General features: G+C 47.2%; 1 long non-coding RNA gene across 2 annotated transcripts; it reads right to left on the reverse strand.

Annotated features, from left to right (window-relative positions):
• Positions 1-40,366: 40,366 nt before the first annotated feature.
• On the reverse strand, positions 40,367-99,535 carry LOC142003498 (uncharacterized). Of its 2 annotated transcripts, none has more exons than XR_012642846.1 (4): positions 99,482-99,535; positions 67,830-67,939; positions 51,857-51,941; positions 40,367-40,592 (listed from the first exon to the last, which is right to left on the reverse strand). It is a non-coding gene; the product is annotated as an uncharacterized LOC142003498 (long non-coding RNA). The 2 variants fall into 2 exon arrangements; XR_012642845.1 differs by lacking the exon at positions 99,482-99,535 and adding an exon at positions 74,132-74,222.
• Between the last annotated feature and the right edge of the window lie 40,428 nt (positions 99,536-139,963).

Consider the following 139,963-nt stretch of genomic DNA (forward strand, 5'->3'; position numbering starts at 1 on the left):
GTGGGTGGAAATTACAGTTACACAGAGACTATGTGGAAGGGACAATTTCAAGGTGCTGGTGGTATGCCCCAGGGTTCAGAGCAGGGCATATAAACCCTGGAAGAAATCTGGAGATGTGTTCCCCACCTCGCTTCGCATTTGCCATTGCATTATTAGGTGCTCGGATATTTATGGTGTTCATTACTATCATGAATTTCTATAGCATAGAGCAAATATCTATGCTGAGTGCTTAGGCGGCCACCCAGGAGAGATTCAGGTGCCAGCAGCTTGTGTGTCTACAGAAGGTGCACATCCACACATGCCTCAGTGCACATAACAAAATTTATTCCACCCCAGGTGGAAAACATTAGCAGACACCCTGGTGGCTATGTACTTCCCAGGGTGGATCAATGAAAACGTGCTCAATCTTGTTCAGGTAGCACACCAAAAAAATAACAGTTGGGCTCAAACAGAATCTCTCTGGACCTCCCCACCCACCAGGTACAGACTTGAGTGCTAGGCCCGCTTGCCACCTTTGCTACAATGCTGTTCTTGGAGGGCTATCTTAAGGAGTGCCAGCGTGTGCCTGTCTGCACTGGGGCTCAGCCTCCTAGCTGGTCTGGAGACCCTAAGGGATGATTCATCCCAGTAACAGGCAGGGTTTCTTGTAAGCTGAGGACTTGGGCAACTTCCCAGCAGAGATTCAAGCACCATCCGGCTGATTAGCAGAGCTCCTACAGCTGGTAGCATGTGTGGTGCACATTCCCATACGCCTTGGCACACATAACAAAATTGATTCTGCCCAAGGATGGAAAATATAGAGAGAGAACCCTGGGAACAGGCATTCTGTAGCAGAGCAGGGAACCGAAATGAATCTCCCCGAATCCCTGGCTAACAACTTTATTGTAAGAACTATCCACCAAATAAGAGCCCCAGGACTCCAGGTTGCAGGGAGGCTTCTTTGGGCTTGATTCTTTTTTGTAGTGCAGGCCCCTGTATGCTGCCCAAATCATCCATAAAACGATTTTGCATCTGTGAGAATCAGACCTCCTGTTTTCAAGTCTTCCCCCCGTGGTTTCCATCTCTTTCCCCAGATCTGCCATAGTGCCACAAGGGAGACAAAATTAAAATAGAAAAATAAGATTCACAAGATGACAGAAACTGACCAGAAGACTCAGACACAGGCAAAAGACATGCCCCCCCCCAACCCCCCCAAATTACTTCTTAGACACCTTTTATTGTCTAAAAAGCAACTGGATTTCAAGTTGACAGCCTCCCTTGAAGGGCGTCCTCCAGCATGAGACATGAAGAGGCATGCTCAGCAGATAACACCATTTTTGTTTGTGTATGTATGGATTTGGGGCCTGCCTGCCATATATTAATTAATCTGCCTTGAGGTAAGATTGGTGCGATTAACAAGGAACAAAAATCACATGCACATAAGCTTTCAAAAAAAAAGATCAGGCAAGGGAAGGGTGGGGAGGGAAGGAAGAGATACGCCTGCCGAAATTAACTAAAAAGCTACTCAAAAAAGTCTGTTTGTAGCAGATATATTACCCACCCCAATCGCTGCAGTAACAGAAAAGATGGCTGACTCCTCAGGCTGGATGGGTAAAACCTTAGTTATCTTTTGAGAGCCGATGCAGGGGTGTGTCCGATTCTACCTGAATAGGACCCACCAGTGTTACCAGTAAGATGAGCGTTTGGGAGAGATTCAGATGCTGCCCAGCTGATTAGCAGAGCACCCACAGCTGGCAGCACCTGTTTTTATTGGTGGTGCACATATCCACAGGCCTCAGTGCACAGAACAAAATTTATTCCACCCATAGATGGGAGAAAAATTAAAGGGAACATTGATTCCTGCCACCACCATTTCCCTTTACACTAGATTAGTGTGTGTTTCCTTCTCTTTTTTACTGTTGTTTACATGCTGGCAATTAAAGACCAATGACCCAATTTACCCAGCACCCGGTCCAGTTGTTTCCACCAATGCAAACTGAAGGTTGCATTTACATTAAGGCCCCTTTACAGTGTGCTGCCAGTGCAAAGGGGCTTTAAAGTGGATGTGAATTACAGTTATACTCACTGTGGTTCCCCTTTACACTCCCAGAGTGGTGTAGGGGCTTCTGGGTGATTTTGGGCATGTCACGTCCCTGCCGCATGCCTCAGTCTTCCTATCTGTAAAATGGGGTGGTAGCACTCACGGTCCTTCTAAAACACTTTGCGATCTATAGCTGAACAGTACTATAAGAGAGCTAGATATTAATATAGTATTGTAATGCAGTCATCAGTGGAAATGAGAATCAGGCCTGCTGAACGCAACTGCAGAACTCCCACTCAGTTTGGAGCATCGCTGGTCCTAAGGCAATCACCCAGGTAATCAATAAAGTTACACCTAAAACAATTAAAGGAAAAGGTAGCTGTGTGTCTGTTAGCGTGGATTTTAAATTTAAACTTCCTGTACCTGAGAATACACACTGGCCTTTTCGTCTCCACTGGGACGGACGCCCTAACCTTTATGGTCATCGATAGCCAAAACAGTGAATAAAAATGGGCACTGTCTCATCATGGTTGGATTTGTGACTTGGTTTTAGATTTATCAAAGATTGAGCTGTGCTGGTACGTAACACACACACATGTATTTCTCTCAGGAAGCGTCTACACATTGATGATCAGGGATAATCTAGATGGTTGCCCGGTGCTGATGTGAGGACAGGGGACTGGCCTTGAACTCTTAAGGTCCCTTCCACTTCTAGTACTGTACTCTAGCACAGTGCCAGTGACCTACCCATCCTTCTGTAGCATAGACATGACCTAAAAGAAGAAGAAGAAGAAGAAGAAACATGTATCATTGAAAAGGGTTTGTTCTCAGTTGGTTACACTATATATATTTTTTCTTTCTGGGACATACTTTAGATTATATACTGTTTAGAAAAATTTGCTTGAAGAATTACTAAAGGACAGATGGATATTATAGACATGAGCAGTATGTGCTATAGACAATCATAAACAAATCGGTAGGAGGCATTATAGATTATTATGAGTCATGTTTGTAAGCAGAAGAGTTTTGATGAACACTTTGCCAGTTGTTTTAATCATTATTGGAAGCTCTGTCAATCATTTATGATCCTACATGGATTTTGTAAATGATTTTTATTATCAAGTGCAATTTTTAAAAAGTCTGCCTCACCAGTGAAAGGGACAAATTGTTTGCTGAGCTTTATTTTAGATTGCATGGAAGATGGGGGAGGAAAGCTATTTTCTGACTAGATCCAGAATAGACAGCTAGCATCCAAAGTCCCACCCCATAGAAAATATCTTTGATTAAATGGAAATTTTCATGAAAAAAATTCAATTGTATTTACTGAAAAACAAATAAATCATCAGCTTTTAAACAAAACAAAAAAACCAGACTTTTTTAAATGGCAACTGAAAATCATTTTTAAGGACTCCCAAAATTTTAGAACTCTTTTGATGAAGTTTTTGACAAAATTTTGTCCCAGAAAAAAACCATCTCTCAACCTTCTCAGACAGACAAATAGGCTAACACTTAGATTAGAACAACAAAATCCGAGTATTTTTTTCCTGTCGCTGTCATCACCAATGCTACTGATACTAATACATCAGCCCAAAATAGGTCTCTTTTGCTTACTTTTATCAGGTCACAAAAATAAAGTAAAATAAAATAAATCAGAAAGACAGATGTTGAGAACATTCAGATCCTCTTCCTGGTGCCAATCCGTTTAGCCATCAATTAAATGACAGCCCCTGTTCCTACCTACTGAGAATCTGTCTCTGATGAAACTCGGTTTTAAGAAGAATTCAGTAATAAATATGTAAGACCTGATTCTGCTGCCTTTCCACTCATGGCTGTTTCTGCGCTGGATGGACGCAGTCCATCACTTCCAAAAATGGAGCACATGAGCTAAGGATCTGGTCCTTAAGGGATGAATACCTGTAACTCTGCCACATTGCACCAGACAGGATGTGACAAGAAAATATTGACAGACAATATTAGGAGAGACAGTCCCATTATGAGTAAAAACCCTTTTACATGGCCCGAGCAACACACAGAGCTCCTCAGGCCAGATTCTCATTTGCAGCAGAGTTCTTTTACACCCCTTTGGCAGGGAAATGGGATTCGTGTGAATGTAACTGCAATATATGCCTATGGCAAAGCCCCTTAGCACTGCAAGACCCTGTGCAAAGGAACCTTAATAGAAATGAAAACCCAACCCTAATATCGGTCTGTTTCTTATCTCACCCTGGTGTAAATCAGGAATAATCCCCGTTCAAATCAATGGAATTAGGGGAGCCAAAGCAAGAAGCAGGAGTCTATTTGTCCTGATTCTTATTCACACCAGGACTGCTTGCCTGTTCTTTAACCATGCAAAGAGCTCTCCAAGTGAGTGTAAATGTAATTTCAATGGTCTTCATGGGAGCAGCATAAAGGAGCCTTGGTGGACAAGAGCATCTGGCCCTTTGCCATCATCAGTTTCATGTTGCTGGCACTCATTTTTCTAGCGTTTCCCACAATCTGCCTTCCTCCATTCTGTACGGTTAGCCCCGGGGAAGCCACACTGGGAGTGTAGTTCTCAGAGTTCTGCCAGCAGAGGCTGCCACGGCCCCTTTTCTGCCAACCGCCTTGGCCTGAGACGCCTGCTGGGCTCATGAAACATCTGAAGCGCTCGCTGGCCAAGCTGGGAAAGGCTCACCTGGGCCAGGGGCCGTGTTAACCCTCTGGACAGGGGGCCAGGTGAGGCACAGGGAAAAAAATGAATTACTCCACACTGCCCCAGATGCTGGAGAAGGGGGTTGAACATTCCATGGTGACAGTTCGTGGAAGAACAGACTTTTCCCATCAGATCTTTTGTAAGATTCCTGACCTGGTTTGCATACGGCGTTTACACTTCAGTCTTTGCTTTCTTGCTGGAGCACACAGCATTCCCGGTCAGCTGAGCGCCTGGGCGGCCACCCAGGAAAGATTCAGATGCTGCCCAGATGATTAGCAGAGCGCCCACAGCCAGCCCTGGGGAAGACAGGCGTCTTCCCCTGACCGCAATGCTGGAGAACCCAGACGGTCCTGCTCCTCCTCCTAACTTCACTGCCAGGGGAAAGGGACTTTCTTCCCCTTTCGTTTTCTAGGCAGGGTTTTCCTTTGGCTATTAACCTCAACTATTTGCCTGGATCTGGATGCCGAGTGGATCAAAGTTGATTCTCTCCAGGATGGAGTGACCCCTCTGTGCCCACATCTGCCACAGGACGGACCATGCCATGGCTCACTTAGGTGAGGGAGTGGTCTCTGTATGCCCCATTGTGGAAGCAGAGGGGTCACACTGCAGGGAGGTGCTGGGGTATGTTAGAGCCTTGACTCTGGCAGGTGTCTTGGCCTTACGTGCACTGGGATGCACCGAACATGTCTAATTGGATGGATGATTCAGAATCCTAGAACTGGAAGGGCCCTCGTGAGGTCTTCTGGTCCAGTCCCCTGCATTCCTGGCAGGACCAAGCACCATCCAGGCCAGGGGTACGCAACCCCCAACATGGGTGCCAAGAGTGGCAGGCGAGGTCGGAGCTCAGCCCTGCTCCCTCCTCCCCCATGTGGATGGGAGCTTGCTCAAAGCCAGGCCCCCTGTGGATTAGCAAAAACCAGTTTTTGGTACAAACCACTAGCTGCATGGTAAAGCACTGCAGCTTTTCTTTATTAATGAAGCTCTTGTAAGTGGGATGATTAGTGACTTCAAAAATTATCACTGGCACTCGGCCTGTACACAGAGGTCAGATTTCAGCACTCCACCTCGGAAAGGTTGCTGACTCCTGGTCTAGACCATCCATGACAGGTGTTTGTCTAACCTGCTCTTAGACACAGCCAAAGACAGAAATTCCACAACTTCCCTAGGCAATGTCATGTCTCATAAAAACAACAAGGAATCCTGCAGTATCTTGGAGACTAACAAATTACCAGAGGACACCGCATTGTTTTTAACTGAAACAGACTCGTATGGTGACCCCCTCTGACATTAAGGTCTAGTAATTCCTTCTGGCTCAGGTGAAGCAGGTTCAGTTCCTGCTCTGCCACAAACGCCTTGGAGCTTTTTGCCTTGACTTTCTCATCTGTAAAATGGGGACAAACAGCCCTTCTGCTGCCTCATTGGGGTGCTGAGAGGACAAATTAGTCTTTAAAAAATAAAATTGGTGAGATGCCACAGAAAGTCCTTAGCCAGCACGCTTTCAGCACTATGGCACAGCAAAGCAAATGCAGGACAGCTCCCTGGGCCTGATTCCCAAACACCTCTGGGGCCTGTCCACAATGCACTGCAAAAACCTGTCCATTGGGCCTGTGCTCCTGTACTCTGTGTTTCTAAGCCCCTGCATGAGTGTTCTGAGTTTACAGTTGCTGGACCCAGGTCTGATAACCATGCTAGTACATCTACTTTGCCCTGCCTCGTGCTTCTGGTTCAGGTCTGAAGACTGAGGCGCATGCACACTGCAAAGTGACGAGGCTTGGCCTGGAGTCCCAGCAGCACTCAGGCTTGGTCCCCTGGCTGGGTATTCTGCCTCATGTCCACAAGGGTTTCCAACCAGCATTAAAATCCAGGCTGAGGCTGCATCTACACTAGAGAATTTCATAGACAAAACTGGGGTTTTGTAGCCAAAACTCACAGCACGTCTGCACACAAGATACATTTTGGTTGACGGAAACTGTCATCAAAAAAGCTGTGTGGGGGGCCCTTTTGTCGACAGAGTGGCTCAAAAGGCCAATCCGCTTTTATGTGTAGACGGGATCTGTCAACAGGTTTTGTTGGAACATCTCTTCTGCCCGTAACTTCTGCAGACAGTTGCTTCTAGTGTAGACATATCCTTAACGTGTTGTGTAGACACTTCCAGAACGACCCATGAGACTCAGACCCCTCATATTTCAAAGCGATGTAAACCGCACCTGGCAGCCTGGTTTTTGGCCAGCTGTCACTTGTGCCATCACTTACACTAGTGCAACACTGGGGTGCAACCTCACTAGCTCAGTGAGGCAGCTTTTTATTCTCATTCACTCCAAGTCCCCCTTCAGAGTAAAATCACTACCACCGTTAAGGGAGCTGCACTTTTCACCCACATTGAAGCCCCAGGCAGTGGAGAACCAAGCCTATGTTCCCAGCCTGATAGTGCATCGCACTATTTCCACCGGCTGCACAAAGCACAGCATGGTGGGAAATCAGCTCTCCTCCTGCAAATCTTTTCACTCTCTCTTCCTACGGAGGATTCTCCCAGGCTCCTCACTACGCAGGAAAGTGAGCCGGGGGAGAGCCTGAGAGTGAGCTGGAAATGGAACCCAGGAGTCCTGAGAGCTCCTCCTTTGGGGGCTCAGCCCTTTCCCCTCCCCGGCTTTGTGCTAACCCTGTGAACAGCTGCTACAGCATCAGCAATCACTGCCACTACCTGGTTCCTTCCACTTGTGCGAGCTCTGCCTTCCCAGCTTGTTTCACCAAGACAACGGCACCCCAGACACAGCTCCTTGTGAATGGACGATGCCAGCCTTGCGCCTGGGCTTCCTCCCCCAACCCTTTTGTTTTAACATCCTCTCCCTTTTAAAAATGACCCATTAACTTTGCTTTGGGTTTTTTTGGGTCCCCTTTCCCCCTCCCCCTAGCTCCTGCCCCCCGCCCTTTAGTGGGTCTGTGCCATCGCCCGTCTGGCACCGATGCCCCTCGACATGAGTGCCCTGGCAAAGCTGCACACAAAACGCATCTCACAGGTCTCGCCGGGCTCCCCCGGCTGCCATAGAAACACTGTTTAGCTGAAAGTATATTAATGGTGTCACCCGCCCTGGCGAGGAATTCATCACATTGTGTTCCCCCAGGAAAAAAAAAAATAAAACACCGCCCCTTTTGTCTCTCCCACTTGCTTTCTCTGGCTGAAAGACAGTCGCTTTATGGATCATTTTGCACTGGCAATTCCAGCCCCCTCCGCCACCCAGCTCCATACAGCACGCCCCAGCCCCTGGAATGACTGGTCACGCATCCCTCCCTCCTTCACTGCAGGCTTCATATTTTCCAGCCACCACCCAGGACCTATCAAAGCCTCCCTCACAGCAAGCCACAGAAGGCGGGTGCTGGAGCAGGAGGGGCCCAGGGCAGGGGAAATTGGTGGGTAAAGCTGCCTGCCAAAGACCCCTGCACGCTGGCATTGCAAAATGATGAGAAAATATTCACCCATTGTCTCTCCTGCACCCCTCCCATCAGTCACCCCACGCCACCCGTCTGCAAGCGGCAAGCCCCAAGGACTCCCCTCGCTTCCCAGAGGGCTTGTGCCAAGCTGCCCTTCTGAGCTAGTCACCCTTGCCGAGCCAGCGCCCAACAAGCAGGGTCAGGGTCAGACTCCACAGTGACCGATTCTGCTCACACCAGGCTAGATTTTCAGAACAGCTCTTTTGAGTGTCAGCGATGCTGCATGAGTGGAGACCAGGGTGAGAGTGGCCCAGTGCAAGAGAAGCTCATCCAGGGATTTGTGCACCAAACAAACGAACCAACCAAATTATTTGGGGCAGAAACCAAAGCTGGTGTTTTCCCTTTGCTGCATGATGAAATCAGTGGAGTCTTGCCCTGTGCTACAATGGCCATGATCCTTAACTAGCACAAGAGGCAGAAAGGCTGTCTGGTGCCAGCTACTAGAGCAGTGGTTTCCAACCTTTTCGCTAGTGTGGACCCCCCAATCACCCCCTGCAAACTATTTGCGGAACCCCTGCAACGCCAATTCTAGCTGCTCTGTCACTCCACCACATGAAAAAGATTTTCAGACAGCAATTCATAACATGAGTGGACGATAGTTAATTTTAAAGTAATAATTGAGTGTAACTTTGCAATTTATTTAAAACTTATTTTCTATGATCATTTTTATTTCTCTTCCCCCTGCCATGGACTCCCTGCAATACCCTCACAGACCCCCCCCAGGTATCTGCAGACCCCAGGTTGGGAACCACTGGCCTCGAGCAACGGGCACAGCTTTGATCTAGACCAGAGCGATACAGGCGTACTACGCAGCGGCACACCCATTGTTTGACAGAAGTTTCTGCTGGAAGAAATTTCTGTTGGAAGAATTACAAAACATTGGAAAAGTTCCTGATAACACCATCCTTGCCACAATGGATGTAGAGGCTCTGTACACTAATAGTCCACATAAAGACGGATTACAAGCAATCAGGAATACCATGCCTGATGTCACCACAGCCAGTCTGGTGTCTGACCTCTGTAACTTTGTTCTCACCCACAATTATTTCCAATTTGGGGATAATTTATACCTCCAGATTAGTGGAACTGCTATGAGCACTCACATGGCCTCACAATGCTAATATATTTATGGCTGACCTGGAACAACGATTCCTCAGCTCTCGTCCCCTATTACCCCTCCTCTACTTAAGATACATTGATGACATCTTTATGATTTGGACCCGTGGTACAGACACTCTAGAAGAATTCCACAGAGACTTTAACAGTCTATACCCCACCATCAACTTACGCCTCGATTACTCCAAGCAAGAGATACATTTCCTTTACACTACAGTACTAATCAAGGCTGGCCTGATCAGTACACCACTGTACCGGAAACCCACTGATCGCTACACTTACTTACACCCTTCTTAGCTTCCATCCTGCACACATAATTAGATCCATTGTTTACAGTCAAGCTCTTAGATACAATCGCATTGGCTCTGATCCAACTGACAGAGACCAAAAACTACAAGATCTTTACCAAATATTCATAAACCTGAATAACCCACCAGGAGAAGTAAAAAAACAAATCGACAGGGCCAGACGAATACCCAGAGACCAGCTACTCCAAGATCGGCCCAAAAAAGGCAAGAACAGAACACCTACAGCCCCCAACTCAGACCACTGCAACAAATTATTAAAGACCTACAGCCTATCCTTAATCAGGATGCCACACTCCAATAGGCCCTATGTGACATGCTTGTATTCTTCTACAGACAACTTCCCAACCTTATGAGGACCCTCACCAAGAGCCACAGTCTATACCCCAGGAATAGCAGTCTTGGAACCTTTCCTTGCAGCAAAGCCCGCTGCCAGGTTTGTCCACATATCTTCCCTGGAAATAGCATCACTGGACCTAACCAGGTTATTCATAGAATCACGGGCACTTTCTCATGCTCCTCAACTAACATCATATATGCCATCATGTGCCAACAATGCCCAGATGCTTTGTATATTGGACAGACTTCTAACTCCCTTAGACAAAGGGTCAATGGACGCAAAAGAGACATCAAAACACTCCAGATCCACAAACCAGTTAGTCCACATTTTAATGGAGTGGACCATTCTGTTAATGACTTAAGAGTATGCGTGTTACTGAAAAAAAATTTTTGCACCACTCTTCAAAGGGAAAACAGCTGAGCTGTCTTTTATATTCAAATTCGGCACATTAACATGTGGTTTGAACCAGGATGGGAATTTTCTGAGTCACTATAGGGGCTCGTTTGCATACTTGGCTTAATCTAATTCTTGACCTTCCCCCCCACCCCTCCACTCTCTGATTTGCTCACCTTGATCATTTTTTTCTGATTTGTCCTCCTTGATTACTGTTTTTGGTTCTCTGTGCCTTAAATATTAAGTCCATTCTGGTATGGCTCTGGTCTGAAGAAGTGGGTCTGTCCCACAAAAGCTTATCACCTAATAAATTATTTTGCTAGTCTTTAAAGTGCTACTTGGCTGCTTTTTATTACGATAGTATATAGACTAGCATGGCTCTCTCTCCGTTTCTGCTGGAAGAGTTTTTCCAACAAGAAGTGTGCTGACAGATTGCAGCCATGCACAACAGTAGATCGAAAAAAAGTGATTCGCTCTGTCGACAGAAAGTGGCCAGACTGCCTGGCTGCTTTCTCAGCAGAACAGCCAGCCGGAAGCACAGCAAACGGGGTGGGGGGGATGGGGGAGTGTCCACAGAGGGCCCCCAGGGGGTGTCCACACAGCTTTTTTGTCAACAGAAATTGTCAACATAGGCGATACAGTGGAGTGGCACAACGCTGCCGGTGAAAGTGCTGCGTTTTGTAGACAGACCCTTAACAAAATGTCTGTGGATGCGCCATGAGTTTTGCAGACAAAACGCTCTAGTGTAGCTGTAACCCCCCAACAGTTAGGAAATTTTTCCCGATGTCCAACCTAAACCTCTCGTACTGGTCTCAGCTCTGCCATTTGGCCTGCTGGATCACCCTGAGCATGTGACTCTCTTGTTTGCTGCAGTTTCCCAATCTGTAAAACGAGGATAATGAGACCACCCTCCGATAGAAAGCATTGATGAAAAACACTATTTATTTATTTAGGGGGTATTGTTAAAATCAGAGCACCCCAAGCACATGAAACCTAATTCTCATTTACATGAAGGCCCCTAACAACCGAGCATGTAACTGATTTATACATCTCAGTATCTGCTGCTATTAAAGCCCCAACTCCTGGATTCATGGGACTTGCTGATAATCTTAGGAGGGATTTTTTCTTTAAATGACGAGTAAGTTTATTGCCCTTGTAGTGGTACACAAAAGTTCAAAAACAGGACTCCAGCGTGACACTTGTTACACTGGACTCCAGTGGAATCCAAAGGCGGTTCGGTGTCAACTTCTGACACTGTCCCAGCAACTCCTGCAGCTGAGCTGGTACCAGATGTGGAGGTTATCCTCTCCTTTGGACTATATCAGTAAAGCCGAGAGGGGGACACTGGTGTCTGGGCAGCCCAGAGTCTCCATAATAAGTGCCCAGGCTCGCGCCTGGAGAGGTTCTCCGGCATCGCTGAACAGCGTTGCATCAACACAGGAGGCAACAGATACTGGTTATAAGCTCTTGCTCGATTGGCGTAGAGAACGAGCGCCAGGGGTTGCCTTCGACAGTGGGAGAGATCCTCGCATCTCACTGGACAGTCACCGCCCGCCTCAAGCTGGGTAGCCCCCAGCCAATAGGGTACTGTCCCGCCACAGTTCACCTGCCTTGCTGGGTGCGTGAGGCTTAAGGTTCCTGAACCTGACAAGTGACTGAAATTTGGGCACCAGGCAAACCAATAAGAAAATCAACAAGAAATGAGAAACATCAACAATTTAAGCTTGCTTGCTGGAATGTGCGGACCATGCTGACCGGCTTGACTGAAGATCTTCAGGCCATCAGTGACACCCGAAAGACCGCTGTCATCAACGAGGAACTGAAGAGGCTCCAAGCTGATATCGCTGCACTGCAAGAGACGCAACTCGCAGATTCGTGATCTCTAAAGGAAAAGGACGACACCTTTTTCTGGAAGGGTAAAGCCCAAGAAGAACCCAGAGAGCATGGTGTTGGCTTCGCTGTCAGAAACACCCTTCTACAAATGGTGGAATTAGTCATGGGCGGATCAGAAAGATTTCTTCGGATCACGCTTCAAACTTGCACCGGTCAAGTCCACCTGATCAGCGCTTATGCTCCAACCCTGTATGCCACACCAGAAGTAAAAGACAAGTTCTATGACGTGCTTAGTGCTGCTGTAGCACAAATACCTGCTCGTGAACAACTGTCATCTTGGGTGACTTCAATGCAAGAGTTGGAGCTGATTGGGCCTCACGGCCTTCCTGCTTAGGACACTTCGGTGTGGGAAAAATGAATGACAATGGACAGCGTCTCCTTGAACTGTGCACGTACCACAATCTGTGCATCACAAACACATTCTTCCGAACGAAGCCACAGCACAGAGTGTCGTAGAGACACCCACGCTCGAAGCACTGGCATCAACTAGACGTGGTCATCACTAGGCGTAATAACCTCAAAAACGTCCTTCTGACACGCAGCTATCATAGTGCTGACTGTGATACAGATCACTTGCTAGTTTGCTCCAAGCTCAAGCTGAGACCCAAGAAGCTGTACCGCTCTAAACCTGCTGGAAGGCCCCGCATTGACACCAGAAAGACGGCAAACTCGGAGAAAGCTGAAAAGTTCAGAGAGACCCTCCAGGAAAATCTGCGCAGCGGCCCTGGGGGCACCGATGTGACATCCAAATGGCAACATCTGAGGGATACAGTTTACAACACAGCCTTGTCGGTGTTTGGAAGAAGAGCTAGAAACATGAATGACTGGTTTGAAGGTAACTCCAATGAGATGATTCCAGTCATTGAAAAGAAGCGTACTGCATTCCTGGAGTACAAACGCTCACCGAGCAAGAGTACCCAGCAAGCACTTAGAGCGGCCAGAAGAACAGTACAGCAGACAGCCAGGCACTGTGCCAACAACCGCTGGCTCCAACTATGCAGCAGCATCCAGACCTGTGCTGACTTTGGTAATCTCAGAGGAATGTACGAGGGTATGAAGAAGGCATTAGGACCCACCCAGAACAAGACGGCACCTCTGAAATCCAAATCTGGTGAAGTCATCGCTGACAAAGCCAAACAGATGGAGCGCTGGGTTGAGCACTACTCCGAGCTGTACTCACACGAGAATGTTGTGGTTGATACAGCCCTCGATGCCGTCGAGCTCCTACCAGTAATGGACGAACTGGATCAGGAACCGACTGTGCATGAACTGAAGAGAGACATCGACAGCATTGCAGCAGGAAAGGCCCCTGGTCAGGATGGTACACCACCAGAGGTAATCAAGTGTGCCGCGGACACACTCCTGGAACCCCTACATGAGCTACTGTGCCTGTGCTGGAAAGAGGGTGAGATTCCACAGAATATGCGCAACGCTAACGTTGTAACGTTATATAAGAACAAAGGAGACAGAAGCGACTGCAACAACTACCGTGGAATCTCCCTTCTAAGTGTCACTGGTAAACTGTTCGCTCACGTCATCCTTGGCAGACTCCACAAGATTGCTGAGAGGGTGTACCCCGAATCGCAGTGCGGATTCCGCGCAGAGAGGTCTACCGTTGACATGGTCTTCTCTCTAAGGCAGCTGCAGGAGAAGTGCAGGGAGCAGAGAAAGCCACTCTACATAGCCTTCATCGACCTGACCAAGGCCTTTGACTTGGTCAGCAGGGATGGTCTGTTCAAACTGCTCCACAAGATAGGCTGTCCTCCACAGTTACTCAAGATGATCCAGTCGTTCCACGAAGACATGAGAGGAACCATCCAATATGACGGCGCTTTATCGGATGCTTTCGGAATCAGGAGCGGTGTCAAACAAGGATGCGTGCTTGCTCCGACATTGTTCGGGATCTTCTTCACACTCCTCCTGAAGCATGACTTTGGATCTTCAACAGAGGGCATCTTGCTGCACACAAGATCTGATGGGAAACTGTTTAATCTTGCAAGGCTGAAAGCTAAGTCTAAGGTGCGGGAAGTCCTCATCAGGGACATGCTGTTCGCAGAAGATGCTGCTGTAGTGTCTCACACAGAAGACCAGCTTCAAAAACTGCTAGATCAGTTCTCCAAAGCATGCAAGGACTTTGGGCTTACCATCAGCCTAAAGAAGACAAACGTACTTGGTCAGGATGTTGCTGAATCCCCATCAATCGGCATTGACGCTAAAGGCCCAAAACACAAATAAAGTGAACCTCATTTTATTGTTTGCCCTTAAAATCAAGAGTTTTTTTATTTTTTTAAACAATCTCAGGATTTTGGAGCATGGGTGGGGGTTGGGTTGGCCATATTGTGAGCAACTTCTGCCCACTTTAAGACTTTTCTATGCTCCCAGAGTGATGCGGAGGGGCTAGAGTTGTGAATGGAGATCTGGTACAAATAAATTGGAGGAGGAGATACTGGGAAGACGAGCTAATTTAGTTATTTCCTGGACACATCAGGCTGTTTTAGTTAGAAGTCATTCCAGTCAGTTGGATTTCACGCCCTGCCACAGACATCTCTCTATCAGAGGCGCCAGCAGAAGTCGTAATAGAGAAATGCAGTCACTGTGCAGCTTGTCGGTTCTCTCTCTCTCTCTCTCTCACACACACACGCAAGTGTTGATTTGTATACAGCAGAGGCCTTGGAGAAGGTGACATTTTTGGAGATTTCAATGAAGACCCAAAACCTGAAGAAAGCAGGCTGAAAAAAAAGATTCAGCCAAAAACTGGTTCCTTCAAGTGGTTTATAAAAAAGCACCCACCCACACACCCACACACACACCCACAAATTTCCAGCTGATATTTGTTGCCACACATAAGTGTTGGGTTTTGTTTTTTCTGTGAAAAAAACCTGAAAAGTTTCAATGAAAACAGAGACCAGCTGGAGGAGGAGCTCATACCTGGTATTAGACCCACTTCTGCAGGACAGGGAAACCAACTGTCAAGCACAGCAGAGCACTGTGTGCATCTCACCCCAAAAGAAGTGGGTCCAGTAAAAGACGTTGCCTCACTGATCTAATAGTCTGGGACGGACACAGCTACCAGCGCGCCGCACACAGCTGAAAACCAGACGTTGCCATTTTGAACTCCCAAAAAAGACACTTTTTGTCCAAAAAGTTTCACAAGAAAAATCACAGCCCATGCTAAGAAAAGCCCTTTCATTTATCTGAAATAACGGCAGGTGTGTATTATTCACATTACTGGCTAATCTGCAGCTAGCTAAAAAATGCTAGGTATGTTCTGAGCAGTGGGGCGGACAGCCACCAGGAGCCCTGGGGCAAGGCAGGAGGGTGGTCTGGTGCTGCACTGCAGAAGGGGCGGGGCCAGTGGCAGAGGAGGCAGGGCCTATGGCAGTTAGCTCTTTGCGCCATTCAGACCATGGCACTCGTGCCTCCTCCAGGGCTGCACACAGCAACGGAGCAGTGCTGCTGTGGCATTTCAAAGGGACCCAGCGCTCCTGCCGCTGCTGAAGCTCCAGGCCCTTTTAAAATGCTGGGCCCTGTATTCAGGATTTCCACCTCAATCTGGGACAGGAAACAGCTTAAAAAAATGGTCTTCAAGGGTTTCCATGAACTGAAAAGGCATTTCCCACCCAGCTCTAATCTCGTCTCTAAGATTAGGCCTGCTGCCTTATCGGTGAAACTAGTTCACACACAAAGTTCCCTGCAAGCTGAGCACTTGAGCCCAGGAGATTCAGGTGCTGCCCAGTTGATTAGCAGAGTCCCCACAGCCGGCAGCAAATTTCTCCTGGCGGTACACATCCCCATATGCCGTGGTGCATATAACAAAATTTATTCCATCCCAAGATGGAAAAAAAAATGAGTGGGAACCCTGCTCACACACAGCTTTTAGCGGCTGCAGAGAATTGAATCCTGGGTGCCCTGGTTGTAGGTCAGTGCAGGACGGACAAGCTTCTCTGTCTCAGTCAGTAACAAATTCAGAACTCGGTCTCAAGTGGATCCCTCCCCCTCCCTGCAAGATCCAACCCCACCTCTCCGGCTGGAAGAAAACAAGCTATTTCTCCGGGGAAACCCAATAAAAATGTTGGAGTGTTTATTATTTCGTTTCAATTAAAAGGTGAAAGGAAATAAAAAATCCCTCTGAGTTAATGCCACTCCAGACAGGGAAAGGAAAAAAAAAACTTCACTTCTTGCTAAACAGGGGTAGAAATATTGCTAGCCATTTCTGGATGGCTGGGAACTTCAACAAAGGCCAGTTTCTCAGCTCACGAATGACCCCTTCATTCACCAGCCACCCTCTCTCCCCCCACCTCGTTCGGGAAAGTTTTTAAGAACCTTCTTTGCCCGGATAATCTCCTGGTGCACAGAATCATGTGAGGTGAATGTGATTGCGGGTGCTAAGTCCTCCTTCGGTGATGAAGGAGGGAATGAAAAAAAAAAAAAGAGCATAAGAGGAAAGCTTTGTTATTTCAGTTTCCCTTTTCTCCTGGCCCCAGGTCTCGTCGTGGTTTGCGTTCAGCTGTTTCTTTGGAAGACAAGGTTGGAGCGGGTGATGCATTTCAATGCAGAAGGCTAGAGGGCAGATTTATGGCTGCCGTAAGGCCCGAGGGCCAGACAAGCTAGTGCAGAGGCAGGCCCATCCACAGAAATTTCTGGGAGTGGAGATGCTTTATTTTGTAAATATGGACTTCAATTTTTTTTAATATGGAAGTGTTAATAGCCGTGCACATGAGGAACATTAATGAAAAGATTGAGTGGAAACTGTGAAGGGTAAAATGATTTTGTTATACTAAAGATCTATATGGTACTAAAAGATTTTATAGAAATTACCTTCTGGGATCTTGCTGTAATATAAGGGAAAAACAATTATTTCCTCATCCCCCTCCCTTTCCTATTGCTAGTAGCCATGGGCATGCTGGGAACTGTAGACCCTTCCCTGCTCCAGGGCCAGCCCCTTACCTAGAGAGCTACCAAGGAACTACAGCTCCCAGGGTACCTTGGGTTTCCCCATCATGCCCTGCAGGCTCCCCCCCCCACACACACACAGCACAGCAGGAGGAAGGGAGAGAAACTGGACATGGAGAGGGGAGTTGCACTCTTCACCCCACCCTGCTGTGTATGGGCCTGAAAAGGCTGGAGCCAGTGCTGGAGAAGGACCCCTGCTTGGTTATACTGCTGCTGCAGAGCCAGTCCTACAAACCTGGCCCCTCCGGAGAGAGACACAACCCCATCTAAGATTCTCATCTCCACAACCAGCTGCAGACTATGTTCTCTGCCGCTTTTATATTAGAAATCTCAGTGGCAGGCGGGTGGGAGGGAGAGAGGATCACCATACTAACACCACTCATCCACTCAGGCTGGCATGCAATTAACTACAGCACAGGTAAGGCTGGTTAAGCAGAGATGAGCTAGTCTCATACCTCTTAGGCCTTACAGAGATGGGCCAACATATTGCTCCACTGCAGCTTCTTGTTCTGCAATGGCCATCTACAGTACCCACTGACCCCTCAGTAATAACCATCTGTAGTATCCATTCATCTGTGGTATTCCTCCCTCCCCAGCAGCTAGTCTCTCATTGGGTGGGTGGCCCTTTCATGGAAAAGGGGCCTCAAAAAGATGAGCCATATGATTAAATCAGGCCCCTGGGATAAATTGGGGAAGGCACGGGAGAAACTCCATAGGCCTGGAGGACATTGCAAATGACAAGAAGCATCCTCCAGGAGACCCCGAGAGGTCAGGAGAGTAGATGAGAGGGTGGCCTATTGGCCACTGAGCCGCAATGTTTGGGATTCTCTTTGAGGAGATCGGAAAGAAGAACTCTAGGTTAGCAGCCCTGGGGGCAGCTGCTGGATGAAAAACCCCGACAGTCTACACTAGGGAGTTAAGTCAGTTGTAGAGACACAGTTCTAGTTATGGCTGTTGCGTAGCTAGAGTTGACTTATCTGCCATTGACTTACCTGGCTGCTTAAAAACTCTCCCCATCGACCTCCCTTACTCCTGCTGATATCGAGGAGTACAGGAATTGACTGCCAACCCCAGAGAGTTCAATTTTGCATGTCTCCACCAGGGGTGGGAAATCAAACTCCAGAAGATCGAGCCTAACCAGGTCACTCTTCCCAGTGGTATAGATACGCCCTGACAAAAGGCTTCCAAGATGTATGTGAACTTTGGGGGTATGGCAATGGCCTTTACTTTGGGGCTCAGAGGTGGTTTTGGACCCTTTGTTATTAACCCAGCCCCACAGCTAGAGTGTTATTAGCAAGGAGCAAGGCTTTGGGGATTATTTACCTGGAATCTGAGGCAGGGCGGGTGCAGAACCCCTCTTGGGCACACTGGAAGCAACAAGCCTGTGACACACCATGCCCAAAGATGCTGGAATAATTCCCATAGTGGGGATGCTCAGAGCCATTGAACCAAACTATAAACCCTGCAGACGATGAAATTCACTTCAGTTTCAGCACCTGTGACAGAGTCTGTCTATCCATGGCCTCCATCTACCTATCTGTTCATCCATCTATCTTCAGAGACCACCCCCTTAGTTGTAGCATATCCATGCACGTCACAGCCACACTCTCCCCAGCCTCAACTTTTCAGCTCACAACTCAGAGACGGTATAAAACAAATCCTTTGCATTTGTTTAACTTGTCCTACTAGTAAAAAGTTTGCTGGAGGGGCGGGGAGGTGGGGGCTTTCCCATTATTAGGCAATTAATAATCAAACCATGTCTGGCAAAACAAGATCCCTGTAAGTCTGTTGATAACTTCTGTCATGTTCCGACAAGTTGTTTTTCCACTGGAAAGTGTGGAGCGCCAACAGGGAAAGGTGGCCAGAAATCAGACTGATTTCTTTTACATGTCACTGAGAAACTGATCAATTATATCAGAGGTGCACAAAATTGGGGGGGGGGGGACCTTGAAAGTTTCCTAAGGGGGCTTGCTGATTTTCTTACACACACTGAAAGGGTATTTTTTTCACATAAACATAACTGAAATTTCCATCAGTTTGGATCATATTAGACAGGTTAGGAGCAGGGAGCTGCTAATTGAAGGGACGAAAAGCAGGGCCCCAACCTCAAGAGTTTGCTCACCCCTGAATTACATGAAAAATTGTCACCTTAGCACATCTGAGCTTGAAGTGCAGACCAGGGTCCTATGGTGCTAGGGTGCAGGATGATAAAATTAAAAAAAAAAAAAAAAAAAAAAAAAACTTTTCCAGGGTTTGCAGAAAATACTTGCCAGTTTCAACCAGCTACTTATTTATTTATTACTATTCTGGGGTGGGGATGGCAGAGCCAGCCTCTACTGCTCAGTCTGGTCTGGCCTCCCCTGATTTGCATAACAAAGGCCTCAATTCTTGTGAACCTGGCTGACCTCCTGCCCTCTCCGGCTCAGGGAGTGAATGGCTTTAGTCTGTAACCCCCCGCCATCATGTCACTTTGATTAGTGCGTGAATAAACTCTCAATCCAGGAGGAGAGTCTTGCCTGTCAGTCTCTGGGCCTTTCCCCAGCCCACTTGCTCGTCAAGGGGCTAAACTGATTTAAACGCCTACGTAAGTTTCACCTCCTCTTTCTGGGAGACAAAACCCTATGGACCTCAAGATCTAAGAGAGGTGTTTGCTTCCCTTCCCCCCCGGGGATTTGGCCTAATCTGTTTAATCCACTTTTCTGCCTCTTGTAGGTGAATAACCCACAGCTCGGCCCCCTTGGCTTCGTTATTCACCCTCCGCTGTTCCATCCGCTCTGGAATCAGCCCGCGTTTGGTTATGGAGCTTCCTAATGGCCCCTCACCCTAATAAAAATGAAAAAGTCCAACATATGAAAACAAAATAAGGCACCAAAGAGAGTGAGATATCACTTGAAATTGGTATTTTTATTTATTTAACAAATGCTTTTCCAGCCCCTTTTCGGCGCAAATGCACTAATTATGGAGGGGAAAAAACCCACTATCTAGCTTTGAGGTCCAAGGTCAAAGGGTCCCTCCCCTTCTCCTCTGCCCCTCTGATTGACAATGGTCCACTTGGCCTTCAGCAAAACAAAAACGGATGGCCCTGTAGCTACTCTAGAAGAACCCTGGGAGGCCAGTGAAGCTGTATGAAGAGCCTGGTGCTATGTCTACACTGCAGGGATTTTCCTGGAATAACTTATTTCCACTTTGTTAAGTAGCATAGAGCGTCCATGCTGCAAGAGCATTTCTGTGGGTGGTGCACATAAAATTTATTCCGCCTGGGATGGAAAAAAATTAGAGGGAACATTGAGCTCTAGGAATACGTGACCCTGCCTCAGTGTGCAGTAGGCAGAGGAGCAAGCTAGACCACCTTCTGAGGTTTCTTTTAGCCCTACACTTCTATGATAAACACCGATCCTGTCCATGGGGCATTGGGAGTTTTACCTTTTCTGGATTTACTTCAGAGACAAGAAATCTGGGAGAGTCTTCTGCAGCCCCTGTTACGCTGCAGCAGCTGGAAGTGGTCCCTGAATAAAGAGAATCTGTCTCGAGCACATATTGCCACACTTCCAGTCTAAATGGAAAAAAAAAAAAAGAGACAGAGATTCTAATTAATAACTAACTTGTGTGGGTCAGCGGAGTTCTCTGACTGATGTTAAAATTGCACTTCCACCATTGCTCTCCCAAGGCCTCGATGGGGTCTGCTCTAAGCCACCCCCGTCAGGTGCAGAGTAAAAATATTGCCCTTTATTTCACTTGCCCAGCTCGTCTTTCAGTATCACAGCAAGTCATGGGAAACCCAGGCAAAATCTTGCCTGTTAAACAGGCTAGTCCTCAGAGCAGATTGACAAAACCCCATACAGAGCTGGCATTAACTAACACCCCTTCCCCCCAGTGTTCCTTCTAATTTTTTCCATCCATGGGCAGAATAAAGTTTGTTATGTGCACCAAGGCATGCGAGGATGTGCACCACAAACAAAAACACAGGCTGCTGGCTGTGGGAGCTCTGCTAATCAGATGGGCGGCACCTGAATCTCTCGTGGGTGGCCGCCCAAGTGCTCAGCTCACAGGGAACACTGCTCTCCTGGCTATCCTCCCTGGCCCCTGTACCTGAGCTTCCCTTCCAGACCCCATCCACCTGGACCCAGCCAGATAGGTCTTCAGCAAACCTTATCTGTGATGATTCAGGAAGCTGCAATTTTAACATCAGTCAGAGAGCACCGCTGACCCACAAAGCCCATTTGCTGCATGTCAGTGCAAGGTGGCAGCTTGCAGAGATTGGTGGCAGAGGGCATCTGATCACTTTCACATTAAAAAACAGCAGCAGCAGAATGGGTTTTCTGACCCATCTTGCTTTGCTCTTGGATTTTCTTTTTTGGCACACCATCTCCGAAGACCTTAAAGGCCCACCCATGTGTTTCCATGACAACCTCAGCCAACGCTCCTCACATGAAGCATGTCTCCATGTGCTAGGCTGCAGAGGGGTGGAGAGCTGCAGGCAGGTTGGATTGTGTGAGATCGAAGCCAGGAGGCTTCTGCAGACGTCACTTCCCCACCTCCAAGGATCCAGGATGCTTTCGCAGCATGCAGGCAAGGCAGATGTTAACAAGGGTACGGCCCCCAAAACATCCCTCACTTCAACCACACATCACTAGAAATAGAAACCTCACAGTGGCCACCTAGCATTTTCCACCAGCTTGGCTCAAGTTGGGTTGGTATCACGGCCATGCTTAGGGCTGGAGAGAAAAAGAGTTTTGTTTCAGGGTGGGGGTGGGGAGGGGAGCGGTAAACACCAAAGTTTCTCCATCTGCTTGTGTGCTAAGGCAGAATGAAAAGGAGACTCACCATTGTGATGACAACATGAGAGACCTAATCCAGAACAGCCAAGAGGCTCAGGAACCTTTCTGGGATCCGTGAAGTGCAGGCCAAGACCCTGTTCCAGAAATCAAATAGAGCTTTGACTCTAACTGGACCCTTCTACGTCTCCGGTGGGTACTCAGAGGACCACTCTGCTGGCAGGACAAACTGGCCTTTTCCAGTGTCATGGAGCGTGGGGGGTCCCCAGGCCCTGCACCCCATCCGCAGTCAGATGGGAATCTCATTCAGCAGGGAGAACAGAAGGGTTTATTAGTCCACAAGGACCCTGCGTAGAACCAGACTTGTCAGCACAGAAACTCGAAGTTGTCAGCAAAATCCATCTTAGGGAGAGGGGGCCCAGAGGGGTTCCCAAAGCTGGAGCCCTGGCCCTCTTTCCTCCCTCCCCAGCGAGACAGGACTCTTCCCGCCCCAAACAACTACCCAGTTCCAATTCATATCAGCCAGGCCCCTCCCTCCTTTGTGCTGATTCCCAGAGAAGAAAGGTGTCACCTGGCTGCCTAGGTTACAAAGGCCAGGGTGGGCCATTATGTACATGTCAGAAGTCAGACTGAAACTCCCCTCAACACTATGCACTGATGCTGTCCCTAGGGAAACTGAGGCACCCACTTTGGGTTACTGCAGAACAGTAGGAAACAGATACAACCTAACAAGGTGGAATTAAGTCCTCACACACACCCCTGTGTTGCATCCAACCAAAACAATATTCTTGTCAAAAATTCCTGACCAGCTCTACCCATCTTAGGCCAGGTCTCCACTCGGAGATAAGTGCAAATTAAAATACGCAGCTCCAGCCACATTAATTGCATCACTTCAGTCAACATAACTTGATTTGAACTTTGGTGCTGTCCCCACTGTACCCCTCATGACTTTGAGAAGCACCAAAGTCAACAGAAGCACTCTTGCCATTTGATTTAGAGTGTCTCTACCAGACCCACTAAATTGAATGCCAGAAGATCGATCTCTGGAGCACCAATCCACAGGCAAGTATAGATGTGTCTCATTGATGGGGAAACAGAGGCACAGATAGCGGAAATGATTTGCCCAGGGTCACCTGCAGAACTGCAAAGAGAAGTCCAGTATCCCAGCCCAGGTCCCTGTCCACGAGGTACTAGGCTACAGCAAGGACCTCTTGAGCAAGGCTCTGGGAAAGACTTTTAGAACTAACATCCCTCTTACCCCCCCAAATACTCACACACTATGAGGAAGTTATTCAGAATCTTAAATCCTAACCTTGACGTGGGATTTGCAGAATCACCAACTCCAAACATTCAAAAGACCATGAGGTCTTTTTGGACCCATCTTGCGAGTTGCTTCTTTATAGAAAATAGAAGTTGGGTTCTTTTCTTTTGCCTTCTGGAACTCTGCATGTGCACTAGGGGAGGGGAGAGGGGATCACAGTTTCTGGATTCTCTCTGCAGCTGCTGGAGCTAGAAATGTCTTCGTTTAAAAAATGAAAACTCAGATCCTCGTGTCAGCTCCCGACTCCAGGAGACGGGACTTTAAGCGAGACAATTTCCTGGAAGCTGATAAAATGGTGAGCACCAACAACATGGATTTTGCAAACATCCCAGAGCAATACAGACATGTTAGCAGGGCTGTGAAACTTGGACAGCTATTGAAAATCCAGGTTTCCAATGAAGCATAGACTCTCAAGTGTGTATGTGGGAACATCAAGCCTGCAATGCTGGCACCTTCAGAATCTGGTTTACAGGGCTGTGAAAACACACCTGAAGTGAGTCAGGATCTGATCTGATCAGCATTCCCTGTAAGCTGAGCACTTGGGCAGCCACCCAGGGAAGAGTCAAATGCCAACCTCCTGACTAGCAAAGCGCTCAGAGCCTGCAGCGTGTGTTTCTACTGGTGGTGCACATTGGCATATGCCTTGGTGCACATAACAAAATACATTCTGCATATGGATGGAAAAAAATTAGAGAGACCATGGCCTGTGAGCTGTATTTTTAATTAGAGCTCATAAAGATTAACTAAACTTGTTACATTCACAGCTACCAATTCCCATACACACCCATTCTTCTCAACACATGCCCATCTACACCCAGCCATCTGTCTGTCTAGCTTTTCAGGACACCTCCAGTATTTCAGCACCTATCAAGGCTGCTGTGAGGTCTCTTAACCTTACACATGAAACTCAAAGGCTGGGCAGAAGGATGGGAAATTAGGAGCTGGGCTGGGGCTCTACATGGGAAGTTAATGACCTTTTGTCTCTCTTGTCTACAGACAGACCTCATTTGCATGTATGCAGCTGGAATAATCTAGCTCCTATTTAGAACACGGGGCTGGGTCCCTGCCTGTTCCGCAGCTAGTCCACCTCCTGCTCGTCCTTGGCTCTCGCCACCCTCTCTGTTTTAAATGCAGGCAGCAACTTGAAGGGCAGCCTGGGACTGAGCTCACGTTGTAGCCAAGCTGCCATGGCGTGTTAAGAGCATCCTCTTTCTGTGGTGTAGACACTCCTTTCTAAAAGGATGGACTTACAGTTTTAGGCACAGCAGTGCTGGAAGACAGGAGGTGGGGAGTCTGTTCTATAGCTCTCACCTTGGTTTCCTCCATGATTTCAGGCAAGTTGCTTTCAGGGGCATGCCCAGAAGTCAGGTGCCTGAGCCAGGAATTACTGGGGAAAGTCCTCTGGAGCGTGAGATGCAGGAAGGCAGATTCAGAGTTGTTCTGGACTCCAGAGGCATGTAACTGAGACTTTGCTGGGAGTCAGTGGCCCCTTGTCAGAACAGCAGCAATGCCCTCACCCCATCAGGTGGCTAACCTCAAGAACATTAGTCAGTATCTCAGATCTCATGAAAATGTCCGTAACTTAATAGCCATCCCCTCTCTCTCTTTCAGTGCTTGGCTGAGTAGTTTTTATTCACAGGCTCAGGGTCTGATTCTTTGCTGCACATGGCAATCAAACATGTGAACAGCCAGATGGGGTTGGATCAAAGGTCCATCTAGCCCAGGATCTGGTGTTCTGACAGCAGCCAGTGCCAGGTGCCCTGCAGGGAATAAACAGAACAAGGACTCAGCAGGTGATCCATCCTCAGTCACCATTCCCAGCTTCTGAAAACAGAGGCTGTTGACACTATCTCTGCCCCGCCTGGCTGGATCCAGTCTACAGGAATTTATTTAACTCTGGACTTCACAACATTCTCTGGCAAGGGAGTTCCACCAGTTGTTCATGTGTTGCATGCAGAAATACTTCCTCTGTTCGAAACCTGCTCCCTATTAATTTCATTTGGTGACCCCCTAGTTCTCGTGTTATGGGAAGAAGTAAACAAATCTTTATTCACTTTTTGCACTCCAGTCATGATTTATAGACCTCTATCATATACCCCACTCCAGTCACCTCTTTTCTAAGATGAGAAGTCCCAGATTTCTTCATCTCTCCTCATGTGGCACCCATTCCAAATCCCTCATCATTTTTGGTGCCCTTTTCTGAACCTTTTCCAATGCCAAGATCTCTTTTTTGAGATGAGGTGACTGCATCTGCAGGCAGTAGTCAGGATGTAGGCGTACCAGGGATTTATCTGGAGACAATAAGATGGAGACTCTTAATGATTCCTAATGTTCTGCTTGCTTTTTTGACCAGAAAGAATTTTCCCCAGGTCAGATGGACAGTGATCCTCTAGGGTTTGCTTTCCTCTGCAGCATGTGGGTGCAGTTTTCTTACCAGGATTACCTGTGTGTCCTAACAGCAACGAAGGGTCCTGTGGCACCTTATAGACTAACAAAAAAGTTTTGAGCATGAGCTTTCGTGAGCACAGACTCACTTCATCAGATGCATCTGATGAAGTGGTCTGTGCTCACGAAAGCTCATGCTCAAAACTTTTTTGTTAGTCTATAAGGTGCCACAGGACCCTTCGTTGCTGTTACAGATCCAGAATAACATGGCTACCCCTCTGATACTGTGTATCCTAGTAATTTCCCTGCCATTGGAGGGAATCAGCAAATCATAGAGTACTAAGACTGGAAGGGATCTTGAGAGGCCCTCAGGTCCAATCCCCAGCCAGCACGACAGGACCAAGCACCATCTAGATCACGCCCACCATTGTTTTTCTAACCTTCTCTTAAATATCTGCAGTGATGGAGATTCCACAATCTTTCTAGGCAATTTATTCCAGTGCTTAACCACCCTGACAGTTGGCAAGTTTTTCCTAACGCCCACCCTAAAATTTGCTGCAATGGAAGCCCACTGCTTCTTGTCCTATCTACAGATAGGAAGGAGAATATTTTTCTCCCTCCTCCTCCTCACATTTTAGGCACATAAAAGCTGTTGTGTCCCCTCTCAGTCTTCCCCTTTCCAAACTAAAACAAACCTAATCCTGTCAATCATCTCTCACACCGCATGTTTGAGACCTTTAATCATTTTTGTTGTTCTCCTCTGAACTGTTCCCGTTTGTTCACATCTTGCATGAAATGGGGCACATGGAACACGACAAGTTGAGGCCCTGAGCAATGGTTCATCTTGGCCACTCTTCTCTGCCGGGGGCTAATAATCTAGTTTCCTGAAGGCTGATTGGGCCTCTGTTGTGTGGGTGCTCAACGGTATTGGTGGCCACAGTGCAGATGAGGAGAGACGGAGAAGACGAAAAGAGCATCAAAAACTGCCCACGCCCCTCCAACAGCTACCAACACCTGCCCCTTCTGTGACCAGATCTGCAGCTCCAGCAATCGGGCTGGTCAGCCAGCAATGGACTCACATAGGAGTGTGACATGAAGATGTCCTAGTCATTATCGAGTGACTGCCAAGACCTTCCAGAGGTAGTCGGGGCTGGGCCACATGCATAGCTCTGACCAGGGCAACCTTTTGGGTGGGGATGCGATTTTTTAAACAGATACAGTTGCACTGGCACAGACTGTAGGTAGCTGCAGTGAGACAGATGAAAGGTATCTTATCCCAGGGCAGGCCTTGCGACAGTGGGAGGGACAGGGACAGTTACCATGGCCCCTTTGAAAGGCTGCAGTGGTACTGCTCTGTGTGGCTCTCTGCCCCTACCCCCCAAGAGCCATGATTTGAGAAGCAATGACTGACTGCCCTAACCCCCTTCCACCCTTGGGCCCTGCCCCTTCTGGGGGCACAGAGCTTGGGCCCCCTCCCACTTTGCCCCAGGGACTGTTGGCCTGACTAGCCCAGAACAGCTCATTCCCCTTCCCATACAGAAGTAGCTCTCCCCGGGTCAAACACCTTTTCAAGGCCGTAATTGTAGCCCTGCATGGGAGGTGGGAGTAGGTATTGGGGTAGGCAGAGCTTCGTTAGCTGCACCTCGCTATGCTGCTAGACCGGGGACAAGCCGCGTTCCCTGTAAGCAATGCACTGGTGCAGCTGCTCAGAAGAAATTCAGATGCTGCCCAGCTGCTTAAGCAGAGCGCCCACAGCTAGGTTGTGTGTTCCTACCGGTGGTGCATACCCACTCACGCCTGGGTACGTGTAAAAAATTTATTCCACCCATGGATGGAAAAGATTCAAAGGTACATGCAGGATCTAGGCATATCACCACTCCAGGCATTAGACACAACTACATTGGCAGTTACAGCCCTTGGGATCAATGAGAACCAACCCTATACACTCTAGAGATGCAAACTCCCATTTAATTAACTGATTAAACATTAAATTTAGCCAGTTAACCAATTTTCTGGAGGGTGTCCCCCACTGCTGTGGGTGAGGGCTGCTCTGGCCAGGCTGGAGTGCCCCTGCCTATGGCGTTACCAGGCCATGCCCGCTGCAGAAGGGGGCTGGTCTCGCCAGGATGGAGTGTCCCCCCAGGCACCACAGGCCACATGGGGCTGGAGCAACCCCCTGTGCATGGCAGGTCACGGGGCTGCTCCAGACCCCATTGGTAACCCGTAAGCCTCATCAGTTTAAGGCGAAGCTTAGCTGGTTCGAGGGCAACATCCCTAATACATTCCTACAGATCTGCTTCAGCGCTAACAATTCCAGATCCAATTTCCTCCGCGGCCAAGAAAAAATACCCAGGCCTGATTCTCATTCATCCCGAGGCACCTTTGCCGCAGGCTGGTGTTCCTTCCCACTGCCCAAACAGGGCCTCGGGGGTGAGTGAGAATCAGGTCTTTACCCCTGGGAGAGAACACACTTCACAATAACAGCTCTTTTTACGATCCCTGCGCTAGGCTCTGGGAAGGTGGCTTTTCGGCGAACGCAAGGCCTCAGACAAGCAGAGCTGTCAGCCCAGCTGGGATCTCTCAAAAGATTGATTGTTTCAGGACGCCCCTCCCCAAAATAAAAAACAAAACAAACAAAGAGAAAAGGAACTTATGGACGCAGGCTAAGGGGCACGGTGAGGGGAGGGGGGCCAGACGAACCAAGTTAAAATTCCGACAGAACATGCAGTTGAACTATAGAGTCTAGACACCCATTCATCCCCCAGGCCCCAATTGTTTCATAGCCACTATTGTCTTAATTAACCATTTTAGCTGAAATGGGAGCAGACAAATCTTTTCTCCTCCATTCTACTCACTCGCCTGCTGCACTCTCACGCAGACAAACATGCGCCAAAGTCAAGTGCTTTGATTTAAAACATCCACACACACTCTTCTTTCTCGGGCCTTTCCTTGAGAAAATGACTCTTGCGAAAGAAGCTGCAGAGTTAGAGGGAGGGAAAGAAATGCAGATTCCCTCACAATGCCAATGAGAACAAACAGGTTGATTCTTTTAATCTTCTAATGGGCTTAATAAAGCATTATGGCAATGCAAATTTTATTTTAGTGCTTATATGTATTTTATTGGAAGCACTGGTAATTTTAGCTGACCGAACAATTGATGGCTTTGTTTTACTGGCAGGGGTTTTTCTGGGTAATGCCCATTTGCAAACTTAGGGAAGTTTTTGCAACCCATTTTTTTTTTTTCCCTTAATAATCTGAAGACTAAATTCTACTCACTGATGTCAATGTAAATCCAGGGTAAAGGCCAGGGCCTGGCTATTTCATGGCCTTTCAGCTTGGTCTGAATTCTCATTTATACCATGGTCCTGTGCAGCCACACTACCGGAGTGCTGTCAAATGATCCATACTGGGACCAATCCTATTCAACCTATTTATAAAATGATCTGGCCAAAGGGATAAACACAGCAAAATTTGCTGATGATATGAAACTGCTCAAGATAGCCAGGAACAAAGCAGATCTTGCAAAACTGGATGATTAGGCAACAAAATGGCAAATGAATTTTCATCTTGATAAATGGGATTATTCTTTTCAATGTGTATTACTTCACAACTATACCTACAAAATGATGGGGACTAATTTAGCCATAACCACTCGAGAGATCTTGGAGTCACTGTGGATAATTCTCTGAAAACATCCACTGAGTGTGCAGCAGCAGTCAAAACAGCAAACAGAATGTTTGGAATCATTAAAAGAAGGAATAGAAAATAAGACAGAGTATTTTATATCTCCATATAAATCCATGGTACGCCCACATCTTGACTACCGTGTCTCGCTTTGGTCGCCCCATCCCAAGAGAGATATCTTGGCATTAGAAAAGGTTCAGAAAAGGGCAATAAAAATGAGCAGGGGGTTGGACAAGTGCCAAAGGAAGTGAGATTAAAAAAAAATTGGGACTTTTCAGTTTCGAAAACAGGAGTCTCAGACCTGATCTACATTAGAGGACAAAGTCAATCCCAGATACGCAAATCTAGCTACACCATTGGCATAGCTAGAATCAACATATCAAGATCAACTTTGTTCCTAGTTTAGATTGGGTCTCTTTGGGCTTTCAGCGAGTACCAGGACAGATGGCCGAGCCCAGAAAGACCAATTTTGATGCATCTTCACACATGTGGCAAAAAATCGATATTGCAGCATGTCCAACACCCCCATAGGCACAGACATACCCTCGGGGGGATATGATGAAGGTCTATAAAATCATGACAAGTACGAAGACAGTGAATGAGGAAGTTATTTTATTTCATCTTGTAACCTAAGAACTTGGGGCCACCACATGAAATTAACAGGTAGCACATTTAAAAAAAAAAAAAAAAAAAAAAAAAAAAAAGGTAGTTTTTCCTTCAACGACCACACAGTCAACCTGTGGAACTCCTCACCAGGTGATGTTGGGAAGACCAGGACTTTATCAGGGTTCAAAAAGAACTAGATAAATTCATGGAGGACAGGTCCTTCAATACTGACTAGCCAGGATGGGCAGGGAGGGTTTGTCAGAGTCTGGGAATTGGCAACACGGGCAAGGGGGAATCACTTGAGGATTTGCTGCTGTTTTCACTCCCTCTGGGGCACCTTACATTGGCCACTGTTGGAAGACAGGATCCTGGGTCAGGTGGATCTTTGGTCTGACCCAGTGTGGCTGTTCCTATGTTCTACCCCTTTACACTCAAGTGCACTTAGTGTACAGGAGACTCAGGGCAGTAGCATTGTAGTTTATTCCCCTTGTACAGCAGGCAGGGATTGATTCACACAGCTCTGCTGGCACCAAGGGTTCTTGGGGTGGAGGGATGTGGCAGAAAGGAAGGAGAACCCCTGCCCTGCAATGCTGACTTGGCTGGCTTTTGCATTCCCTTTGCCCTGACACAATCACAGCCCCATGCAGATGCTCACAGCCATGCAAAGCAAGTACAGAACTAGATCAGGGTGGTGATGAGCTGCTTGTGCTTTGTAGTCTTGTGGGTGCCTGCACGAGACAGACAAGCTGAGAATTGAGCCCTCCCCACCATCACTGCACAGAGCAACAGTCACTGCACTCAGCAGTGATGCAGTTGGAAGGGTGGCATGGGAAAAGTCAGACAGACACACAATCACACACATCCCCGCTGGGCTCCCATCCTTCCATTGCAGCACTTGGCAGGCCCAGTCCAAAGCTCAAAGAAGGCAAACATAAGAGCACCTGATGACGGCAAGAGGCTGCAGATCACAGCCTGTATTTCTCATGATACCTTGGACAGCGCCTCTTTCAGCAACTGGGAAGGCAGCACAAGACCTGGAGCCCAGCCCAGAGGGAGGCTGGTCGAGTGATAAGGGCACCAGCCGCTTCCCCATTCTGTGCTGTGCATGTAAATTATACCCACTTTGCAGCCTCGACCATGATGGTCCTGTCTGAGCTTACACTGACTTCCTGCACCTTGCAGCTCCCAGACCCTCACGCACCCCTAGCCACTACCAGGGCAAATGTAAGCAAAGGCCTGGCCAAAGCAGATCAGACCCAAATTCATCTAGTTCAGCATCCTTGGGTGGCTGGGATGTTTCAGAGCTGGATAGACCAACACCCGTCAAGCATGGTCTAGGTGGTGCTTGCTCCTGAGCGCAGGGGACTGGACCCAATGACTTCTCCAGGTCCCTTCCAGTTCTAGTATTCTATGATTCTACCCTCTCCAGCAGTGGTTCACAGCACATACTACAAAGGAGAAATCCCCCACCCCCCACTAGCAGACTAATCTTTAGCACCCAGAGAGTTTGTTCAATCATGAAGCAAGATGTTTGATCTCCCTTCCAAAAGTCAGTAGCAAGAACAGCTTTGGATATTCACGCTGCCCATGTCACACTCAAATTCCTTTGGATTTTGCTAAATTCAGGACCTCGGGGCATCCAGCATTGGTGAGTTCCACAGCCCAACCAGGCCTAGCAAGGAGAAGTCTTTTCCATGTTCAATTGTCAACATGCCACCTTCTAATTTGAGCAAAGGTCTGCTAGTGCCTTCATTAAGGGGGCTTCAGAGTAAGTGGGAAACCACCGAGAAGGGTATGTTGCAATGAGGACGCATCAGCCAGCCACCCCTCCCCAGAAATCTGAGTTTTACCCCTCTTCACCCCATACCACTTCCCTGGAAGGCTCACACAGGCCTAGACAGTTCAGCCATAGTAATAAGTCAAGTACCTTGATAATGCAGCAGGCCATCACTGAGCCAACGGATAAGCAGCTCTCTGGGCTCTGTGAAAGCCTGTAGCTCTCATTAGCCTATCACTGACAAAACAGGTCAGTGAATGGCTTGAGATAAATGTTCTGGGAGGAAGCTCAGAGTACATCTTTACTTACCGGAAGATCGACTCGTCAGGATAGATCTTCTGGAATTCAGGTTAGTGCACCTAGTGGGGAGGTTCTAAATTGAACCATTGGGGCTCTGCAGTCAGCCCTGGTACTCCTCATTCTCACAAGGAGGAAGGGAGGTCAACATAGCATTGATTATGCCTACACCCAGCTGCAAGAATGCATGAGGGATGTATTCATCCCATCTTGGGCATTTCCCTATCTTTGCAACCCTCCATCATTCATGCAATCCTGGGTCTGAGATTCTCAGGAGTGCCTCACGGTCAAACAAACGTTAAAAAAGAAACCATTTCAGGTTGATCCAAAATGAATTTTTTCCTAAAGGTTTCAGCAAACCAAATGAAAAACGAAAATTAATGTCCAGCCAAATGAAATGTTTTGTTCAGTCCACAAACAATTTGTTATATCATTTTTAAGCTCTTTAAAAATAATATCAAGCAAAACAACTCACAATGAAAAGTCATAGCAAATAAAAAAGGGAAATGTTTTGTTTTGACAATATTTTGAAAAGTTTGAGGTCTTCTGGGAGAGGGGAGTGGTACAAAAGTATTTTGATCAAACAAAAATCTGCACTTTTCAGTGTGGGTGGGGAGTAAGCAGTTTCACCCATGAAGTTTCACTCAGCTCTTCAAAGGACCCAGAGGTAAAAGGCCCCGGGCCATTACTAATTCATCCCTGATAACCTCCAAACACACATCATAGCCAGCCGAAATGACAGTGGTCTCTTCATTTTTTGCCAAGGTAAGCCATTGCACACCTGATTGCAAGAGAGAGAAATTAGTGACAATTATAATCACCGAGACAGGCTGCAGTTCATGAATAGAAAAATGTCACTTTGCCGTGATAAATGCCAGGAGACAAGCTCAACAAAAATAAACAGAGCAGGCGCATGTTTGTGTGTGAGCAATTCTGGTTCCCATTGGCAACTAGGTTTTGGAATGGAGCCAACAATTCCACTGGGATAACTGGTCCCTCATCAGGTCAGAGCTAAGGGAGACCAGTTGAAAGATTAGAATAAAGTATGTTAGAAATTCCATCAGGATGATTGAAGCACTCCATTGCAGCTGAGGTTTAAGTAATAGCAAGGCGGTCTGGGACAGTGTTTCACAACCATTTTGATACCAATGATTGCTGCTTTCCCTAAACTGCCAGGGAGTTCTCAGAGAGTGGTACCAGTCCGGAGACCAGATGTCAGGCAACAGTGGCTTGTAGATAGGCCATTAGTCTGGCAATGGGTTATATACAAACGTTCCCTGTAAGCGGAGCACCTGAGCAGCTGCCCAGGAGAGAGTCAGGTGCTGCCCAGTGGATCAGCAGAGCACCCAGTCAGCAGCCTGTGTTTCTGTGGGTGGTGTGCATCAGCACAGGCCTCAGTGCACTTGACAAAATTTATTCTGCACATGGATGGAAAAAATTAGCAGGAACCCTGGTTCTGTTCCAGGAAGCAGTGACTATGTATGTAAGAAACTAGCATAATGGGCCCTCAACTTCTGCCCTTCTCCCCAAATACTGAGGTTCTGAAGGTGGAAGTGTTGCAGGTGGCAGTGAGGTGCAGAGAAATGAGTTGCTTGGTCCTGATCTCACTGAGGCCAGCAGGGGGGATCCAGCAGCACCTGCCGCACAGCCCAGGGTTCCCGAGAGCATGAGTCATTTTCAGAGGTTGCCAGGATGGGAGGGGTTGATGGTAGCAAGGCACCATCCCTGCCCCTTCGTCTTCCCCAGGGCATCTCTGGCCCACCCTGTGGCTGTCGGACTGGCAGGTGCCCACATCTGCCACGGTCCTAGGCCCAAGCAGCAAGCTGGCAGATGGCATTACAGACAGACAGTCTGTCTCATCCCAAACAATCACCCTTTGCCCACTGCGGGTAGGAGAAATGTGGAGGATTGAAAACGCAGCCGCTGGGTTGCATTGTGTCCATTCACTGCTCTCTGAATTGTGAGCGAAAAAGCCTAGCCCCTTGCCAGCAGGTGCACCTTGTCTGTCTAATGCCACAGGGGGAGAGAGCCCTGGGTATCCCCAGATGGGGTGGCAAAGCTTTGTCAGGATGGCATCTTCCACCCAACCCCGCCTTTCATGCCAGCCCAACAGACATGCCCCCTGCGTCGCTGAACTGGACGGATCTCAGACAAAAATGAGTCTCCTCCTCCCTGCTCCTTTGATTCTTCACCAGAAGCGCTGGTAATGACATGCTGAGCCAGACCCCCAGCTGGGGTCAAAGATGCTCCATTACTGCCAGAAGCGCTACACCTCTTTACACCCACTGAGCATCTGACCCATCGATGCCAGCACAGCTAAGCCCATTCACACCAGCTAGTGGGTCTAGCCCTCTGTACTTACAGACCCTATCAAAGATCTTTACCCATTACATGAATTACTTTATCTTCTCAGCCCTCGAGCAGGGATGTACCCTGCATAGCATGGGCTGCATTTTACAAATGGCTAACTGAGGTGCATGGTCCTACCTTGAGGAACTTGTATCAACTTGTCCTAGGACCGAAGGTCCCTCTAATTTTTTCCATGTGTGCTGAATAAATTTTGTTATGTGCACTGAGGCATGTGCAGATGGGCACCACCCATAGAAACGGTGAGCGGCTGTGGGTGCTCTGCTAATTGGCTGGGCTGCACTTGAATCACTCCTGGGTGGCCACCAAATGCTCAGCTTACAGGGAACAATGCTTAGGACTTCTGTCACTCCTGCCCACAGCCAGTGAGGCAGGGCACCTACTGCTTAAAGAATTGACTCAAGAGATTTGCACTCAGTTCTTGGCTCTGGTTCCAGCTCTCTGCATCACCTTGGGCAGTTCACTTAAATATCTCTGGGCCTCTGTTTACCAGTCTGGGCTAGGACCCTTTCTCTCATCCATTGTTGTCCATATAGATTGTAAGCTTCGGAAGGCAGGCACTGTCTCTCCATGCAGATGTGCCCTCACAATGGGGACCGGATCTCCCTTGACCTCTCCAAAAACTACTGTAAAGAAATGAGAAATCATCATAATCAATTTTGACATCCAGGATCGCTGTCTCCTGGGCCTGATTCTCCAGTGCCCTGCATCTTCCTACCCTCACTTCCACCAGTATCAGAGAGGTAGCTGTGTTATTCTGTATCTTCAAGAACAATAATAAGTCCTGTGGCACCTTATAGACTAACACGTTTTGGAGCATAAGCTTTTGTGGGCAAAGACCCGCTGCGTCAGAAGCAGGTATAAAATGATGTCAGATCAGATCACCAGCTTTTGGTTCTCGGGGATGACTAGGCAAAGAACAGGGTCAAGCCAAATTAGGCCCCTGGATATCAAGCATAAATTTCCAAGTCACATCTTTGCATACGCTGAATAGGAAACACCCACCCCAAATCAGCAATCCGCTCTCACAGTGCAACAGAGTCAGCACTCACTCGCCATGGTGGGAATCCACAGACAACCAGAATGTGAGATGATCCCAGCCCCTCACCCAGACAAACCCAAGAGACACAGGTTAGACTTCCCTGGTCCAGCATTGTTGGGATCGGCGTGGTCCTGAACCAGGGAATTTGCCACACCAAGGGAAGTCAATGCCCCCTGCTGACCTCCAGCCCCCACTCCTGGGCTGCCCTCGTGGCTGTGACCCACTCCTAGCCATCAGCCCAGGCCACTTCCCAGCTTCCAGCCCTAGCTGGGAGCTGTCAGCTTTCCCGCTGCAGGCCAGCAACCTCCTTGCTGCGGCTCCCCATGGGCCACCCAATTCCTGGTCTCAACCACCGCTACAGCTGCCCAGCCATAGCCCCAGCTCCCATCCCTGGCCAGTCTTCCTGCCACTGGCCCAGCTGTGGCTGCCCAGCCCCAGCCTGGGCCACTGGACTTCCAGCTAGCACCTGCTCCTGGCTGCCAAGACTTTCCTGTCCAGCAACATCCATGGACTCACTGGGCCACAGAGATTGCCAGACCAGAGTTCCAGATTTCAGCATTGCAACCTGTATTTTTTTTTTTTTTTTTTTTTAGCTTCCTTGCTTTGTTTTAAGGTACAGTTATCAGTAATTTTAGAAATGAAGGTTTCAGAGGGGACTTAGTTATTGTGGAGAGGAACCTACATAGGGAAGGCTTTTCTGGTAGTAGAAACCTCTTTCATGTGGTGCTAGCAGACAAACTCTTCAAGCAATCTAAGGACTGGAACCAGAAGCATGATAAATGCAGGCTAGAAATAAGGTGCAGCTTTCTAACAGCCATGCTAAGTAGTCATTGGAAGACTTCCCAAGGCATGTGGTAGATGGTACATTATTTGATGTTTTATAGTTCAAGATTGGACATTTTTCTATAAACACATCCTTTAGCTCCATCACAGGAAAAAGACTTAATGTAGGGCCCACTGGATGTAATTCTCTGGCCTGGGCTGTTCTGACTGGGCAATCACAGTGGTTCCTTCAGGCTTTAAAGCTCAAGAAACTCACCAGTGGATCCATAGGCTAATTCTGTGCCACAGTTACAATGCATTGTGCTTATTACTTAAACAGAACTGGGCCCAACCCAAAGTCTGGCTGTGGTATGCTACCACAGCCAGGCTGTCCAATGGAGTAGCAAGATCCAATTTGGAGAATTTAGAATAAAAAACATATAAACAAACCAACCTTTCAGCAGTTCCATCTTCACCTTCCTTCAGCAACTCTGACTAGCAGCCTGAAGCCAGGGCATTTTATAAAGGGATTCCTTACCCAGAATCCTTTGCTGGGAAGTCCCACCTTTGACTCTTTGGGTGATGGATAGCCAATCAAGCCAATCAGCTCTCTTTTCCTCACCGCTGGTTATCTATAAGCAACATACGAAGTCCCTCCTGGTCTGAATTTTTATATCTAGATTACACTGTGCAGTGCATGTGACTCTCGATGTCTGGCCTATGCCGGTACCCACCAGCTGAAGTACACTGACATTTTCATCTGAATCCCTCACTCAGCTCTATGTCTCAAGACCCCATGCCTCATTTTTAGAGCAGAAGTTTGCTTCCCTTCACTTCAGGCAGGGATGTTAAGGGACAGACACATGGTGCAATATTGAATATATCAGCAGGGCTCTGTGTAGGGATCTGGCTGAAACCAGGACACTTTGTGTGTGTGTGTTTTTGCGCTCACTCCCTTTTGAATGCTGCATGGTTTTTCGCCATAACCTGTGCTGTGACAGCTCAAGTACTTATCCCCATCACCATGACAACTGAGCACCACACATGCTTTACTGTATTTAGCTTCACCATACTCTTGTGCAAAAGGGCAGTGACAGATGGGAAACAGAGGTGAAGTGACATGCCCAAGGTCACATGCACTGTGTCAGAGCAAGGAGTTGAACTTCAACTCTCCAAAATTTTAGGCTAGTACCCTACCTCCTGCCCTAGCCTGCTGTTCTTAACATGTCCAGATGCTCTATAAATAACTTATAAATTCCCCACCCCCCTCCACATTTACTTAAGATTCACCTAAAGCTTGTCCAAATCTTGCTCTGAAAATTCACAAATCTTAACCAGCTCTCAGGTGGGAACTAAGCCACAACCCTGAATCCAGCCCTCTCCTCTGGAGCTGACTTCCATGTGCCTAAACATTCATTTACACAGAGACCACTTTATAACACTCAGCCAGCATGAACGTTTCTTATGTCCCCAGTTCTGTTCACCTTATCCCAGTCTCACAAAACCCAACAGCCCACAGGCCTGAAATTGCCACTCAAATCAGTGCTGTTGGCAGTATGGTTTTAGCCCGTTGATCCCAGGATACTAGAAAGACAAGGGTGGGGGATGGGGGGCACATTTTATTGGACCTGTGTTTGTTAGTGAAAGAGACATGCTTCTGAGCTGAAATCCAGGTCTTTTGTCCCATCTTTATTTAAGCAACAGTACATTGCTGTAGGATATGATTGTACCAGGCTGACAGGGTTTACCTCTGAGGCGGGGGAGGCACTTTCAATAGTGGTTGAAGTGCTTCCTATAAACATACACACTTTGAGAGAATCATAAACCCAAGTCCAGACGCTGGTGCTCAAGGCAGGACCAAGTGTTACCTAAACCCCTGGCAAGCGTTTGTCTAACCTGCTCTGAAAATCCTCCAGTGATGGAGATTCCATAAGCTCCATAGAGATTTAGTCCAGTGTTCAACAACCCTGAAAGTTAGGAAGTTTTTCCTAACGTCCAACCTAAACTTCCCCTGCTGCAATTGCTTCTTGTCCTATCATCATCAGTTAAGAAGAATAATTTTTCTCCCGCCTACTTGCAACAACCTTTTAGGTGCTTGAAAACTGCTATCACGTCCCCTCTCAGTTTTCACTTTTCCAGCCTAAACAAACCCAGATCTTTCCATCTTGCCTCACTGGTTGTGTTTTCTAGACCTGGTATCTTTCTTGTTGCTGTTCTCTGAACCTTCTCCAATTTCTCCACATCTTTCCTGAAATGTGGGGCCCAGAGCTAGACACAATACTCCAGCTAGGGCCGAATTAGTGCAGGGCAGAAGAATTACTTCTCTCCTCTTGCTTACAGCACGCTTGTTAATACTTCCCAGAATGATGTTGGCTTTTTTTGCAACAGTGTCACACTGTTGACTCATAGTTAGCGTGTGGTCCACTCTGACTCCTAGATCCTTCTGCAGTACTCCTTCTTAAGCAGTCACTTTGGATGCTTTATCAAGACAGGTGCTGCCCTCATCAAACTTCATGGGACTTTGATTGCTGAGCACCAAGGACTAAAAGCAGGATCGAGCTCCTCTATTATTAATGTAATTCTCAAACCAACCTGCATCTCAGGATGCTAGCCACTGTAAGGCATTGTGCAACTGGAGCTGCCTACCGGTACCATCAACGAAGGGTCCTGTGGCACCTTATAGACTAACAGAAAAGTTTTGAGCGTGAGCTTTCGTGAGCAAAGACTCACTTCATCAGATGCTGGTCATGGAAATCTGCAGGGCCAGGTGAGCAGAGCAGATTTCCACGACCAGCATCTGATGAAGTGAGTCTTTGCTCACGAAAGCTCATGCTTGAAACTTTTCTGTTAGTCTATAAGGTGCCACAGGACCCTTCGTTGCTGTTGCAGATCCAGACTAACATGGCTACCCCTCTGATACTGGTACCATGTGACTTGGCGGAAGCCAGGGAATTCTGAACACAGGACCTCCATGGGAGGATTCCTTGTTGCAAAGTAAATGTTGTCACGGAAATATCCAGTAGCTCTTCTGCTAAGATGACAGTACATTGGAGCAGTGTGGCATAGTGGTTAGGGACCAAGACACGTGCTCTCTCCCATGTCTGAAACTGACCTGAGACGCAGTCTTGGGTGAACTACTCTAAGCCTTGCTTTTTCCCTCCTCCTTCTTTAGAATGAATGTTCTTAGATGCAGGGACTGGATGGGAGGAAGGACGGGTCAGCAACTAGAGAAGCAGCCTCAGACTTGGGAGGCCAGCATTTGAGACCTGGCCCTGCTGCAGGCCTCTCATATGACTTTTCACACATCAGCTAGGCTTGGTTCTTCCATGGCTTTTAGGTGCCTAAATTCCATTGATTGATTTCAGTGGGAGTCAGGCACCTCAATCTCTTTGATGATCTAGGCCTTAGCCTCTCCAGGCCTCCTTTTCCCCATCTGTACAACAACAGATGATAGCAACAGAGTTGTAAAGATAAATATGCTAAAGGGAACAAGGGTCCATAAAAGTAACTAAGGCCAGGTCTACGCTAGACATTAAAGTCGATTGTAGATACACAATTCTAGCTAAGGCAATTGCGTAGCTAGAGTTGACTTATCTACAAGCGATTTACCTCACAAAGGGAGGGTGATGGGAAAAACCCACCCATCGACCTCCCTTTCTGCTAGCTATATTGAGTACAGGGGTCGACTGCTGACCCCAGATAGCTCAATTTCGCATGTCACCGCTAGACGTGCAAAATCAAACCATGGAAGATCAACATTGACCAGGTTGATCTTCCAGGTAGTGAAGGTGTACCCTAAAATAGGCTGCCTGCCACTTATTATGGGTCTACCCACCACATAGAACAAGTAATTTCATCACAGTGGAAGTCTCAAAGTGCCGTCTTCATGCAAATCTAGTACTATTTCATCTGCCTGGTCTGATTCGGTTAGTCTCATTTGATCTTTGCAAAACTCCTTTAATCACCTCGCAATTTCCCTGTTGTTATAAATGAAGCTGCTACAAAACATTTTCAGCAATCCAAGTTTTATTTTTGGCAATTTTTTTTTTTTTTTTTAAGTACAAGAAAGGCAGTCATAAAAAAAAATTCTGAACAAGACAGAGGCTGAGAAAACATGCACCGGTCCCCATGTTTTCCGCTGAAGTGCCTTCATTTCATTATCATTAAATTTGCCTAGTAATTAGATTTCCGTGCATGAATATTTAAAAAAAATGTAACAGACAGGCTGTCAAAAAAAGCACGACATCAATTTGATAATTTTTTCAGACAGAGACATTCAGAAGCAATTAACGCCGATTTCCAGGGTTTTTTTGGAGTTTGCTGCTCTTTCTTGCTTTGATGATTCAACTCTTTCTTTCAGCCTTGCATCCTTCACCTGCAAAGCAGAAAGAGAAAAACCAAAAATGCTCTAAGTATCAACACTTCCATTAAAAAAAAGTTTTACCAATACACTCAAAGGATCTCAAGGCTATTTTTTCCCCTATCCATCCATGCGCAGTAGCTTGCTTCGCATGCTAAATCATTGCTGTCTTCCCCTGCCCCTCACCCTCGCTAAACTGAGGCAGGCATGAGGTTGGGTCATATATTAAGACCTTCCCTCTCCTGCATGACCAGATTAAATTGAGGTTGCATGAAGCTTCTGTCTTGATCTTGGGCATTTCTGCTGAAAACAGTGATTTTGATCATCATTTGCATAATTGTACAGTTACATATTCACCGGCTCCCTAATTATATAATCTGTGTTCGACACCGTTCCAGACAGGAAAAAGGCTTGCCATGGGCATACTAACCTGCTACTTTATGTACTTACCTATGGAATCCCACCTGCAGACTCAGACCCTGCAAGCCTGGACTGATTGTGAAGCAAAATCCATTCACCACCCTAGAACGAGGCTCGTCCTATGCCCGTCTCACAGTGCTATTCCATGCTCCTGGCAGAAATCATCCAAAGGCTCCACTAAATCCCCATTGCGCTAGCTGCTGTACACTCACATCATTCAACAGCCCTGGAAGCCCAAGTAGACAAGGGGTGGGGAAATTATGATCCCCTTTTTACAGTTGTAAAAATGAAGCACTGAAAGTGGCTTGCCCAAGATCATGCCAGGAGCATGGGATGGGGACAAAAGATCACCAGAGTTCCAGTCCAGTGCTTTAACCATGACGACAACTCATTCCCTCCAAGCCCTACAGCCACTGGACACTCATACACATGGCCTCAGCTGGCCAAATCATACCAGCCTTCCACAACAGCCTGTGCAAGGTTGGCCAAGAGAACCTCTCCATGGTTGATAGGGATGGCCAAAGAACAGCCTAGCTAGCAGCTCCCTCACACAGCCACGGAAGTACAGTGAATTTCAGCTGGGCACATATGACCAATGTAGCTCCAATGACAGCATGATGGGAACAGACGCACAAAGCTTGGGTCTGGTGACCTCACTGAGAGCATCTCCAGTTGGCACCTGTTAAAAATACAGCTTGTGTGGACTCTGCCCCCAGCCAGCATCCTGCCACAGAGACCTGGAGCTCGCTCACTGATTGTACCCTCCCAGAGCCGGGCTTGCAATGATGAATGCATTCCCTGCATTTTGCCTTTTCTTCCCCCTGCAAATTCCTCAGCACTGAAGAATTTCCCATGAGTAAGTCTCATCCTGGATCGGGTCACGGTACAGGTTGAACCTCTCTCATCCAGAACTCTCTCGTCCAGTAACATCCGTAATCCAGCATGATTTTAGCCAGCCAGATGTCCACTTATCATGGGTGTGGCCAAGTTTCCCTCAGTCCTCTAAAGTTTGTTTACAGCCTGGCTCTCTGTTCTGTGCTGTTATTTAGCTGTAATGTACCTCCTACACATCTTCTAAGAGCCCAGTAAGCAATGGAAGTGTTGGTCATGTGCTAGACAATATTGACCTCCTGAGGTCTGACAAATTCTTTTGTCCAGCATCAATCAGGTCTCAAGGGTGTCAGATTAGAAAGGTTCAACTTGTCGCAGTTCAATAGTCCAAATGTTTTGTTGGGATGCTGAGGTCACATCGGGTGGTATCAGGTCACCTGATTGGAAGCAGGTGCCTGGTCCAAACAGAAAATTTACTTTCTATGAATATGACTAATAAATGATGACTTTTGTGACTATTAAGAGTAAATCATGCATTGGTTGAAAATACTAATTCCACTTATTGTTTTCTAGTGCAATAGTGATGAAATGCCATTGTGCTGGGCACCAGCTATATGCAGAGGGGGAGGGAGCCATTATGAGACAAGGAGATCCAATATCTTCAAGTATCTTCATCACACATCTGGAGAGAGTGACGGACAAGATCAAGGAAGAGGTAAAAGGGATATCTGTGCACGGGAAAAGAATTAACAACTGCAGGTTCACGGATGATATAGATATCATTAAGACGAGGAGAAGCTAGCAAAAATGGTGCAGGTGTTAAACGAAGAAGGGAAGTGGTATGGACTGATTATGAACACCAGTAAAACAAAAACAATGTTATTTGGAGATAAGGAAATAGGGAGGAGGATCAGTGTCGCTGAATTAGAAAATGTAAAGAAGTTCACATATCTGGGGAGCAACATAACATATGATCTAGACTGTAAGAAGGCAATAGCAACTGGAATAGCAAAAGCAAGAGCGAGTTTGAAGGTGATGGATAAGATCTGGAAAAGCAAAGCAATTAGCTTAAGAATGAAGCTGAGCATCTTGAAAACGTGTGCATTCACCAACATGTTGTACGGATGTGAGACGGGTGATAACGAACGATTCAAAAAGAAGAATGTTGGCATTCGAAAGGAGTTGTTATAGAAAGATTCTGAGAATAGGATGGATGCAGAAGGTCACCAATGAGGAATTCTATAGAAAGACACAGCCGAAAGAGAACCTGCTGCAGAAGGTTATAAAACGGAAGCTACAACTCTTTGGACATATTTGCAGAATGAACGACGAACGAAAAATCAAGACCCTGGTACTCGGCATAATGGACGGGTCGAATAGGAGAGGCAGACCCCACAGAGAATGGGTAGATGCTATAGTACATTGGCGTGGAGTTAGTTACAGAAACTAAGCCGCTCTGCACCGGACAGGGACAGATGGAAGGAAATAGCGAGAGAGGCATCAGACACCAATGGGTGCTGAGCCCACGGTTATTGATGATGATAAGGGAGCCCTTCCCCAAAGAGCTTACAATACAAAGCACAAGAAGGGAAACTGAGGCAACGAGTGGCAGCAGGACTTCCACAGCAGGCCAGAGGCAGAAACAGAACCCAAGTCTCCTAGTCCATCTCACTAGCCTCTGGGTCATGCTGCTTTGCAAATACTCCTCTTAAACTAACCCTACAGGGGTGGTGCCGGCAGATAAGTGGTCAGTTTCCAACTCCATCTGAGTCACTTTCTGACGTTGGGAAAGATACTTAATGGCTCTGTGCCTCTGTAAAACTGGGTATGTATGAATCCTTTGACTAGTTGAACTGTAAATGCATTGAGCAGAGATCATCTTCCTTTCCTTTGGACACAGGCAGCCCTCAGAACAGCTGGACAGGAAAACATCATGGGACGTATTTTCCATTGGATGATGCAGTTCTGCCAAAACGCAGAATACTTGGCAAACAGTGTAAAATCCACAGAAATTTCATTGGTGGTGGGTGTGCGGTAGAGAAGAGACAAAATACTTTGAACACAAACAGAAATGGGATTTATTTTTTTCCTCTGAGAGTGACTTTTCACTTAGACTATAATACGAAATTATTTTAGAAAAAGCTATCACAGGATCGTATTTGTACAAGTCAAAATAGAAATTTGTACAAGTCAAAATAGAAATGAATCATTTTGCCTGCTCTGAAGTGATTTTTTTCCCTTGAATTTCCATTCAATAATTTTGAAATGTGGAGGGTGTGTTCATAATGGGACAAAAAACAATTTCAAAATATTCCATGAAACGCCCTTTCCATTCTCTACATGCTTCTAGCACCTAGCAAAGCAGGGACCTCATTTCTGATTACTTTTGTAGAACCAGTGATAACTGTCACCAGAACTTGCATTTAGGGCTTTATTGACTTGACAAAAGCCCTGTAAACAAATTCCTCCCACATCAGTCACTTTGTTGTCTTATGGCTTATGCAGCTGATTGCCATGTTTGGCAGACAAGAGCTCAGATTCTGATCTCTGCTACTCTGGGGCGAATATGGAGTAAATTCACTGAGGTTACCAGGATGACACTAGATTTATGCTGACAGCAAAATTTAGCCTTTGGGACCCATGCTGACATGTGGGACAATGCAGAGCTATGTGCAGTAGGGCCGCGTCTACACGTGCACGCTACTTCGAAGTAGCGGCGCCAACTTCGAAATAGCGCCCGTCACGGCTACACATGTTGGGCGCTAATTCGAAGTTGAAATCGACATTAGGCGGCGAGACGTCGAAGTCGCTAACCCCATGAGGGGATGGGAATAGCGCCCTACTTCGAAGTTGAACGTCGAAGTAGGGCACATGTAGACGATCCGCGTCCCGCAACATCGAAATAGCGGGGTCTGCCATGGCGGCCATCAGCTGAAGGGTTGAGAAACGCTCTCTCTCCAGCCCCTGCGGGGCTCTGTGGTCACCGTGTGCAGCAGCCCTTAGCCCAGGGCTTCTGGCTGCTGCTGCAGCAGCTGGGGATCCATGCTGCATGCACAGGGTCTGCAACCAGTTGTCGGCTCTGTGGATCTTGTGTTGTTTAGTGCAACTGTGCCTGGGAGGGGCCCTTTAAGGGAGCAGCTTGCTGTTGAGTCCGCCCTGTGACCCTGTCTGCAGCTGTTCCTGGCACCCTTATTTCAATGTGTGCTACTTTGGCGTGTAGAGGTTCCCTTGCAGCGCCTATTTCGATGTGGTGCTGCCCAACATCGAAGTTGAACGTCGACGTTGCCAGCCCTGGAGGACGTGTAGATGTTATTCATCGAAATAGACTATTTTGATGTCGCTACATCGAAATAAGCTATTTCGATGTAGCGTGCACATGTAGACGTAGCCTAGGTCTCATAACACAGGGGTGCACAAAGTGGGAGGCAGGCTCCTCAGGGGTGCACAGCACACTGGCTGCTGGGTAGTCAGGCTCGTCCATCTAATTAAAATTGTTGAAATATATTACTGTTTTTATGTGTGTGTATTCACATTTGTATATCGATTACTAAAGTTTTTACATGCTACATACTTATTTTCTTACATATGATGAAGGGTTTTTTTCTTTTATATATATATATATATATATATGAACATAACCAAAATTTCCATCAGTCTGGATGACATTAAACAGGTTGAGGGGACCCAGCTAATGGCTGGGACAAAAGGTGGAGCCCGACGTAAAATGTTTGCTCACTTCTACTATAATATATATATGGGATGATAATACCACTGGGCAGAATGCAAACATTCTGATCTGAAGATATGCTGATTTTATTATTATTTTGAGGCCTTTCCCAAAAAGTTATACAAACAGAGAAAATCCTAGACCTCGGCCCAGGTCACGCTTCTCCAAAATCTCCTTTGCAAGAGCTTTCTCAGAAGGAGCAGGGCGTGGAAGCGGCTGGTACGAGGGAGCAGAGAACAGAAATCAAAAGCATGTGAGCAGATTAAAAAAAATAATAATCAATCCTCCAGCTGAGGCAGAGGAAATCCCACTAATTATAAAGAAATGGCTTATTTCCTGCAGTTACTCTGTTTGAAGTCATGGCAAGTAGTAATTCTTAATTACTTTACTTTATGGTATATGGAACATCAACCCCCAAGTCTTCTGGTGAAGAGGTGGAGTTAGGCTTTGCAGGGGTGGGTGTCATGCATGCCATGTGCCTGTTTATTCAAATGAACGTCTTAGGCTAGGTCTACACTAGGCAGGTAAGTCGACTGCAGATATGCAATTATAGCTTCAGCAGTTGCATAGCTAGAATCAATATATCTGCAATCGACTTACCTGGCCATCCTCATGGAAGAAATTCACCCCCCTTACTCCTCGCAAGAGTTAGGAGTACAGGGGTTGACTGCTGACCCTAATGGGTCAACTTTGCGGGTTGACACCACACTTCCCTTCCAGGCCCTGGGGGGTGGGGGTCGATCTTCCAGGTAATGTAGACATGACTTTACCCAGCTTGCCCATGACAGAATAAGGAGGTGCTTCAACCTGCTTTTAAAAAGGGGGCATAACAAAAATGTTCATTTACTTGGGAAATCTACCTGAAGACAGGTTGGGGTGTGTGTATTTGCTGTGAGCTCCTCTTGGATTTAGCCACTGTTGGGAACGGTTGTTTGAAACAGGGTGTTACAAATAAAAATAGTAAAAGACACTAACCCTAAGCATAGAATAGGACCAGACCTTTAAAAGGAAGGGTAGGCTAGTGGTTAAAGCACTGGATTGGTCTTTCAAGATCTGGGGTCAATCTCTAACACACCTACATACTTCCTGGGAAAGTCTCTAATGCCCAAAGATACCTGACTTTTAGAAACCTCCCCATCCACAAGCAATGTTCCCTCTAAGCTGAGAACTTGGGCAGCCACCCAGGAGAGATTCAGGTGCTGCCCAGCTGATTAGCAGAGTGCCCCCAGCTGCCCGCAGCTAGCAGAATGTGTTTCTATTGGTGGTGCACATCTGCACACACTTCAGTGCACATAACAAAATTTATTCTACTCCTGGTAGAAAAAATTAGAGGGAACACTGCCCACAAACCTAGAATCATAGGGCTGGAAGGGACCTACGGAGATCGAGTCCCGCCCCATGCCTAAAGCAGGATCAACCCCAACTAAATAATCCCAGCTAAGACTTTGTCAAGCCCAGACTTAAAAACCTCTAAGGATGGAGATTCCACCACTTCTCTCGGTAATGCTTTCCAGTGCTTCACCATTCTCCTGCTGAAACAGTTTTTCCTAATATCCAATCCACACCTCCCACTCTGTAGCTTGAGACCATTGCTCCTTGTTCTGCCGTCCCTCACTACTGAGAACAGCCTCTCTTCGTCCTCTTTAGAGCCCCCCCTTCAGGAAGCTGAATGCTGCTACCAAATCTCCCTTTACTCTTCTCTTCTGTAAACTAAATAAGCCCAAATCCCTCAGCCTCTCCTCATAGGTCATGTGCTCCAGCCCCCTAATCATTTTTGTTGCCCTCTGCTGGACCCTGTCCAATGCATTGACATCCTTTCTATACTGGAGGGGCCCAGAACTGCACGCAATACTCCAGATGAGGCCTCACGAGTGCCAAATAGAGGAGTACAATAACTTCTCTAGATCTGCTGGAAATGCTCTTCCTAATGTACTCCAATATGCTGTTAGCCTTCTTGGCTCCAAGGGCACACTGTTGAGTCATATCCAGCCTCTCGTCTACTGTAATCCCCAGGTCCTTTACTACTGCACTGCTGCTTAGCCAGTTGGTCCCCAGCCTGTAACAATGGTTGGGGTTCTTCCATCCCAAGTGCAGGCTCTGCACTTGTCCTTGTTGAACTTCATCAGATTTGTTTTGGCCCAATTGTCCAATTTATCTAGGTCACTCTGGACCCTATCCCTACCCTCCAATGTATCTGCCTGTCCCCCTAGCTTAGTGTCATCCACAAATTTGTTGCGGGTGCAATCCAACCCCTCACCCAGGTCTTTAATAAAGATGCTGAACAATACCGGCCCTAGAACTGATCCTTGGGGCACTCCACTTGAAACCAACCCCAACCAGACATTGATCACTACCCACTGGGCTTCAGAAAGGGGTCCCCAAAAGCCAGCATGTGATACAGGGTGCTGCCTAAGCTAACCAAGGGGAGTTGCCAAGGAGAGGGACATGTGCCTCCAGCCCTGCTCCTGTCAGGGAGCTGGGTATTTAGCTCTGTTCTGTCAGTTCATGGCACACACTCATTCAGAACACTGCTTGCAGCTGTGGTCGCCCACCTCAAAAAGGATGTGTTGGAAAGGCCAAGGGTCCAGAAGAGTAACTGAAAAATAATTAGGCATATGCAACAGCTCCTATAGGAGGAGAAGTTACTAGGGACTTTGCAGCTTAGAAAAGAGATGACCAAGCAGGGATAGGATAGGTGTCTATAAAATCGCAGTGAGGGTGGAGACAGTAAATAAGGAAATGTTCTTTACTCCTTCTCCTAACACAAGAACTAGGGATCCACCCAATGAAATGAATGGGTGATTCAAATAAACAACAGAAACTAGTTCTTCACACAGCTCACTGTCCGCCGGTGGAACTCACTGCCAGCACGTTATGAAGGCCAAGATTATAGGAGGGTTCAAAAAAGCACTAGATAAATTCATGGAGGACAGATCCATCAATGGCTATTAGCCCAGGATGGTGTCCCTACTCTCTGCCAGAAGGTGGGAATGGGCGACAGGTGATGGATCGCTTGGAGATGCTCTGTTCTGTTCATCCCTCTGGGGCACCTCACATTGGCCACCGTCAGAAGATGGAACACTGAGCTTGATGGACCTTTGATCTGACCCAGCACTGTCATTTTTATGTTTCTAATCCTCTCTGGGAGTCAGGCACCAAAGTCCTTTTGTGGATCAAGGCCTCAGAGCTGGATTTTCAGAGGCATTTAGGAGTTTAATGACATATTGGAATCAACAGGAGTTAGGCACTTAATCCATGGAGGAGCATCTATCTGCCTGTTTAGGTCAATCCCTCCACAGTCTATCAAATAGGGAGGACAACCTTTCTTTCCCATGCTGCCTATTTAGGCCCTGATCCAGCACAGACCTGCACCTGATACAGAATATCACCCATGTGATTTCCAAGGGACCATTCACAGTCCAGGAAGTTAGCCACATGTGCAAGTTCCTCCAGGTGCAGGGCCTTAGGTTATAAAGATCACAGCCCACGGACACGGTGTGTTTGTACAGAGACAAGCACAATGGGGGCCCTGAGCTGGGTTAGGGTCTCTCTTGGTCATTCTTATAATAAAAGAATCTTCCAAAAAACAATGGACGCTGGGGGAAGGGTCTTCATTTTTCTATGTGTATTGCAAACTGCATGCATTTAGCCCCCAAAAAATCCTGGGATCAGCTTTCAAATCATGAGATCATGAGGGGAAAAAAAAAAGGAGGGTTCTTTTTACTTGCCCTGCAATACTGGAGCCTTCCTGGGTTGTGTTTCTTTGTAATCACAGGAGCTACAAGCTGACTTTGAAAAAACCTCCACCAGAAGCTGAGATTCTCCACTAATCACCTGAGTCCAGGAGCTGGGGCTTTAAGAAAAGAATCAGGGATCATGGAAGTTGGAAACATTGCTGCAAAGTGCCTTGGATCAGGGATTAGTGGATTGTACAGGACACCGAATATCAGGTTTTTTTATCTAACTTGCTCCTCTGGGATTTCTTTGAGTCAACTAAGTTTCCCCACTACATGCTGCTGCTTGGAGCCGTGTCTACACGTGCACGCTACTTCGAAGTAGCAGCACGAACTTCAAAATAGCGCCCGTCACGGCTACACGTGTTGGGTGCTATTTCGATGTTAACATCGACGTTAGGTGGCGAGACGTCGAAGCCGCTAACCCCATGAGGGGATGGGAATAGCGCCCTACTTCGAAGTTGAACATCGAAGTAGGGCACGTGTAGACAATCCGCGTCCCACAACATCGAAATAGCGGGGTCCGCCATGGTGGCCATCAGCTGAGGGGTTGAGAGATGCTCTCTCCAGCCCCTGCGGGGCTCTATGGTCACCATGTGCAGCAGCCCTTAGCCCAGGGCTTCTGGCTGCTGCTGCGGCAGCTGGGGATCCATGCTGCATGCACAGGGTCTGCAACCAGTTGTCGGCTCTGTGGATCTTGTGTTGTTTAGTGCAACTGTGTCTGGGAGGGGCCCTTTAAGGGAGCGGCTTGCTGTTGAGTCCGCCCTGTGACCCTGTCTGCAGCTGTGCCTGGCACCCTTATTTTGATGTGTGCTACTTTGGCGTGTAGACATTCCCTCACAGCACCTATTTCGATGTGGTGCTGCGCAACGTCGATGTTGAACGTCGACGTTGCCAGCCCTGGAGGACGTGCAGACGTTATTCATCGAAATAAGCTACTTCGATGTAGGCTTCACGTGTAGACATAGCTTGGAAGTCCACACATGCCACCAAGCGTAAGAATTGCCCTAGGAAAGTCTCTTTCAAGTCTTGAGGCATTTCAGTACGAAAGCAAAATAAAACCAAGAAAGGTTCCTTCCTAAGAAACACATTGGGAAAAAGTTGATCACCACCAAAACAAGGTCTGGATTCACTGAGAAAAGACAAATCAATGCTAAATCGACCCAAACCAACTGTGGAATTGTAGGGCCTGAGTTTTATAGGAGTTTCAGGTTTTGCAAGAACAATGAATTGTGCAGGCCTAGTTCAACTGCAGGTACTGTTCTGCAAGCATCAAGCTATATGAGCTGTTGGTACACTCAGGATCCATCTACACTTACCAGGAGATCAACCCAGTCAGGGTCAACCTTCTCAGCTTCCCCCCGTGTCTTAGGGGAGATGTGTGAAATGGAGCCATCAGGGTTCGACAGTCGACCACTGTACTCCTTGTTCTCATGAGGAGTGAGGGAAGTTGACGGGAGAGTTTCTCCCGTTGACCTCCCTCAGTGAGCCCAGCCCCGATGCTAGATAAGTCGATTCCAGCTATTCAATTGCCATAGCTGTAATTGCGTCTCTAGGCTCAACTTTCAGTTCTAGTGTAGACCTGGTCTCAGGTATTTGAGACGTTAAAGAGTTGAGCTGGCACTTAGCAGCTGTGGGTGGAATTCCTGGCCCTGCCACAGGCTGCTGCAACACTTTGGGCAAGTCACTTAATGTTTTCCCTGGGTCTAACTTCCCCCACCTATATAAACAAGGATGATGATGATATTTCCTCTCTTTTTGTCTTGACTACTTAGATTTCAGGCTCTTTAAGGCAGAATCTGTCTTTTAATGTGTGTGCATGCAGTATAACAGGCCATGATCTGATCTGGCACATCTAGGTGGTGCCATAATAATAATTTAGAAGTCTAAAGCCATTGGTTGCTCACAGATTTGTACACACAACTGATTATAGGCACAAAGCTGGAGGCAGGTTTTAAGAATCAGACTGCCTCATTTTAACTTTTACTTTAGTCTTTCATACAAGGTACAAAATCTAGCATAGGTGATTACATGCCATCTACATAAACAACTTCAGCAGTTGCAACTGATCCTGTCTTTCCACTTCACTTTTTGTTACTGTACATTGTTATGCATCTGCCAAGGCTCTACCCCAGAAGCAAAAACATTTCAGAGGTGGGTGAACAGTTTGGTCTGTAACACTTACAGTGCTCAGAGGGAAGGTCTGAGCCTAATACAGGGAACCCGATTCTCTAGTTCCTGCTGTTTGTGCAATAATTTACCCCATGCAAGACAGATGCACTTGCACATTCAGCTCAGGTAGCATTTTACATTCAGTCTTGCACACGCATTGCAAAGCCTAAGGCAGCACTTCCCAGTTGTATTTGCCCACGGAACCCTTTTAAACACAAAATAATTTTGCAGAACCCCATTCCCAGGCTCCCCCCACTCAGCCTCCACCCCATCTCCAGGCTTTACCCACCTCTACCTTCAGCTCCCAGATCTGCCCCCCTACCCCAAGCTTTACCCCCCAGCCCCAAATCTGTCCCCCCCCCAATCCCCACCATTGGGCAAGTAGACAGGCTTACAGAAGCAGAACGCAGGTCTTATCCCAGGATCCGCCATGCATCTTGAGCAGTTGTGAGCCTCCCCTCTGTGCCTCAGTTCCCCCATCTGCAAAACAAGAGTAATAATAGTGACCTACCACAGAAAAGGGTTGTGGAACTTCATTATTTTATGGGCAGGAGGCAGGGGCCTGGAATCGATGACCCCTCAAGGTCCTTCCCATTTCTAGTGTTCTATGATTCTATGGACAGGAAACAACTTTCATTTGCATTAGATTTACACTGGTAGAGCTTCAGACTTCAATGGAGTTGGCCCTAATTTGCAGCAGTATGAATGAAATCAGAATCCAAACAGCATAAATCTAAAAAGTACTAAGCATTAAGGAGCCAAATTCCCATCTCACACCAACGTAAATCCAGAGTCATTCCACTGAAATCCATGCTTTTATGCTTATGAAACCAGTTTACATGAGACGAGTATCAAACCCTGGCACTTAGCAAACAGGCTGAAAAAAGCCATCAGGAGACATTTCTCTCTAGAATTCAAGCAGTTACTTTTTCAGAACTGCAGAGTTGCTCCAGTTAGCAGGTCCTGGTAAAGACTATGGGTGAACCCTCCGGGTCCCCAGACTTGCTAACTTGTGTGAAACCTACAAACTGCTTCATCTTGTGATAGTTCCCGCATGTCCTGATTCACTGCTGCCCTGTGCCTCTCCCCCTTCACTCACGCCAGTGCCAAACGAGTGTAATAAGCGACTGATTGAGAACAGGCAGCATCCCAGCCCTTCCCCTCGTTTGCTCGGGTAGAAGACAGCAAAAGGTGTTGGGCAAAAGTAACAAGTCGCATGCTGGACATTTAAAGTTAAAAGAAATTTTCCAAAGAAGGGTCATTAGGGCCACTGAAATTTTTCATCTTCCTGAAAAAGTGACTTTGCCCTTCGCGCAAGTGAACCCCTTGCTCTGGTTCAAAGCCCCTTTATGCTTTGCCCTGTGCTCTTTGCTGACAAGGTCCAACCCAGTCTATGTCACTCCATTCCTCCCAGTTTGGCTCAGGGAGCTATCCACAGTGGATCGGCAGCCAGAGAAGTAATATCAAAGAGTTTTAAAAATAAAGAATTGGATCCATCCTCCACGAACTTCTCTATCGATGGCTAGTAACCAAAATGGTCAGGAATACAACTCCATGCTGGGGTGTCCCTGCACCTTGGATGGTCAGAAACATCCCACATGGGCTGCTGTCAGAGAGGACACTGGCCTGTTGTGTCGGTCTGATGTAATATAGCTGATCTTATACCCTTATGAAGGATGGATCTGTGGAACTGGCACACCTCTGGGACTTTGGAGAACTCAGTTCCAATTTCCACAGCTAGCCTGAGATCCCCTTAATTGTCTTTGGCCAGTTACACAGTGGATTGGCATTCCAGGGCCATGTTCCCCAAAAGTATCTAGGCATCCAATCCTCACCTGCAATATACAAATGAAAATGCTTCTTTTGTCTTGTCTATTTTGGCTGTACACAGGGCGGGGAATGTCTCTTACTATGCATCTGTATTGCTTCTACTGCAATGGAGTCATTGATCTCATCTAAATGCCCCTTACAACTATCTCTGAGGCCTTCTGCTGAAACTGACGTGCAGAATACGCACCCTCCACTTTCTAATGGGCCAACTGCTTTTCTCTGTGCTTAGGCAAAGATACTAACGGCTTGTAGGTTATACAACAATCCAAAATCACTCTAAAACAAAACCCCCGGCCCTAAACACCATCAGAATCTAGAAGAGGTTCAAAATTAAATCTGAAACCAAGTCCTGAACTGAAATTCACCCACAGTGGAAGAAAATTATTTATCCACAAGAGGCTTTTTATAACGGGGTAGGTTTCGTAATGCAATCCACCTCAACTCACCTCCAGCATAGCTGAGAGGATAAATAGTTCTCCTGTCTCCTAGGCCTGTTGCCTTAAACACTAGGTAGGCACACTGGTTAGATCCCTGCTAAAGGGCAGATGGGTATGAGAAAATCAGAGAACCACTGCACTGAACTAGACCATCCTACAAATCTAGAGATGGGTCACTTGATCTCACTATAAATCCATACTAACAAAATGTAAAACCATTGAAAAGTAAAGCTGTCCCTATGCTCCCGGGCTTCCCAAATGTAAGAGGAATCTGCAATGCAGATTTTAGGTATAGTTTCTGTCACAGATCTGGATCTTAGAGGTATTCAGATGTCTTACTCCCTTTGAGAAGTGGCCAAAAGGCATCTAGGGTTACCATATTAAAAAAAAGAGGACATCCCAAGAGGGAGTGTATCTGTATCAGTATTTACTAACTCATGTTGTATTAACATGTTATAGTCTATCTAATCCATTCACACAATGTGAGTTGGTAGATACTGATACAGATACACTCCCTCTGAGAGATATCCTCTTTTCTGAGAGGTCAAATATGATAACTCTAGAAAAAGCCAAAAAAACTCCAGAAAAAGCCTGCCTGGCCTGGAGAAAATTCCTTCCTCAATGTAAATCTGGAGATGAATTAAACTCAGAGCACATGTGTAAGACACTCCAGCTAAGCATCAAGAAAGCGGCAGCAGCCATCAGTGAGAAAGCACCAAAACACGGACACGAATATCTGAGGGCAAAATATTCAGGGACCGTTTATCAGGAAAGGCATTTCAGGGCAACAATTGAGAGACATTGTGCCATGAGTGCACATCAGCAAAAACAAATCCAGAGTCAGCACCAGCCAGCACAACTCTTCCCATGGTCCTGGACTGCGATGAGCCACTCAGACTTGGAGCAGCATTTCAGCATAGGCACTAGCCCCACGCAAGTCAACGAGACGCAAGCCCAGGCAGAAAGCGAAGCTGGTGTGTAAGCCATGGCTGAGACAGAATTTGGGGCAACTCAGCAGTGAAAGGAAAGGTGGGACGGAAGGAAACCTGTCAAGATCCCATCTCTGCCACCTCTGCGAGCAGCAGGCAGAAAATGCATACGAGTGCCCCCACTTTTTTATGTCCCAATGAACGGGTGAATAAAGGGCGAGGGGAAGAGAAACGTGGAAGACTGGGTCCCTGCTGGCAATGTTGCTGCTCTAAATCTAAGCTCTCATTGAGCCTTCCATAACAAACAGCCCGTCGAAAACAGACCAGGGTCCGTTTGTCAGTTTCCCTTCATTATTTGCAGTTTGTACACAGCAGTCATTAGGGATTCATTCGGTTTCCCTAGCAGCAGGCATTAGTCTAGCTTTTCTCTCCTCTCTCTCTCTCACTAGCTCCCTTTTATTTTTAGTGTCTTATTTACAGTTTGACAGAGTAACAGTATCCCTTGCAAACTACTCCAGCAGCTTTAATCGGGGGAATAATGGGGCCTGTCGGGAGATGAATAGAGTTTAGGGGACAGATTGTTCCGCACTCACGCGGTGGGGGTAATTTATTTGTGTGTGCACATGTCAGGAGGAGAAAGGGACGGCGGGATCAGTATGCAGCGAGGACTCTGCCGGAGCTGAATGGCTGCGGAGAAGGGAGAATTGAGTCGAACGCCCAACTCCCCTCCCCTTGTCAATTGACCTCCAGTGGCCATGAACTTGAGGGGATGCAAAGACCCATTCCCAGGCCCTCTGGGCGTCCTGGGGGCCAAGTTCAGTCTCGTCTGTGGGGAGGTAGGCTTCAGGTTCCAGATGGGCCTAGCCACAGCCGTCCCCCCTCCCCAGCCATCCCCCGCATAGTGACGGCGTAGGGAGCATGTCACATAGCAACGGTACAGTAGCAAGCGCGCAGCAGGGGTCTGGGAAGAGAGGCAGAGCCCTAAGAAAAATACAGGATGGGCCCAGACAATGGCGGTCTCTCATATCATAAATTACACGGCAGCTACAGAGCAGCACCCTGCCCCCGCTCACTGGATCCGGGCTGGCACTGAACGCAGGCGGGCTGGGCGCTCGGATGTCGATGGCATAAACGTTTCCCAAAGAGAAATGCTTCTTTCTTTCCCCGACCTCCTTTCCCACCAAGCACCTCCCCCACCCCCCTTCCTCAGCAGGAGCTAGGACTGCGGATCCTTTCCCTGGCTTTCACCTCCCAGCTCCATCGGCACCTCCCTCGGCCGTGGCACCCTTACGAAAGAACAGCCCTGCTCAAGCGCCCCAGATCCCTACAGACGTCCAATGCAGATATAATTGGGAGCAGGTCTAATGGACCCCAAGAGCTCCTACACGGGGAGCAGGGAACCCCTTTAGACTGGGCACCACGCGAACCCCTATGGAGAGGTAGGCCTGTCCCAGAGCCCTCATAATCCAGACATTTAAGAAAAACAACCAGAATGGTAAAGTGGAGAAGGGACAATAGCTAAAGTTACTGAGTCTCGCTATGCACGTTAACCTACCCGAATGCAATCTACTGTGCTCAACAAATCCTCTCCCTCCATCCTTCAATCCATACCCTCTCCCCTTCCTTCCTTCTTCCAGGCCACAGCATCCATCCACAGCATGCATCTGTAGTATTTGTACGTGACTCCAAACTTAGCATCTACTCATCGTCACGTAGGCACTGTCTGTACAGCCAAGGTATTTCAAAATGACGGGGGCATGGGTCTCAACGGTGCACACACCATTTCAAAATAGCAGGTGAGTTATTTCAATTCTAGTAAGCCTCACTCTATGAGGCACAATGCCTATTTTGAAACAGCGATAGAATGAGGCTTACCAGAATCGCTATTTTGAAATCAGTTCTGTTAGGACACAGCATAGTGCTATTCGAAATAAGCCATAATGGGCACCTAATGGCAATAATTCAAAACAGGGCTGTCTCTGAAAATGCAATTTCAAAACGCATTTTGCATGTGGTTGTGTTATTCTGAAATAAGATATTTCACCGTAGCCATTTTGATATATCTCATTTCAAAATAGGGCTGCAGGGTAGACGTAGCCTAGAGTCCCCAGGATAAGCCCATCCCAAAAGGAGATGACTTTCTTGGTTTTCCCATATTCCTAATGTGTAAGAATTTTGTTTCTTTCTATGTCTCCCTTGGATTTGTTCAGCAAGGGGATGCCTTGAATAAGAGAAAGGCTTTCTCCAAGAGTTGGGTCCAGTGTTTGAAGCTGGACCCATTCTGAACTCCTCTGGCAAGGTTTTTACCATACAGGGTGTCTCGACTGAGAAAAGCCATAGTCCCCTTCCTTCTTCAGCCAAGTTTCTTAGCCAGGAACACTTCAGCTAGAGTAGCCCCCTTCTAACACCACTGCCTTGGTGAGCTGAAGGCAGCAGGGTAGGGTCTGATATAACCTGGAACCAGCACAACAAGGGCTTTGTAGATTAGGACTTTGAAAGGCATAAAGGACCCTAAGCCTCCTTCACCGGCTTCCCCACCGAGATCGCATCAAATGTAATTTTTAACACCACTTTCAAAATTCCGTCCTCTCCTTACTTAGACACAAAGTCAAGCTTCTCTTGCTTGCCCTCCCTTTGTTCCAGCATTGCTTCCAACCTCATCTGCCCAGCCCCATTAGATTTTCATACCATCACCTCCCTGCCTTGCTTCACTCCACCCCCTAAGTGTGGTACGACCTCCCCAAGATCAACCACAATATTCCCAGCCAGGCAGAGGTGAAAATTTTCTATCCAAAAAGTTTATGGAAGGAAAATTGGGCTTGACCAAACTTTTCTTTAAGTAGGCTATATCTGCTTCCCATGGGGTGTTTGGTTTCTCATCAAAATCCTTCAGCTGATAACCAGATTTTGCCTGAAAATCCAATTTTTTTCTGTTATCAGTCAAAATCTTTCCGACTTTGAGTTTTCAGGTGAAGTCTTTCAGATTCTGTATTTCTGGGACAGAAACTTTTGGGTTTGAGGTATCTGTGGGAAAACGTAAACATTTCCTTGGAAAACTTCAGAGCTTATGTTGAAAATTTCCAAGGGGTGGGAGCAAAAAAATGTAAAAGATTTCCGATCAGCTCTATTCTCTTCCTCCATCCACACTCAGGTCCCTCGGGATGGGCCACATCGAAACCCCTGCCACAGTGAATCAAACTGACTTTTATCTCAGTTGTCTGTGGTTTTTTCCCCTTCTCATATCTTCCACCTGCTAGTCTGCCCATCTTTTGACGGAAGCAACTCTAAGCAGAGATGTCTCCTTGTGGAGACCCTGGAAAGCACCTAGCATCTCTGAGTGCTAGTGTAAGGATAATTTGGAGACACGATGCACACTGATATCCAATATATACCACTAGTAACAATGGCATAGAAACGCATTGCGTTCTCAACACTCAAACTCAGCTAAATTCCAACTCCCATGGTGGCAAAAACATATTTGTCAGTGATGGAACCAGCATCCTTCCATGATGTCAGGGTGGGAGGCCACAGCACTCTCAGACACCACTAAGTAGAGTGAAATGCACGACCAAGATCCTAATGCTGTGTGTGCACATTCCAGCTCCCATACAAGAGCAGGCTGAACCAACAGAGTCCAAACAAAATGACCAAAGTACATTGTGCTTCCTGACACTCGCTTCCACACCCACCCTCAACGGAGATGATTGAATTCTTCTATGACTGAGGCTCAGAAGTTTGGCTCTGCTGCTAGGCGACGGTGACTGTCAGCTCTTGTTGCACAAACCGGTTCCTGCCCAGTCTCAAGAAGCTACTGCAATACCCACACCTCCTACTAATGAGGAAGTTCCCTGGGCAGCTCTTGGTGTTCAAAGGAGAAGATTCTGCTATAAGACGCATGTTATGCCCTCCATTCAGGCGGGCATCAGTCAGCGCATGTGTTTCTAAGGTGCCCACCAGCATTGTATTTGGGAACCTGCTCCTCCCAGTGTTAATGCTCAGCACTTCGCTGGTTTGGACCCCATTTTTCATTCACTACAAGTCATCCAAGAGGACTCAGACCAGCTAACCCCCCAAAAGTAAAGAGACCACCGACCATCCAGAAAACTGAGGAAAAGACTGGCAAAAGAGAGGTACCTCCCATCACAGATCAAAGCTATGACAAGCCTGTGGCCAGCTTTCAGCCAGAATGAATTCCAGGGCGATAGAGTTTCTTGAGCAAATATCTGATACTCTAAATTTCCATCCTGAGCAGTGTTCCCTGTCAGCTACGTGGTCGGGCAGCCACCTGGAAAAGACTGAAAGGCTGCCCAGCTGGTTAGCAGAACACCCACAGCCGGAAGCTTGTGTGTCTACTGGTGGCGCACATCCATACATGCCTTGGTATGCATAAAATTTATTCCACACTTGGATGAAAAAAAATTAGAGGGAACATTGATCCTGAGAACAAGTAAATGAAAGGCAGCTCCCCCTTACACATCCACCATCCTGTTTGGATAAAGCCATTAGTACTTCTTCAACACCCCCAAAAGACAAGTGGGGACACAATGGTCTGGTGAAGTGCGTCTTACCCATGAAAGTTCATTACCTAATACATAAAATTGTTAGTCTTTAAGGTGCTATAGGACTGCTTGTTTTAGAGGAGTAAGGAGGCTCCTAAAGAGAAACTGTAAGTGCTTCTCTCAGAACCACCAAAACAAGAAGGAAGCCATGACCAGAACATTCACCAGCCACTGACACTTTTAAAGCAGACCAACAGTACTGTCATGAAAACGACTACCAATAAGGAGGTGTGGCACTTTGAGTAGCTGCAATCTGCACGTCTGAAGGTGCTTTATAGAGGCAGACACGTACCACTGAGCCCATTTTACAAACAGGGAAGCTAAAGTCACATCTAAAGATCCCAAGGCAATTTGGTGTCAGTACACAGCCACAGCGCATCAACTCTGGAGCAGATTTTTTTGTTTGTTTTTTAAATCTCCTTTCCCCACCACATTTTGCCACTAAAAATGGAGGGGGGGGTTGGAAGACATGAGAAGTAACAGGCAAAAGCAAACACTGGACATTTTTTCGTTTCTGAATTTCATAAAAAAGGGGGATAGGGAGAACTGAGTTCAAAAAGATACTGATTTTTGGAGCGGGGGGGGACCATATTTTAGTCAAAAACTGTTTGAAAATTTACCACAAGCCAATGCTACTTCTGGCCCTGTGTAATTACCTAGCTCAGCATTACTCCAACCGAGAAAGCTAGCACTGCATTTCCTGAGTGTTCTCAGGGCCAGGCTTCTCAACGTTCCACTCCTAACACCAGGGCCTAGCTGTTAAAATGGTGCAGTGGCGCATAGTGGGTAGAGCTCTTCTGCAAATCTCTCTCTCTGGGGGAATGCTTCCGAGTTCTTTTGAAAAATCCGGCCACCACACATTGGCCAAACTCGGAACACACCAGGAACACAGCCCAGAATGTTACCCAGGTCTCTTGGCTCCTGCTTCTCTGCAGTAAGAGCAAGATATGTCCACGGAGCAGCGCTTTGTGTCCCGTCTCCACCACCCCTCATGGGCAAGTTAGGCTTCTGGACCAAGCAGTGCAGAAATGTTGCCAACTAGCGACCTGTTATTCTTGTACCAGCAACAAGCCAAAAGGTAAAACATTTTGAAGCAGCTCAGCATTCATAAAATGCTAGAACACTAGCACTGGAAGGGACCTCGAGAGGTCATTAAGTCCAGCCCCCTCCCCTCACGACAGGACCAAGCACTGTCTAGACCATCCTTGATCGATGTCTGTCTAACATTCTCTTAAATATCTCCAGAGATGGAGATTCCACAACCTCCCCAGGCAATTTATTCCAACGTTTAACCACACTGCCAGTCAGGAAGTTTTTCCTAAAGTCCAACCTAAACCTCCCTTGCTGCAGTTTAAGCCCGTTGCTTCTTGTCCTGTCCTCAGGAGGCCAAGGAGAACAATTTTTCTCCCTCCTTACAATGCTATTTTAGGGTACTAGGTATCCCCTAGCAGTAAGAGCATAAGACTAACAAAAAGCAAAAGAGTGAAACTTACTCGTCCATCACTTTGACTCTGCCTGTACCATACACAGCTGTAATGCTGTAACTCATCACCTCGGATCCTTTTCACCTCTCTGGAGGGTGAGGCTCAAAAGGGAGTGTTATGGTCCCAACGCACTCAGGCAAACACCGAGGTTCAGAATTTGGTAGTTTAAGACCAAACCATGGCACAAAGCTGGGTCAAAACCTCCCCTGGTCGTGGAGCAGCATGTACATGAGAGAGACTCTCCTCCTTTTCCCCTTAAGCAGGGTCGACAGTTTGGTTTAATGGCTCTCAGAACCTCCACAATAAAAACTGTCCCAGCCTTGCTACTCCAGATGGTACGCTGGCGGGTGTGTTAACACACACATTGCAACCGCTTACCCCAAATGGTGCCTTTGGCTCCCCAAGCCAAAAAGGAGGACTGAGGTGTTAGCTGCTTCGAGGAGAGGGGATCTGAATCACACCCTGTGCCATAACCATAGAGTACAGCAATTTAAGCCCCATTGTTGTCCAGAGTGCCACGTGGCACACAAAATGGCTGCCCCTCGGAAGCAAAAGAAGAGGGGAAGGAAGCACAGAAGGAGATAATCAAGCTAGCTGAGCCCTCCCCACTGGGTTTACATGAAGCCACTTTGTGGACAAGTAGGAGCTGTGCCCTTCAATTCGTCCCCATTCACTGTGGGCCTTCGGCTCCACAATATTGAGGGCGCTCAGGCATTTGTCCTAAGGGTCCATCTCATCCCGGCTCTGAGAGTGGCCAGCTTCAACTGCTTCAGAGAAAGATGGAAGAAATTGAGAGCTGCAGTGCAGCCCAGTGGGCAGGCTGCTACATACAGCTCAGGAGACCTGGGTTCTCCTCAGCACTGCCATGTCGCAACCACCGATGAGACATGTGCTCTCTGTTCCTCTTCCATCCCTTTGAGCATCTTGCCTGTTCAGGTTGTACTCTTTTTGGGCAGGGTCAGTCTTACACAGTCAAACCCTGATTGTACCTTAAGCTTCTGATTGCTATGAAATAACAATCTGCCTGCCGATCAGAAGTGGCTTTTTTCTGAAGAAAGAAGATTTACAGAGCACTAGAACTGGAAGGGACCTCAAGAGGTCATCAAGTCCAGTCCCCTGCCCTCATGGCAGCACCAAGCACCATCTAGATCTTCCCTGACAGATGCCCAGCCAACCTGCTCTTAAATATCTCCAACGATGGAGATTCCACAACCTCTCTAAGCAGCTTATCCCAGTGTTTAACTGCCTTGACAGTTAGGGAGTTCTCACTAATGTCAAGTAATAATCCCTTGACTTTGCAAATTGTGCTATTGTAATTCTGTACAGTCTTGTTATCCAGACAAACCTCTAACTTGCACTTGTTTGTTTAAGCTTTCTAAGCTCTTGGCTCAGTAATATCACGTGGCAATGAGTTCCACTGGCAAATCATGTATCAGGTGAAAACTCAGCCTTCAGAAGGCAAACCTGAGCAGAGCCAAATGCCATCATAGGCATTTCCAGTTGGTGTCAGTTGGGCCTGAGGGCAAGATATTCACCGGAGGGCCTACTGAAAAAAATCTCGACTTTCGTTTATAATAAACATTTGGTTTCCCCATGTACCTACACTGGGACCAGATTTTTGATAGAAAATTTGGCAGGCAAAGGCACAACAAAATCCAGCAGCTGGAAGCTGAAGCTAGAGAAAACTCAGAGTAGAAATAAGGTACAGACTGTGAAAAATGGTGTAATTAACCACCGGAACAATTTCCTGGAGGACATGAAGAATCTACCATCAATTGATGTCTACAATCCGCATCTTTCCAAAAACACCCTGCTCTGGCTCAACAGAGTCATTGGGCATGAGGCAGGAATTATTAGATGTACAGGTTGAATCTCTCTTGGCCGGCACCTTGGGACCTGATCAGTGCTGGGATGAGAGAATTTGCCAAACCGCAGGAGGTCAATATTGTCTAGCAGCACTATCAGCGTTTCCATGGCTTACTGGGCTCTTGAAAGATATTTAGGGGTAAATTACAGCTAAATAACAACACAGAACACTGACAGCCAGGACTGGTGGCTTTAAACAAATTTTATGGGACTGCGGGAAACTTGCCCACGCCCATGTTAAGTGATCATCCAGCTAACTAAAAATCATGCTGGGTTATGGATATTGCCAGAGGAAAGGGCTCCGGATTACAGAGGTTCGACCTCCACTATGTAGACAGTCACACTATGTGATCAAAGTGGCCGCTGCTGTTCTTCAGAAAGGAAATACTGTCCTCAAATTTTAACTCAATTGACTAATAATCCTTCACCCTTCTAGAACTAGAGCCCTGGGAGATATTACCATGTCTGTGTCACAGATGGGGAAACTGAGGCACAGATCAGCACACTGATTTCACTCAGGGCCCAGAGAATGGCTGTGGCAAAGTCAGGAAAAGAACTTTGCCTTCCTGACACCAAGTCTTCTGCATCAAACACAAGGCCATGTTTCCTCTCCAGCTTGTAGGAACCATCTGTGTTGGACAGATTTTCTTCTATCCAGTATTCAGCAACCTAATGCTACATCCAGAGAGAGAGAGGGGGAGAGAGAGAGAGAGAGAGAGAGAGAGAGAGAGAGAGAGGTGGACAGCTCCTTGGCTAATCTAAGTGGGCATAATGCCATGGACTCCAGTGGAGCTTTGTTGATTTGCATCAACTGAAGCTGTGGCTCAGTATCTATGTACAGTCTCACAGATCTTCACTGATGTCTAGACCTCACAAAACAATGGGATACCCAGAATTTCCTCCTCAGGGTACGTCTACATTACATGGAAGATCGACTTGGTCAGGGTCAATCTTCTGGAGCTGGATTTTGTGCCCCTGATAGAGACGTGTTAAAAATCAAGCTTTCCGGAGCCTGTGGTCAACCCTGTATTCCTCAATATTGCAAGGAGTAAGGGAGGTTGACAGGAGAGTTTCTCCCATCCACCTCCCTCTGTGAAGATGGCCAGGTGAGTCAATTGCAGGTAATTTGATTCTAGCAGTGTAATTGCCATAGCTAGAATTGCATATCAGCAATCAGCTTTCCTGCCTAGTGTATACCAAACCTTGGACGTTCCTTATAGGTAGGTTTATTTCCTGTTGACAGGGAATAAGAATATTCCTTCCCAAATTAAATTGTGCGCTTGACGAATTTCTCCTCTTAGAGTGTCAGTAAGCAAATGGCAGATTCCCTGGATTTATGCAGAATTTGGACTGATTGGTGAATTTCACAGACCAGAAGGGTCCAATAAGCTCATCTCAAGACTGGCATGCTCAGCTCATTTACTCCACAACTTCGTTCTGCCATGGTCAACATCCAACATTTTTGATCATTGGTCCAAGAAGTCACCAGATGACACTCCTCCATTTGGGGAATGAAAAATGAAACTTCTCTCCATTGAATTAGAGGTGTAAAGATTTTGTTGGAAGAGAGATCACTTTCTCGCCCATATTGGAGTATATGAGCTGGAAACTGGACTCGCACAAGCCTTTGTACCATTGCACATGTGGTTTGTGAAAAACAGACAAGGAGAAGCACACACATGCAATCAAGGCCCTGATTCTCCTCTGTCAGTTAAAGTCTGGTTTATAGGGTGCAAGCTAAATTGACACAAACTAGCTTTAAAGAAATTTAAGAGGGTTTCACACACAAAGTTGCACCAGTTTAACTACCTGATCTTAAAATAGCGCCTTTAGTTAAAGTGCAGCATCTCTGGTTGTTAGACCAGGTCTTAGACTGTAGTCCCTCATTAGGTGTACACGTGATGGCTGACATCTTGGCCAATGCACCAGGGTATGAACCAGGGACCTCTAGATATAAAAACATGGCCTATTACGAATTAAACTAAAGAACCAACCAACTCTATTTGAGAGGTGAGCATAACAGCTCTGTGGATTGCTACAAAGCTGGACCTATAACCGACTAGGTGGGTTTCATCCCTCCAGGCTCTAACGTAAATGCCCGAGGTGAGATCAGAGCCCCATTAGATTCTTACACAACTATCAAATTAATAATAGAGAAACTAACTGCAAGACATCTGAGCCAGAGGCCTTTTACCTTTCTGTAAGCAGACAAATGAGATGCTCTTGTAACCCACACACCTATTGGGCGTAGGTCACTGTCCCATGTACAGGCACCTAGGCCACTTGCACAGAGAAATAATGAGTCTCCTCCATTGCCTTAGCTGTAGCAGCTCCTGTACTAAGCTCCAGAGGTCCCAGGTTCAAGTCCACCTGTTGGCAGTTACACTGTCACCCTAACAGTGAAATAGTGTCACCTCTTCATCCTGATACTGCACAGTCCACCTGTGGAACTCCTTGCCACAAGATTTTACCAAGGCCAAGAGCTTGGCATCTGCAAGCAGGGCATTTGGGACAGTGGGGGACACCAGTTCAGCTCAGCACGTTCATCCAGTCAACCTCAACGCTGAGATACTGGCGGACGTACGCATACCTTTACCCAAAAAATGCCCCCTTCCAGTGGTCCAGTCTCTAGCTTTGCATTTAATTCACACACTTTGCAGGCCAGATCCTAGGCTGGTGTATGTTGGCAGAGTGCCAAAGATGAGGCATTGGGCCTTGGGTATCTTTCCATCCCAATAAAGATAGGAAAGTGATGACAACTGACAGAGAGAATTTGCATGAGATAGATTGGGAGGCATGGGGGAAAACACACAAACACACTCCTCGGGGTACAATGACAGTTTATTCTCCCCTGCACCATGGTTAATCCTCTTTGGTTTTAATTGGCATTTGGGCTAAGCTGATTTAAGCCTCTTCACCTTGGGTTGTTTTTTTTTTCTTTTGGCCCAAATAACAATGCTGCCAGCACCGAGTGGCCAGCACAGTGACATCTTTGTGTGAGGGAGAGAAAAGAGGAAAGGAGAAGAGTGCGGGGGGGGGAGGGAAGGGGGGAAAAAGAAGGCTGAACCAACTCTAAAACAATGAGGAGTTTGTGAATCAAGCCAGGCCACTGGCAGAGAACCCGCTTCAGCTGGGCTTCATTAATAAAAGCACTGTCCCTGGGTCAGATCCAGGCCTCGGTCCGTTCCCATCTCCCTTCCCCTTCCCACCCGCAACCCTGAAACCTTCCTCTGAGGTCAGCACTTTGGAGGGCCTGTCAGCTGAGGGACAATCCACCATTGTGGGAAGCATTTCCACTGTCCCTCTTGGATTTTATTTCTTTGGGGCTGGAAACACCTGCTCCAGAGGTCCCTAGAATCCAGAGAGAAAAGTGTCTCTGCTTGGGGCCACACTGCAGTCAGTCAGTCAGTCAGTCTCTTGCTCTTGCTACACATCTGTCACCACCCACCCCTAATGCTTTGTGAGCTGCTTAACAACCTCTAGTTCATGGTACCATCAGTTGTAGGTCTCAAGATCTATTCTGTTCCATATCTCTAGCGTCACTCATACGGCACTCTGTCCCTGTAGAGTCAGATAACCTCACTCCTCCAGCACCCTTGGGACCTGAATGGTGCCAGATGAACGATTTGCCGGACCACAGGAGGTCAATATTGTCTAGCAGCATTACCAACACTGCCACTGCTGACTGGGCTCTTAGAAGACATTTTGGGGTAAATTACAGCTAAATTACAGCACAGAACAGAGAGCCAGGACTGGTGGCTGCAAACAAACTTTATGGGACCACAAGAAACTTGGCCACATCCCTGATAAGTGGTCATCTGGCTCACTCCAATCACACCAAATGATGGATGTTGCCGGATGAGAGACCGCCAGACTAGAGAGGTTCAACTTCTACCTCTTTCCCATGGATGCCCTTGTGCAAGCCCACCAATGGGGCAGTAAAAGGGGCAATTGCATATGGTCCAAGTGGACTTAAGGGGGACAGAGACTGCTGCAGCCGCTACCTCATTCTTTCAAATAATCTGCTGTTGCAGCATGGCAGCAGCTGCAAAGAGCCTTGCAAGACCCAGCAAAGTAAGGTGGGGGAGGCCTGGTCTGGAGCTCCCTGATGTTTTAAACCCCATGCTCCAGAGCTATGTATTAGAACTGGAGGTGGGGCAGGGGGGCTGTTTTTACTGGTGGTGCACATCGGCACATACTGGGACGCACAGAACACGAGGTATTGCTCACATGGAGGCAAAGAAAAATGGTGAAAGGGAACATGCAAACAGCTCAGGTGCAGCACCACACAAATGGCCAGGCAGGCTGGTCACAGGCACCCCTTGTCTGTTCTGCCCCCAGGGTCCAGAATTTGGGTCCGATTCTCATCTCCATGCTAAGGCCCCTTTGCACCCTTCTAGCCATGCAAAGAAGAAGTGAACTAGTCTAACATGCACATCACACTGGATGGATGGCCACTTTCTGCTGCCAGAATGGTGCAACTGAAAATTAGCATCCCTTGTTTCTTCGGAGGGATTATTTCTGTGTGCCGCAGTTGACGTTAGACAGACAGACAGATGCAAACTCTCCCAATTCAAGAGTTGTTCTATTCTGAGGGGTTTTTTCTCTGAAAGCCCCCAGCGTCACGTTAGAGAGACTCTTGGCTTTCATTAAAAAAAAACGTTTCTAGCCCATATGGCAGTAAAGAAAATCTTGCAGACATGAAATTCTCTGTTCTGTCAGTCCCCCTCTGAGACCCCTACCAAAAATCAACTTCTGTGCCTTGGTTTTCCCAACTGTACAATGGGAAAGTCAGCTCCCTATTTCATCCACACTAAGAATTGTGAGGCGCTCAGATACAATGATGATGGAGGGCCATATCTGTCCCTTTGAGAGCTTGAAGGGAGCTGAAAGGACTTTAACATGAGCAAAAGTTACAGCTATGTCCAATTCAAGGCACCCTCACACTAGGGCCTGTCTCTAAAGAGAATCTGGCACAAAAAGATGCAATGGTTTGTCCAAAGTCACCCAATGAGTGAATAAACAGGTTAGAAATAGAATGCAACAGTCTGGGTACATAATCCTTGCTGTAACCGCGAGATACATTTCTTTCCTTGACCATGATGTTTTGGGGAAGCTTCAATTATTGCACTGTGATTGTGCATCTGATCCATAAATATGCACCAGTAGGGAACAATTCCTGTGTTCCAAAAATCCAACAACCAAACAAAATAAAAACAAAAACCCTGCCCCAGTTATGGGAGCTTCAAATAAATCTACTCACCCAGGAATTCCAAGTGAATTTTCACAGGGTCTCAAGACCCACAAGTCTCCATCCAGAGGGAAGGTGGCATGTGCATAACATCGCCTTCCTGTGACACCCATGGCTAGGCTCTAAGAGAGAAAGACAGGAAAACCTTGTTGTGCTAAAAGGATCAATAGACTCCACGGATAAAACAACCCACAGGCAACAGACAGATTATTGAGAAGATACTGGATTCTATGCCCGCTTTTTCCTGCAGGAACTGAGGCAGGAAGATAGCGGTTCATTTGTGAAGGGGCCTTTTTCCCGCATTGCTTCATTTGGGGCTGTTTCCAGAATTGAGCCCTGCGAGAAAAGATCATGCAGGATGCAAAAGCTCACAAGCATTGCTGGCTGAAAGAGAGAGAAACCTGGACCCCAGAATAGCCAATAGTCTGGTGTTTCAATAATTGGTGGGGGAGGGTGTGGAATGCTATGATTTAAACTTGTATTTGGACTAAGGATTTGATCCTAGGACTGTCGCTCTGGCTTGGATCAGAAATTCCATCTCGGAGGTGAGAAACCTTGCCTGACAAAAGTGTCATTGAAGTGGGTGCATTTCCAAGGAAAACAGTGTTTCTCAGCAAGCTGACGTTTTCCAGTCAAAATCAGTTTAATCTGAACACTCCCCAGCAGATTGCTTTGGCTTGAGATGACACAAAGACTTGGATTTTCATTGCATTAAGACCCACCTACATTGGTTTGGCAGCATGAAAAGGCCCGAAAACGGATGTCACTTACAGTCACGCTCATTTTCAGGCATTTTTGCACTGCCAGTGTGATGCAGAGACCTTAGTATAAATGAGAAACAGACCCAAATGTTTCATTTAACTCACAAGAGGAAAAAATAAACTAACATGCCTTATGCCCAGGTTGATTCTTCATCTCCCTTCTCTTTGTACAGCTATTTCCAACACTACAAAATGGCATCACACATTACTAAACCATTTTGCACCATCTTTGCGTAGGCATAACTGACGGCACAGAAATTTTAGTTGCCTGGCTAACTTTAGGGAGCCCCGCAGCTAATCTACAAAGAGTTTGTGGCATACAGTCAATATCAGAGCTGGTTAGATTGAAACGTGCAGGCCCAAGCATTTTGATACTACAGTAAAGGTTGCGACAGAAAAATTGTAAGCTAGAGAGAAAATCTCATGTGATCAGTTTCTGACTGCGGAACTGTAACAGTTAGAGCAGCCTTTCAGTTGCAAATGCTCATAATCACACTCTGCCCAATTTGCAAGAAATCATGAGTCACAGATCTGAGGCTTTTTGAGGCTTGAAGACTGACTTAAAAATGATCACATTTAAAAAAGAATAAATTTGGGGTTTATTTGCTTTCTGGTTTTTGCACTTCTCTGTAACCAAAGGGACAAGAAACTTTTTACAACATAAAACAAGATCCACGTTCGCTACTAATCACATGACTCCAGAAGCAGGGGCTCATGGGGGGGGGGGAAAAAAACCCAGCAAATCTTGCAAGACTAACAATGATAAAATCTCACCTGAGTTGGCAACAGCCATGATTACACATTGGAAAATCACCACCCACGACTATTTAATAGATAAAATAGGTTGTGAGAGCAAAGATTCCAGGCTGAAATATTATGGACAGAGAAGGCCGTGGGTGATAAATTCTCACTTTATGTCCCTTCAGCAGCCTAGTGGCACCTTAACAAGGCTTGAGCATGAAAAGGAAGTCATGCTTCCTGGCTGGAATTCTCAGGTAGGAGGGGCAACTGTAACTAGCTCCAGATCTGAAGAAGTGGGTCTGCCCTACAAAAGCACATCACCCACTTCATTGTTTTGTTAGTCTTTAAAGTGCTACATGACTGCTTCTTTGTTTTAGGTAGTGGTGCGGTTCACTGTCCCATGTAGTGGCACTAGACCACTTAGAAAGAAAGAACAAGTCTCCTCCACAGCCTTAGCTGGAAGCCAGCTGGCTTTTAGCTCAAACTGTAAGGCTCCTGCACTAAGCTCCAGAGGTCCCAGGTTTGGGTCGGCCCTGTCAGAGGTTACACTTGCTCATGGTCACCTAATGAGTCAGTGATGGGACTCAGTGCTCCAGACCTTTAAACTCAGGGATCTAAGACCTTCATTTTCACTCCTGGAGCTTTGAAACACACTCCCACAGACATCAAAATGGGCATCAGATGATGACCTCAGAACACAGTGCTGTTGCATCACAATACAGAGGAAAAGAAAAATCCATCAGCAGCCACAATGCTGCTGCTGCTAATCCTCTAAACACAGCTTGCTGCAATTTCCATCACGTTAGCAACTCAGGCTTTGTCTACAGTGCACCCTAAACTTAAAATAAGAGCTTGAAATTGCATGTCTCATTTTGAGTTTATTTCAAAATAGCCTATTTCAGCATCTACAGCGCCCAATGTCAAAATAATGTGCTCTTTTGAAGCGTCCCGTACTCCTCCTGCAACAAGGCACACAGGGATGGTGAAACAGCATGCCCCTTGTTCTGAAAAATATTTCAAAATAACAGACTTTTTCATAGACTCAGAGCAGCTATTTCAGGATACCAAGATATCACACTCAAGCAGCCAACGACCCACACGTGGCTAGCGGTAAGCATGTTGGACACCACTGGTGTATCATTATTTAATGCCATTTCATACCGGAAAGGGTCCGTTTTCCTCTTACAGCAAATCACTTGCAGCATCATTGTAAAATATCAGGCCATATCCTTGATTTTTGTTTTCAGCAGCATCATGCTCATTCACGTCACCTGAGCCATACCATTTGTGACCAGCAAGGTATTACTTTTTGAGAAAAGCTTAATTTGCATTTTGTGCTCGCAAACTCTGCGTACCTGTCTGGTCTTTTACCCATAGCTGTTCTAGTGCTTCATGTTTATTTTAGCTTCCCAGCACTGCAGGTTTTACTAGGTCTGCTTTCCAGATGGGCAAATAGACCACTTTGGACCTGACTGACTGTCATTCCTTTCTTCCCATTAAACGCTACTGTAAGCCACAAATAATCCCTCCAAAATCAGACAGGGCTATTCAGTGGAAGTGACTCATAATCCAACCCTGACAGAATGAAGCAAGGTCACACTGCAAGCCAAGGGCTGTGCTGAGAATAGAAATAGTTGAGTGCTACTCCTTCCATGTTCTAACCAGTAGGAAACCCTACCAACCAAATTATGGTACTCTTCATAAAAGCAGGAAGGAAATTTCCCCACACTGACAACGGTTCCAAGTGAAAGCAGGGAGAAGGAGGCTACGCTGATGCTGTTAAGCTAAAATAACTAAGAACCTTAGTCTCAGAAGGATAGCCATGCTAAATGAAACGGGTCTGACCCACAAAAGCTCGCTACCCAAAAAATAAAATTGTTACTCTTTAAGGTGCTACAGGACTGCCTGGGGGTTTTTTGTTAAAAGCCTGAGTGGGTTTTTGCTGAGCTTTGGGCAAATATTTTCCCCTTCTTGGGTTAGCAAATTGGCAGTCAAAAACAGAAGCACAACTACTTACCCTTTGGGATTGGGGCTAAAGAGAGTTCAACAGGAAATTCAGGCTCCATATTATTACCGGCCTGAACTCTTGCTACAGCCTCTTTATGCCGCTCCGTGAGCAAGAAAGGGCCATCAAGGGAGTATAACTGTCATGTATTCTCATTTTAAAGCCCCTTTACCCTGGCAGAGCGGCATAGAGAAGCCTTGGTATGAAGGAAAAATCAGGCTCACTTTGATTATCCGTTTTGCTGTCACACTGAGAGGCCGCGTTGCACAAGGCACGGTATGCACACATAACAAAATGGTGGTCACTTGCCACCAGACGCTCACAGTAGGTGAGGAGGGATGACAGGAAGATACAACAAGGGGGTGAGGTCAGCCCCAGGGAGACAACTGAGCTTTTATTTTGGAGCTCTGGTAGGGTAGGGACTGTTCCCATTTTTGTTCTGTGTTTGTACCGTGCCTGGCACAATGGGGTTGCAGGTTTAAATACAAAGAGGCCTGAGGCTGGGAATGGGCGACAGGGGATAGATCACTTGATGATCACCTGGTCCAGGCCTGGCCAAGGAGTTTGTGGGGCCCAAGATGGCACACTGACAGCAGGATCTGGCCAGTGGGTGCTGGATGCTACAGTCAATTGGAGTGGAGTGGGGCATACCATGAAGGCACTGGGCCCAAGGCAACCTAAGGGACCTGTTCTGTTCACTCCCTCTGAAGCACCTGGCATTGGCCACTGTCAGACAACTGGTTACTAGGCTAAATGGGCCTTTGATCTGACACAATATGATCATTCTTATGTTCTAGGTGGTCTCAACAAAGCCAAGGGGTTTCCCTCACAAGCTTCAAGTGAAGCACACGAACAGGTCTTCCAAGGTCAGTCTGAGGTTAAACTGGCTTCGTGCTCAGGCAAGCGGAGAAAAGCGAATGCATAAGTTTCAAAAATTGTTCCAGTTGCATAATCTCCAGGGCATCTGTGTGCATTGCAATGGGAACCCTCACATGTGTGTGCATGATGAATCTCTCTTGTACGGTATCATCGGCACCTGACCAGTGCCAGACAAGAGAATTTGCCAGACTGCAAGAGGTCAATATTGTCTACTACATCACCAACCCTTCCACTGCTGACTGGGCTCTCAGAAGACATTGAGGGGTAAATTACAGCTAAATAACAGCACAGAACACTGAAAGCCAGAACTGGTGGCTGGAAACAAACTTGATGGGACTGCAGGAAACTTGGCTGCACCCACGGTAAGTGGACAGCCAGCTAACTAAATCATGCCAGATTACAGATATTGTGAGAGAGCTTCGGATTAGAGAGTTTGAACCTGCACAAGGTAACACAGAGTAAGAATTGCCAAACCCCAGATGTGACAGGAGGAGCTTCTAGTAATTGCTGACAAAATTCCAGCTTCCTAGAAGTCCCCAACCTGCTTAATGCTTCTTGACTGAATGTACATTTTAAATAGAAAGCCAAATTATTTTCAATGGTTAGCAAATGGACCTTGTATTGCACAGTATTGGAAAAACGTGACAGTCTCCCACCTCCGTGGAGCTGGGGTACAGTAAAATATGGACTCCTTCATATATGTGTTGGAAGAGGAAGCTTTTCCATTACAAGAGATGTTCAAAAAAAGATACCATTTAGAAATCTGGTGACCCTTTTTAGCATACTCTGAAGAGGACTCCCCAGCCAGCAAGCCAGGGTCTTTGTTCTTTGAATATTAATTTGATGCTGAAGAAGTAATCTACTATGTCTCCTGTTTGAGCTTTATCACAACTTTGCTTCTAACTAAAATTTATCGAAAACTGAGGGAGGCCCATCAGCCTAAATACCGTCAAAATGAAAAATAAAATATGATGATTTTAAAGCCAAATGATAATTTGGGGATTCCTTCTAGGTTATGAGCATTTAGGGTGCACACATTTTTAAAGCTTTTCTTGACACCTGTGACCATAAGAACATGAGAAAGGCCATATTGGATCAACCCGAAGATTCATCTAGCCCAGGATCCTGTCTTCCGACAAGGGCCAATGCCATGTGTCCCAATGGGAATGAACACAAAGAACCAATGAACAAGGCTAAAAATTTACTTTAAAAACATGTTATGCGAGACTGTCACTTAAGCACAGGACTCCAGCAGCTGGAGCCTTTCAGAAAAGCACCAAAGGTGGCGAGACCCACTTTATAAGCTCAAGATAGCAGTGTCGCAAATTCTTAAGTATATTGTAACTTTCATTCTCATAGAAGACAGAACAATGCCTATCACCTAATACAGTACAATGTTGATAAAAATAAAGTGCCCTATATATTGTCCTTTAAAACAGCAAAGTGAAGGTAAAACACTACTATTTTTATCTGAGTGTTTCACTCTCATCTTGCACTGATAAAAATGACAATCCAAGGGGAAGGGAATTAAGCCAACAGAGATCTTTAGACAGAAACAACAACAAAGAGATGAGATAGACAGATCAGTAGATTTTTTTCCTTCTATATTGAAATCCCCGAAAAATAATAAAGATGAAAAAACAAATTGCACAAAGAGATCATTGTAGTCAAGTGTCAAAATAAGTGATAACATCTGTTCCGTACAGAATAGTATTTTTTAAATATTAACATATTTTTGTCTCTCACCCAATTGCAAACAGCATGTAAGGAGATAGCCTGAATTAACTCACTCTTTGTCTTCACTGCACAAAAAAGGTGCATTTTTTGACACCGCCATAGCTATCACAGGGTAAAACCCTAGGGCACACAAGGCCCAGCTAGTTTTTGCCTCCATGAGACCAATCTTATATCCCCTGCATGGGATTTACCTCAGCGGTGAATTGCTCCCACTCGCGTCAACAGCAACACCCCACTTTCCTGCAGTGAAGACGGAGCTTCAGCCCAAGTTGCCATCAAACCAGCCGCCTTCCGGTGGGGAATTCCACCACGGCTCCCCGTGTCATTTCCCTCAGTGGGACGAACAATGCAGCCACTTTGACACGCCGTACGCAACGGAGCACATCACTCATTACCTGTGAGGAGGGTCGGCCATTTTAGAGATGCCAGCTGCCTAAGATGGTGGATTTCACCCTCTCTCGTTCTGCGATAGACTTTGAGTGTCCCCCCCCTCAACAGAGGCAGATAAGCTATGGGAGGGAGAAATCTTGGTTTTTGTGGGTGGGGAGGGGCAAGAAAGGCACGCCGGGGGGGAAGAGATGACTGAAACCATTTTAAAAAGGATGTTGTTTGCTTCAGAAAGGCCTATCTGCCTTTGGCTCGTGTCCCCCCTGCGGAAGGAAAAGGCACACAAGATGTTGCGTTAAATTCTCTGTTTGGGGAAGGATTGTGGGGGGCTGGTGGAGAGGGAGAGACTCTTCCCTTTTTTCCGTTGCCAACCCCCCTTCGCCCACCCCGCAATCCCGCTTTGACTTTTCCCACAGAAGTAGCCAACCTCCAAGAATGCAAATGACATTCATTATGCAAATGCATGCAAATCAAGTTTAACTATCGGAAGAGGGGGCTCAGCATTGCTAATGGGTTAACTCTTTCGTGGGCAGCCACCGCTCTGATTTTGAAAGAGCCAGTGTCTTCCTTCGGCTTTTTTTTTTTTTTTTTAAATTTTCTCCCTTATTCCCTTTCACAAGCACACGATTGCCCCCCTAAACTCTGACCCACCACACCAAATCCAAAACGGACTTGTTAATGGCGGCAGAAACACAGCACTTTTCTCCTGCTGTCTGCTGGCTGGGTCCCACTTTTCACACGAATGTGTAAGGTTGACGGAACATAACTGAGGCATCCTAAGACAAAGCGAAAAAAAAGAAACCATTGGCATGGACATAGCTACCCCTTCATTAACCGGGTCTGCAGGAGAAGAGAAACAAAGGAGGCTTAAGCCCAGAATTTAAAAACACTGCCATCGATAGAACGTAAAAAAGCCCCTCTGTGACAAACTGGCAAACAGCTATGGTAGCCACCCACTGGAGGTGGGGGGAGAGTGGGTTGGCTGCTTAAACACAACCAAGAGCTGTATGCCAGGACGGCTGCAAAAAAAAAAAAAAATTCTCTGGCCTTCACACTCCAGCCTACCCCTTTATATCTGCAGTCTAATTTTTGTTTTAAAATTGGAAAACAAATTGTGTCATTGCCGACAACGGAGAGCGAGCAAAGAAGAGGGAAAAGGCCGAGAATAAGGATCAAGATAATGACAGATGACCCAGCAAACCCCTCAATTCTCACTCAGGCAAACGCCGTGGTCTAGTTGGCATTAGCGAAATTATTCATGGGAGTAAACGCCAATAAAAATGTTTATACAATAGGATTATCCCTTGCACCAAAGCATCCACTTATTTTTCTATTATATTCTGGCCTTACAGAATATACTATGACACAAGGCCTCATTCTGCAGTGATGAGGCCAGGGTGAGGATGGATGCATGGAGTTACCCAAAATTAATCTCTCTAGAACCTGAATGGGATATTTTACTTGTTCAGAGCAAAAATAAATGCATGAAGCACAACAATGAATATTTAAGTGACCAGTACAACACAATTATATTAAGGAGGTATAATTCTAAATACCACATAGATCGGTTATTCATTAAAAATATTTTATCACCATTGCTGCTGTTTGGGTGAGTAATTATGCACACAACTAGCCTGGGCTAAAACATCTTATAATTTTTTGTCACCCATTTTTTCTTCACCACATCTTCTTCTTTATGCCAACCACCTGTTATCGCTTGTCTTTTTCGATTGCAGCCTCTTTGGGACAGCAATGGTCCTAGATGATGCAGCCAATTGTTCTCCCCAAGCATCTAGTGATTTTCAGGGCTTAACTGGAGGCCCCTTAAAGGGGTTTCATTTTAGGAAAGTGCAAGTTATACTGGAGGAAAAAAAATTAAGATTTTTTTTTTAAGTTTGGCAACTAAAATTCAGGGGTCCAGACTCACTAGTCATTTTTGAAACTACTGCCCTACTTTTGTCCAAGGCTTGGCACAATAGGACTCCAATCTAACCACAGCCCCTGTGGGCTAGTGAAATATAAAGCATTGCATTTGTATAGCAACCTTGTGCAATGACGTCCTGAACAACGCTCCCTCTAATTTTTTCCATCCATGTAGGGAATAAATTTTGTTTTGTACACTAAACATGTACAGATGTGCACCACCAATAGAAACATGCTGCTGGCTGTGGATATTCTGCTATCAGCTGGGCAGCACCTGGATCTCCCCGGCTGACCGCCTAAACACTCAGTTTGCAGGGAACAGGGGTCCGGATACCTCATGACAGCTCCTACCTACTATCGTGATGCAACTAAGAGCATCAACACTGCCAACACTGCAATAATCATAACTGCAAGTGTTCAGTGTAAAAACCATAAATCAGACCCATCCTGCTGCAAAATAACATGAGATTTAAAATACAGGTTACCTCTCCCTGGCAGGTCCCAAACAGAATTTGCTTGACCAGGGGAGATCCAGGGCTCCCGCTCCAGGTAGCCTCAACCTCCTGGTCCCCTGGGACTCCAGGCTTTCACCCCTGGCTGCATGTCCCTGGGTATGATGCAGGGCCCTGGCAGGTGGGGGCTTCAGCCCAGACCCCACACTGTAGTGGGGGCTCTGTCCCTCAGCCCAGTTTGCCAGCTGGGGCTCTGCCCCACCATGCTGCTGCAGGGCAGGTGGGGCCTCCACGTCTGGCCACTGCTCTGATCCCAACCCTGGCACACTCTGGTCCTGCCAGATTACCAATGTTGGCGGATGAGAGAGCACCAGATTTAAGAGGTTCATTGTCTAATAATAAAGTTGGAGTGTTTATTTGTCTTCTGGTCTCCAAGCCTTTCGGGCATACTGCCATCATGTTTTCAAGCTTCCCTCCAAAACCATGACAACTTAATGAATTTTGCTATCCTACTTGAGCCTCCTGAGGGCTGGAAAACTTGGGTCTAATTTCAGTTGTTGGGTTTAGTATGTAAGGTGCCAGGCAGCATTCCCTATAAGCTGAGTGCTTGGGAAGCCACCCAAGAGAGATCCAGGTGCCACCCAGCTGATTGGCAGAGTGTCCACAGTCACTGATAGCCGGCAGTGCGTGTTTTTATGGGTGGTTCACATCTACACATGCCTGGGTGCACAGAACAAAAATTTACTCTGCACATGAATGGAAAATAATAGGGAGAATACTAGTGCCAGGTGGTGCTTAGTGGCCTGTCCTATACAGGAGGTTCGACCTGATGATCTGACAGTCCCTTCTGGCCTTAGATTCAATGACTCCATGTTATTAAACTAAAGTTAATTCTCACATGACTCCAGGAGATGGAGCTTCAAGAATAAAAAAAAAAGAGTACCAAATATCATGACACTTGTAATAAAAATCAAAAGAGTTGACCATCTCCTTAATAAAAACAACAGTTCCAGGAATGGAAATGGTCCTGTAAAAAAGGAGAGGTATTTTTCAGCGACATGTTTACAAGGTTAATAGTTACACTTACTTTAATGCCCCTCTACGTTCACAGAGTGCTGTTAAATGAGCTGGAGTAAATGAGAATTCAGGCCAGAATTTTGATCCTGCCTGAATGATGATTAATTGGAAGAGCTGAATTTCTATGGAGGATACCTCCTGCGGTGCTTTCCTGGATCAGGGCCTGGGTGTGTATTTTGCTTCAGACAGACAAGGCCGAGGGCGGGTGGTGGAATTAAGGAGCAAAGAGGAGGGGGGGAAGCTATGAAAGCCAGTGAAAATACCGGATGAAAACAGTGACGTGAAAAACAAGTAAAGAGACAGCATGTGGTGAAGAACAAGAGGCAAAAGTTGCAGGGGGAGGCTCTGATATAATGAAAAAAATTGATACAATGAGCATTCACTCACATCAGCATTGCACTCTTGGGCTGGTTCTCAGCTACATCAAGCCCTTATTACATCCCCATCAACATTCCCTTTAATGTTCCTACCCATGGGTGGATTTTTAACATCCGTCTACTGAATAAATTTTGTTACATGCCCCCCAGGTATGTGAGAATGGGCACCACCCATTGAGACAAAACCTAGCGGTGGACACTCTGCCAATCAGCTGGGCAGCACTGGAATTTCTGCTGGGTGACTGCAAAAATGCACAGCGCACAAGGAACGTGGAATGGCAGAGGAAAGAGGCTTTAAAGTGAGAGGAGCTGGAATTTCCTTCCCCATTAAGCCTGCTTTATCCTGCCAGCATGCTGTCTGGGAGAGACAGTGTGAAAGCATCTGGTGCTACTGACTTCCATGGAGTAGCTCCTGATTTCTGAAGGCATGTGTTAGCTCCTGATTTCTGAAGGCACATGTGAAAAAAGAATCAGAGACTTCCTAGGTAGGGCACCCCTGTATGCCAGCCTCTCTTTAACGCAGTAATTCTTAACCTTTACTGCAGCCTGCACCCCTTTGGTTCTCAAAATATGTTCTTGCACCCCTTATCAAAAATGGAGATGGGTGGACCTATACGCTTTTAAATGCATATTAAATATATGCAAAATAGTTTTAGGTTATTACTCACCACAAATAATAGTACAGTAGGCATTTAAAAATACACAAGTTCAACCCAGAGATGTTGCAGTTTTGCTGTGGAAGTAAACTGTAACAGACAGGCTAACAGTTAGCAGCTAACTGAATTCACATGTAGCTTTGATGAAACAAAGTAGTTGTACTTACGTGCCTGTGCTTAATTTGTGTTTTCAATGACGTACTTCTAAAAAAAATATCTGATGTCTCTCACTCCAAGAAAGGGCATCATGTACCCCAAGTAAAGAACCACTCACTGCGCTTTAACAGGACTTCAGTTACAGTTTGACTGGGCCCATAAGGGCCCACTGATGCGAGGGGCAGAATGTTCTCAACATCCGTGGGCTTCAGCGGAGCTCTGCTCACTCTTCGAGTGTTAGTGTCTGGGGGGATAAGGCTCAGAACACAGCTTGCCCCAGAGCTGCATGCAATTTGGAAACAACAAGAAGTCCTGTGGCACCTTATAGACTAACAGATATTTTGGAGCATAAGCTTTCGTGGGCAAAGACCCGTTTCGTCAGATGCATCTGACGAAGCGGGTCTTTGCCCATGAAAGCTTATGCTCCAAAATATCTGTTAGTCTATAAGGTGCCACAGGACTTCTTGTTTTTGAAGATAAAATCTAACACGGCTACCTCTCTGATACTTGTCACCATGCAATTTGGAGTGGACTTGAAAGGAGTTAGGTGCCAAAATGAAAAGTAATTTAGGTGATTCGCTTCTGTTAGCTGCTCCTTTGGAAAGCCTGCAGCCTTCGTAGCAGAGCTGGAATATCTCAGGCGTTAAAGCCAAAAGGCAGCATCATCTCATGGTCAGCCCTCCTGTGCATCACAAGCCACAGAGCCCCACTCACCAACACCTGCAATAGGCCCATAACTTAGTACCTGAAATCCTCACATCTTAAAGTTACAGAGCATCTACCACTGACTAGTTCAACCCAGCAAGTGCCCCATGTGCCCAACGCTGCAGACAAAGGGGAAAATAACACAACATTTCAGGGTCTCTGCCAGTCTGATCCCGAGAGGAAAATTCCTTCTCCAACCCCAAGCAGGATGAGCAGGTAAGAATTCTTTGTAGTAGCTCAAAGCTCCTCCCTGGCCTAGTGTCCCATCTACAGCCTTTAGGGACATTTAGAATCCTAGGGCTTGTCTACACTACCTCCCTACTTCGAAGGGAGGATGGTAAGTCGGGTGTTGAGAGTTTATTAATGAGGTGCTGCGGTGTATATGCAGCACTTCATTAAGCAAATTCCGCCCCCCACCCCACCCGCAGCAACTCCAAAGTGTTAAACTTCAAAGTGCCAGCTCGTGCGTAGCCGTGGCTCACCCGCTGGTACTTTGAAGTCCCTTTACTCCTCGAAATTTTGCCCAGCCACTTCGAAGTACCAGCGGGTGAGCCACGGCTACACATGAGCCGGCACTTCGAAGTTTAACACTTTGGAGTTGCCGTGGGGGCGGCGGGGGGGGGGGCGGAATTTGCTTAATGAAGTGCTGCATATGCACCGCAGCACTTCATTAATAAACTCCCAACACCCGACTTACCATCCTCCCTTCGAAGTAGGGAGGTAGTGTAGCCACAGCCCTAGAATACTGAAACTGGAAGGAACCTCAAGATATCATCCAGTCCCCTGCACACATGGCAAGACCAAGCACCATCTGGATCGCTCCCGACAGATGTTTGTCTAACCTGCTCTTAAATATCTCCAACAATGAAGATTACACAACCCCCTCAGTTGTGTCACTGACTTGCTTAGGAGCTTTGGGCGACTCTTCATGCCTCAGTTTCCCCAGGGCAGAAAGGGGCTAATGCACCTGATCTTCCTTGTAAAAGGTGAGCTCTGTGGAAGAAAAAAAAAAAAGTTCTAGAGCCATTATTCCTGCCTAAAACAGCGGATGAGAAACAGATGCCAGAAATTGTTAAGAGCAGTCAGACAGTATTCCTTGTAAGCTGACCATCTGGGTATCACCCTGCAGAGATTCAGGCACTGCCCAGCTGATTAGCAAAGCGCCCACAGCTGACAGAGTGTGTTTCAATGGGTGGTACGCATCCACACAAACCTTGGTGCACATAACAAAATTTGATCCATCTGTGGTTGGGAAAAAAATTGGAGGGAACCCTGGTCATGCATGGGCCAAACGCAAAGGCAACTTCATCAGACCATACCAACTGTTAGGGTTTTTTAAAAAAAAATAAAAAAAGATTAAAAACTAGGGTGAAAAAAATAATTTGTTAATAATTCAGGAAGATTCAGCCAGGCCTGCTGAAGTTTTTTATGTTTGTTTGTGGTTTGTTTTGGTTTTTTGGAGGGGAGGTGGCACGCATAAGCTGTCCGGCTCACATGGTCATCAAAAATGCCACTGTGCCTAGGTGTACCTGGTCCGTGTTTTCTGAGCATAGTCTGAGAAACTGACACTGATAGTTACTTGTTGTTACTGACTAATATGCACCATCACATTCATACCACTGTGCTGACAAAGCAAGCTTTGCTCCTGCCTTTTCACCAGCCTACAAACTAGGATGTAATTGTCTTTCACCTAGGTTAAAAACTCGTTAGGATTCACTTAGCAAATACCCATTGTCAAATTCATCCCAGGAGGCAGAGTTGGAGAAAGCTGGGTTGCTGGAAAGGCAGACGGCTCTATGATTAAGACTCGAGTGATCTGGGTTCAGCTTCTATCACCAACATAAGCGCCCACATTTGCCAGCAACCTGTGTTTCTACAGGTAGTGTATATTCACACATGCCCATAGCAAAATTTATTCTTCACATGGATGGAAAAAAATAGAGGGAACACTGGTCACAGCATTCATTGACTTATGCAAGATGCATCAAGCAGCTGGCTCTTTTAGGGCTGATTGAAAAACAGGATTATGTTCCTAAGGAAATTCTTTTTGGAAAATGGAAGACAATTTTTTTTCAGTGAAATGAAGAGAGCAGGCATTTTTCCAAAATTTTTTTTTAAAAGAAAAAGCTTCTCTTTCACCAAAACCCCAATTTTCCACCCCAAACCACTTTCAACCAGCCCTCCAGAGTATTAATAATCTTGAGGATGACAAAGAAGTAGCCCATAGGGAAAAGAAAAAACAAACTGTTAGGCCTCGAGCCTACACCGAAAATATAGATCCACCTTGTTCCATTGCTCAGGGACGCAAAAACCATCATGCTCTCCCTGAGTGATGTAGTTAGGCTAATTTAACTGTGCTGTAAATAAGCATCAGAGAGGTAGCTGTGTTAGTCTATATCTTCAAAAACAACAACAAGTCCTGATGAAGAGGGTCCTTGCCCATGAAAGTTTATGCTCCAAAATATCTGTTAGTCTGTAAGGTGCCACAGGACTTCTTGTTATTTCTGCTGCAGATGCAGCTCAGTCAACAGAAGGATTTGCCCAATTTTTTTTTAAAAAGTACCATATTTTTTAATTTAAATTCTCATTTCTTTCGAGCGAAAGGCAGTTTTTGTCCCCCTCCCCTCCCCTTAGCTCTGCTGGAGCAACATGTCATTTGTATGGTAGATATTGAGCTTTTGAAGTTTCAGGTGTAGCCTATTTGGGAGGGGGAAAAAAAGCCACTGCATGGATTTTCAGGGAAACATGACATTGGAAAAATATAAAATAAATGAAATAAAGTAAAATCATTAGAAATTTACAAGGGTTTGAGCAAAAAAAATTATCTCCATCTCCCTATGTGAGTCTCTCTATCTCTCAGTCAGTCACACACACACACACACACACACACACACCATTAGTTGTGCTTCATTGCTCTAGTCTATACATAGGCTGGACTACATTTTCAAAACCAACAGCCTCAACTGGATGTGCAACTTGAGTATTTATTTCATCATCTGTGCACAACACCTATGGGATAGACAATAACCAACAAATGCACGAAAGGTGGCCCAGAACACAAGCTTCACACCTCATGTCCCTAATACCTGACATGAGTTACCTCCAGGAGATCAGAACCACTGAAATCACAGGAGTAAGCCAAGACTCACCAATTTGGTGCCCCAGCAAAGATGGTAGGGTTTTGTTTTTTCAATTAGTACCTTTCGGCTGCGTCTACACGTGCACGCTACTTCGAAGTAGCGGCAGTAACTTCGAAATAGCGCCCGTCACGTCTACACGTGTTGGGCGCTATTTCGAAGTTGAAATCGACGTTAGGCGGCGAGACGTCGAAGTCGCTAACCCCATGAGCGGATGGGAATAGCGCCCTACTTCGATGTTCAACATCGAAGTAGGGACGTGTAGACGATCCGCGTCCCGCAACATCGAAATAGCGGGGTCCTCCATGGCGGCCATCAGCTGGGGGGTTGAGATACTCTCTCTCCAGCCCTTGCGGGGCTCTGTGGTCACCGTGGGCAGCAGCCCTTAGCCCAGGGCTTCTGGCTGCTGCTGCTGCTGCTGCAGCTGGGGGTCCGTGCTGCATATACAGGGTCTGCAACTAGTTGTTGGCTCTGTGTATCTTGCACTGTTTAATGAAAGTGTGTCTGGGAGGGGCCCTTTAAGGGAGCGACTTGCTGTTGAGTCCGCCCCGTGACCCTGTCTGCAGCTGTGCCTGGCTCCCTTATTTCGATGTGCGCTACTTTGGCGTGTAGACGTTCCCTCGCTGTGCCTATTTCGATGTTGGGCTGAGCAACGTCGAAGTTGAACATCGACGTTGCCAGCCCTGGAGGACGTGTAGACGTTATTCATCGAAATAGCCTATTTCGATGTCGCAACATCGAAATAAGCTATTTCGAAGTTGGGTGCACGTGTAGACGTAGCCTTCCTGTCCAGCAGTTTGACAAGCAATATGGTCAGGGTGCTGATATAGGTGCCAGAAGACCTGTACTGCTAGTTTCAGCTCTGCTACTTGGGCAAGTCACTTAACTGCTCCATGCTCTGGTTTCCTCTCCTAACCATTTGTCAGTGTACATTGTTGGCTTTTGTTTGTGACTGTCTGTAAACACAGCCAAAACCTTACGAATCCAGATATACTGTTTTATTAACCATCTATGGATGAGAATATCCACAACTCATTTTACTGCACACACAAATACAAATTTTGTATCTGGTATTGTGCCAATTTGCAGATATCCACTTTGTATGTATAACACTGACAGACCTGGGTTGCTGGCACCAGGGATAGAACCTGAGAGCATAGGGTCTAAAGCCCTACACTCTACCACATGCGCTAAAGGCCAGCTGGTTCTCAGCCGAGATTGTAGAGCAGAGAGGCTTCACTCACCCCAGACGAGGTTCCAGTACATCTGGGTACTATCTATGCATGAGTATCCACATCTGAAGATGTGGATGTGGACACCCATAGCTCATTTTTGAGAATAAGGTTGTGGATACAAATTGTGTATGCACGCTTCTTATGTACAGCACCTAGCACGAGTCCCCAGCTTTGGCAGGCATCTCTAAGAGCAAAGGAAAACCAAATAATGATGAAAGCATCTTTCAAAATAACCCTGACTTTTGACCATTCCTACAGAACAGCCGCATTGGAAAGAGGATTTCGCTTTCACAGGGCTGATCTTCCCCTTTTGGTGCATGTATGGAAGTCTTGGGTGTAAAAATGAAAGCAAAGGGCCACGTACACCAGTCTGTGTGTATACAATCACGGGCAGGGGAGGTCTGATCCAATCCCCACTTCTGCCAATCATATACACACAGACTGGGGCGAGCAGGATTGAAGTCCAAGTATCATCCCTAATACTCCCCTAACTCCGTTCGCAATCTTCTCTAAATGTTTAAGCAAGGTTGGCATCTCTGGACCAGTTCCTACTGCACTGACCATTGGCCGTTTCCTGACGTGCAGCCCTTGTAGTTTAATTCGACATAATCACTGCACCAGAATTCTGTTAGTGAAGTGGCCCCACATACATACTATGGCAGTTTTGGCAGCATTGCCAACTAATGGTCCCACTAATCTTTTCCATCCATGTGCAGAATAAATTTTATGCGCACCAAGGCCTGTGCAAATGGGCACTGCCAGCAGAAACAAAAACCTAGCTGTGGTGCTCTGCTAATCAGCTGGGAAGCATCTGATTCTCTACTCAGCAACTGCACAAGCATCCAGCTTACAGGGAACGCCTGTCGTGATTTTAATGAGTCTCTCAACACTAGCTGTTTTTCTTACAGCCTCAGCACCTGGACTTCCTAATTAGAAGAGACCATGTCTACGCTTAAAAGTTTTAAAATCCAAAATCAAACAACCTTCACCACCACCCCCGACATACCAATGCAGATAAAACCCAACATTGATTATGTTGTTATCAAAAAAAAAAACAAAAACAAAAAAAAAAAAACTTGTGATTCAAGGCAACCTCGTTAATCTTTCCAGGGCTTCACTCCTCATTTTTGAATGTTTGAGGCTAGTGATCCTTTCACAAATTAGCCCCCTTCTCTGGTTTCTCTGTAGTGCCCAGAGGCACAAGTGTTCCAAAGTCAAATTTGCCCAGGACCCCCGTTCGTTGAGAAAGCAGGGCTCGTTTGCCTTCTACAAACTCTGCAGCACCAACAAAAGGCCCTTTCAAATTCTTCCAGACGCAAGTCCTTCAGCTCAATTAGTCAGGCACACAGACTCACAAAAAAACCTTCCATTCAAGCTAGTGGCTAGCTGTGGAGGACAAGGGAAAAGAATGGATCTTTCTCCAGCTCTTTCACTGGGTGTCATAACAAGCAGAAAGACCTCTTATTGGGGGATTATTGGATATAAGAGCTCTGCTGGAGGAGCTGGTGCAAAAGATTGGGGGGAGAGGGTGGGATTAAATATTTGAAAGTTAAAATTCCCAAATTCGGAAAGAATCAAACTGATCATAATTCTCTTTCAACAGAATTTATTTGGCATCTCGTTCTACCACAGTCATTCCCTCCTCGGCTACGTGATTTTGAAAATAAATCCACTGATTCTCCTGCACCCTACACCTTTGTGCAATTATTTGCCCTTGTGTGTAGTTAAGTGCTTAAATACCTTTGGGGTCTGAGCTTAAGTTTCTCACCCTCAGCAACACGGAGATAACATTAAAGACACATCCCAGCTGCAGTCACACTAGCGAGTTTTGCTGACAAAACCGGTGGAACTTCCACACACAAAATGCATTTTGTCAACAGTAGGCCAAGAAAAGTCAGCACTTCCGCCAACAACCTTGTGCCTCACCCAGATGATGAAGGTGCCTTTGGTCAACTGGTTCTGCCAACACAAAAACCTGCATGTGGACGCTCTCGGGGGGCCCTTCTCTCAGCAGACAGGGCATCCAGAACAAGGGGCAGCCCTGTCTGCGGTGCTTCCAGGTGCCTGTTTTGTCAAGACAGTGGACAGGCAGTCTGGCCACTCTTTTGACAGACCATACAGCTCTTCTGGTTGGCTTTTGTGTGTCGGGAAATCTCTTCCGACAGGGACTTCTGTCAACAGGTGGCTGTAGTATAAACGTAGCCTGTGTAGAAACCTGGAAGCTGAGCAACAAATCAAAGAAGAGCTGCTCAGTTTTGTTTTCAATCTCAATTTTGAGGTTAAATGTGGGATTGTGGAATGCTCACAAAGACAATACTGTGACTAGGCCACGAGTGACTAGTAATTTCAGGTGCTTAGTTTGAGCCCCATTTAAAGGCCCTGATTATCAGAAAACCAGGCTCATCCGAGGTATGTGAAGATGGGCTTCAAAATTACTAGAAGCTATGCCTCTCTCATCCACTACCCTCAGGACCTGACCAGTGCCAGATGAGAGAATTTGCTAGACCATAGGAGGTCACTATCATCTTGCAGCATTGCCAACACTTCCTCTGGTTACTGGGCTCTTAGAAGACATTTAGGAATAAATTAGAGCTAAATAACAGCACAGAACACTGGACTGGTGGCTGTAAACAAACCTCATCGGACCACAGGAAACTTGGCCACACCCATGACAAGTAGTCATCCTTCCAACCAAAATCATGCCGGATTATGGATGTTGCCAGATGACACAGTTCCAGATGAGGGAGGTTCAACCTGCAGTCACTTTTGCAAATCTGCCTAATCTTTTTTCTTTTTTTTTTTTTGCAGATGGGGGATGAAACAGGAGAGAGGTGAGGATGGAGGAGACACGATCATTGCTCACTTCTGTTTGTACAGCCTACATGTAATGTCACCACCCCAACAAATAAGAGCTTGGGATTGAAGTGGAAAAATCTAACCCGCGTTTCAAACATCAAAGTCTGATGGGCGGCAGGAAGAAAGCTCAAATCATGGGGATTTGCCCAGCTGGAGAGAGACCAGTTTTAGAGGGCAGGTGCTCTGCATGACCTGAAAATCTGGTCCCTTTAGGAGAAACACTTGGCCCTAGAACCTCAGAACGATCTCTTCTCCACAGCAACTCATGCAAATGTCAGAGGCTGCATCCCAGCCAGGCCTGGTATACCTGTACTGCCATCCCCAGAACTCAGACCATGGGTTCTTCAAACAGCACAAGGAGACTTCTGGATGAACGAAAGCAGAGGAAGGTGTGGTAACTTTCAGATTGAGAAAGACGATTAAGGCGGGGGGGGCGGTAATTCAAGAGAAGTCTATAAAACTGTGACTGGTGTGGAAAAAGTGAAGAAAGAAGATAACTATTTACTTTTTCCCAAAATACAAGAACTAGGGTCACCAAATGAAATTAATAGGCAGCAGGTTTAAAACAAACAAAAGGAAGTACTTCACACACTGCAGAGTCAACCTGTGGGACTCCTTGCCAGAGGATGTTGTGAAGCCCAACACTACAATAGGGTTCCAGGAAAAAAAAAAAAAAAAAAAAGAGAGCTAACTTCATGGAGGAAGGTCCATCAATGGCCAGGAATGACGTCCCTAGACTCAGTTTGTCAGAGGCTGGGAAAGCATGACAAGGCGGTAATCGCTTGCCGATTCCCTGTTACCTTTATTCCCTCTGGGGCACCTGGCACTGGCCACAGTCAGATGACAGGACGCTGGGCTAAATGGACCTTTGGTCTGACCCAGTGTGGCTGTTCTTATATTCCTAAACACCTGGATGAAGATCACAGCTAGACTGACATTGAAGAGAAAAATTCGTAAGGAAATGAACAGTAAATCGAGCACTGCTAGGCACCCTGGGCCAGACTTACCAAGGTATTCAAGTGCCTAAAAATGCAAACAGGTGCCTCGCACAATTTAGAAGAACTCCTAGACAAATGGGCTCCTCACTACCACAGAAAGTCAGTAGGAGTTAGGTGCTTCTCTACCACACCACTGACTTTGAAGGGTGGCTCAGGTCTCTCGCGCAAAATCCCATTCCAGCAAAAGAAATCTCCTGACGTCGTCTTCCATTCCAGAATATCCAGGAATATGAATCTAAATTAACTAAAGGTGTGAATTTGCAGTGGATTACTTAAAATGCATTTTAATCCGTGTTTGGATGCCCTCATTCCCAATTAATATGGCCTTAATTGGGTTTAGTTTGATTCACTTTTTTGAAGGTGTTCATGCATGGCTTTAATGAGGTTTACTCAAGCCTCTTCAAATTCACACTTTTCATTCATTTGGATTATCTTCCCTGGCTGCCCCTCATGCAGACAAACCCTATGTCATTGTAGAGGGATTCCTCTCCCCCACCCAACTGCAAAGTACATCCAGAACAAGAGGCAACCTGAAGGAGTGGCTGCCTTAAAGACACATTTTAATGCCACCTCACCCCCCCCCACAAAAAAAAAACCCAAAACAAATCAGATCCATTGAAAGGAATTGTCCTAACTCAGGATGCCGGGGGCAGATTCTAGCTCCATGGCACTACATTGACTTGGGGGCTTTGCAAAGTTGGAGAGGCTATGCTACTATATGCCATCTTAGGCTCTGCCCCATAAACTCCTGTCCTGTAAACTTGCTTGGTGGAATGCCAGCCCTGATCTGTTTAGCTCAGCTCCATTCCACTCGGCAGCATGTCATTGGAAGGCAGCTGAGCCTTAGCTAAAGCCCCGCCAGGCTGATTAGCACTATATGCCTCATGAGAAGAAAATTCCCTCCCGGTCTCTCCTATTTAACCATTTGCTACACCAGGTGCTCCTTTTTCTCTACTGCTTTGTCGACTCTTACCAACCAGCTCTTCTACAGATGTCCCTCCAAGCATCCCTGGAGCTCAGCCAAGTCACACCAGGGAAGGAGACGGGCAACCCATTGTTATCTGGGGAAAGGGCTTTACACAGGTCCTGCAACACTCTGCGTCTTCAAAGCACCAGTACAAACTTTAAATCATCCCCCACCCAGCTCTGCAAAGGCACCAATGGCGCATTGGCCTTATTACATGGATGGTGTCATAGATTAGATCCTCCTAGAATTTAAGTCAACTTCAGCAGGGGATCATAGTGTTCTCTCGCATGTTTCCCATCCATGGTCAGAATAAATTTTGTTGTGTGCCCACAGGCATGTGCAGACGTGCACCACCAATAGAAACGTGCTGGTGGCTGTGTGTGCTCTGCTAATCAACTGGGCAGCTCCTGAATCTTTCCTGGGTGGCAGCCCAAGTACTAAACTTATAGGCAACACTGGGGGTCAGGTCCATTTACACCTGCTAAGGACCTGGCCTTTACGTTCAGGTCACTCCTTAGTGTAACTCCATTGACTCCAGGGAAATTACATCACAAAGTGTATGTCCCAGGCAGAATGAACTCCTCCAGGAATCCTGCCAGCCCAGCTCATGTTCAATCAACCAGACCATTCAGAGCAGACAAAAGAATGTTTAGCACTTATGAATTAGGTCTTTTTGCTAGGATTTTACAGATTCCTTGGGTCACAGAGTGAGCTAAGGCCAACATACTCAGAGGACCAGCTCTTACGATTTCAGTGCCTGCTTGCAGAATTCTTCCTGCAGCAGCAGCAATGAAACATTAAATGCACCTTCCTCCTGTGAAAGAAGAGGGGTTCAGGATCAGCGTTCCCTCTCATGTTTTCCTTCTGGGTGGAATAAATTTTGCTGTGTGCATAAAGGCATCTGTAATGTGCACCACCAAGAGAAACACACACTGCCGGCTGTTGGTGCTAAGCTAATCAATTGGGCAGCACCTGAATCTTTCCTGGGCATGCACCCAAGCACTCATCTTACAGGGAACACTGTTTGCAATTATTCACACTCTCAAGAACTGGCTTGCAGTGCCACCAGTGTGAGCACAGCACTTCCCACTGATACCACCCGCTTAAGTTATCCTAAACCTTAGAGCCATTAATAGAGCCCTGCGCCAATGCAAAATTTGTGTCTGCTGCAATATCAGCAGAAAAATGAGTGGATAACCACGGATTCACAGAGCTCTAGCCATAAACACACAGTACTGATCTCGACACACCCAGCTACTCCAAGTCACTTACAGTCCAATTGCTGTTTATAGGAACACCCCTTTTGTACAATGCAAAGGGGCCTGCCAATGGAAATAAACAGCATGCCTGTCCAGTGGACATCCCTCCAGCAATGCAAAGGGCCTCTATAGCGCAGATTTAGGATGAAGCTGTGTATTCTTAGCATTGTAGATATCAGGCCAAATTCCCCGGCTGTAAATGCCACATAACTCCGACAGTCGCTTAGGATGTTCACCACTATCACATGCAGAGAATTGGTCTCCTGGATCCGAACACCCCATCCACTTTGGAGGCATTTGGACTGCAGACCCCAATCCCGATCCCAATCCAAAACAGGCAGACAGCCTGCTCAAAGGAGCCTCTCCGAAAGCTCCAGAAGCCAGATTTGCAGCTTACGTCTGCTGCTGTTAGTTTGTCCGCCTGCACTTCCTCCTCCCAAACTGCTTTGCAAACACTTCCACTTGCAACCAGATCTGATGCTGTCACATGAGCCTAGGCCAGCAAAATCTTCCCTTGATTTGTTTGTGTGCAGGGAGAGGATAAGAACACGTTCTCCATCCCACCGGCGGATACCACATACCCTGGAGCAAGCTCTGCGGCTGCCCCAACACATCGAATCATATCGGAACAACCTTTCTGGCAGAAGGCCATCTCTTTGGACCTACCTAAGAGCTGATCAGTCCACTGCAGGGCCACGGACAGCATGACTTTAATCAGGCTGCTCCTCGGGGGCTGATGGTCCAGTCTAGTCCCACTGCAAGCTGTCCAATGCTTCACACAGCCCCAGGGAATTATTTGAATGAGCTCCCACCGCCCCACCCTGGTAACCATTCTTCTCCTCCAAGACGGCAGGATAAGGCAGCTTAATTCTACCGAATGGAAATAGAACACTTCAGGGACATGCGGTGTAGGCTTCCAACACCCCCACTAGGGGACAGAGGACCAGGACCACAACCGCACCCCACCAGGGACTTGGGGCCCAGGCAATGTACCCCATAAGCTGATAGCTTGGGCAGCCACCCAGCTGATTAGCAGAGCACCTGCAGCCAGCAGCGTGTTTCTCCACTGGTGGTGCACATCCACACATGCCTTGGTGCACCTAACAAAATTTATTCAGCCCATGGATGGAAAATAATTAGAGGGAACTCTGAGCCCAGGGAAGTCTAAAGAACCCGCTTCTGCCATGAACCCTGAGCTCTGGCATTCCCAACTAGCTTCTCCTCCACCCACACTCAGCACCGGCAGCAAGTGGGGCTGCGAGGCCAATTTGAGCTGGTCACATGGTTTATTCAAAGGCTTTTGCACCTCCGGGTCTTAAGCCTGGGAGCTCATCCGGTTATTTATCACGTCCCACATGCTCCCATCCCCATAAACTCTTGCCACGGGCTGAAAATTAAAGCAGGGCCTGATCTGATTCATACAGTAGCTTAGCTCTCCTGCTTGGCCGCTTTGTCATAATCCTGACATCAACATCACTCCCTTGAAAACACAGGGGGAATCTGAAATCCCCATTGTTTGAAGAGGGAAGATTGTGTTCTCTGCACAAAGGAGAGCCCCCTCCCCACTTTCCACTCATCCCTCCTGCACCCACGCCCATTTCAACAGCTGGGGATGGGGAGAATAAGCATTTTGGCCCCCACTGGCACAAATGTCAGGAAACTGCTCTCTTTTCCATGGCTCAACAGGTCCCTTTAAACCCAAGAGGCTAATGGGACAGAGAATAATCATTCCACAGATCCACATTATATCTGACCTGCCACCTGTAAGCATCCCACAAAAATTCCCTCTAGGGAGTGAGGACAGTCTTTTGGTGAAGACATAGGACTGGCCTTGCTGGGGCCAATCTCCAGCTCTTCTACCGACTCTCTGTCTGACCCTGGTCAAATCACTTAGTGAATGTAAATGAGACTCTCTAGTTTACTCCCACTTTGGGTATGTCTACATTGTAAGAAAACAACCCACAGCAGTGAAACACAGAGCTCACACTAAAAGGCTAAAAATAACAGGGTGAACATTCCCCCTTGGACTACAGCTTGGAAACCCACAGAGGAGGGAGGTCTCAGACCACCAGCTCCAGCCTGAGTGTGTGTGTGTGTGTGTGTGTGTGTGTGTGTGTGTGTGTGTGTGTGTGTGTGTGTGTGTGTGTACACACAGTCCGTGTGGACTTACCCTTGGAGGCTCCATTCACACTACCAGAGCAGTCTGCAGAGGCATTCACATGAAAGATGCACGCAATTTCAGTCTCTCTCTGCCTTGGTTGCCATTTGTCAAACTGGGATAATAAATTCACTTCACCCCACCCTTCACCTGTCATCTCTACTGAGGCCCCAATCCTGCAGGGACATGCTTAATTCCAGGCACTGCGGCTGCATTTCAGCAGTCAACTGCTTGTCAGAGGCTCTTTGAAACACATATTTAAAATTTAGACATATGCCGACGTCCCGTTGCATTCCATGGGACTTCAACACCCATCTGCGCTGAAGTGCTTTACTGAAATAGGGATTATGAGGCCCCAGAAACATAGAGGAACAGGGGCTTAGACTGTCAACAGCCTAACACAATGACCTGACCCGTTTCAGCAGGGGCTTTCAAGGGCTACCCTAACACAAATCATTACTGGCGTTTAGATCTGTCAAGGCTTTTGGAACCACATCATTTCTGTGCAAACTACAAAAACAGCTCTTACCATTAAGTTTCTGTAATTAACTAGGTAATTTAAAAAAAAAAAAAGCAAAATGGAGCTAAATCAACTGACTATGTAGCGTTAACTAAAAATTGCTCACCTATCTTTCTCACAGCACCTATTAATACTGAAATCATATAAACACAAGATTTAGTTGATTAAATGTACGTTTTAAAAAAAAACACAACCATAACAATCTACGAGCAAATTCTTCTTTGCACAAAAGCCATTTTCTGCCCTTCTAGATTTGTAAAGGGCCCTGAAAATAAATAACTGGCAGATGAGCATAAAGGAACTTTAGTATAAATGAGAAGAAGGCCTTTATATGCATGAAACCTGAGGTTTTTAGAGAGGATTAATGATTCTGGGTTACCCAGCTTGGGATTTCTTCTCCAGTCCCACTCCTCAAACTTCAGTCTGCCTGAAAAATCAGGCCTTTTAAAGCCTCTCTCCACATCCCACCAAAAATTACTATTCTCATTTGTAAGTGTTGGTTACTGGCCCTAATTCTTCCCCCATTGTCCAGCTTCATTGAAATCAGTGACATTGCACAGAGTAAAATTTTCATAAACCCAGCCCATGGGTACCCCATGGCTAAACCACAACAGAGGAGTTAGGCACAGAATAAACTTGACATTGTTGGACTGACAACTTGGAAGAAATGCAACACGCTGACCCCGACCTCATCACTTTTCACAAGAGATGGGTTGTCAAACAAGGAATTCTGGCCAACTTCAAGTTTTTGATCATAAGAAAGGCTTGCTTTTATCCCAGACTCATTTTACAACTATATTCATACAGGACATACATGAAATGCACCCACCTGGACAACAGTCCAACAGTGGAAAGAAGAGGCTATTTTTCGCTAAGGACCAAATTTATTGTCATAGGACTGGTCACAATTTTTGCATAAAAGCTTCTTTTCTTTAGAAAACTGGCTTTATGGTGAAACAAGAATTTTGGCAGACAGTGTCTATTTTGCTCAAAAAATAAATTCAATTTCTGACCTGAAAACAGAACTTTTTTTAGTGTCTAGAAGTTTGGGGCCCAAAATGCTTCTACAGTCAAATCACTAAAACCCATTAAAAATTTTTAAATGACAATCGAAAATTTGGATGACAGTGAAAATAGTTTCAGATTTGTCAAAATTTCTGGAGGGAGGGTTGGGTTGGGTTGGGTTGAAGAAGGAACTTGTTTGTCCATCTCTCTTATTATGGATCTTTACTATTCACACAAAACAAAGGGCATTCAGGTTTTAAGGCCACAAACGACTGGGTTTATAACTCAGAAGTAAGAAAGAAGAGTCAGTAATGTGAGAATCTGAATTTACGAATCCAAAGAAGTCAGGAGTTCAAAGGTGATAGTTAAAGCACATTTCATTCAACAATTGCTTTCTCCGTCCACTCACTCTGAACTCACAATGCCTTTGCTAGTCTTTGCCTCTCACCTCGGTATGGTTGGGCAGTGTTATCATTGACACACAGTGGCAGTGTTCCCTCTAAAGTTTTCCATCTATGGGCAGAATAAAATTTGTTATGTGCACTGAGCCATGTGTGGTTGTGCACCACCTATAGAAACACATTAGTGGAGTGCCCACACCCAGCTCATCAGCTGGGCGGCATCTGAATCTCTCCTGGGTGGCTGTCCAAGCACTCAGCTTACAGGGAACACTGCATACTGGCTGCAATAATTCCAGCCTAGACGTGGCTGCATTTCAGTGACCGGGGCTAATTTGCATATATTCTAAGATACCTTTACTCCACTCTGGCAATATGAAGTGGTCTTAAAGCAAGGGTGAATTCAGTTACACTTTAAGACTCCTTTATGCAGCCAAACAATGCTTAGGGGCCTTCCTGTAAAGGTAGGGTGACCCATATTTACCGTAGGGCAATGTGAACACCAGCCTCCACGGATGGAGAGCTGCTGTGCCATGTCAGGGCTCCTCAGAAATGGGGGCAGCTGCCCCACAGTGATGCCCCAGGGATGGGGGTCCCGCAGCCTCCTGATGATGGGGAGTGGAGGATGAGAGCTCCACAACCTCCCAGCAGGGAATGAAGAGGCCGCCCCGTGGCAGAGCTCACCAGCAATGCGGATTGCCTCCGTGAGGTTCCGGAGAATGAGGGAGCTGCCCAGCAGAGGAGCTCTCTGGCAGTGGGGGCTGCCACCTAGAGACCCCGGGTGCCAGGAAAAAGGAGTCCTGCAAAATATGGGACAACCTGGGTCACCTGTAAAACAGCTTAAATAAGGAACCGTTCCAGGAAAAATGGTAAGGATGGTCACCCTGTGTAAAGGAGATATTGGCCTGTAGTATTTGCACCCAGTTTGCAGGAACGTAAAAGGTGCAGGGACGTGCTTAATGCTAGGCACTGTGACAGGAGTTCAGTGGTCAACTCCTTTTCAGCAGCGCATTGATTTAGACACACGCTGATGTCCCATTGCATTGATAGGATTTCCACACCCATCGGTGCTTAAGTGCTTTGCTGAATGAGGGAGGAGGCCCTAAATGAAGAAATGAAGCCCACAGTTTGCAAAGCTCTTTGTGGGTCTTCCAGACAATGCTCCCCCCATCAGAGTAAAGGATTATTATTATTCTATTGCAATATCACCCCCAAAACACTGTACCCAAAGACTGAAGAAGAGAACGGTACTGCAGCTTCTTTTCCAATAAATAAACACAAATAAATAAAAACCTGCACCACTCTTAAGTATGTAACAGAATGAGGGGCTGATCTCTCTTTGAGATAGGCAAGTAGAACGCCAGCGTATGTCAACTAGAGTTATGCCTACCTAGGGAAAACAGAACAGACACTGCTGAGTGTTTACCAGTCAAATCAGAATGTCCAGGCAAGCTTAAATGGCTGCATGTACGCTGCAATTTGGATCAATGTCAGGCCAATACACTGGGATTTCTTACTGCAACTGGCTTGTGCTGGAGTATACATTGGGGAGGCAGGGGAGAAGTAAACTATTTGCCAGCCCTGGATTTGCAAGTGTTCAGATGCCATGAAGCTGTTATAAACAGCCAAACCTTCAGCTGGGTAGCTAACACAACGCTTAGTGATGGCCAGACATTGCAGGTGAGAACAGAGAACACTCACCCATCCTTCCATCTCTGATCATAGCCCCTTAGACATTCTATAGCAGGCACCTCAACCGCATCCGAACCACACAAATCTCTTGAGAGGATGCCATCACTATGGTGTATTCCCGAGTCCCTGGACACAAAATGACCTATGAAAATCAGGAAGACAAAATCAACCTGCAGAGAGAAAACCCTAGCCCGTGAAGGAACAAGCACTGCACCAAATTCATAACCTGACATCCCACTGGTGAGCCATCGGTAGGCCTGCTTCTCATTTACACCCAGCTCCCTTTACACCAGGCTGCAAGCATAAAATGACCTTCAAAGTGGGTGAATGTTTACTCTGGCTTTAAGGCTCCTTTACCTTTCGAGAAAGACATACAGGGCAGTTTTCCCTGGGAGCTGAGTGCTTGTGTGGCCACGCAGGACAAATTCCGGGGCTGCCCAGCTGAGTAGCAGAGCGCCCACAGCCAGGTTTTGTGTTTCTGTGGGTGGGGCACATTTGCACAAACCTCAGTGCACATAAAAATTATTCTGCACATGGGTGGAAGGGATGAGAGAGGCCGCTAGTACAGGGTCTCATCAGTGAGAACCAGTCCCATTGCCTATACAGACTCCAATTCATCACTGCTCTGCACACTGCACTTGGCCCACGAGTATAAAGAGGTTTTAAGGAGGGTGTACATCCACTCTCACTTTAAGGCCCCTTTGCAGTGAATCACATGCCAGCAGTTTGGCCCAACAGCCCTTCTCTTGATTGCTTACTATGTGCTATTAAAGTTGTAGCCCAAAGCAACCTGCACTTCTGGGATCAAATTCATGCCTAGCATAATGCAAACGACTCCAGCAAGGGAGGGATTTTACCCCAGAGGTCAGCTACATCGGGCTGAATTATTCACTGAGAATTAAATCTTCCTCGTTTTCTGATCATGTCTTTGCTACTCCCAGGCAGCTTATGCCAACAAATTCAGCCTATAGGGTCTCCCCTGCATTACTGACAGTGTGTGATTGGTCACCGGAAAAAAAAATATCACATAGTATTGTTCCCAGACCCTGATTGGATGACAGATTTTTTTTTTCAAATGGAAAGCGACCAATGGCAGGTCGCACATATCCAACAACCAATCCTTTTGTTCATGTACAAGCATCCTCGCTTGGATGTTTATAGGCATCTACCCTTCCTGCGGCCATGCCCCAAATGTTGGTGTGAACAAATGCATTCACACAAGCACTTGTGTGAAGCAAACGTGTGTACAAAATGAATAAGCCAAACTGAACTCCAACATTCATCCTGCAAATTCTCACCCACTATGCCGACATCTCTAATATCTACCGTTTCCTCAATGGCACCCATTTAATAAGTCTGCTTTTTAGGGAGGGAGGATGCTGTTATGAAGCATTGGACTGGGAGTCAGAAAATGGTAGGCAGAGTGACGGACTGTGATAAAACTGCCAGTGACCTCAGCATGGAGGGGATTTTGACTCTCAGTTTCTGGCTTTGCCACAGACCTTGTGCGTGACTTTGCATAGTCACCTTGAGGCTGATCTGAAATCCATGGGAATCTTTCCACTGACTTCTGTCATCCCTTAACCTTACCTAACCTGATTCTCTACCACTTTGCATCGACACTGATGCTACCGCCCAGTGGATGTGAAAACATTACCGGTCCAGGTTAACAATACTTTGCACTGATGTAAGCAATGACACAAAGAGACGTACATCTAAGATTCATGATACGGGTTGAACCTCTCTAATCCAGCACCCTTGGGACCTGACTAGTGCTGGATGAGAGAATTTGCCTGACAACAGGAGGTGAATATTTTCTTTCACGTTACCAACACTGCCACTGCTTACTGGGATCTTAGAAGACATTTCGGGGTAAATTACAGCTAAATAACAGCACCGAACCCCGAGCACCGGGACTGGTAGCTGGAAACAAACTTTATGGGACCACTTGGCTGCACCCATGATAAGCGTAGAGTGGCTACCTCAAAGCATGCCAGATTAGGGATGTTGCCAGATAAGAGTGCTGAATTAGAGAGTTTCAACCTGTACCGATAAATTGGTGTTTTAATAACTTACCTGCCTCACAGGAGCACTGGGGAAATAGATCCATAAATACATAGTAGGTGCTCAGATATGAAAGTGATTGTGGTGATGTGAATACCTAAATAGATGGTTGGCAAAGTAGCTCAGGTAGATTCCTTAGACTTTCACTGACTAGACTGCAAATATATCATAGGCAGGTATTGAATACTTTTGAATTAAAGGCCCCGTGAGTGGGGGGGGAGAAAGCCGCAGGAATCTTGTTTATTAATTTATCCTATAAAAGTAGGATAAATCTTTTATATTGTGCCCAGAACAACATCAACACCAAGGGTAGGTTATATCCATGTTGGTTTCTCCTGCACAGGATAGACATTAACAGGGCCAGCAAAGGTCAAGAGTAAATTCTTATTCTACACATTGCGGGAGAGGACTCACATGAAGTTGCAGCGCAACTGAGCATTCTTTTCCAAAAGTACTTCCAGTGGTGACACTGAAATTTAATTCTGACTTTTTTTTATTCATGGACTATGAAATCTGTTTCTTGGACTAGAGTCCTGAGTTGGTGGGGTGTTTTAATCCCTTATAGGACCTTCAAATTCTTCAAAATACAATGAAGAAACCTCTCCAAGTAGTTTGGTATACTTTTACCGATGAAGGCTAGATCAACCAGACTGATCGTTAGTGGTCAATAAGGCACGGTTAGGCCAAATCTTTGACCCAAAATTCCCTTTCAAGATAAAATAGGTCAGAATTCTCAAAGTCCATCTGGAGCAAGGCGGCAGGAAATCCAATGAAGGGGATCAAGACCAGAGTGAATTTGAAGTCAGACAGGACCAATTATATGCAATTCAGTAAAATCCTGTTAACCGCATGTAGATTTACCCAGAACACGAATTTTTTTGGGAGGGGAGGGGGTGTAAATGTCCAGTGTTGGACGCTTGAATCCAGTAAAGAAATGTAAAATATTTTTTTTTCCTTTTTGAAAAATGCTTGTGTAGATAGAGTTAAAAAAATTATACAGAAAATTGCAACAAATCGTTTTCAGAATCATTGTATCATTCCTCCACACACATACCTGATAAATGATAAAAGTCATGGAATTAAGTTTTTAAAATGTAAATAACTGGGGAGAAAAAGAGCCCATATTTTCAAAGCAACCACTGATCAATGTTTTGCTGTGCTATTGCTGCTTTTTTTTTTTGTATAATGCAATGCACAGCACCTTTGATTGGTAAAGTAAAAAGGTATATAGTAAGAGTATTTTTAAAAGACAATCTACATAGATTTATGAATTCCTTGGTGAGATCTGATTGGTTACGCAACTACGCTGCATCCCTTCTTTTTAGTCAGAGTCTTGCTATTTGACTAATTCATCATTTATTCGAAGTTATACTTGTGCAATTCAAGGATGTTAGTTTTGCTTAAGACAAGTGGGTTTTTTTGTTTTGGTTTGGTTTTTTTTTTTTTTTTACATGCACTCAAGTAATAACACCTCCTTTATATCATATGATGAAAATAGGTTCTTAAAAAAAAATCCTACCTCCAGTTTTAAATCCAGTTTCAAAAAGGTGCCTTTTCCTCTTCTTTTTTCTTCTTTCTTTCTTCTCCCCGCCTCTTCCTTTCAGTGGCTTTCTTTCTTCTCCACATCCTCCTCAGGCGTGTAATGGGGTTATTTTTACTTTCGGTTATCTAGCTTTATGAAGAATTGACACCACTCATACAGCTAGATAACCAAAGATAACAACCAACCCCTGACGTCTGCAGCATCAGCAGCCAAACAACAAAAACAAAAGCCTTCTTTTTTTCGCCAGCAGGTTTCAGTGGCACATGTCTTTTCAGAAGGAATGGGAAATAAATAAAAAGATGCAAATATTAACAGTAGGAACAAGTGCATGGAACATAAACAGATTGGGGGACCCTGATCCTGTTAGTCATTGAAGTTGAAGGCAAAACTCCCATTGATTTCAGTGGGACAAGATCAGGCCCCATAAAACACATTTTTAAGCGAAAAATACAGTGATTATGAGATCCACACAAAAGCTTCCATTCCTTCACTGGGTGCACATCTTTCTTGACTCATTTCCATTAATATCAAATAGGATTATTTTAAGATAGGAAATTAAAGTCTTTAATGTGCCTTAAGGTGGAGAATTAAAATATTTAATATGACTTATTTTTATGTACAAAGCTTAAATAAAACTGCAAGACTAAAAAAAAACCCAAAATAATAATAATTTTTAAAATGCCACAGGTCTGACATAGGTCGTAGCCTGTGCATTGGCAAGCAGGCAAGTTTATAGACGTCTATACCAATACCTGACCACAAAAAAAATCAGGAGTCCATCAACATCTCAAGAAAGCAGAGGAAAAAAAAGACTGCGAATGGGAAAAGGCATCAGGGAATATATTATTTTTAAAGAAGCAATGTCTTTTAGAAGGGAAGGTAGGACTGCAAATATAAAAAAGAGTCAGGCAAGCTCAGCTCTCCCACGGGCGGGTGACCCTGGGCAGACAAACACACACACCTCAGCCGAGTCATCTGCTCCCTTCTAGGCTACGAAGCACTTACATGGTCGGAGGTGGGTGGAAAAGAGCCGATTCCCTTGAAAACACCGCGGGTTCTCCTCCTCCTTCTCCTCAGACTAGACAGCCTGGCCTGGCCGCCCCCCTTCCAGCAGGGACTTGGAAGGCAAAGGCAACCCCCCGCCAAACGACCCCCAGCGGATCCCGATGCGAGCCCGGCGAGCCCCTCACATGGTCTGAGCCACTCTGCGCGCAGCCCCCCGGTTTCGCTCCTTATCCCTCCCTCCCCCCGGCTCTGCCCGCAGCCTCTGGGAGGGGGAGGGGAGCTGCACTTTTCATTCATTCTTTCACGCTCTCTTCCCTCGCCGCTGCGCCTGATTGGCTCCGGCCGGCCCTGACGTCACCCGCCCGGGCTCCAACCGCTTTGCGGCGCCCGGCAGTTCATCAATGAGCTGAGCGAACCCGGCGAGAGGAAGTGGAGCTCGAGGCAGATGCGCCCGGCTCGTTCCCCTGCCCCGCGGCTCCTCCTTCGCCCCAATGCCCCTTGCAGCGGCGCATGCAACCAGCCGCCGGCAGCGCGGCGGTCTCATTCGCCCCCGCGGCTCCGTTCCCCGACCCCTGTTAATGGTCCGACTGGTCTAGCTCATCCCGGCTCCTAACCACGCCGCGGTGGTCGCTCGGGTTGGAAGGGGGGCGGCGGGGCACCCGCCCAGGCTTGTGCCACCGCGGTGCAGACGCGCGCGTACGCGCAGCTGCCGGCCTGCTCGTCTCCAGCGGCCGAGCTGGCGGCTTTGCCTCCCTTTCCCAGCAGCCCCAGTGTGGGGTAAAGAAACCCCATAACGTTTCTCCCCGCTCGATGCCGGATCCGCCTTCTGTGGTACTGGCAGCATTTTCCGGTGGGCTGTGGGCAGTTTCTAATGACCCAATGCGGGGGGGGGGGCGTCTGGTGGTTTCTCTCGGACTTTAGATCACACCAGATTTGAATCAGAGGGAGCGCCGAGTTTCCTTTCAGCTAAAGCTGGACCGCAAGCAGCTCTCACGTGCATCATTTTGCCCCAGAATTCTGCATGGAGACGGGTGGGAATTCGTTTAGTTTAAAATCAGATTTAAAAAAAAAAAACTCATGTTACCTTCTCCTGCGCATGACCTGATCCAACCCATTCTTCTCAGCATCCAAGGCCAGACAAGCACAGTCAGCAAAGGAGTCTATTATTCCTACGCCTCTACCTTGCAAGGCAATAATGCAATCCACTTCCCGAGCTGCTTCTGCGAGGCTTTTTCATGCACCTCTGACCAAGGGAACCAAGGGCGAGAAGAATTTGTATTGCTCGGATTGCCCCTTATTTTAATGGTGCCCAGATTTGCATTTTCCCTTTCACCCGCCTAGTCTCCCCGGATCCCTGCCTCCTGCCTACTACGGAGTGACTCCGGTTTCATTCCGCCTCCACTCCTCTATAGTCAGAGGCCTCTTTGCTGCGCCCTGTTTGTCATCTCAAGGCCTTGTTCTGCTTCTGTGGAAATCGCTAGAAACCGACGCGTCCAAAGCTTGCCCGCTGACGCTAGGCTAGAGAGATATACCTAAGAGTGGGGAGTGACCTTCAGACTGACAACAGCCTATGCGGGTACATGATCTCTGTGTGTAGACAGATAGACAGAGGAGGTGGGTGGACGTAGACAGACAGACAGACAGAGTTTATGGGGACAGATAGAAAATCTGTTAACTTGTGTCAGTTAGCAAATATTCTCTCTTATTTAAACCCTGGTCCACTTTCCTCATTATTTACCAAGCTTCGGCTTCCCCGGCTTCCGCCTCACACACACTCCGCTTTGCCCCTTTCTGTCCGATCCGGAGTCACACCACGTTCACTCCGCTTGAGCGCTACGCGCTCAGACCCAAACCGCGCCCGGCCGTGTACTTTCCGGGCGAGCCCGTGAGGGGTCTGAACCCTTATTCTATTACAGGCATCGTGACTGCCGCAGAACTACCGGCAGGGCCTCCCAACACCTGACCTCTTTCGTATCCCGCTAGCTAAAGCCGTCCTTCTCATTTCCCCGGACTGCGTTTACACTCCGCCTTCTTTGCGATACCTGGGAATGCAGTAAAGGCCAGAGAGGTTTTTCCTTCTTGCTACCGGCAGCGCAAACATTGGAATGGCTCCTTTCCTCCCCGCCTTGGATTAAAAACACGGGTTTGTGTTGCCTGCTACTAAAGCGATCTGCACCAAATGAATCCCGCCTAAGGCATTCGAGGTGTAAACAGTAACTGAGCAAGATGGAAAACGCCCATGTCCAGGGACGTGTATTTATTCCGAGTCTTATTTTTGCCCTTTTGCTCTTTAGGGGTTTGTGTGTGTTCAGATGCGCTCTAAATTGCACAGAAATCTCCCTTCTTTCTTTCACCAAGCCCGGCGAATTTTTGGCTTTAAAATGTGGATTTTCTCCAGGTCAGATCTATTAAAAAAAAAAAGACTGGGAAAATGCCGGTGTTGTTATTTTTGCGTGGAAATCGCTTGGAAGGAAAGCTCTCCAGCATTTCCCACGGTGTGCAATTTTGCTTACTTCCTGAAATGTTAAAATTCCTGAAAGGCCATTTCACGCCCTTCTCCTTTATCAACCCCTTTCCTGCCTTTGGGCTTGGGCTATTGAACAGAGTCTCTTGCGACAGTGACTTCTGTCGACAGAGCGCTGTAGTGTAAGCCTAGCCACAGATGTTCAAAAAGGCCACGACTGTTCGCCACACGCGCCTTGCTTCAATGTTCAGTCTCTGGGCGGCTCGTAAGATGGAGAATGTCTTGCATCGGCTATAAAACATTATTTATCTCCGATTTGCTTCTATTTCGCCCTCAGATGCCTATTCTACCCAGATTTGAACTTCACCGCAATTTCTACAGTTCATCTCAAGAAGGAGCCTGAATAAATTTGAGCAGGGGCCAGCGGTGGGTACCTTTTATTGGCCCAGCTGCTGGTGGGGACAGAGAACAGAGATTTTTTTCCCCAGGGCCGCAGTAAAGCCGGAGAGCGCAGCTTTGCGGAATCAGCCCGCAGGATGTCTGAAGGAATTCCGCCCGTCGGGGATTTTCCTCCTGGGTGAGGGAAAAGAAGTTTGCTGATGTATCTCATCCGCTTCAAACTGCCTCCCCGTCCTGAGGCCGGAAGATGGGTCTTCTCCCGGACAGAGGCTGGGACGAAGGTTAGGCGCGGCGTTGTATCTTTAAACAAATAAAATCGGGGGTCTTTCATTCACAGCCCAGCCCCGAGAGGGGAAAGCAGGCCGCGGGGTGCCTTTCTTATAGGGTTGATCCTCCACTCGCTGACCTCCTGAGATCCCTTCCAGCCCTGGAAGTCTGTGATTTTCTCTGATTCTATTTTTCCCACGCGGGTGGCAGAAGCCTCTTACCTCGTACCACAAACTCCATTCTCGCCAAGCAGCCAGATGCTAAGTCAGGGGGAGGGATCACTCAGGGGGTCGAGCATGAGCGTGCTAAACCCGGCGTTCCAAGTTCAATCCTCCAAGGGGCCATTTAGGGATCTGGGGCAAATAGATGTTAGGGATGGTGCTTGGTCCTGCCAAGAGGGTAGGGAGCTGAACTAGATGACCCCCTGAGGTCCCTTCCAGCCCTAGAGGTGTGTGTACCCCCAGAAATCAAGGGGCACCCTTGCACGAGAAGGGCCCCGCTCACTGCCCCTTAGCATCGAAGGGCATCTGTGAGCCCTCCAAGTTAACCATGGGGGGCCGAAGCAGCTGCTTCAGCCCAAAAGAAAATCAAGCCTGGGTGGCTTCATCGCTGGAGCCCTCCAACCACGGAGCAGGTCATTTTATTGTTGTTTTTTTAAGTCCCAGATCCCCGGAGCATGTCACCGCTGAGCAAAGCATTCCAGCGGTTTAACTACACAGAACCCAAGAACTTTTGAAATACACTTTCAACACCGTCCCAGAGGTTTGCGTTTCCAGCCCGGTGGAGGGGAATTGTGAAAGAGCATTTGCCCACCCACCCCAAATCTCCATGATTTCTACAGGACTTGCCGGCGTTCAATTCCCTTTCTCCCGCCGGCTAAGAACTTGTACATTTCCGAAATACCGTCCGTGTATGCGGGACCCCTGCGGGTCTCACCGGCAGACGTTGGCCCAATACAAATGTGACCTCCTCCGCCCTGTCTCATCTCACTCACAGGATTGTGTATCGATTGAAGTGCCTTGTTACTAAGGCGCACACACACTTCGTGTGTGGATGTGTTAGACACAAGGACCTAACAGCAGGACGGCGGCGTGTCAGGGATGGCTCTTCTGACATTTACACAACTCCGCACCGACGCCAGTAGAAAGCGTTCCCCTTGCAGGCTGCTGGCTGGGTGTCACGTCTTTGTTTCTTAAGGAAGATATTTAAAAATCCGAGTGTGATTGCCCGAGACGTTTGATGCAAATGTTTTGTGTTTAAAGCCATAACACCGCAGCTCGAGTCCCCAAACCTATCATTTACAGGTCAGTTTTACATCTAATTAAATGGGCCCTTTATGGATCCCTGAAGTGTTTGGGGTTAATTTATTTTATCTTACGTCCCTCTGCTTCTTTGCTCAGCTAATTCCGTCCAAAAGCAATGTACGATCACAAACCTATTTTCTTCCCGATGGGTTTTGCCATCTCTTCTGCCCCAACCACACACACACCGGCTTCCTCCAACGAATAGACCAGGATACTGACGTCTAGTTTAAAGCATTTCATAGAGACGGGGTTAAATTGAAATATTTCGGGAAAATTCTGCCGAGCATTTGTTGCAGTTGCATTTGCTTTACTGTCAGTTTTTACAAATTCCGTTGGGATTTCAGTTAAAAATACAAAGCGATTATTCTCCACCCTCCACACCGGCTCGTTAGCTTTTTTAAAAAGTCACCCGATGTAAAAAAAAGAGATTTGGCACCTTTGCGCTATAAATTCTCCAGCCGAGAACAGTCACGTTTCAACCAGAAGCATTAGATTCAAATGGCTTTTTTTTTTAAGAGCAAACCCGAATGGGCTCAGATTTTAAATGTGAGAACATGAGCAAAAGGACCCAACCAAAACTCCTGGTAAAACGCACACAGCGAGATGCGCGGCTGCTCTGTAAAGGGCCAACTAACGTCTGGCAGGGTGGCCCTGCTCAAATCATTTAGATACGTTTTACTCCAGGCGAGCCTGCTTTTGTGTAGGACGCAGGTCAGCCCCTGAAAATGCTACACGGGATTCAACACATCTTCAAAGCGTATCGCAGGGGAAAGAAAGGTTGTGTGCGCACACACCTATGCTGTTTCTTCAGCAACACAGGCGTGTGTGAGCAGCTATACACCGGCGCTTATGTATGCGCATATGAATCTCTGCGTGTAACCAGCTGGAGCTAACTCATGTTAGGGGCATTTATACAGAGATATTTACATTCGCATATAGGTGTATGGTCACACACATACATATGCTTTGAGAAACACGTTGCTATAATACATGTATATTAATTATAATTATATTATGTTTATTATATTATATTATATTAATCACCATACACACACACACACATATTCCTTACATTCTCTACATATGCAGTCCATGAAACACGGCCTTAGAACCTTCCGCTTTTCAGACGGATTCCCTTACACATAATTGTTTCAAATCCCCGACTAGATACTTTCAGGTTCTTTAGTAAAACTGGCAAACCCCAGAAACTGCTGTTCTTAGCTTGTGCTGTATACCCCAGAGCAGTTCAAAAGGGATCCTTTCGCCTGCCTTTTATAACCTTTTCCTGGCACTACCTAATGACTGCTTTTCCTTTTTTATTTAGTGGTGTTTCCTCTAAATACTGTATAAATAGACAGGAATAATGGCATAGTTTAATGATTTGTTCTCATTGCAATAGACTACCAGTGACAGGTAACCTTCTTCTTCCCCCCTCCTCCCTCCGCAATATAAACTCTGGATTCTGTTTTTCCTCTCCATTTTTCATTTGCGAAAGTGTTTTGTGCCCAGGAAAGCTCCTGACCTAATACATTTGTCTGCTCAAGGTGCCCCAGGACTTCTTGCTATTTGCAGTAGACTTGTTTCTGTTGTACGAAAGGAATGTAGAGAACAGATTTCCTGTCTACCTGATGTGGGAGAAAAGATGTCTCATCTCCTTTCAAACATAGGTATGTTTGCTGTGAAGAGGATAGATAGATAGACAGATAGACAGAGATAGGGGAGGGAGGGAGGGATGATCACATACCCATGTATGTACTTGTAAATTAAAGTACTTGTAGATTAGTTTACCAGAGTAATTGCTTAACACTATGTTCTATCTTTGGAAGACATTTTCCAAAAAAAAAAATAATGACTAATTGTATCTCTTGCTCTGTACAGAGCATTTGAAGGGATCCTGCCCATGTCGCAGCCCCAGTGCATGAGTGCAGGGCTGAAGCTTAAAAGGCACCCTGGGGTTTTCATTCTTCCTTATCTGTGTATGTAGCCTGCATGGCCTTGCTCAGAGTGGGTACCTGCCCGGCTCGCCTTTAGAGAGAGGCAGAGAAAGGGGAATGCTGTCTGCGTGGACGTGAAGACACGATGTCCCTGTGTGGATTGTATGACACAGCCCGAGTTAAGGTGATATTGACTTAACCAGCTTGCAGGGCTCCATGCTGATCTCTCTCCTAGTGATATAAATCAGGAGTGAATCGGAATAATATACCGTGCATGTGACCGCAGAAGATCTCCCATCCCTTTTTATCTCGGTAGCATCAAGAGGCTATAGCGCACTACAATAAAACGTGGAAGGGAGTCATGCAGGACCCATGCAAGCAATAGACAGAGATCTGGAATGGCGTGCGGGTGGGGGTCGGTGGGGGGAGGGGGAGTTTCACAAGGTATTTCTAGTGCCTTCGTCGCCATGAGGCCGAAAGAGATGTTAAGCAAAGCAATGACTCTACCTGTTCCCCGGGACAGCAGGATCTTTTCTGCAAGAGAAGAGATTCAAAGGGGAAGAGTTAAAAATGCTGTGCGCCTGGTCAGTTTCAACGCAGTGTCCTAGCACGAGAGGCCCTCTGCCCAGGTTAACACCCTGGGGACCTGGCATTACCCTGAACACGCGTTGAAACTGAACAACTCCCAGGCCTTATGAAAAGGGAATATTTAAAACACAACCGCTTCCCTTCCCAACCTCTCCATTCTTCCTCCCTCTGTTTAAAATACCCACCTCAGGAATTAGTACCTACACCGCAAGCTCCTTTTGGGGGAGGGAAACCAAAGATTTATGCTGGTTAATCTGCGTGGTGTTACCTACCGGAAGAAGAATCACCAGGGCTATGGCTCTTTAACGCGGACTGCCTACACTCGGAAGACGTGTATTCAGCATTCCTACTCAAAATCCCTTGAGAGAAAGCCGATGAACGCGCATTTTTATTATTAGCCTAGCATTTTAGAGGTCCCGGTCTAGACGTCTTATGTGAGGCTCAGAATAATTTGCAGTGTGTGTGTGTGTGTGTGTGTGAGAGAGAGAGAGAGAGAGAGAGAGAGAGAGATGCACCTTTTCATTAACAAATGAGGCATAAGATGGAAACATGCTGTGGGTATTTCTATATAAAATTAGGTTAGGGACACTGAAAGCAGACAGAAACTGCAGACACAAAACATGATCTATTGCCGACGCTGCCGAACCAAGATCCCCTTCTGGCAACCCGAAAGGGTCTTAGGAATGAAATGTTCTCATGTGCACAGAGGCAATTAGAGAAAAATTCAAGCAATGGTCCAGAGAGTGCTTGGCCCTGCCAGGAGGGCAGGGGCCTGGACTTGACCTCTCCAGGTTCCTTCCAGTTCTAGGAATCTTCAGGGCCCATTATTCAGAAAAATAAAACTCCATCTTTGCAGACATTAAAATCTCCTCGCACCTGGCCTAAAAAATCTGCATGTATCCAGGGCGATCGCTGGCTGGATCGCCTGGGTATTGGAGCTCTGGAATATGCTGCAGATTTTTCAGAGACACAATAGAACACAACACAACTCTGTCTGTTTCTCCCTGCATCTGGCATCTCCCTGCAACGTATGGACCGAACACAGAGGTGTGTTTCATAACACGAGGTGAGGGGCGAGGCCTGGAAACGGCTCCGCAGGCCAGTGGCAAGAATTTCAGAAAGGACACCGGGACAATTTTTAGAGCCTGGGGTTCTGCCTCCAACCCCCTTCGGAACAGCTGCATTAAAACCAGGCAGTTTGGGTGCAAGGTTTAGCTTCTTCTATTTATAGTAAGGAAGCCATATTTCTGCAGCGTGGTGGTAACTGACAAATGCACTTCCGGCTGATTTTGTAGGTGTGTTACCTCTGGGGGAGAGCTGCTCGCTGGACATTTTTCTAGGGTAGCTTTTAAATTCCACAGAAGGCTTGAAAAGAGACTTTTCGCCCATCCCAGGCTCCACCATCATATTGCCACAGGAGAGTGGATACTTGAAACGTCAGGCTGAACTGGCAGGGCTGAGAAATCACTCCGCTCTGTCCATTACACACTTCACACACAGAGAGACAATACGAAAACTCTGCTGAGAAGTACATCTTTCCCTTCCAATGTACGTTTCTCCAGGAAAGGTGAAAGTAGATGCGACGTAAGACCCTTTGTACTTCACAAATGTGCTTTGCTTTAACAGAAGGGATCTCACCTCTGCAAACGAGAAGGGTCTTTAGCACTGAAATTCCGGTGCTAATGCCCAGCACTTAAGGCTATTGTAACTTGAGATGTAAGTTTCTTTTATACACATAAACCCATGAGGGCAGATCTGCTTATTTGATCATGAGCCCCAGATAATGTTATTTCAGTGCTGTGGCTTAGAAGGCCCTAGTAATCTTTCTCGTTAAAAACTTCAAGGGTTAGCTGGTAAACCCGTTGGGTTTCAAATCCCTGTCAGGCTAAAAAGAAGCGAGAGCGATTAAAAATACATGCTTCCCAAAAAAAGAGTTAGTCGGCACATGTATAGGTGTCCGCACAATGGTGGTGCACAAACGTACACAATTTACACCTAGCAAGGGAGAGGCGTAATTTAAGCCGTGCGTTTTTCCATGGGTCTTTCAGTAATTTGTTTAAGGGAGGGAGGGAAAGAGAGGCAATCCTGAAGCGGTGGTTGGTGTGTGGATGTGTTTGTTATATGTGGGAAAGGAAGGAAGGAAGGAATCATATGTAGCTATCTATGTATCTATCAATCCATCCATCCATCTATCCATCCCCTTATGATCTATCTATCTATCTATGGGGATGGATAGATAGACACATAGATATCTGTGTATCTATTATCTATCTATCCATCCATCCCCTTATGATCTATCTATTTCTCTAGCTATGGGGATGGATAGATGGACACATAGATATCTATCCGTGTATCTATCTATCTTCTATCTACCATCCATCCCTTTATGATCAATCACACAGAGATCTGAGTATTATCTGCTCCAATCTGACAATCTGAAGAAGTTGAGCGTTACCCACAAAAGCTCATCAGCGTACTTAATAAATAAATGCTCTGGTCTTTAAGATAACTACAGGACTGTTTGTTTTTTGTAAAGCTACAGCCTAACAGATCTAAGTGTGCTTGCAAAGAGGCTACGTCTGTGTATAGGCAGCCCTCCCTCGCCCCCATCTAGGAATTAGTTTCTACTAAATATAGCCTTAGATGATCAAAAGGCCTGTGAGGTGTTTAATTTCCCTTTTTTCAGAATTGTATCCTTATTTCTCCCACACATATGACGGGTTCAACTGTAAATCCAACCTAGGCCTTTCAGAATGAATTCTCTCTCTCTCTCTCTCTCTCTCTCTCTCTCTCTCTCACACATACACACACACACACACACTTTGGAACAATCAAGAGGCACGCATTTAAAAAAATCATCGCTGTGCTCCTTGGCCTGTCTCGTTTCTGTCTTTAAAACCTGAAGGGGGGCGCTCCCCAGACGCGCTTAAACCAAAAGGGGGTGGATAGTAAACGAAATGGATCCTGCGCTTTGTTGCCTTTCGGTGCCAAAGTCACCCCAACATTTCGGGGGCGGCGGAGGGGGGAGGTTTCCTGGGCGCGTGGTGGAGCAAGAGAAAATGGACTCCGGCTCACGGATAAAGCAGCGTTGGGAAATTAAACCCGGACAAACCCCGCTCGTGGGAATAGGCCAGATGAGGAGCAATTCACAGCAGCCTCTCTGCGGGGCGTTTCACCCCTCGCTCGCTGGGTGATCGCGAAGCTCCCGGGTAACCGGGTGTCGGAGGAAGGACTTTGGGAGGGCGGTGGGGGAGGGTGCTAGGAAGGAAAATAAAGACGGATCCGCCGCGGCGGCTGCTGCTGGGTTTGTCTCCCCTAGCAAGGCCTGGGCTTGAAGCATCGAGGCCACCCACGGCCCTTCACACACGGAAGCCCGCGGAGCTTCCGCCTTTCTCCCTGGCTGAAAACTTCCCCGGCTCCCTCTCAGCTGCGGGAGGCAGCTGCGGACTGGGGGTGGGGGTGGGGGTTGTTCTCTGTGCCCGCAGCCCAGAGCCATCCTGGTGCGTGGCGATAGGAACCACCCCCCAGGATCGTGCGCTTTCCAGCAGGCGAGGGGCTCTGGAGGTTGGGGGGCGGGGGAGAGAGCAAAAAAACCAGCCACGCTTCCCCCGCACGGATGACTCCATCGGCAGCCGCAGAGCAGCAAAGCACCGGCCCGGATCCCGCCCCCATGGGGAACACAGCTCTGGCTGCAACGCGGCGCCCGGGCTTGCCCGCCTTGGCTTGCAATTACCCTTCGCACTTACCAGCGCCGGCCAGGGGGGTTCCGAGCCCGAGCCTGCAGCCCGGCAGAGGTGCGCGGAATGAGCCACTCCTCCCCGCAGCCTACCCACTTGTGGAGGGCTGGCTGGTGCGTGGGGTGACGTAGCGGCGGTCCGTCCATTCAGGATTTTTTTTTCCCCGCCGCCCCCACCTCCCCGGATTGCAAAGGAACGTGGGTCTTTACCCAGGTAACAAATCGGGCAAAGAGCCCGGAGTCCTCTCCCCAAAATATTCGCCTCCCCCACCTCCAAAAAACAGTCCTCGTTAACAATGAACGGGGCTGTGCAGAGAGAGGCAGCAAGCCGAGGGGGCAGGAGCCAAGATCGCTTTTGATCTAAAAATAAAGGGGGGGTCTCCCCCAGATGCTCCAGGAAGAACCACCCTCTCCCATTCTTCCCTCTTGCTGCCCCTCGGCTGCCGAGGACATGAAGAGATCTATCGACATGAATGGCCAAGATTCTAGTGGCAGGTTTTTTCTTTTTTCCCAAAAAGGGGGGAGGTCTTGAAATGGGGGTGGCGCCTCTTTCAGCGCGGCCAATAACCTTAAAGCTGTCTTTTCCACATACCCCCTCCCTCCCCTCTGCCCCCCAAAGCCTCTTCAGGTCTAGGAATTCGTCTAGGTCAGGCTCAAGATCGTGGAAATCTCAGCTGTCAAACGCCCAAGTTGAGCTTTCCAGACTGGAGGTCTTTAAAAGAAGGGGAATGGGGCGGGAGGAGGGGAATCAGCATTACCATAATAATCACATCTCCGGCAAGTCGCTTTGAATGAAGGCATAGGAAGCGCTAGAGTGAAAGTCTAGACTGGGGTGGGGGTGCGGGGGAGGTACCCCTGGATTTGCAAAACTTCGGTGGGTGTATGTGGGAGAGAGAGCGAGCACGGGAGGGATCAGAGCTCTGGTTTCCCCTCCGGTGGGAGGAGGCTGCTGCTCAGATCTGCCTAGTATCAATAAATAACTGGCTGGCTACGGTCCCGTGATGTTTTTGTTTGTTTTGTTGTCTGTCAGGTCTGGTTTCCACGGTAGATCCCCGGCTCCCGCTGGAAGGCAGCAGAAATCTAACGGCCCGTAGAAAATGCATAATAAAGTCCCTCCTCCCGGGCAGGCCTGGGAACTCGGGACGCCCTGAACTTCATCCACAGCCGCCCTCTTGCATGCTGATGAGCCCCGTCTCAAGTTCATTGTCAGCCAGCCCTCGCAGACTGCCCGCCCCTCCCCCGCCCACACGGCTCCCCGGTCGAACTTTTGTCCAATAACCATCACCCACCCCCCCTCCCGGAAGGGGGAGGGGAAATATTTTTTAAAATGCGTTTAAACTGCCACTTTTAGACATCATCACACTTAACCTCACTCCCGGCAGCAGGCCTGCAGTCCCCAGTTATAATACCCCTTCCCCCCACCTTAAAAGCACACCCTGCAAAGTTTTCAGGGTTCGCCTCTGGGCGAAGCTGTTGCTCTGGTCCCTCTGAGATGCCTCTGGGGCTACTGGTTAATTTCACTTCCGTTCTCTTATTTTCCCACCCGCCAGAGCGCTAGGTAAAGATCGCACCTTCCTACCTTTTGCAACATGATTTGGAAAAGCTGATTAGACAGACAGATGCCGTAGAGGGTTTGTCTGGAGAGAAATAGATCGATAGATTAGGGTGGGTCTGGGGATAGATAGGTAGGTAGAGGGTTTGTCCAGGGAGAGGCAGCGTGATAGCTAGAGGAGGTGGCTGGGGATAGATAGACAGGGTTCCCCTAACTGACCTTTCAAAAGGAGAGGGCACCTTTGAGGGGGAGTGTATCTGAATCAATATCTACCAGCTCAGGTGGTATGCATGTACCGATAGACTACACCCCATTCATACCACGTGAGTTGGTAGCCTCTGATATAGATATAGTCCCGCTCTGGGGTAGCCCTGCTTGGGAATGTCTAACTCCGGTTTTTCCGGTGTGTCAGTGAAGTGGGGGGGGGTTGTCTCTCATTTGAAACACCGATCTCTGTATTTAAACAAAAGCCCGCGCCTCGCCCCAGCTGCCAGCCCCATCACCCCCATGGGTAGCTCGTGGTGTTTGTAAAAACGAATCAAAACATACCGGCACCCCGGTTGCAACTACTCTGTCCTACAAAATCTGCACACACTCCCCATTCTGCACGCTGCTTTGATTACTTCTGCTTCAGTGATTCGGGGAGACACATTTCTCTAACCTCCTCCTCCTCCTCCTCTTGTTTGAAACATTTTCATTATTATTATTATTATTATTATTATTATTATTACTTTCTCACCAACTCCCATAAATCGAGCGGCTCGTCTGGCCTCATACGTGTCCAGCAACCAAAGCCTCCAAGCCTTTTGTTCTGGCAAATCTCATATTGTCATCACTCTATGGGACTTTATTTAAACACCCCCCCTCGCAACACCTCCCAAGATCACGTGAGCCTGGCTTTTCCCTCTCTCTCCCCCCTTCCCCCTCCCTCTTAAAAATTGCTCATTAGCAGAAAGGACGCGAAGAGGGGGGAAATTATAATTAAAAAGAGACGCTCCTGATTGCTCGCGTCTCTCTCTCTTTCTCTCTCTCTCTCTCTCTCTCTCTCACACACACACACACATTCCCCCTTGCAGTGCAAAGTGGGTCCAAGGATTTCAGGGGTGTTCTCTGAGCCCCAGCCGTTGGGACCCTTCCCAGCTCAAGGTCTGGGCTAGGCAGGCTGACAGATCGGTCTGTACATTTTTAATGTCATTGGCAAAACAAAAGCGTTCAGCCAGGGGGTGGCACCTCCTGGATTCAGACTCCAAAGGAAAGGGGGCTAAAAAGACATCTTAACTTCATCCTCCCTTTCTCCGGCTGATGCAGAAGGGACCAGGGGACAGACACACGCACTGGAATCTCTCTTTTAAAGAAATCACACCCTTGCTTTGTTGCTTACCTCCTGGCTGTGCCACGAAGCCCCCTCTCGCGCTGCTGCGGAGACGGGGCGGCATGTTCGGGTCACGCGTCTTGTTTTATTAATTATTATTATTATTATTATTTTTAGCGAGCTAGAAAACGAATTTGCTACTTGCCGCTTTTCTCTCCCGCTCGCTCTTTCTCGCGCCTTTTCCTTTTAATCCTCGGAGGAGCAGCCCCAGTCTCCAGCAGGGACCCTGAAGATGGAATCGACAAGGGGGGAAAAAAATCCCATAAGGGGGGGAAGGCGTGTGAGGCGCCAGGATATATACGCGCTGTCCAAAGAGCCTTCCACGTAGCCTGTACGTAAAGTACACGTATTATATTCAAAAAAATGTTGGGAGGTCAAATTCATCCATGACACGGATGTTTTGGAAGGGGGAGGGGGTAACAGCGTTGCAAAGCTTTCTTCACCTGTGCATGTCTAGCAATCCAGCAGCCAAGCCCATCCGCCCGGCAATTAGAAGCTCATTACCATATATGCAAATAGGGCAACCTATACCCGCAGCCCGGGGGGCATTCTTGCCGCGTTTCTTAGCAATGACACCCAGGTCTAGCAATGACACCCAGGTCCCAGGTCTGCTGGGAAACAGCTGCGGGCTTTTTGCCGGTTTAAACAGGAAGCCCTTCTGCGGCGAGCGAGAGGCTGGCCGCCTGAGCCACGGGTTCGCTTCCCACCGCCGGCCCAAGAGGGACCCTCATTGCAGAGCTCAGGCGCTAGAGTTTGAGCCGCTGAAGGGAGTCATTGGCCTAGTGCCCGAATTAGGCAGAAGTTAGCGGAGGCAACCCGGCCCCTAACTGTGCTGATGGCAGCCGTGTGAAACGGCCAGAGCCGCCGCCAAGCCACAGCGGTTTCACCGCCCCCTCCAGAAGGAGCGAGCGCGCCCCGGGGGGCCCAGCTCTGCAGTCGGGCAGACGGCGAAACCCAATACTAATAACACTCATGGATTCAACCTCCGCTGCGCAGCCTGGGCGCGGAGCGGGTCTGGCCTCCGCACAGCCGGTTCCCACGCGCTACCTGAGGCCGCCAGAAAGGTCCCCAGTTCCCAGCGGCCGGGGAGTTTTCGTGGGGCGATTCCTGTTTCATGGCGCGTGTACGGACCCTGTTTCGGGTCGGGGGGCGTGGCAGGCCGTCCCCCCAAAACAAGCCAAACCGCCTGGAGTTTCCGCCTGTGGGAACCTGTCACCTCCCTCCCCCTTGGGCACGTGGGCCTCTTACCGCCCCCGAGAGTTACCTGCGATGTTTACCAGCAGGATCGTTTTATGAAAGGACGGTGGGGGTGGGGGGTTGCTGCTTCATAAGGGCAGAGCCACAGCAAGGCTCCACCTGGAGCTGGCTGAAGAGCGGGCGAAGTAGAAGCGGTGCAATTGCAGCCCGAAAGGACCGTGGGCTTGTTTCCTTCTTGAATATCCATGGGGGGCGATACAGGTGGCAAAGCCCTGGTTCGGGGATTGCTGTGTCCGTTTATTAAGCTACAGTCGAGTCCCTCTCCCCCTCCCCATGGATTAAATCTCACTTTGATCCTCCCACCCCCGATCACGTTGCATTTCACGAAGAGCGAGGGGGAGTTAAAGTACGAATAACACGCCCTTGCCCCGCGTGCGGGAACGGTTCGGGAGGCGAACGGCAAAGCCCGAAAAAGCGAAAGAAGACGGGAATCGACGCCTGTCGATAGATCATTCCATATGTCGCTGGAGGGAGGGGGGGAGGGGGGCGTGTGCGGGCGCAACCGAGGATCCTCGCGCGGGACATTCACCTGTGCTCTCGCCTCCGCGCTAGGTAAGGGCAGACGCGCTGCGCCGCAATGCTAAGAGCGGAAGCCCGTCTTTCCCCGCAGTTACCTGAGGTCCCTTACCCACGTGCTGCGCTCACCCTTCCAGGCCAAGGTAAATCTCAGACAACAGCCGCTGCCACTGGCTTGCAGCCGGCAGATATAACTGCAGCGCTTTGAAAAGCACCGGGGGTGGGGGGGGTCCAACGTGCAGGTAGGTCCCTGAAGAGATGTTCCTTCCCAGCATTCCAGCCGGCAGGTGAAACTGACTGTGTATTCCCCCTTGCGGCTTGCGCTACAGCAGAGTTTTGTTTTGTTTATTGAGTGGCGTGGAGTGGCAGAAAAGGACCAGCCCCTTACAGGAGAGAAACCCGGGGGTTCTGCTTCCAAACTGGAATTTTCCCTTCCTTTGTATTAGGGAAAGGCGCTTCTTGGTTTGACCGGCTTCGTCCATTTGCGCTGGCAAAGCTCCTAGGAAACGGAGCTTTGTAATTTGCAAAGATCTCCCTTTTTCTGGCAAATTCTCAATAACGTGTAACACACAACACAGGCATAAGCTTTCTTGCAGAAAACAATCCACAGCGGTTAGGTCAGGATGTCATTGGACTGCCTGTTAGTGGAGAAGGAGGCTGCTTCTCTGAGCAGATTATGCTAAAACAATGCATTTTTTTTCCGGGCTCCAAAGTAGCTATTAAAAGAAGTGATGGCTTTGGCCTTTAAATGAAGCTCGTGTGTTGTCACTGCTCTGAATGGGCTGGAACTGGTAGGGGACCTCGCGTTTCTCCACTTTCTTGCCTTACCACAAAGATTTGCTTTATTCCTCGGTACCGATTTTGTCTGTTTGCTGTTTAAGCCAGTTCTTGCGGGAGAAAAAAATATCCTGGCAAATTTCGCAGCTTCATTTGCAAACCTGGATTTATTTTGTTTCCTTGCTGCAGTGAAAGCACCTTTTGGAAATATTTGGGATGCTTTATCCTGAGCTGATATTATAATTTAAAAAAAAATAAAAAAACCACAAACCAAAAGCCTCTGGCATTTAAACGACAGCCCAACAAAGGGGAAAAAAGACATTTTCCTTTAAAAAATTATAAATGAACGGACACACAGACCCACTGCTCAGCAACATTTATTCTCCTTGAACGTCCAAGATACGGGACATAAACCACATTACAGGACAACGGCTGAAGCTAAATATTGGGCCGCCGGCATACATAGAAAATTCTTAATCTGTAGCTAACATAAAATATGGGCTTCCATAGAGGCGTTCTTGTATGGCATATATAATATTGCTTTGCAATATAGAATTATATGTCTCTAGTTTATAGCTGTTGCAACTATATGATTATGGTATGTGTAGCTACATATGATAAGATTAGGTAGATAGATAGATAATGCCATGGCTATATATTTTAGCCAACATTAATGATAGAACTCTGTTAAAGGGTCTTGTGGAAGAGTGTATATATACACACGTGTTTTCACACACGCAAAAGAGGACTGCAAAATGCAGCATGTTAGAGAAAAGGCCCTTGTTATTAACAGCAAACTCCAGCCTCTCTTCCGCTGGGAGGCGTGGGAACCTTCCGCTTAAGGCGATACCAGCTCACGCTTTGCAAAAGTTCCGCTCCCACGCGCTGAAGCAAATGCAATGCACCTAAAAAGGTCTGTGCATCTGTCCGAACCCAGGGCTGGAGTCCCCCCCACCCCTCAGACCCTCCGAAAACTCACAGCAATGCGAGTGCTGGGCAGCCCTACTATCGAGGAATAGGCAGTTGTGGGCGGTAAAGAATTTAGGGCCATGTCCGGTTTCCCTTCACGACGGCGGGGTATCCGATCAGCCAGTGATCGCTTCCACTCGGTCACTTTCACGAGGGCAGAAAGGCAGTGGGTTTACTGGGGAACGCCGCATCTCCTTGAAGAACTGGCTGTGCAGGGTAAACGGTAAGGAGTCCAGTGGCAATTTAAAGACTAAGCATTTTATTGCGGCATAGGTTTTCATAAGACTAGCTAGCTAGATAGCTAACCAGCCAGCCAGCCACCAAAATAAGTAAATTTTGCTCTATCCCTGCACACGATATATGCTTCCTACCCAAACGTCTCTCCACCTGCGGAGGGAGGTGTGTGCTTTTATATCTGCCTACCTGCTCACCCCGCCACACACCCTTATAGGCAACCCTACAGCATTCAGCTACAGAGGGTTTTATTTCTGCAGCTATAGAAACCGGTGTGTTTTGTACACAGCTGAGATCGGCACCTTTGGGGCAGGTCTCTCGCCCACCTGTCTCTTGGGGGCCAGAGACACATTTTTATGGCAAAATACAGATGGCGCACTGAGGAACACACAGATGCAGTTTGTAGGTATAAATACCTAGCGTGTGTGTGTGTCTCTCTCGCCGTGTGTAATGAGCACACACACACACACACGTGGCAATCACACACCCCCTGGTTGTCCCTGATTCCGCGCACCTCCAGCTCTCCTAACCAACCAGCGTTCGGCGGTCCTACTGGCTATAGACTTACATCCCTGGGCTCCGTTCCTCGGATTCCCCGGGGCTCTGGGTCCTGGCCTAGATGCAGACAACATAAGCTGCGCTTCCATGTGTCTAGGGCAGCTCCACACCCGCAGCGCGTACGTGGCAGGCACCACACCCAAGTACACGGGGCGCTAGAAGGGAGTGAAGGGTTGGTAATGGGCCAGCATATAACGAGGGTGGGACTCGCGGAAAGGAGAGGAAAATCCCTGGCGGTGTTTGCACCGGGGCGGGGCGGGGAGGGGGGGTCAGGCGCAGGGAAGCTCACGGCCCAATCAATACAATTGTTAGTCTTCAGGGTGCTCCAGGACTGCTTGGGATTTACCCAGCCGGCAAGGGCCCCTCTGTGCCGCTAGTATGTCGTTGTGCCCCCCCCCCCCCCCGCCTAGGCAGAGCCCGGCCAGAAATTGTGGGACTTTGGGGGTGGGCAACGCAAATGCAGCCAGAGCGCCGGGTGCTTCCCAGGGCCGCGGGTACCCGCCAGCGCCCGACTCAGCTACCGCCGATTTACTCCCCGATGCGACGTTTGCAAGTGAGAACACACTGCGCGCGCGGGGCTCGGGGCAGTGCAAGGACCGTCCCGCGCGCGCTAGTGCTCTGCTCGGAATTTGCGCTTTTCTTTAGCCCCACTCACGGGGCGTTTTCCCAGGGATCCCGGGGCTGGTTTCTAGTCCCCTTGGCAAAGCAAAGCAAAGCCCCCCAGAGACCCCTGCAGCCAGCAACGGGCGCCCCGGCGAGGGACGGGGCTTTTCCTTCGCTGGTGGAGTTAAAGCCAAATACTCTGTTACTTCTCGGCATCAGGGTTTCATCTGCGGCGCAAATGGCGGCCAGCAGCTGTCGGAGCTGCGAAACCTGCTGCTGGGTTCTAGGCTCTGTAGGAGCCTGGTACGCAAAACATGGAGTGTGTCTCCAGCGAGATGCGTGTTGCAGGCAATGCAGGTGCGGCCATATGCTGGAAATATGCCGCTCGCATTTGCTGCTGTCAAAACGGGACGGTTATTTTAGTACTAAGATATCTGATCATATTCAAGCGGAAAGGGGAGATATAGCATGTGTGTATTGGTACATTTTCTATAGATGTTGTATGAGTGTGTGTATACATACACTGTATGTGTGTATGTACGCACGCACACTATATACATTATTGTTGTATGTGTGTATCCAGTGTATGTACATTATATATATGTTGTATGTGTGTGTGTATATATATAGCGTATTTATATGTGTTTACACACACCCGTATATATAGATAGATACATAGTGTGACCTTTATATTATGGTGCATACGCACACACACCACATATATTGTATATATTTTGTATACACACAATATTTACACAAAAAGAGATATATACACATATACCCTTTCTGCTTGACTATATTTTACACAAACACACACAGAGCCCGTGAAGTTGCCACGTTCTCCGTCAGCTTTTGCATGTCCGGTCATTTGGCATTTCGTTTTACCGAAAGGAGGACAGGTGCTTTTCAAACCCTTCGCTTCTCCGAAAACAACAAGATGTCCTGTGGCACGTTATAGACTAACAGATGATTTGGAGCATCAGTTTCCGTGGGCAAGCGGGCCTTGATCTGTTAGTCTATAAGGTGCCACAGGACTTCTTGTTGTTTTTGAAGACACAGACTAACTCGGCTACGCCTCTGAATGATTTTTTTCTCCCCCTTTCAATTCACCGCCTCGCCCTACCGCACCTCGGTCCTGGTTCTCGCAGGGACACCCTGTAACCCCCACCTGACCCATTTCCTTGTGGCTGGAGCCCAGTGAAAATTCCTCCCTCGCTCAGCCCCTTGCTCCGTGCCAAGGTGCGAGTCTGCGCTTGTTAAGAATCACAGCTTGCGCGGGGTCGAGCTTGAAACAAACCAGCCCCACGGAGCAGAAGAAACAGGCCCTTCATCTGAAGCCAGCCCCCCCCGCGCAGGTACCTTGCAAAGACGCAGCCCTTCACCCTAGGAATACTCCCCCGGTGTCTTTGAACCGGTGCAGCCAGGGTGGAACGTGAAGGCCCCGCTCCCCCCAAACCTCAATCTGATTCTTTCTTGCTGGAAGAGGGACAACTGCGGCTCAAAAAGCCCCACATCGCGGGGGTTTAGTCTCCCCCGTGTAACAGGCGCTTTTCCCACCCTGATAGGAAGGTGGGGCGGAGCTCGGGCGCTGAGCATTTACCCCGCGGTCTGGCCCCAGAAGCGAATCAGCCCCTGGCGAGGTGGTGCAAAGGACGGGACTGGCCGCACAGAGGAGGAAGCGAGGAATTTAGCCCGAGGAAGCTACATGCAAGTCACCACGCGGGTCTTTGCCCACGGAAACTCATGCTGCAAAAAATCTGTTAGACTATAAGGTGCCACGGGACTTCTTGGTGTCTGGGGGGATACGGACTAGCAGGGCTCCCCTCTGTCCTTCTCCCCTAGGAAACGGCTCCAGCCGGAGACAGACTTGGGGGAGTGGGGGGGAGCTTCCCAAGCGGTGGAGCTGTGCGTGGAAATGAGCCTTTGAGTGACCTGGGGGACTCACAGAACAGCCCCGAGCACGCGCACACACACAGGCCCGCGCGCCCGCGCACACACTTCTGCTGGGACTTTTAAACTCAGCTCCGGTCTGCAGGGTCCCAGGGCTGTGGCGACACGAGGGGTTTATTTCGCAATAAGCTATTCCGAAATAGCCCTGGCCTGCAGACCCAGCCCTGGGCAGGGCACACACAGAAGGGGGGGTGGGACGGGGGCGGACATTCCCCTGCAGAGAACAGGAGTTAGTCACACGGCAGAGGCCGGGGCTGTCCTGTCCCAGCCCCGCAGCTGGCTCGCTCCGAGGAAGTGGGACTCCGCGGGGTGGGGTGCGGGGTGCGCTGGTGTAACCTGGGAGAATCCGATCAATCCACCGCCGGGGTCCTGCAGCCCGCCCGCCCCCGCGGTGCCCCCCGAATGGGTCTGCCGGCATTTCCTCCGCGAGTCGGGGACCAGCTGAGCTGCAGCCAGAGGCCAGCGGCCCCCGGGGGATGGTGGGGCCGGGGGAGGCAGAAGGAACCTCCCCCTCAGCGTTCACCCCTCCTGTCTCTTTCCGCCCGCGTGGAACGGGGCTCCCTTCTGCAGCGCGTTAGCGCCGCCAGCCAAGCGCCGGGAGGGGCTGGGACAGGGCTGGGATTGTTCGGGCCCCTTTACACCCACAGGCTCTACGAGGGTCACCTGGCTGGGCTCCCTCGCGGGGCCCGATCCTGCATTCTGCCCGGATCGGGCCCTTTAGCCAGTACTCCAGCTTGTCTACGGGACGCTTGTTTGCTTTTCCAGCTAAGAAACGAAGGGGAGGGAAATCGCTGCAGAGGCTTTTTTAAAAATCTTTCTCAGTAGAGCCCAGTGGTCACAGCTGACAGGGGACAGCTCGCTCTCTCCGACAGTGACTTAACGTAAATAGCACCGTGTGATAGCTGAGTGCTAAACGCTCTTTAATATTATAAACAACCTCCACAGCTTTTACATATGGTGCAATGTAACCAGCGCCTGATTTCTGTCCTCCAACTTAATATAGCTACGAAATACACACGCTATCATATAATATTACATACTGCTTGCTGTTTAATATTATGAATTATAATATTAATACAATAGCATGTATTATATGTAAAAACATTATGCCTAAGATTACAAGATTAGATATATCGTGCCAAATAACTATTACTACATATATTATATATTATATTATATTATATTGGAAATATCAAAAAATTTTATATTGCATAATATAGTCTCTATAGTATAGGAATGACTTACTTATATTATAATGCATCCAGGAGAGATATCTGCATGTTTTATATACCCATCAAGAATTTCTATACTGGTATTTCTGACTGCTGCAGAGGTTAGTTCCAGGAGCCTGTTGTCCCGGATTCTGTTCTGCATCTACTGTTCTCCATTCTTCTACCTGGCTGAGGAAGAAGGAATTCAGAGGAGGGTTGGTTTTCTTTTTAAATTAAAACTGTTACAACATTGGTCGGATTTTCTCTCTCTCTCTCTCTCTCTCTCTCTCTCTCTCACACACACACACACAGAGACACACACAGACACTTCATTTAAAAAATCCTTCTAAATGATGGAACCAAGAACTCCACCAGTGGCTCCAGAAAACCGTGTTTGGTTCCACATCCAGTTTCTGACTTGCATTTGTTTTCTTCTTTGCTTCCAATCCCGCCTTTGAAAGGTCTCAGTTTAACACCCCCCCCCCCCCCCCCACCGCCTCTGCTGGGAACAACTTGTCTGCGGTTCTTTTCTTTCAGACGATGATAAACCAGAGCGCGGTCATTTTAATCGGTAGGAACCAACACAGCGAAGATGCGTGTGCAGCGCCAGGCAAGGGGTGCCCAAAGCCAGCCCTGGAGGACTCGCGCACCCTGTATAAAATTGCACCTCTCCGCCTGCCGCGCAAGCTTCTCTGCGAGGAAGATCGCAGATCAGGTCACGGGTGTTTCGCCCCACGAGGAAACCCCTCCAGTGGAATGTCCGAACTCACCCCAGCTGACGCCCCACTGACCAAACGCGCCGCGCGTCTGTGCCAGGGAAGCCGCGAACCCTTGAAATCCCAGGGCGCGGCAGGAGGCTGCTCAGCACAGGCCTCCTTCTGCGTGTGTTGATTGCACCGGGCAAGCCCCAAGTTTGGAGAGAGGCGAGGGAGCGTCTTCTGTCCGTGCCCGAGACCGGCTCGGAGCTTCCCGGGAGCCCCACCACTCCTGCCAAGAGCAGGACGCAAATTCTTTTGACATCAAACGCAGAGAAGTGGTAAGGAGCCAGGGGTGGCGAGGCGCGCCTGGGCAGTCTGTGCATCTCCGACATCTACCCCCAATCCATGGACTGCAAGCTGCCCTGACAGCTAGTTCAAAGGGCAAAGACCCACCCCGCTCAGCTCTGATCTGCAGGGTCCCAGGGCTGATGCGTTGCATTGACCAGTCCTTAAGTTTGAGCGTCCAGGAAGGCCACTGGGGGTGATTAAGCAGCAGGGCAAACCAGTGGCTGTGGCCAGCTCCCAGCTTGCTTCAAGAAGGGAAAATCCACAGTGGACTCAACACAAAGGCCCTCAGCCAGCTGCTGCAGCTCATGCATGCTCTTCCAAATGCTTCATGTGCTGAAATCCTGCTTTTTCAAAGGCTACAATCCTTGGGCCGTGGCAGGTTTCTGTCTACACTACAGTCACCTGTTGACAGAAGTTGCTGTCAGAAGAGATGTCCACAGATGGTGTCCGCACACAAAAGCGGAATGAAGAAGCGCTCTGCTTTGTCAATGATGAGTGGCCGGACTGCCTCACCCTCTCTCCACAGAATGGCTGACCAGCAGCACATCGGACAGGGCTGCCCAGTGACCCAGAAGCTCTGCCTGTCCACAGAGGGCCCCCTGGAGCATCCACTCGGCCTTTTTGTCAACAGACTGTCGAGAAAGATGTTCTGCCTCCTGGGGGAGATGCAGAAGGCTGTCACATGTGCTGAGTTGCGTCAACAGTATGTCAACACAACACATTTTTAGCGTGGACAGTCCGCAGGTTTCGTCAATAAAACCCGTTTTGTCGACAAAATGTTTTAGTGTGGACATAGCTTCTGAGGAGGGATCGCTTATTCTTTTGCTATTGGTGTAATTAATTGGGCTATGTCTACACTTGAGAGTTTTGTTGACAAAACTCGCAGAGGACCCACAGTCCCAAGATGCTCTGTCGACAGAATGTTGACAGAGTACTGCAGTTTTGTTGACAGTGTTGCGCCACACCCAATGAGGCAGAACGTCTCTGTCGACAGAGATCTCTCGACATAAAGCCGTTCTGGGCATGCTGGTGGGGGTCTTCTGTCAGCAGAGCTTCCGGGACAACGGGCGGCCCTGTCTGCTGTGCTTCTGGCTGGCCATTTTGATGAGAGAGTTTCCAGGCAGTTCAGAGCAAATTGCTCTTTCAATCCACTTTGACGTCTGAACACAAATCTGTCGACAGAAGTCTTGTCAGAAGATATCTTCTGACAGTAACTTCTGTCCACAGATCACTCTAGAGTAGACATGGCCTAAGAAAGGATGTGGTTAAAGGTGATCTGAGCATAGATTCTTTTAGGACTGATTTTGTCAAGTCTCCTGAGAACTTTTTCAATCCACTTTTGAGTGTGGATGTGATCTGTTGAGAGAAGTTTTGCCTCGAGATCTCTTCCAGCATTAACTTCAGTCAACAGATTGCTGTAGTGTAGACATATATTATAAGAAAGACACACAAATAAGTATGTGATCATATGTTTGAGTACATGGCTCAAATACAAGACCACATGTATATTTATTTACCCACCCACTAGGTTTAGCAGCAAAATGATATATGAATGTGAGTTAATATATATTTACACAAATAAGCTCCCTACACACATATATATGGATAGACACATTTATATACAGCAAACTTTTTCATATCTGGCAGCCCCAGGATCAGGAGGCTGCCAGATAGTCAAATAGTCTGGATAATAGAGAGGTATACTTGGTCATGCATCACACTAAATAAAAACAAGATTAGAATTAAACACACACACACAAAATGCATGAAGAGTACTTGATTTACCAACAACAGTAATATTGTACACTGTCAACTTATACTGCATTTGCTGTATTTGTATTTACTTTCACTATACTGTACTTATGGGAAACATGATATATTTACTTAGGGTTAAAATGCTGGTGATTTGAGCGCTCTGGATGATAGAATGCAGATGTGAAAGAGTTTACAGTATATGAATACATATAGTCACATATATATAGATGCGTGTAGAAAGTTTATGTATATCTAGATATAAAATTTGCAATTTATATATATGTATGTATAAACATTTTATATACACATATATCTTACTTTATATTATATTACATGTTTATCATATACAATAACACAGTTTCAGACCTGTCTTGCTTAAAACACACTTACTAAAAATGTCTGTGGTCCCAAAATGGTAAAGATGGGTGCACATGATTAACTCCAAGTGCATCTGTGGGTACACTGAAGACAATGGACTTTGCAGGATTGGACCTCAAGGTGAATTTAAAATAAATTCAGCAGTATTAAAATCAACTTCCTATATTGTGCCATTCAGTTCATTGGAGAAATTGAAATACCTTTAAAAATCAGTGCAGCTTCCTGAATTTAATTAAAATTTTAAATTCCCCTAATGGTACTCGCTTTTTTCCCTATGCGGGCATTTAGAGGTTAAAAACCCATTTTACAGTCGAGAATCAAGATTGTGTTTGGTTTTTTGACACCTTCTGTGATGGCTGCAAGAAAAAACCCAGACACAGAGAATTCATTTGAGAGCTTAAGTTGGAGTGATTGTTACAGACCAACCTAACAACACCAGCCCTAATGCAGTAAGACTTCAAGCGTGCAAGTAATTCCGTGGAAATTTGTATGGGCGTGGTTAAAGGTAGGCACAAGTGATTTGGTCCCGTGTAGACAGAATTCTTGAGGACTCAAGGAGGCCATAACTGGGTTAAATGCGAAGGGTTCCAGTCAAATGTTGCTTTCCTTTCTTACCCAAACTCTTGATTTCCCCACCAGTTTGTAACCATGATCACTGACCAGGGTAATCCCACCTACCAAGGGGTAAAAGTTCCAAAGGCACCTAGATGACCAAGGCCCTGATCCTCAAAAGTGTACACACACGACCCTCATTGAGCCAGGCCTTGGAGGGTCTGGGCCTTCCCAGGCAAAATCTGACTGAAAGCCACTCCTGTGCCCAAAACTGGATTCAGAAACTGACATGATGCTAGTCCCCCCTCAGTCAATTCAGTTGAAGAACAATCTGTGTTATCAAAATGGGCCTGCATACACAGGGCCAACTCTTCATAGGCTGGATAAAAAAAACAGCCCACCTCTGTGCACGTACAGGATAACATGTATAGTTAAAGTGTCTCATCTTTAAGTAACAGGTAGGAGAGACCAGTGTTCCCTGTAAGTTGAGTGCTTGGGCAGCCACCCAGGAGAGATTCCAATGCTGCGCAGCCGATTAGCAGAGCACCCACAGCAAGTAGCATATGCGTCTACTGGTGGTGCACATCCACACATACATTGGTGCACATAAAGTTTATTCCACCCATGCATGGAAAAAGATTAGAGGCAACCCTGGTAGGGACAATTGTGATCATTTAGTCCCCTATGGCTGTTTCAATGCCCACCAACTTCAATAGCCAGTGCCTTTGCTTTCCGTGGCAGCTCATGAGAGATTTAGGTGCTGCCCAGCTGATTAACAGAGCACCCCCTGGCCACCCACAGCCGGCCTCATGTGTTTCTACTGGTGGTCTGCACTTCCCTTGGTGCACATAAGAAAATTCACTCTACCCATGGATGGAAAAAAAATTAAAGGGAGCACTGGTAGCAGAGCCAGCTATTATCATCCTGTGCCACTAGCCTGCAGGGGTGACCTTGGCCAAGTCCCTGACCCATACAGTGCCTCAGCTTCCCCACCTGTAAAATACCAGCAGTGGTGCCAACCTCCTTTGCAAAGAACTTTGAGACTGACTGATGAGTGGCGCTGTGTGTGAGCTTTCCCGTCATTCTTACTCTCCTCTGACAAGAGCAGTCTTCTTAACCAAGCCTCTTGACCTCACATGATCCTTATTACTTATGGTTATTCCAGCAGCACCCGATGCCCCTGTCTCCCTGGCCAAATGCAGAACTTCACTGTGGTAGGCACCTGTGTTCCCTGTAAGCTGAGCCCTTGTGTAGGGGGGACTGCCCAGGAGAAAGTCAGCTGTTACCCAGGTGATTAGCACAGCATCTGCAGCCAGCAATCTGTGTTTCTGTTGGTGGTGCACATCCACATATGCATTGGTGCGTGTAACAAAATTTATTCTGCCCATGGACAGAAAAAAATGAGAGAGAAGCCTGTGGATTGCACATGCAGTGGGTCACCCTCTGGGCCACAAAATACTTGCAGATCTTCCCAGCCCCAAGGCAGAGCTTGCACTGCTTTCCATGTGGCGACACCAGTTTGCATCCCTGGCCCACTACGTTAGATATTTCAAAAGCAGCAATTCCTTGGTCGGCTCCAAAGCTGCTGGAGCTGATGAGACAACGTTGACCTCAAGGAACAGGAATGGCCCTAAGGGAGTTGGCTCCCCCCTCCTGCATATTCACTAGGAACTCAGGCAGTTTTTGATGGAGACAAAGGACAAACCTTCAGTCACAGGGCTACGAAGGGACCGTATCAATGTACTGAAAGAAGGAATCATAACATAGCTGCAGAACAATACACTCAAAGGTCTCCCCAGCCCATAGCTTCCTCTTATGCCCTCACCTTAGGGGAGCTTTGGTACCCAGCCTCCCATAAAACCCAGCTCCATTCTAGCGCATAACCTTTATGTCCCAGGACCAGCCAAGTTTGTTTTTCTCCCTCCAGGGTTAGTCACAGCAGGAGTGAAATAGAAAGGCCCAGTTCTGTAGGAGGTTCTTGTGGCACAATAACCTCAGAGGAGTTTAGGCCTGGAGACTAAAAGGGTCTATTTACTTTCACTGACAAGGAACAATCTAAGCAGCTGTCCTTTGATGGGATTAGGTTATTAATCCTCGAATTGTGCGTAAATGGGAAAATGATCCATTATTTGCAGTGAAATCCCTCCCTGCTTTAGATTTCCAGGGATGACGGAGGAAGGCTTGTTCAAAGCAACGAAGGGTCCTGTGGCACCTTATAGACTAACAGAAAAGTTTAGAGCATGAGCTTTCGTGAGTCACCAGCATCTGAAGAAGTGAGTTAACTCACGAAAGCTCATGCTCTAAACTTTTCTGTTAGTCTATAAATTGCCACAGGACCCTTCGTTGCTGCTACAGATCCAGACTAACACGGCTACCCCTCTGATACTTGTTCAAAGCAAGGCTCCGGCCTTGTATATTTTTACTGTGGGATATTTATTTCCCAGCTTGATCGATTGGATTTCACCTGAAACCCATTCTCCATGTGGGACTTTGATGCAGGATTCCTCCTGCAGGAAATAGACCCAGGGCTGGGCTGTGAACAATCTGGCTGAACTGTTTAGCTCTTCCAAACACCAAACCATAAGGCCCAGGATGCCAGGGGATCTTTCCTAGGAAAGACCTGAAGGTTGTGTCTATGGTGGCCGCCAACGAGGGGGTTATAACCATTGTTCCCTCTATTTTTTGCATCCATGTACAGAATAAATTTTCTTAAGTGCACTGAGGCCTGTCTGGATGTGCACCACCAACAGACACCCAAGCTGCCGGCTGTGGGCGCTCTGCTAATCAGCACGTGAATCTCTCCTGGCTGGTGGACCGAAGAGCTCAGCTTACACGGAATACTGGTTATATCATCAGAATATATTAAATTTGTTAGTCTCCAAGGTGATCCAGGATGTTGTGTAATTTGTGAAGCCGCAGACTAACAGAGCTAGCCCTCTAGTTACTACCAGTGGGCAAAGGGAGTTCTTGTAAGCAGTGTTCCCTGGAAGCTGAGTGCTTGGGCCACCATCCAGGAGAGATTCAGATGCAGCCCAGCTGATTAGCAGAGCGCCCCGGCAGCGTGTGTTGCTATAGGTGGTACACATTCCCCAAGCATCAGCACCCAGAACAAAATTTATTCCACGCAGGAATGGAAAATGAAAAAAAGAGAGGAACCACTTCTTGCAAGGAATCACTAACAAACGGGCCAGAGCCTCAGGTGATGTAAAGCGGTGTAACTCCATGGCGCTTGAGCCTCACTGGGCCTTGCTACAGGATTATGGTGGTGTAAAGAGGCTCTGAAGTAGGGGGCAGCGTTGCACTGACTTTTACACCATTGGCGATCGCCAGGCGGCGTATGAGGCCTGGAGCAGAGGAGGCCAATCCTGTTTATGTCAGCGCAGCTAGAGATTCAACCTGCTGAAGGGCTGGCTGCTTAGTAACCCATTCCTCACCGCTTCCCTCCCCCAGGCAGTTACAACTAGCAGGGGATGAGTCCAGGAGGTAAGGGCCAGCCGGGGGCATCACTCCCGTTAGACTGAAGAGGAGCAGCGCGGGGGGAAGCCTGGCCCGTAGACCTGGGCAGAAAGCAGAGGTCCATTCCCAAGGGACCGGTGACTCCGATTCACTTGCTGCGCTGTGTGAACGCAGGCGGGGGGCAGGGAAGACGCATTGGGGACAGGACACTCTTGTTGGTGTGTAAATCTCCTCCAAAGGGAGCCCCCGGGGCACAGTAAGAATTGCGCTCAGGGAGCAGAGAGATGCTTCTGACCCCAGGTGTGGGGGTGTCTATGGGAGCGAGTCGGTCTGCTGGGAACTGGGCATGGGAGTCTGAATAGAGAGTAGCTCTCTGGAGGATACCGGCATGAGCGCCTGGCTGTGCACATGTGAATGCGCGTGCATCTCTAGAGGCGTCTGTCGGTGCATGCCTATTTCCAGCTGTGTTGATCAGGTACGTGCCCGTTTGTGTGTGCCCATCTCTAGGTGCACGTGTATCAGGCTGCATGCACACCCACAGCTCTGGATGGGTGTTCAGATAGGCAGTTGCCAGGCCCTGGCTGGATCTCTGCACGTGCCCATCTGAGCGGGCGTGTTTGGGTACGTGCCCATGGTCTGTGATCGGTAATATTGGGTGCTCGCTGCCATGCCCCAGCAAGAGTCCCACGCAAGCCAAGGGAAAGCACTCCGCTAACAACAGCCGCATAACCCTTTTCCCATCCACACAGGGCTTGAGAACGGCAAGATCCCAGTGAAGCAGAGGGGGAAACCGAGGCACAGGGTGGGGGCATCCCCACTCCACTCTGCCACTGATGTGATGTGTGACCTTGGGCAAGTCATTTCCTCCCTCGTGTCCTCTGCCACACCGTGCTGCTGTCCCTCAGGGCTGGGAAATCTTTGGCTCAGTGCCATGCTCTGTTTGAAGAGGGGTCTTTCCCCATGACTTCCAGCCGTGCCCCACTGGAGGCTAGGACAGGGCAGGAACAGAACAGCCAGCCTCCAGGCTGCAAGGCAGGGAGGTTTGGAACATGAGGCAGGCAGGGCTGGGAGCCTGGCCTGGGAACACCTGGTGAAAGGTGTCCTCTTGAGAAGGAGAGACAAGGAAATATCTCATTCCAGTGCTGAACTAGAACCTCACCTCCCAAGCAGGGAAAGGGTAGACAGGGAGATGGACAGATAGACAGGGGATGGACATTGCGATTTTCCCAATCCCTGGGAAAATAATGGAGGGAATCCTGAGGAATCCGTTTTGGAGCACTTGGAAGAGGGGAAAGTGATCAAAAGTAGCCAACATGGATCCACCAGGGGCAAGTCCTGCCTGACCAATCTGATTAGCTTCTATGACGAGGTAACAGGCTCTGTGGACATGGGGAAGTCAGTGGATGTGATATACCTTCACTTCAGCAAGGCTTCTGATACAGTCTCCCACAACATTCTTGTCCATACATTAAAGAAATATGGATTGGGTCCTTGGACTATAAAATGGATAGAAAGGTGGCTTGATGGTCGGGCCCAACGGGTAGTGGTCAATGGCTCAATATCTGGATGGCGGTCTGTTTCAAGAGGAGTGCTGCAAGGCTCGGTTCTGGGGCCGGTATTATTCAACATCTTTATAAATGACCTGGATGAGGTACTGGATTGCACCCTCTGCAAGTTTGCGGATGACACAAAACTAGGGTGAGAGGTAGATATGTTGGAGGGTAGAGAGAGAATCCAGAGGGACCTGGATAAATTGGAGGACTGGGCCAAAAGAAATCTGATGCAGTTCAATAAGGAGAAGTGTAGAGTCCTGCACCTGGGGCAGAAGAATCCCAAGCATTGTTACAGGCTGGGGACCAACTGGCTCAGCAGCAGTACGATGGAAAGGGACCTAGGGGTTATAGTGGATGAAAGGCTGGGTATGAGTAAACACTGTGCCCTTGTAGCCAAGAAGGCTAATGGCATACCAGGGTGCATTAGGAGGAGCATTTCGAGCAGATCTAGAGAAGTAGTTATTCCTCTTTTTTCGGCACTGGTGAGGCCACATCTGGAATATTGTGTCCAGTTTTGGGCCCCCCAGTGTAAAAAGGATGTGGATGTGCTGGAGCAGGTTCAGCAAAGGGCAACAAAAATGATTAAGGTTCTGGAGCACAAGACCTATGAGGAGAGGCTGAGGGATTTGGGCTTGTTTAGTTTACAGAAGAGAAGACTTAGAGGTGATTTAATAGCAGCCTTCAACTTCCTGAAGGGGAGCTCTAAAAAGGAGGGTGAGAAACTCTTCTCAGTGGTGTCAGATGGCAGAACAAGGAGTAATGGTCTGAAGGTGAAGAGGGGGAGGTGTAGGTTAGATATCAGGAAAAAACTACTTCACCAGGAGGGTGGTGAAACACTGGAATGCGTTGCCTAGAGAGGTGGTGGCTTCTCCATCCCTTGAGGTTTTTAAGTCCCGGCTGGACCAGGTCCTGGCTGGGATGACTTAGTGGGGGTTGATCCTGCTTGAAGCAGGGGGCGGGACAAGATGACCCCCTGAGGTCCCTTCCAGTCCTGTGATTCTGTGAGCTACAGGGTATAGGAGAGCTGGATGGCTACACTAACAATGTCTCCCTGCATGTTGATTAGTAAGAGAGAGGAAGCTGAGCTGGTCTACACACTATCAAAACAAAAAGCAGTCGAGTAGCACTTTAAAGACTAACAAAATAATTTATTAGGTGATGAGCTTTCGTGGGACAGACCCGCTTCTTGACTGCTGTTTTGTTTCGAATGTCTCCCTGATTGAATCAGCTCATGTAGAAGCCTCTGTTCTAGCGCCACCTGGTGGTCAGAGGGGGCTAAACATGAGTGGGAAAAATCCACAGTCCTATTATTTTTCATTTTCTTTCAAGAGAATGGAAAAGAAATATACATTCCACCAAACTACCCAGAGAAGCCTAGAGAATACACCCCAGTTTGGCCTGTGAAGGGAAGGGATCTTCGGTGTAGTTTGCTTTCTACCCCTAGGCACGTGGAAATATGTAAAACCTAAAATTAATATTTACTTTTCAACCATGAAATTAAATAACTATTGACACGACCGTGTTATTTTATGGGCAGTACTGAAGTTCAAGAGGTGAATCTTCTCTGGTCATCACTTCCTCAAAAGACACACGTTGCAGGTGGAAAAGAATTAGGCAGTCTTTGAAAACCATATTAAAAGTGCGAGTGAAATTTATCAGGGCAGATTTCCTCAAACACCCTCCTGCCAGTGATTAGGAGAAGCTCTATAATAACCCCAGATTTTAAGCAAGTGGTCTTAGAAGGAGGACTATTTAAGAGACATTTCTGGATTAAAAATCATAACTAAAGGGATCTTCTCTGCCCTGCTGTACTCAAAGTCAGAACACACAGAGATTTTTTTAAAAGGAAAAATCCTATTTGCTTTTGAGTTCCTTTGGGCTTCTCTGGGCGTAAGCAGTGAAAATCATTTATGTCAATTTCACATTTGTCTCCAGTCACTTTCACAAGGCAGCAAGATTTGGGTTGCTAGCATTACAGACAGAGAATGCTCATTTTGTTTGCAAAACCATTTGATTTCCCCCTTAATGGAAGGCAGCAGGGCAGCTCTGGAGTTTGTCGGATCTGCCCCTTCCTGGCCTGATTTGAGCTCTTTGGGAGATTTGAAGGGGATGTCCCTGTTCCTGTATGTTGTTCTTTGTGCTTCTTGTATTGTTTGAGAGTTTGGGATTTGGATAGGTTTATGGTTTGTGGGTCGTTTAGGGGGTGCGGTTTTGTTGGTTTTACTTCCTGAAGGGGAGCTCTAAAACGGAGGGTGAGAAACTGTTCTTAATGGTGTCAGATGGCAGAACAAGGAGTAATGGTCTGAAGTTGAAGAGGGAGAGGTGTAGGTTAGATATTAGGAAAAACTACTTCACCAGGTGGGTGGTGAAGCAGTGGAATGCGTTGCCTAGAGAGGTGGTGGATTCTCCATCCCTTGAGGTTTTTAAGTCCCAGCTGGACAAGGTCCTGGCTGGGATGACTTAGTAAGGGTTGATCCTGCTTGAAGCAGGGGGCTGGACTAGATGACCTCCTGAGGTCCCTTCCAGCCCTATGATTCTGTGTGTTTTTTTGGTGGTGGTGTTGGAGGGCTTGTGGGTGTGGCATTAACCTGCAGAAAAAACTCAGTGTGAAAACACCAATAGATTCCCTAATTTCTCCTACCTAAAGGGGGTAGGGACTATAAATAGGACTTGACTGGCATGCAGAAGTAGCCAACTACAAAATCACCTTTAAAGCAGGCTTCCTTGCAAGGCCAGTCTAACTCCTACGAACCCCCTTGCAGAGGAAATCCGCAAAATGAAAAGGTGGGGGCTCTAGGCTGGTCTTTTCACCCTCTCTTTTCTTGGCTTGGACGGGATGGAAAAAAATTGCTTTTAGCTTCAGGACTCCCCTCCACCCATTTTCGTCCCCCATGAGGCTGGAGAAAGTTACACAACTGCCTCTGCAATGATTGCTGCTGGGGGGAGGACGTGAGCTGATTTTCCACCCGCTCTTGGCAGGGAGCAAAACTTCTGCTGCCAAAGATCAAGGGTAGTTTTGTCTCCCGCCCCCCTCCCACGCGTCATGCATTATTAGCACCTGTTTTAAAAATCTGGCTAACCCAGGAGGAAACCCATGAGACTTGTTTAACGGGGGAGAGAACAACTCAGTGGTTAGCGCTCTGGCCTTGCAAGCTCAGAGTTGGGCCTTTGCAAAGGCTTGGGGCAAGTCAGATTAAAAATAAAAAAAAAAAAACCTATTGGGGTGGTGATAGTCTCTTCTGTGGGGGCAGGGGCTGGACTCATGACCTCTCAAGGTCCCTCCAAGGGCCTATGATATGATAAGAAGCTGCTTCATTAGTGCTGTGGATTCCAGGGAATGATTAAATGAGGAATCCGACAACAGCGAGAGGGGGAGAACACAGGAGGGCTTCAATACAGCAGAGCTTTTTGTTTCTCCTCCACAAAGTTTAATTACTCTCATCCCCCTTCCCCCATTGTTTTGCAATGAGAGGCCTTACACACCCCAGCTGCCTTCCCTTCAACTCTGCTTTCCCTGGTGCCAGGGTAACTGCCAGAAAGGGACTAGAACCTGGGTCCCTTTGGAGCTGGGTGCAGGAGTCTCTACAGTATCAGCTAATAGCCAGCTGGAGCTCAGGTAAAGCTGCAGAGGAGACTCATTCTTCCTCTGGGTCAGTGGGCTCGGTGCCACCCCATGGGACAGTGACTGACCCCACTAGATGTGTGGGTTACACAAGGCTTTTTTGAGGGCTGCCTATTCCCATTGCAGTCTGGCCTGCTTCCTTTGTCCTCAAACAATCAAACAGACCGGTTGGGGACGGGGAGACAGGCTGCCCCAAATTAAGACACCCCCATCCCCACACACACACACATCCACACGTCTTAAACTCATTCCTCGTGCGCATCACTTCCTTGGTTAATATTGCTGCGGGGTGTGCGCATCCCAGCTCTGCTGGCAGTCTAGCAAAAGAGGTCTTCATGGGGGCACAGTGATCGCAAATTGAGGGGTGAATGTAGCCCGCTGGCGGGGACCCTGCTGCACCACACACACAACTGCCATGTGGGGTGGACAAATCCATGGCTCTGAATTGACTAGGTTAGCTGACAGTTTCCCTCTCTGCTGAGCTCTGGGGTTCCTTGTTTTCACCTGACTGCAGCAAAAAGATCAAACAGCCCCACAGAAATTGTGGGGGGAGGGGGAGACAAAGAATTTGGAAGGGGATAAAGTGACCCATCAATGAAAGAGGAAAATGAGAATTTTACTGAGAGGATATAAACAAATCCCTGTTGCTGTGTGTGTGTGTGTCCACAGACAAGCCACCTACCTCCGACTCCTGCGCAGCAGAGACAGGAAACAAAGATGAAGCAATAGCCAATAAACCTTTTGAATTATCCATCTGAGTTTTAAATATTTTTAAAAATATTTTGAGGGCTGTAATGAACAGAAGTCTGTGAAAGAAAAAAGAGACCTTTGTTCTAAGTTAAGATGTTCAGAAGGGAATCTAAGGCTTACATTTTACAAGGTCCTATTGGAGAGAGCAAAATAAGGCAAGTGCATTCAGTCTTACAGATATTTGTTACATTGATCAGAAATATTTTCCACCATCATCATCACACGTTATTAGGTAGAGACACACATGACATGTATTTGGCAGTCACAGAAGTTACACTCTGAAGTTATTACTAGGGTATTTCCCCATTTTTGCACAAACTCCTGTGATAAAGTCATACCATAACCTGTAATACCTCCTACCTTCCTGTTTATGTTATAACCTCTTGCATATTACAGCCCAAAAAAATCCAGAGACTCCATGCAGTTCTCTACTAACAATGCTATAATATTAACAGGAAAACACTTGGGAAAATGACATCCTTCTTAGGGAGGTACAAGCACAAGAACAAGGATGTAAACACAAGGCCACACACACTTGTAAAACATATACATATTAAATATTTTTTCTCCTTTAGAGCCAGCACATTAATAACATTTCTCTGACTTTACCACCAACGGTAATGAATACAAGACAAGAAAGGGGAAACGCAGGCATGATTGTTGGAGGAGGAATAAAAGGCATTAAAATATTTTAGTTGAAAGTTGCAATGAAAGAAAAGGGAATGTTTCGTAGCATCAGAGGCGGAAAAGGGATGATTGTTAGAGACAAGGAAACACTCCTGCGTCTGTGCATAAATAATTTCTATTTAATAGGAGCCAATCTTTTACTTAAAATGCATTAGCAAAATAAGTCTAAACTAGCATTTGGGGGCTAGAAGATTCGATATTTGCAAGCGCCTTCACCAAATATATAATTATTGCTTGTATCACCTTATTTCACTGTATATTATTAATAATTATTCATCAGTAATTCCGTTATTACAAAGAAAATGAACAGTCCTGTTATATTTTTAAGGAGGAGTCAGTTGGAGTCATTCATTTTAAATTGCTTTTATTAATTTTCCTCCCACCTAATCAATTGCATGCAATGAAAACATGTATGCTTGAATTTAAAATATATATTTCACTGGAAACATGTTAAAAAAACCCTCCACCTGCTCAAAATTATGCTATAAATGTAGCAAAGTCTTTCGAGAGATGCACAAAAATGCTGCGTTCATATTTATGTAAATATCATAGCTGGGAAGTAGCTTCATTATTGTTAAGGTGGAGAATAACAGCTTTCATGTATATTCCTCGCAAAGCAAAACAAAAAACAAGTACAAAACAAAACAAAATCCACCACCGTAAATGCAAAAGAAAAGAATTATAGCTCCGTGTTCAGTTTTTACACTATTTTAAATTTTATTTTTCTTCCTTTACGATATAAAAAAATGCACTTTCCCCTTGCTCGGATATTTTAATCTACCCAGATTGGTATTTCTTTGTTGTGCCTCCTAGAACTTTTCATTCATTTTCTCTTTGTCCTTTCTCTTTCCCGCCTTTGATTTTATTTATGCACAGTTTGGATTCCTGCTATATTTTCCAAATTCATTTCATTTGCTACTGCAAATATGACAAGTTCAGACAGAAAAAAAAAATTAAATAAGCCTAAATGAGAAAGAGGGCCAGTTGATTTTAACTCTTTCAAGTCACAGGCGCCATGGGATGGATTCTCATTTACACCAAGGCTCTGTTACACTGCTCTGATTTGATAAGACCCCTTTATAGTTCCAGGATGGTACAAAGAGGTTTTCCTATAAATGAAAATTAGCCTGCTGGGGCTTCCTACAATTTTAATTCTGCTCCAGTTCAGCCTTCTGGTTCTGTTTCAAACTAAGAGCTGCATTGCTAGAAAAATAACACCTGCTTGCTGAAATGCAGCCTAGTTCTCTGCTTTTTCTCTGTAGGCTTTTGTTTGTACAGGGAAAACAATAGAAAACAAACCAGAATAAATTAAAATCTTAAAAGTCATGGCTATCTTTCTGGGATGTATTTAACCCCCTTCCCCCAAGATCTAAACCAGCAAAGATACAGAGTTAATTTTCCACATTTCACCATTTGCCAGAACCATTTTGAAGAGAACCCCCTCCCCCAATCCTGGTATTTATTTACAGGTTAGCTCTAAATAGGGGAAAAGCCCCCCAACAAATGGATCAGTGCCAAAATCTTAGTCACTTACCAGCTCAGACAAATTTCCTTTGAGACGCCCAAGGGAGCTGGCCAGCGTTGCCTCTTATTTTTTTTACCCCAGGGCAGAATAAATTTTGTTTCATGTGTGGAAGTGCACCACTAACAGACACACACGCTGCCAACTGTGGGCACTCTGCTAATCAGCTGGGCAGCACCTGACTTCACCCAGGCAGCCACCCAGCACTCAGCTTACAGGGAACACCGGAGCTGGTCTAGGCCTTGAGCCTTTAACCATTTACACAGGTGTTTCACTTTGCACACCCCAGTGATCCCATTAACGCTAACGGGGTTTCTCAGTTGCTTCAGGCAAAGCCCCTGGGGCTGCGCAGGACTGATGGAGCCTGGAGAGTGCAAGCAGCTGTTTTTAGACAAGAGCAGTGTTGGAACCTGGGAGAGGAGGGGATGATGGTGAAAAAGAGAGAGAAAAAGGGTGGCTGCTTTGTGTTTGAACAGCCTGTATCACTATGGGCTGGGTCTAAGGGCTACAGTCATTGAAATAAAGAGATTTCTTGTAGAGAGACACACACCTTATTTTCTTTGGGACCAAGGGTTGGGCATTTGCTTTTCCAAGACCTTTCCATTTGAGGGAAGGACCTACAGGCATGTGGAGATACATCTCTCACTCACACACCCCCGCTCTGTGACACACCCCCCCCTTTGTGACACACAAACACACCTCTCTCATGGACAAACACACACGCAACCCCTCCTTCACACACAACCCCACCTGCCCCTCCCTGCTGCCCCCTGGTGGTGGATCATTTGGCTCATTTGAGAGAGACAAGTCTTTGGGACTCAATTTGCAGGATCACACAGGTCTCCTCTATCTCTGCTTCGACAGGTCCCAGCAAGTCCCTCTCCCTCAGCCAACCTGAGATTGCTACTGACAGTGCCTCTGGTGTCCAGCCTAATCTGAAATGCCCCCAAAGGAGGGGGAAATCCTGTCACCAAGACCTTTTCCTTGGGCTAAAGAGTGTGGGCTCTTATCCCTTGAATGCAAGGACCCAGCTGGTTCATCAGCACTCTCTGAGATTCTGCCTGGAGACAGAGGGCTCATCTGAGAGAGCTGAGGGAGAGCATTGAAGCGCCCTGGTCTGGGGAAGCTGTTTTGGGGCATCTCCTCAAACCACAAGGATCCCCTTCAATGATATCCGAGTCCTTAGATTGCAGGGCAATTCTCATGTGCTTAATATTTATATTGTATTAGTCCCCACCCCCAAAAAACCCATCTATTACTAAGCAATGCTCCAATCTAAATACACATACAAGCCAGGCAAAGGCTATGGGAGGCAACATGACATGGCAAAGGTCACAGTCAATCGGAGTCAGAGATGGCACCCAGGCAGTTTTGCCTGTAAGCTGGGCACTTGTGCGGCCACTCAGGAGAGATTCCAATGCCACCCAGGTGATTCGCAGAGTGCTCACAGCTAGGCTTGTGTTTCTCTTGGTGCTGCACATTCAAATGTCCCTTGGTGCTCCTAAAATTATTCCACACGTGGATGGAAAAAGTTAGAGAGAACATTGCACTGACGCCTCTTGAGTCCTAAATCTAGCCACTAGACAATACTGCCCTTGTAAAAGCAATGCTTGGAGCTTGAACTTACCTTATTGCTTTAGTGTCATTCACTGGCTGGGTCTGAGCAGAGCCTGATTCTGGGCCCATCATTCTAAAGCATGGACCTCTTCTAGAATGATGAGCTGTACTATTACTGTAGGTTGCACCTAATCCATCACTTTATCAATGCAGGAAGCCTCTCAACAGCACATTTTTAATGCTCAGAGGTAGCTTGTCTGAATACTCCTGAGATCCTCGCTTGGCCTATGTCACAGTGAAGTCTTCTGAACCTACATTTGTAGGGAAATTTGCACTTGGAGAGATTGGCGAGATCTCAACCATATCATACAGCAGAAAGCCACACCGGAAGGTGCTGCTAGAAATGATGCTCTGGCGTATAATTTATTTTGTTGGTTCAATTAAAGACCCAGCCTTATCTGACTTCTCCATGGCTCAGGCAGCTTCCCAAGCTGATCTGCACCTAATTGAAGCAGAAAGAAGACACCATCATCCCCACACAGAATAGGTCTCATTTTCCTGGGGCCGGAACTGATGAATGCTGGTTCCAACCAATCTGCCTTTGTTTACCAGCTCTGCGAGAGGAGAGATGGGACTTATTTTTGAATCCCTGGCAGAAATTTGTACACAAAGAACATTTTTTTTCTCTTGGAGGGCCCCTAATTTTCTGCTCTTTGACAAAAAACCTAAACAAACAGGTTTCAGATTTTGCTGACAAAAAAATCAAGCATGTCTGACACCAGTTGATCAAAGGTCCCTCTATTTTTTTCCAGTTAGGTGGAATACATTTTGTTATGTGCACCAAGGCATGTGTAAATGTGCACCACCCATATAAACACAGGCTG

Source organism: Carettochelys insculpta, chromosome 30, assembly GCF_033958435.1.
Source record: "Carettochelys insculpta isolate YL-2023 chromosome 30, ASM3395843v1, whole genome shotgun sequence".
In the NCBI taxonomy this organism is placed as follows: domain Eukaryota; kingdom Metazoa; phylum Chordata; order Testudines; family Carettochelyidae; genus Carettochelys; species Carettochelys insculpta.